The 141,191-nt window shown below is 40.6% G+C and overlaps 12 protein-coding genes across 24 annotated transcripts in view; 6 read left to right on the top strand and 6 right to left on the bottom strand.

Moving 5' to 3' along the window:
- LOC142943925 (protein AF-17-like) overlaps positions 1 to 19,653 on the top strand; it is a 20,956-nt gene extending 1,303 nt beyond the window's left edge. The window contains exons 3-20 of one of the 2 annotated variants that reach the window (XM_076085492.1): positions 86 to 140; positions 247 to 356; positions 3,658 to 3,761; positions 4,372 to 4,465; positions 5,227 to 5,334; positions 5,632 to 5,721; positions 5,818 to 5,965; positions 6,071 to 6,934; positions 7,410 to 7,609; positions 8,205 to 8,322; positions 8,537 to 8,603; positions 8,936 to 9,084; positions 13,129 to 13,329; positions 14,116 to 14,192; positions 14,871 to 15,235; positions 15,412 to 15,517; positions 16,572 to 16,775; positions 16,863 to 19,653. In XM_076085492.1, the coding sequence (XP_075941607.1) occupies positions 86 to 140; positions 247 to 356; positions 3,658 to 3,761; positions 4,372 to 4,465; positions 5,227 to 5,334; positions 5,632 to 5,721; positions 5,818 to 5,965; positions 6,071 to 6,934; positions 7,410 to 7,609; positions 8,205 to 8,322; positions 8,537 to 8,603; positions 8,936 to 9,084; positions 13,129 to 13,329; positions 14,116 to 14,192; positions 14,871 to 15,235; positions 15,412 to 15,517; positions 16,572 to 16,775; positions 16,863 to 16,898 (3,096 nt within the window). In that variant the 3' untranslated portion in view covers positions 16,899 to 19,653. Of the gene's footprint in view, positions 1 to 85; positions 141 to 246; positions 357 to 3,657; positions 3,762 to 4,371; positions 4,466 to 5,226; positions 5,335 to 5,607; positions 5,722 to 5,817; positions 5,966 to 6,070; positions 6,935 to 7,409; positions 7,610 to 8,204; positions 8,323 to 8,536; positions 8,604 to 8,935; positions 9,085 to 13,128; positions 13,330 to 14,115; positions 14,193 to 14,870; positions 15,236 to 15,411; positions 15,518 to 16,571; positions 16,776 to 16,862 lie in introns of both variants that reach the window. The other variant, XM_076085491.1, reaches the window with a different exon arrangement.
- Positions 19,654 to 19,904: 251 nt separating this feature from the next.
- On the top strand, positions 19,905 to 22,896 carry LOC142943937 (CDGSH iron-sulfur domain-containing protein 3, mitochondrial-like). Its single transcript, XM_076085509.1, has 3 exons — positions 19,905 to 20,111; positions 21,322 to 21,438; positions 22,523 to 22,896. Exons 1-3 carry the CDS (start codon positions 20,037 to 20,039, stop codon positions 22,709 to 22,711), a joined length of 381 nt encoding a protein of 126 aa, XP_075941624.1. The 5' UTR covers positions 19,905 to 20,036; the 3' UTR covers positions 22,712 to 22,896.
- Positions 22,897 to 26,502: 3,606 nt separating this feature from the next.
- On the bottom strand, positions 26,503 to 32,955 carry LOC142943934 (polycomb complex protein BMI-1-like). Of its 2 annotated transcripts, none has more exons than XM_076085506.1 (9): positions 32,804 to 32,955; positions 32,033 to 32,613; positions 31,511 to 31,607; positions 31,360 to 31,415; positions 31,135 to 31,264; positions 30,840 to 30,879; positions 30,645 to 30,743; positions 28,942 to 29,022; positions 26,503 to 27,687 (listed from the first exon to the last, which is right to left on the bottom strand). In XM_076085506.1, exons 2-9 carry the CDS (start codon positions 32,184 to 32,186, stop codon positions 27,307 to 27,309), a joined length of 1,038 nt encoding a protein of 345 aa, XP_075941621.1. In that variant the 5' UTR covers positions 32,187 to 32,613; positions 32,804 to 32,955; the 3' UTR covers positions 26,503 to 27,306. The 2 variants fall into 2 exon arrangements, with proteins under 2 accessions (XP_075941621.1, XP_075941622.1); XM_076085507.1 differs by having other exon boundaries at positions 32,033 to 32,160; positions 32,804 to 32,915.
- Positions 32,956 to 35,643: 2,688 nt separating this feature from the next.
- LOC142943932 (phosphatidylinositol 5-phosphate 4-kinase type-2 beta-like) lies at positions 35,644 to 46,872 on the top strand. Its single transcript, XM_076085504.1, has 10 exons — positions 35,644 to 36,237; positions 39,147 to 39,244; positions 40,449 to 40,545; positions 40,663 to 40,815; positions 41,364 to 41,510; positions 42,495 to 42,533; positions 42,935 to 43,048; positions 43,972 to 44,233; positions 44,456 to 44,559; positions 45,667 to 46,872. The coding sequence occupies exons 1-10, from the start codon at positions 36,094 to 36,096 to the stop codon at positions 45,745 to 45,747; spliced, it is 1,239 nt and encodes a 412-aa protein (XP_075941619.1). The 5' UTR covers positions 35,644 to 36,093; the 3' UTR covers positions 45,748 to 46,872.
- Positions 46,873 to 47,591: 719 nt separating this feature from the next.
- LOC142943935 (proteasome subunit beta type-3) lies at positions 47,592 to 50,486 on the bottom strand. Its single transcript, XM_076085508.1, has 6 exons — positions 50,328 to 50,486; positions 49,062 to 49,246; positions 48,690 to 48,797; positions 48,369 to 48,546; positions 47,849 to 47,943; positions 47,592 to 47,768 (listed from the first exon to the last, which is right to left on the bottom strand). The coding sequence occupies exons 1-6, from the start codon at positions 50,328 to 50,330 to the stop codon at positions 47,720 to 47,722; spliced, it is 618 nt and encodes a 205-aa protein (XP_075941623.1). The 5' UTR covers positions 50,331 to 50,486; the 3' UTR covers positions 47,592 to 47,719.
- An 11,072-nt stretch (positions 50,487 to 61,558) lies between these two features.
- Positions 61,559 to 65,436, bottom strand: LOC142943933 (pre-mRNA-splicing factor CWC25 homolog). Its single transcript, XM_076085505.1, has 9 exons — positions 65,277 to 65,436; positions 64,337 to 64,509; positions 64,008 to 64,244; positions 63,849 to 63,918; positions 63,471 to 63,610; positions 63,279 to 63,351; positions 62,953 to 63,158; positions 62,281 to 62,448; positions 61,559 to 62,097 (listed from the first exon to the last, which is right to left on the bottom strand). Exons 1-9 carry the CDS (start codon positions 65,292 to 65,294, stop codon positions 61,986 to 61,988), a joined length of 1,197 nt encoding a protein of 398 aa, XP_075941620.1. The 5' UTR covers positions 65,295 to 65,436; the 3' UTR covers positions 61,559 to 61,985.
- A 4,702-nt stretch (positions 65,437 to 70,138) lies between these two features.
- On the bottom strand, positions 70,139 to 71,065 carry LOC142943921 (transcription factor Sp6-like). The gene has a single exon (XM_076085481.1). The coding sequence runs from the start codon at positions 71,063 to 71,065 to the stop codon at positions 70,139 to 70,141; it is 927 nt and encodes a 308-aa protein (XP_075941596.1).
- Positions 71,066 to 84,283: 13,218 nt separating this feature from the next.
- On the top strand, positions 84,284 to 95,517 carry LOC142943930 (secernin-2-like). Of its 3 annotated transcripts, none has more exons than XM_076085502.1 (9): positions 84,284 to 84,392; positions 85,096 to 85,258; positions 86,442 to 86,623; positions 87,152 to 87,351; positions 88,411 to 88,626; positions 88,774 to 88,939; positions 90,796 to 90,976; positions 94,495 to 94,651; positions 95,150 to 95,517. In XM_076085502.1, exons 2-8 carry the CDS (start codon positions 85,097 to 85,099, stop codon positions 94,645 to 94,647), a joined length of 1,260 nt encoding a protein of 419 aa, XP_075941617.1. In that variant the 5' UTR covers positions 84,284 to 84,392; position 85,096; the 3' UTR covers positions 94,648 to 94,651; positions 95,150 to 95,517. The 3 variants fall into 3 exon arrangements, with proteins under 3 accessions (XP_075941617.1, XP_075941616.1, XP_075941618.1); XM_076085501.1 differs by lacking the exon at positions 84,284 to 84,392 and adding an exon at positions 84,643 to 85,003; XM_076085503.1 differs by lacking the exon at positions 84,284 to 84,392 and having other exon boundaries at positions 85,175 to 85,305.
- Positions 95,518 to 96,377: 860 nt separating this feature from the next.
- On the top strand, positions 96,378 to 109,847 carry LOC142943922 (uncharacterized). Of its 9 annotated transcripts, none has more exons than XM_076085488.1 (11): positions 96,380 to 96,571; positions 97,421 to 98,081; positions 98,170 to 98,271; positions 99,103 to 101,117; positions 102,242 to 102,325; positions 102,457 to 102,501; positions 104,012 to 104,545; positions 104,676 to 104,819; positions 105,507 to 106,835; positions 108,493 to 108,568; positions 108,971 to 109,847. In XM_076085488.1, exons 7-10 carry the CDS (start codon positions 104,054 to 104,056, stop codon positions 108,565 to 108,567), a joined length of 2,040 nt encoding a protein of 679 aa, XP_075941603.1. In that variant the 5' UTR covers positions 96,380 to 96,571; positions 97,421 to 98,081; positions 98,170 to 98,271; positions 99,103 to 101,117; positions 102,242 to 102,325; positions 102,457 to 102,501; positions 104,012 to 104,053; the 3' UTR covers position 108,568; positions 108,971 to 109,847. The 9 variants fall into 9 exon arrangements, 8 of the variants coding, with proteins under 8 accessions (XP_075941603.1, XP_075941602.1, XP_075941598.1 ...); XM_076085487.1 differs by having other exon boundaries at positions 102,242 to 102,358; XM_076085483.1 differs by having other exon boundaries at positions 99,103 to 99,695; positions 100,960 to 102,501.
- Positions 109,848 to 110,534: 687 nt separating this feature from the next.
- On the bottom strand, positions 110,535 to 113,240 carry LOC142943939 (group XIIB secretory phospholipase A2-like protein). Its single transcript, XM_076085510.1, has 4 exons — positions 112,961 to 113,240; positions 111,811 to 111,899; positions 111,367 to 111,532; positions 110,535 to 110,913 (listed from the first exon to the last, which is right to left on the bottom strand). The coding sequence occupies exons 1-4, from the start codon at positions 113,220 to 113,222 to the stop codon at positions 110,795 to 110,797; spliced, it is 636 nt and encodes a 211-aa protein (XP_075941625.1). The 5' UTR covers positions 113,223 to 113,240; the 3' UTR covers positions 110,535 to 110,794.
- A 2,087-nt stretch (positions 113,241 to 115,327) lies between these two features.
- Positions 115,328 to 122,726, top strand: LOC142943929 (uncharacterized). The gene is made up of 10 exons (XM_076085500.1): positions 115,328 to 115,721; positions 115,807 to 115,885; positions 117,118 to 117,480; positions 117,894 to 118,007; positions 118,142 to 118,257; positions 118,379 to 118,487; positions 118,590 to 118,726; positions 118,876 to 120,656; positions 120,755 to 120,859; positions 121,838 to 122,726. Exons 1-10 carry the CDS (start codon positions 115,639 to 115,641, stop codon positions 122,164 to 122,166), a joined length of 3,216 nt encoding a protein of 1,071 aa, XP_075941615.1. The 5' UTR covers positions 115,328 to 115,638; the 3' UTR covers positions 122,167 to 122,726.
- Positions 122,727 to 125,644: 2,918 nt separating this feature from the next.
- LOC142943927 (integrin alpha-M-like) lies at positions 125,645 to 140,967 on the bottom strand. Its single transcript, XM_076085498.1, has 31 exons — positions 140,885 to 140,967; positions 138,695 to 138,812; positions 138,250 to 138,341; positions 138,043 to 138,110; positions 137,816 to 137,930; positions 137,561 to 137,691; positions 137,318 to 137,460; positions 136,989 to 137,136; positions 136,573 to 136,702; positions 136,385 to 136,458; positions 134,789 to 134,906; positions 134,467 to 134,609; positions 133,748 to 133,894; positions 133,220 to 133,417; positions 132,640 to 132,770; positions 131,928 to 132,085; positions 131,671 to 131,837; positions 130,949 to 131,065; positions 130,238 to 130,308; positions 130,020 to 130,161; positions 129,515 to 129,613; positions 129,259 to 129,338; positions 129,042 to 129,122; positions 128,833 to 128,908; positions 128,498 to 128,605; positions 128,347 to 128,388; positions 128,128 to 128,253; positions 127,913 to 128,026; positions 127,773 to 127,805; positions 127,547 to 127,657; positions 125,645 to 127,372 (listed from the first exon to the last, which is right to left on the bottom strand). The coding sequence occupies exons 1-31, from the start codon at positions 140,934 to 140,936 to the stop codon at positions 127,142 to 127,144; spliced, it is 3,564 nt and encodes a 1,187-aa protein (XP_075941613.1). The 5' UTR covers positions 140,937 to 140,967; the 3' UTR covers positions 125,645 to 127,141.
- Positions 140,968 to 141,191: the final 224 nt, after the last annotated feature.

Below are 141,191 nucleotides of genomic sequence, written 5' to 3'. Positions count from 1 at the left end.
GCAGCACACCCATCTGTTCCTGCTTCACCCGTTAGGATCGATGCCACGCTCACTACAAGCTCTGCTCTCTCCTGTCCTGCCTCAGAGGTGTGAGCTGTGTCCCCACAAAGATGGTGCCCTCAAGAGGACAGACAGCGGAGGTAAATCTCACTCTCCTGCCGTTTCTCTGAGTGCACTGAACATATTTCCACTTCATTCTTAAGAAACCTTATCGTGTCATTGAGCCACTGCCAATCTCTCCGTCAGGCTGGGCACACGTTGTGTGCGCGCTCTACATCCCGGAGGTTCAGTTTGCCAACGTCCTCACCATGGAGCCCATCATCCTGCAGTACGTCCCGCATGACAGATACATCAAGGTACTGACACACACACACACACACACACACACACACACACACTCTGTTGACTGGATAAAACCTGTAACACATTGTGAAGTGAACAGGTTTTAGTCTACAGGACTTCCTCGTGGTGTGGCGCCCTGTCTCGAAACTTATATTAAGGATATACAGAAAGGTGTTTGTATTTCTGGACAGCCAGAGAATGGTGTCCACATGTCATCTGTTTTTTTTTTTCCTGCTGGAGCGGCTGAAACACGCATAAAAACATCCTTTAGCAGAGATGACAAGCATCTATGACCGGGTATCGAACATCGATACTTTCCAACCAAACGAGGTTTGTTTTGAAAAAATCAGCACCAAATTGCACCAAATGATTGGTCCGATTCATATTTGCTCTACCTGTTCTCTCTTGAAGTTTATTTAGGCAATGTTCTCATACAGATGTTTGATTATTATAATGTTGTATCTTATTTTCCTCAGTGATATTTCTGTTGAACATTTGTTTTAGAAGTAAGGTTTTGGAAAACGTAAAGTCTTGTTATCTGAACTCAAACTTGGTCGTAGAGCAATTCAAATAAACCTTTCTTCACTTAGAGTGGAAATAGACAACTTTTCAAATGGGAATAGCTAGCGGGGAAAACAAAAGTGCTCTACTCTTCCTGCTTTTGTTGACACAGTTCCTTTGTGCCCTGAATCGAGCCTTTATTTTTCCAGAGAGAATTGCGTCGTGAAACCAAGGATTATGGAAACTAATCTAAACGCAGATGTTGTCTTTATTCTATAGCTATCTAAATCGTCATTTATTTCATAATGATGAATTAAATAAAAAAGCTTTGTCTAAACCATGTCTATTGCCATTTTCAAGTTCAGTTGGAAATGGAACTGAAAATATCAGCTTTGGAGTCAGTCCCTGAAAAACAGAGAAACAGAGCAGTGCCTTTGTTTTAGGAAACACTTTTTTCTGCAGTGTCAGAAATCCCACAGAGAGAAATCCATCATAAAAGAAGAAAGCATTAGCAGTTTCTCCACCAATGACAGTAGCTACAACAAACGCAGCTTTAAGTCATCCGGGAAACGGCACAACTCTTATTTCTCCTTTAACCGGAAAATAAATGTTTTCCTCCACCACATCACCATCTCTCCACCTACATGCTCCGTACAAACCCACAGCCGAATGTGGCAAGGTCGCTTCTGCTCTCTGGAGGTTGTTAAAAGTCATTCTGGGAAACGTGGGAGATTTTCATCTTAAAGGGACAGTTCACCTGAAAATCAAAAATACATATTCTTCCTCTTACCTGTGTTGCTGTTTATCAATCTAGAATGTTTTGATCTTGAGTTGTCTAGTTTTGGAGGTATTGGCCTTCGAGATTTCTGCCTTCTCTCCAATAAAATGGGACTAGATGGCACTCGGCTTGTGGAGCTTAAAGCGGCAAAAAGATACATTTGAAAAACTTGAATTGATTATTAAAAAACAGTTAGTAAAAATAATCATTAGTTAAGTAGTACAGACCGTCATGAATTGATGGTATCTGACAAAGAAGCATCTCCAGGTCTAATCATGTAATGTGTGTGTTTGTAAAACAAATGAACAATGATTTCACTCTGCAGACTGACAGACAAAATCCAAAGATAGCCGGACCTCACACAGAGTCCTAACATGCAGAGTAAAACCACATATGGACAAAAGACTGAACATATCCTTCATCATACATGCAGTCATGCTTAGATATTCAGAAGGGCTTCTGAAATATTCTGCTAATGTGTATTTATTTCACTTTTTAAAGCAAACTGTTAAACCACAAACGAGTTTAAGACCATTATCATACATCTGCTGTCTTGTAACTTTATCCATTTGTACCTTTTATTTATTGTCTGTTTAGCCTTTGGCAGACTGTGTTTAGCAGAAGTAGTGAGCGCTGGTGTATCCAGCATGCATCAGAGCAGGCCTTTTCAAAGCAATGCACATTACAAATATATCAATATTTGACGCATGTACTCATTATTCTTAGCAGCCAGTGGCTGACGTGCTGTGTGTATGTAATGTGAGTGTGTCTGTGTGCATGCCTGCATATAAATGTACACATGTGAGTGTTTGAGTGCCTGGTTTCATATTACTGTGTCAGCTACAGTAAATTGCATGCAGCTTTCCCTGTCGGAGCCATTCATCCAGATTTTGCTGCCTGCATTCCTAGACAGCGTTACAATGGACAGGGAAAACTTGAGAAGCCGCTCTTCCTTTAACACGCTTGGTGTAGTTGGTGTCTCCGGCCTTTCATTACATAGACGACATCCTCCGAGGGGAACAGGGAGCAGAGTAAGGATGCCGGGAGTAGAGGAAGACAGAGGAAAGGGAAGAGAAAGGGGCAAAACAGAGAGGGCTGAAGCAAAAAAGGTAAAGAGCCCGCTGTTCCTTTGTCCTGCACCTGTTGCTAGGCCTCTTCTGCCCCCCCACCAGCAGTCTGCCCCGCTCACTGGGGACAAGCTGAGGAAGAAGTACAAAAGGGGTGTGTGTGTGTGTGTGTGTGTGTGTGTGTGTGTGTGTGTGTGTGTGTGTGCGTGCATGCGTTTGTCTGCTTGTGTGTGTGATCACATGTGTATGCTTGCATGTATTTTGTGTGCACATTAACATGTCAGTGAAGACTGATGCTGCTGTCATGCTGGAGGCAAGGATTCCAGCCTTGAGCTCTAAAATGAATAATTTCCAAAATCTTGGCTTCGCATGATTGACATTTGTTTTGTTTTTCTTTTGCTGCATCGATGCAAGTTCCCCGCAGTTTATCATGAAACCATTTTACACCAATTGTATTCAAACTAGAAGGAAATGATGGAGGAAATTTTTTGATTTTAGTACCATCCTGATGCAAAACTAAAAGCTCTGTTTTGAAAACAAATGCACAACAAGCCACGAGCTCTTCCGTGTCAGCTTTTTTTTCAGTCAACATTCCCAAACATCTGGTTAACAGTTTTGCTGTACAAAGCTGGAAGCACTGAGCAAACTGCGTTCTGTTGGAAAGCTCCATCTGTTGTCTTGACAAGCAAAACGTCCTAATCTTTTACAGTAGAGCTGCCTCTGGACTCAAAGTAAGGACAATTCAACTTTGTGGAATTCACAATGGTTCTCTTGAATAGCCAAATAACATGAATGAATGAGCATTACTCAGCTTTCCACATGAATCTGCATTTTTGTTTTTTGAAATGGCAAGGGCTTTGTGTGCACTTAGTTCATCTACAGGGCAATGTAGCACCTGTTAATAATACTAATAACTGATATGTCTCTGTTCCCTCTTCTCCCATTCTCTCCATTTGGCCTCTTCACCAGACCTGTTATATCTGTGAGGACCACGGGAGAGAGAGCAAGGCGGCCTGCGGAGCCTGCATGACCTGCAACAGACAGGGCTGCAGACAAGCTTTCCATGTCACCTGGTGAGTCTTAAAGGGATAGTTAAGTGTATTACCTACAGTAGATGACGGTCCGTATACTCCCAGTTTTGAAAAACAGACACGAGCACGGAAGCAAAGTAATGTACTGGTGCGTATTTCAAATTTCACCAAAGTTGCACAATAACAAAAACTACGATCAAGGCGTAATCTGATTTTAGATGCACATGATTGATTTTACTTGTTGACTGATGCAATTAGTTGTGAAACAGCCCCAGAATGAATGGCCTGCTGCCGTCCACAGTTGGCCTCAGAATGCTGATATGTGTTTCCCTTAGCTGTATTTGTTTGCACTACTTTTCCCACTCTACCACCCTATCTCCTTACATTTCTATTTCTTTGCTTTGTGCCTTAATTATTATTATTATATATATTATAATGTGTAAGCTGCAGCTAATTCCTATCACAATGCAGAAGTTGAAAACTCAAGCCTAAAATCAATCCTGGAATATTGTACAGCGCAGATTTCTGTGTGCCGAGATCTGACATTTGATCCATCCTGTCTTGATCAAAAGCTCTCAGGTGACTCAGGTGTGTGTCTGTGTGTGCTCTCCTGTTTCCTCTCCTGTCTGACCCTGTGACACCCTGCGTTCAGTGCTCAGATGGCAGGTCTGCTGTGCGAGGAGGAAGGCCCAGAAGCTGACAACGTGAAGTATTGCGGCTACTGCAAGCACCACTACAACAAAATGGTAAGATGGACAACAGTCTAAATGCTGCAAACTAATATCATCGCACAACACATCGCATAAATCAAGAAATGAAAGAGTTATTGACATTTTAACAATTATTGATGAAAATGGTATCAGCTACAAACATCAGAGATAAAAGTCCTTGTCCAAAATCCCCTCTTAAATGCACTGTGAAGTGTTAACTCTGCCAGTTAACAGTAAACATAACTGCTAAACTTTTTATTACCTCCGCCTCAAACGAGTAGTTTATTTGTATGATTGAGTCTCAGCAGCCTAATAATCAAATTGAGCTGGCATCTTTAGTTTAGTTGTGTTGATTTCATCCATGCTTGATGACGTTTTTGTGGCTCTGGCATAGGGATGGGAATAGAGAACCGGTTCCAAATTGTCCGACCCATCGGAATAGTATGCCTCCGAGGTTATCAATTTATTGATTTATTTTGACTTTACAGTTGCGCATTGCAAAAGCTCATGCAACATGGCGTCAAACTTGCAGTGTGTCACATTAATTCGGCTACCTAGACGTACGCCCTCCACCGTTTCATAATGACCTGAACATATTTGTACAATTAGTCCGCGCACTCTGCCCGGGGATTCAACTTGGCGGGTCAGGGACGGCCGCTCAGAGTTGGAGGATACCCTTGTGCGCCACGACCGGCTCTATTTCAGCTTGAAAAGGCCCGGTGTGAAGGACGCCCTGCAGCTTTTAGGTTTTATTTGTTGTTGAGACCATGCTTACTTTTTCCTTTTGGATTTTACAGCAGAAGAAGTTACGTTCCAGTGAAAATACAAGTAGCTCCTTCAGTCATCTTCGGGGGCGCTCAAGTTCTCCACCACTAGACAAACATCATCACCACAGACAGAGGAAGGTAAGCGCTAGTGTTGATGGGTGTAACTGTAAGGGCCAAGTGTGCTAATTACCAAAGGTTGCATTGAATATCTGGTTTACACATTCTTTGACCAGTAAGCTTCTAATGTAAATTATAACTTTCAACAATTTTACAGAGGTGAAGTTCTTGTCTGTCTGCTTGTGTTAGAGTAACAATATCGTTTAAGAACTATTGCTGTTCATTATTTTTTTTAACAGTTTTGTGGCACTACTTTAAAAAAATAACTCCTCGTAGGATCTTAACATACCTTAGCCCTGTGGATTTATGTCTGTTCAGAGTCATAAGGACAAGATTCGGCAAAAAGAGCGCCACAAAAAGTCCTCTGACAGCCTGGGCTCTTCAGTGACGACCAGCAGTATAGAAAAGGTATGAAAAGCCAACCCACAGGATGACTTGTGACATGCTGGGCACTTTGACAAGTAGTCGAGCTAATCTAGTTATAACCTGTATGTTTTGGTAAAGATATCCTCCAGTCACCACAGCAGCAAGGACAGTGAAGGAAAGTCCAAGAAGCTGAGCTCACACAGTCACGGTCATCGCAGTAAGAAGACGGGAAGCACTGGCAAGAGCTGCTCCTCCTCCTCCTGCTCCTCCAGTCCATTCAACACAGGTACAATGTGCAGAATGAAAGAGGAGACAGAGTGAAATGTTGACATAAAGTCTAAGTATAGCAGTTGTATTTGAATTTGATTATCACTTTGTGTTTCTATTGGAGGTGGCTCACTGTCTTCCGCTCCGGATTTCCATTCGTTTTCATCATCCTCGCGCCTGGAGCGTGAACAGGACCAAGGGGCCGACGACCACCACAGTGGTGAGGAGCGTAAGGAGCGCCACAGGAGGCCAGCAGTCCAGGAGGAGGAGGAGGAGAACGAAGAGGACGATGAAAAGGACAAGGACAAAGATGAGGAGGACGACAGCAAATACCACAAGCCACCAGCTTTGACTCCTGCTGATGGCCCACTGGCAGGGTCACAGGGTCACGACAGGTCGGAGGGCAACTCGAGCCCTTTCGAGAACAAGGTCACTATTTCCACCTTTGGGTCCATCATGCGCATCACCTCTTCGTCGGGGCTGGGCAGCAGTAGCAAGATCCGGAAGATCTCCTCCTCCGGGGACTACAAGCCCTCCAAGAGCCTCTGTAAGCCGTCTCAACTGAGCACGCCGCCCATCCTGGAGGAGGCGGCCCAGGAGGACAAAGCCACGCCTCCACCGCTGCCCAGAGAGAGGCGGCACCGCGGCAACAAGAAGAGCAGCCACGGTCCAGGGCGGCCACGGGGCAGCAAGAACCGAGAGAGGAGGGAAGAGGAGCACCACCACCACCATCACCGCGCAGTGCCGCCTCCTCCAGCCTTAACCTCCTCGCTATACACGAACCCATCTTCCATCCCTCACCCCGCCTTCCCCTCCACGCTGCCTCCCACAGCCATCTCTTCTTTCTCCTCCACGCTGCCTCTCACAGCCATCTCTTCTTTCTCCTCCACGCTGCCTCCCACAGCCATCTCTTCTTTCTCCTCCTCTTCCTCCTCCTCCTCTGCCGGCGTTTTTTCCACAAGCCGTGGCAACTCTCTGCTCAACTCTGGTGAGTCTAAGTGAGTGGGTGTGTGTGGTAGCTCTCTAGCTTCCTGTGTGTGAGAGTGAGTGAGTGAGTGTGTGTAAAAAAAAAAATCACTTTGTTGTCTTCATTTGCAGCTTGCTTTTAAAGTGGTGAAATGTTTCCATTTCACATGTGCTATGTCAGCGCCACCGTAGCAGCTTATCTGTATATCAGAACCTCAGAGTGTATTATAATAAGCCATCGGATACTGTTAAAGTACATGCTACTGTTTCCATACACAGGGTTTTAAAATTCGGAATATTGCCCTAGATAGTGTTTTTTGTGTGTGCTCAGCTGCACATATCTCTGAGTGCTAGATTTCCTACCCTACTTACAGATTGATTCTCTCGTGTGCACGAATGCTCGGCTGCCATGTGTTGTTGTCTTTTGGGGGTCTTCCAACTTCTGAGATGAAATTATTAATAAATATCTTTTTTCTTTTATCTCTCCCATCCCTCAGGTATCTACTCCAGTCTAAAGGACCCTCTTGCACTGGGCGGGGGTGTCTGCAGTACCCCTCTCTCCCTGGGTGGAGGGGTGTGTAACACCTCCTTGTCCCTGGGAGGGGGCATGTGTAGCACCCCTCTCTCCTCAGGACTTCTTACTTCCCACGTGTCCTCACTCTCACTTCCGTCAGTCAACGCTGTCTCAAACACACAGGTACTTCAGAGAGTCAGCATTCGGGGTCACACGGGGAACTGTTTAGTAAACTTGTTATCAGTACCACTGCATAGCTGCCATGCGTGGTGTTTATATGTGTGTCTGGGACGATATCTACTTGTTGTGTTATTGTTAGTACGACATCATTATAGAGGTGAAACTATGAGTCAACAAATAATTTCGCTGATCGGCAGAAAAATAATCTTCAACTACTTTGACAATTGATAATCATCATTTAGTCATTTTTCAAGCCAAAAAAACAAACTGCTTTTCTTTGTCATATATGTCAGTGAAGTAAATCTCTTAAGGGTTTGGACAATCAGTTGGATAAATTAAGCAACATCTCCTTAGGCTCTGGGAAATTAAAATGCACATTTTTTACAGTTGTCTGACTTTCTTTCTTTATTATTTGATTATTATTATGAATTATTTCTTCCCGTAGACAAAACAATTGAATATATCAAGACATTTTATTTTCTTACTCCTTTGTGTGCCTGCTGTTCTTATTTGACCTTTTCTTTTTTTCACCTGTAGTGTATCAGTCGTATAAAGAGATTTATTTTTCGGCCAGATGTTGACGTTCACTGTCTCGTAGGTCCATCCAGGTTCCAGCACCAGCTATAGCCTGACCTCCACTCAGCCATTCTCCAGCTGTCTCTCCGCAGCCCTGACGCTGCCACCACTACTGACCCAAGCCCAGTCCTCATTGCCAGGTGAGCGGGAAATCAGGGTTCAGAGATCAACATGATTTATTTGCATTTGTTGAGAAACTGAAGCTAGTTTTAGATTAGCTTCCTTTAAAAAATGCCTCTTCTGACACATATATTCCTACCTTTGTCAGGATCCGGCATGCATAAAATCTCTTCAATTTGTACCACCTTTCATTAAATAGAAGTAAAGTTCACAACTCTTTGTCCTAATTTTCAGAGTCCGACCTCGACGACTGTCGCTTCCCGTGTCAGGGGAACTCACCAAGAGAGAGTCTTTCTTCACAGTATGTCTCATTTCATCTTTATTGGTATTTTGAATGCTAAGTCAACAATTTGAAATCCTTACTGAAAATGTGTGAGCGAGTAGTAAAACACGTCTCTTTGATACATCAAAGGAAACATCATTTGGAAAAAGTTTCCCTGTACTGTAGCCTGTTGTCAGATCAGTTTCTATTTCTGTAACCACTAACAGGAAAAGGAGGCAAATAGCAGCATTAGAAAGAAATAGTAACCACAGCCACAGGGTTTTGCTGGTAGTTTCCCAGCTTTGCTGCAGCGATGACTTCTTATTTCTTTCTGACTCCTTGTTGGGTTTCTTCTCCTCCTCCACACGTAGGTCTCCTATGAGCTGTCTTCCTCTTCTGTTTGACCAGAGGGACGGGTTGAGTGCAGGAGTCAGAGCCCGTCCCGAGAACGTCCCTCCAGCCAGCTCCCACATTGAGCTCCTGCTGGAGAAACACGGCAATGGAGAGATGGGAGTTAACAGTGAGTGACATGGACCAGTGGTTACCACGTGGTTCCAAGACAAAACTCTAAAAATGATTTGGTTATTTTGCCTAAATTACGGGGTACTTTCATCTTGTCAGGTCTCTTGATGATTTGAATTATTAAACAATGTTGTTTAAATGTTGTTTAATTCAGTTTAGTGGTCACACTGAACTAGACATGGTAAAAAAAACAAAAATAGCATTTATAATCTGGACAAGATTCTGTTTACCTGCTCTCACTGTGCAGTTCTGTCTGTGCGAACATGACCTGGTACTATTTAGTAGGGCCGAATAGTTTGAAGCTTCATTCATAACGAAATCAACATTCGAATGCTGCGCAGTTTGTTTGATAGTTTTGTTTATTGCATGTCTATTCATTCTGTTTAAAACCGGTATTTCAGCACAGTTGCAGATAAAGATTAGTCTACTCTAATATTAGTATTCAGGGTTCCCGCGAATCCTTTTAAAACATCTAAAAAAGGCCTCAAATTCATTAATCTAAAAATAAGGCCTTAATTGGTATTAAAATATCTTAAATAAATCTTTCAAAAATACTAAGACTTCGGAAGTATGATTTTATTAATTCCTTTTTTCTGACATTTCAAAATCTCAAACCAATTGGTAACATCAATTTTTTACTTAATTTACAGATTGCCTCTCGTATTAATGTCACACAGATCAAGAAAGCGTAACAATAAACATTTTTGTAATTGTGCAGTTGGTCTTAAATTTATTTCGGAGTTGCATGAAATAGTCTTAGAAAGTCTTAAATCTAACTTGCATTCAGCTGTGGGAACCCTGAGTCTTTTACCATTAGTAGATTTACATTCCAGTGCTGTGTGTTAGTGATGCGCTGACTTTCTATCACGTGTTTAGGCAGGCGGTTGACAAAGTAACGTTCTGAGTAAGTTATTAATAACTTAGAGAGGTGGAAGGTGGACGACTGCACGCAGCTGTCTCCTCCCCTCTCTCTGTCTCTCTCTGCTCAGTCCACACCACAGACTGTATCTCACTTTACACATACGGTCTTTGAGCCGCACCTACATTCTTTGTGTTGACCACACTGCTGAGCCATATATTCATTTAAGAAAGTCAATTTCATAAGAAATGACCTAAATGATTTAAACCAATTTAACCACGCCATTCAAATTGAGGATTTTGTTTGACTTTTTTTCTTTCTTTCTTTTTTTTATGCCTCTGCGCCGGCAACAAACGTGGCCTGAGGCATCATGCTTTGGGGTTGTCTGTCTTTCCTTCCAGACGTACATGCATATGTCAGTCCAGTCCGTTCAAATTTGGCACAAATGTCCACTTGGACTCAAGGATGAACTAGTAAGAATATGGAGGTTAAAGGTCACTGTGACGTCACAAAACACGTTTTTGGCCATAACTCAAGAATGTATATGCTAATTATGAGAATTTCACACAAATGTCTAAAATTATTGAAATTTTGGGCAGACATGGATGAAGTTTGCATGGATGTTGACTTGTTTGACTGGATGGCGGAGGCATGCAGCCGCGAGGAGGTGATTCTAGTTTTTAATTCTATGACGCCAGACATTCCAAGCTTCTTTAGAAAACCTCAAGAGACGCTTTGAATGTAAAAACATAATGACATTCGGTACAGCCCTACTACTGATGATGAATGTGCCTGTAGACGCTGTTGGGGACAGACAATAGCACAGCAAGAGATGGCATGCTGTGACATGCCAGCTCTAACAGCTTTGTTTCTCATCTTCCTTAACTACTTCCTGTTGTGCTCTCTCCTCAACCTGGCTGCTCACTGACTCTTGCTCAGACTCACTTTTTCTCTGGGGACATCATCTGCTGACCCTTGCTTTTTTAAAATCTATTTTCGCTCTGTTTGGTTTCTCTACCCAGTGATGTCACACTGTTTCCGTTTTCCCTCATACTTCTTTTACTTTTCCTTTTCTTTTCTACCGTTATCTTTCTGTTTCACCACTGTTGCCTCTCCCGAGCTCTGACTTGGACCCTTCTTTCCTCCCCATCCCTCGTAACATCTCTTAACTATGTACATTTGTATGCATCTTAGCCTCCCATCCTCTGTAAAAGGAAAAGCCCTGCAGTCTGCACCTAAATATATTTCTCTGTACCCCAGGGAGAGTTCACTTTCGATTAACGAGTGTTAACTGCTCTTCCACTCTGCAGAAATGAGAGAGAAGTGTGTTTGTTCTCCCAGTCTGTGATGCAGGGTACGCTGCACTGATAGCTCCATAGAAAATCAATTACGAAAGCATTTAGAGGATGGGGTTGAATTCCTAGTTCAGACCTGATGGCACTGCTGTGAAGTAACACTAGGTCTAAGAGCAAGTCCAGGAACCACCAGTTAATGTCAGCACTTTCTATTCCAGGTTGAAGTGTAATTTCTGTAAATTGTACATCTTTGGCAATAGTTTATAGAAAAATGTGGTGGAGTTACAAATCTTTGTTTCAGAACTATTTTATCTAAGTTAAACATGTAGGATTTTCTCAAATAGTATTTCAAAATTAACTCCAATAGCAGCAACTGTAAGCGTATAATAATGGTATTGCATTGAAACTGCCAACCTTTTGAAACTGCCAACCTTTTAAAGCCCTCATATACCTGTAGTCCACCATTATAACTAGGTCTTTCTACATATTCTTCTTGATTAGACCCCTAAGCCAGAAAAAGACAATCTTTTTTTTCAACCTGTTAAGGTGGGACATCTTAGGACTCCATTACATCAGGGGTCATCAACTACATTTGTCTAAGGGCCAGACACAGTGGGGATGGGACTGTAAAATATATCATATGCATTTATTTAGCCTATTGATTAATGTTATCTTCATTAGCCCATATCAGTGTAAACAGACTCCTAAAAAACCTGGGAAATCCATAATGATAACTAGATACTTAACTAGAAAATACTCTCAAACCTTCGCCAAGGAGGCAGACCACTGAGGACTGATGGTTCAAATCTGTAATTGGGACAAAACAATAAATGAAACAGGATGTTAAATAAGAGCTACGAGTTAGTTGCCATCCTTGCATGAAGATAAGGCGGCGCCTGCATTCCATTTATAATATATATTAGCTTCACATATCCGAGGCCACTGTTACTCAGTGCACAACCAACGAAGCACGCACTGCTTTGTGAGTGAGGTAGGCTGGACTCCTGCATCGGGTTGTGTAGGCTCCTTGCTAATAATATGCTGACAGATGGATTTTTATGTCTTTAGTAGGGTCTTACGCACATATTTGGGGTTGGTAAATCTTCCTAGTATTATGATTTCTTTCTCAATTGTTTACGGTTGCTTCAATATACAAAGAGGAACGCATTCTTTTCCATCAATATTCTGCGGGCCGAATGAGTAGGCCTACGAAATAAACACTAATTAGTTTCTAGTGAGCAATAAATTGACATGTCAGACACTTACCAATCATCATTTGTAGGGCTGTCCCCTCTTTGGGATAGATATTTCCCCATGCATTAGATTGTTTAACCGTAACTAATTTATCCTGATACATTAATGGGAATATTATAAAATCAGTTCTGGGTAGTCTGCTTATTGACTTTAACAACATACTTTCAATAGACAGATACTGACTCATTTAGAATTGTTAACACATTTACAGAAAAAGAAATAGTCCCGTATTTTATGTTAATTACCAATTACTTTGACCTCCTGGAAAAAGCTGAATGTATTCAGTGGATTTTTCATAATAAATAATATTCCAGTGATCACAACTGGTTAAAATCTTTTATACAATACATTTCAGAATACATTAGTGTCAATATGATTCATAGATGCAAGTATAGATGAGTAAGTAAACATCCTGCTCTGTCCTGCTGGCTGGCATCATCCATCATTCAGTTGGATTTTTTTTTAAACTGTGACAGCTCAAAATTATGAGCACAGCATCTCACACTTGGTATATAGTGGTCTTCCCATGCACGTTGTAGTCCAACTCATTTGGATATTTCAAATAATGGAGGCGGACCTCCACTGACATGCGGTTTCTGTATGATGACACGTCTGTCCTCCCTGCTTCTTGTAGTTGTGGAGATACTCCAGTCGCTCCACTCCCTGCAGCAGGAGAACCAGCGCCTCCAGGACCAGATCCTCAGCCTGACGGCAAAGAAAGATCGGCTGCAGCTGCTCAACACGGATCTGGCCGTGTCTTTCCCTCCACACTTTCACTCCGCCCATGGCCCCATGCACACCTCTGCCCAGATCAACTTCCTGTCATCCTCCCAAGGTCAGATTCTTTATCTCCTCTACCCACTTTCATATCAAAACCTTAGGACACACACTATTACTATGATGTCAGGTAGTACACTCTACCATTCTCCTTCCTCCCCTCAAAACAGTCACCTGTATGTAGCATTTTTAAACATCACTGTATTAAGGCCGGAGGGTGTGACAAATATACGACGCAAAATACTCTCCCCTGAATATTTCGCATCAAAACTATTCATACCGGCAGCAATGCAAATTTGCAATGGTTGTTCAATAAAATGTCCAGACACTAATGGTGGCTCATGAGTTGATGAAAAGAGACGGCAGCAGGATGATAGGCTAACGATGTAATTGTGTCGTTGTGCTATTGGATAAAGGAGACCAGCTCATCAGAACAGCTGATATCATGATTGACAGCCCCAAACAATGACAGCAAGGCAATTATGAGTGAGCATGCGTGAGAGGAGTGAATGGCAGATGTATGAGAAGTAAACTTTCCTTCCACTGACACAACAACTGACTGTTAACTTCTGCACTGGAAATCGGCACGTTTTCTGATTTTGATAACTAAAGTAATGTCCCGCAATCCCGTAAATCAATGCAGCAGATTTCCCATGAAATCATGCCTGGCAGCACAAAAATAACACATGTTGTAAAATGCAGTGTAGAGGACACAGAAACTATTCAAATAAAAGATGTTGTGATTATTTGTTGATGTGGAAATGTGATATGTAAGGAATTTAAACATCAATTAAAAAAGCAATTTGTAGTTTTCACCCTGTCTTTGTGCCTCTCTTTTCCTTAGACCCCCTGAGCACCAATAAGAGTCCCCTGTCCAAAAGCTGCTTCCTGAATGACACCTCCTTTGTTACCTCGTCTGAGGTGAGAACCTGTAGACCCTTTCTTACCTTGAACACACCATACAAAACTGTACTGAATAGTTCCAAGCCTCAATCATAACATTGGCATTTCAATTTTAAATCCACATTTGAATGCTACTCAGCTTTTTTTTGCATGTCTATTTATTCTGTTTAGATCTGGCATTTCTGCACAGTTGAAAATAAAGACCAGGCTACACTAATATTATTAGTATTATACTGTTTAGATGTTTAAATTAGATTCCAGTTGTGGCTGCGTTGTTTCTGACTTGTGTGATCCAAATATTTCCAATACATACAGAGTGCTGTAAAAATACATTTAAAAAAGATAAATGTAATAATTTCCAAAATTCACATGTTTTTATCGAACAAAATACGAAAATCCATATTTGTTGGCATTTAGCCTTTCATAAACAATGCTCTCCTTCTTGATGCACACAAAGGGAGGCACGCACCTGTATTAACGGGACAATCTAGCAGATCGCTAAGAGCGCCATAAATTATATTTTCATAACCACAATAACACAAACACTATTGTTTTCCTTCAATAACGTCATAAGATAGGACGTCAGATATTCAAAGCTTCATTTGAAAACCGCAATAGGCAACGGCACTGAATTCACATCAAAAGCAAAAGCTCAGAGCTAAATTGCTACAACGCTTTTTCATGTGTTTGTTTCAGGAGCTCCACTCTGGCAGTCCGTCCCGCAGTAGCTCCTCCCTCTCCTTCCAAAGTACTCCTCCTCCTCAGCAGAGCCCCGCCTCCTTCGGCCAGCCCCTGCTGAACGGCCTGAGTCGAGGTTTGAGCGATGGCTTGGGGCCCATCGGTCAGGCTGTCAGCTCCTCTTTGCCCATGGTGGGCGGGTTCATGTCGTCAGGAAGTCCTCAGCTGAATATGAACGGCGTGCTGGGCAGTCTGAACGGTGTGATCCAGTCTTCTGTGCAGAACGCCTCTCAGCCCACACTCCCCGCTTTGCGCCCCCAGCCTCCACCGCTCAACCCCCAGGCACTGGCACAGGGCTTTCAGCTGCCCAAGAGTGTGAGCCCGTATGTACCAAGTCTGTCTTTAAATCAGCCGAGGGAGAAATCCACTTTGAAATCCATTCTTGTTTTGTTTTAAGGCGTTGACATTATGTCTAGGATAAGTAATGTAAGTGTTTGGACTGATCAGTGTTGCATCGTGTGGTGTGTAATGTGGCCGTGTGTCGTTGCTTGTGTTTCAGGTCTTCTCTCCTGACAGAGCAGCAGAAGCAGCTTCTTCTCGAGCAGCAGCAGCAGCAGCAACAGCAGCAGCTCCAGCAGTTCCTCACCTCACAGAACTTCACTCCTGTAATGATTCACACTTTGTCATATTCTCACCAGTTTTTTTCACAATGTACATTTTCTCATAGAATCTCCAAGACAATGGCCGTAGGCAGATTTTGTTACTTTTGGACAGAGGCTAGCGGTTTCCTCCTCTTTGCAGTCGTTTTGCTAAGCTAAGCGAACTGTATGCTGGCTCTAGCTTCATATTTAATATACAGACTTGAGAGCAATACTGATCTTCTCATCTAACAATCAGCAATAAGTGTATTTCCCAAAATGTCAAACTATTCCTTTTAATGAAAGTAAATTTAAACTGTGTCCGAATCAACCCAATTTGTTTGAATAATTAACCAGAATTAGGAGTATTCTGTCTATATACAAAAGTAGTGCTCCTTCTTATTTCTTCTTACTTCCTCTCATTAGTCTTTAGACAAAATGTATAGTCAAACATGTGATACTAATGATAAGAAGCACAATGCTTAAATATTAACTATACAAAAGGGTAAGATGTCACATATTGTCAATTCATAGAAATTACATTTTAGGATTAATATTGGTGTAACAGTGTCTCCAGTAGTTCGAGGCCAACTAGCTGCTGATGTTATGAGTCACTGCGTGACTCCTTTTGAACAACAGGAAACTAGCCACCATGAGTCTTCCTATTTGACTTGCAAACTGGTAAAAGTCTGGTAGAGTTTGGAGCCAATCAGACACTGTGGACATGTGGTAAACATAAAACTGCTTCTTTCTTTGGTGGCTGGTGTTTTAGGGTTTATTTGAGATCATGTTCTGGTACATTCAAGACACCAGTGAACTGGACTTTTCTACTTTTCACGATACAAGTGTTGCACATGAAAAACGTATGTGGATGACCCAATGAAAGTTGCACTTGTTCAGCAGCTTTGGACCAGTTTTTGTAGGTTTTGTAACATTTTGGGGAGATGAAACACTTTAAATGCTGCTTTTTAGTAAACAAGATTACTGAAGCTTACAGATGGATTAATGTTAATGTTAAAACCTTTCCCAGGGTTCCTGAATGTCCCATAAACTGTCTGTTTTCTCCACCTACATCCACCAGGAGCAGCAGGCGATGGTGTGCCAGATGCTGCAGCAGCAGAGACAGAGGGAGCTGCAGCGCCTCACGCTGACGGGAGCACTCACCTCCACCCCAAACTCACCCATGATCACCCAGTCACCCAACCTGCTGTCCTCAGCTACAGCCTCACCACTACAGGGAGGCAGCCTCTTTGGCCTGCAGGACAATGCACTTCACAAGCCTGGGGTGAGTAGTACTGCAGGACCTCTAATTGTGATCCAATTATATAAACGTTTTTGAAATTGAAGAACCATTGTGTGATTGTACTTTCAGGCTGCAGGGGAGAAAGGTGGAGACAAGACTGGGTGACGTTTCTTGATTTCACAGGAGCAGCTCAAATGAAGATATGGGGCATCACAGTCCGCTTGAAGAACCAAGGTCAACTTACATGACTTCTGAACGTGTTTCCTTCTCTGTCATCTTTATCTTCCACCCTCTTTTATGAATGTAGTACAGGATGGACTTAAACGTCAAGGTGAAGTTTTTCGTGTTTTGAAATTCTTTATATCAGAGGTTCTTCTCATAGGTTTTTTTGTGTAGGCAGCTTTCAGAGAGCATGAATACAGTGGTCTCTTCTTAAATTGCACTAATTTGTTAACTAGACCAATGGGGCTGCTTATGAAGGCAGAGCCAGAGTTCCTGCTCATCCCTGCAGGTGCTGTGGAGGCTTTTGGGTTGAAGTGTGAACTCGAGGTCAGAGCACCTCTTTCCTGACTTCTCAAGCACTGACCGTTCATGGTTTCCCACTGTGGCTTGAGCCAGAGTTTCCATTCTGTCCGTGAGAATCACAGACGTCTGGCACTTCTTGCAACCTCCACTGTCTTCCTTGATATTGTGTCTTCCCTTTGTGTTCACCCCACCCAAATCTTCATCCAGATCTTCCATATGTTGCAGCCTCTCGCAGGCACTTATTATGTAAAGGATACATTTACTGTCATTTCTGATGTATGGTTAGTGGCATTTCAACATTAAGCTAGTTATTACCTCAGATGTTTCTGCCACCCATTTTCCATTGTTCAAATTTTGTGCTGAGTCATTGCCGCAATAGCCTTCACTGGATATAAATGCCCACCAAAAATCTTGATGTTAACTCAAAGGTTACCCATGTAAATGTAAAAATGGCACTAAGCCCACGTGTCCAAAATGGCGCTATGGTCCACTAGAGACTGGCCTCAACAATAACGTTGAGTACCAGATTTTATTCAAAACCACCTAAAGATTTTTATATCTTCCCAGTTGCTATCGAGATTAAGCAGACAAAACCAAACATTTGGAAATTGTAAGTAAGAAATGACTTGTTTTTCTTTCGTAAACAAGTGTGCACTTTGCATGTTAGTAGCTAACAAAGCAAATTAGCCATCAACACAGTACCTTTATGAAGGACGCTCGGTACTTACTAGGCCACCAGGGACTGACAGGTTTTTGATTTATGTGAATATTTTGCACTCCTCCTCCTGAAGTGTCAGTTTTTATGTTACTTCCATACATATATATTCCTTTCATGTTCACCAACTAGTTGTTCTTTTAGCAATACTGGATAGATAATGCCTTAATGATGCTAGATTTACAGAGAAAACCATGAGCCCAAAGGCTTATACTCTCTTGTCGTCTTTCTTCTATAGTGTTTTTTTATCTTGGGGTACAAGGAGAGGTATATTAGCACACTGAAAGCACTCTTCCTAAAAACCCATTTATACTTTTGATAGCTAACTGATGATTTCAAAAGTTGAAATGTGTGAATAACCGTATAGTGGTAACTGAAGTATCAAATCATTTTCTATTGTAATTTTTGTGTTCAGATGCAATGTTCTTTAGTTGTTTGTGCTTCAGAGACCTGAGAAACAAGGACTTAAGGAGAATCTGACAGTATAGCCTGACCGGCTGTGTCATAGGAGACGGCTGGGGACGGCCAAGATGTAAACTGTTATTAAAGTGCTGTCGCAGCGGTGTGTGATACATAGTGTAGCTGTTATCAGATGGTGAATTGCCGGTGTCGTTACTGTTGACCTTCACTGCAGGGCCGTTTGAGCCCATTTCATAACTTAAGCAAATGTAGAGATAAGCGTGTCTTTCCGTTCACTTCACTTTATCATGTGATGCCTCTGTTTGGCTCAGTTTTACTAACAAAGGCTACTCGCAAAGTAAGGGATTGTTTTATTTTATTTTCTCCTGTGTTTTTCACTTGTTTGCAATCTTGAACATGATCTCCCTTACATGTGATATCTTGAGTGCTAGATTATGTTGTTAGCAGCTAATGTAGACGTCATAAAGGAACTTCTAGCAGCTCACTAGTCTGTGATAAATACTGTAGCAATGACAAAAGGAGAATGTTGATTCTGTTGATAAAGACATGAGCCAACGGGTTGACATGACTCCTAGTGGGAGGTCTGCAATTGACCAAGTATATCCTTATGATTCACCTCTCAGTTGAGGCAAAGTCCAGACACACGATGTCCAAGAGTTTGACTGAAGAGTGGTCCGAAGGATTTCTGAAGCGGTTTGTTTCTCATGTTGCACTGGGGCGCTTTGGGCCCATTTGTAAATCGTTTTTAGTACCTTTTCAATTTTGTTGGAATAAGAGTTGTATACTTTAATATGTTTGTATAAAAACACATTCATTCTTTTAAGCTTTGAAGTTTGGGTAACCAAGATAATCCATGTTCTGAATGTTGTACTGTGTATCTTTTATGTATTCTAGCATTTAAGCACCTGGCTCTGAACGAGGTTTGATGGAGAGCGAGTTACCTATTGGGATATGAATTGCATGAAATGCAGTGACGTCTCTCAGATGTGTTGCTTAATACCAAGTATAACTATGCATAATTTTGAATGCATTGTTCCCTGAAAAAAAAAAAAATGAACTGCAATGAGCACTGAATTTTAAAAAAGGACAAGCATGTTGTCATTGTACAGTGTATTTGTTTGAGAGAATTGATCAAAACAAATTTGACATTATTCAGATTAAAAGCCCTGTAAAGTATTTTGATATTTTTGTGTGTAAAATTAAAAGGATGGATTAAGACGACTTTTTTTGTCAATAAATGTATTTTACTGAGTTGTTTTACATTTTCTCTCGTGTTGAATGACTTACCTGTTTATTAGTTTGTGTACTTGAGTAGAGAGGAAAGAGGAAATTAATTCATACCTTTTTAGTTACTAATATTAAAAGAAAATACTCCATGTTACAGCAGTTTAAGTTAAGCAGGTATTTCTTCTTAACAGTTCTGACAAGCAACTTATACCTTTAAATGTAATGGACGGAAGAGGGGTGAGGTAGAAATTGAAGGAGTGGCTTCAGCACGTGAACTAATTACAGTCAACCAAGAGGCAGAAGCCATGTTGTAACTTCTACTGAAGTCCGCCCAAGTTTTGCGAGGCAGCTTTTTGTTAAATCCTGGGGTTTTGACAGGAGTTCAGTATATCACGATTTTGTCATGTGAACTTTAAATGAACACGAGCAGCTTTATAGTCGCAGTACGGCGAGGATGGACGCACACCAGACGACCTGTTCCCTCGTCGACGGTGAGCGATCTATACTATACGCATTGCGTATTAGCTGTTAGTGGGTCACTTTCCTATAATATTTACTGATGATATTTAGCGGAGTATTTCAGAGTGCTCAGTCACGACAATAAATCGAATGTAGGCTACCTTTCCTTTTTAATGCAAACCCAAAACACGACACCTACTGGTAAACATTGAGCTGTCCAAGAACTATTCTGAAAATATATATTTATTTATATATATATATATACATATATATTGTATATATATATATTTATATATGTATATATTGTGTGTATATATATATGTATATATTATATGTGTGTATATATATATGTATATATTATATATGTATATATTATATATATATATATACATTTATATGTATATATTATATATATACATTTATATGTATATATTATATATACATTTATATGTGTGTATTATATATATATACATTTATATGTGTGTATTATATATATACATTTATATGTATGTATTATATATACATTTATATGTGTGTATTATATATATATACATTTATATGTGTGTATTATATATATACATTTATATGTATGTATTATATATACATTTATATGTGTGTATTATATATATATACATTTATATGTGTGTATTATATATATACATTTATATGTATGTATTATATATATATATACATTTATATGTATGTATTATATATATACATTTATATGTATGTATTATATATATATATACATTTATATGTATGTATTATATATATATACATTTATATGTATGTATTATATATATACATTTATATGTGTGTATTATATATATATACATTTATATGTGTGTGTGTGTATATATATATATATACATTTATTATATATATATATATATATATATATATATATATATATATACATTTATATGTGTGTGTGTATATATATATATATATATATACATTTATATGTGTGTGTATATATATGTATATATATATATATATATATACACACACACATATAAATGTATATATATATATATATATATATATATATAATGTGTATATATATATATATATATATATATATATATGTGTGTATATATACATAAATAAATGTGTATATATATATATATATATATATATATATATATATATATATATATATATATATATAGCTCGCTCACAAATTGATTACGCAGTTCTCTGTGCTGTGTCACGTGTTCTGATGATTCATTCTGTCTGCAGGTTCAGTACTGCCTGCAGTCCACACAGCCTGTCGCTGCAGCTCGGCTGCCCTACAGAGTGAAGGTGTCTGCTGGGAAACGTTACGCCTGGTGTGCTTGTGGGCACAGTAAGAAACAGGTGAGTAAGTATGGCGTCTTAGGGTTCAACTTTCAGAAGCGCCTGGGCTAAAAGCAGGAAGCCGGTCATGTAGCGTCACAGCTCATTTACTGCTGTCTATGTCGTGTTTACATTCCCACCAGTTTGAAAGAGGCCTTCTGTGAGGCACTTTGCTGGTGGAGACTTAAATTTCCTCTTTTGACTGACCACAATATAACAATAAACATCACAAACTGATAGCTGAGGTCATTTTTTTACATTTTCACACTTCATACATCACTTCAAACTAGTCTGATGTGTCCAGTAATGTAAAGTAGAGGGCCTAACTAGATTAACTTCATTAATATATATATATTTATTAGGCAATTCTTATCTCTTCTCAGATCGAGATAACGGTTTGGATTTTAGTGACCATTTGACTTTATTACCCAGAATTCCTGGTTAATATAACACATACGATCGGTATGAACAGCCAACAGGGTTGTACGTTTTTTGTTTGTTTTTTCATTTTGGACTTGTCATAGCATGAAAAGCACAGGTGTAACCACTCACGTTATCAATGGTCTTGTTCTATTTACTTTTCTCAGTTTGGAGAAACGGACAGGAGTACCAGCACGGGATCAAAGCAATGTACTGCCATGGACAACACATTTTAGCCACCTAATAAAAGTGTACACTATATGTAGAATACTTTCACCACTTTACAGTTCCGTCAGACAGCCTATTCTGACGGGCAACTGAAGCAGTCATCTACGCTCCTGTCAAATTGATAAAAGCAGTAATTTAACCACACAGGTGGGCCTATTTTCAGGTGTCTATAATCCATTTTGCTGCTGCCCCCGTCCTTATCAGTATATTGCTTTGCGTCTGCGCTGCTACTCCTGTCTGTTTTCCCAAACTGGGGGCATTCTGGTCTAGGTCATCTGCTCTAGGTAATACACTGACTATGTATAAGTACCTCACACAACCCCCCTGTAACTGACGCACCTAAATTAGTTAACATTACAATAGAATAAAACTTAAAAATGGCCACGAGAATACTAAATGAAGTCATTACCTGAGACTGATTTTTACAGTCCTCCCACCTTTTTTCTCTTTCTGTCAGCCTTTCTGTGACGGCGCTCACAAATCAAAAGCTCCGAGTATCTCTCCTCTGCGCTTCACCCCTGACAAAGACGGGACGGTCATGCTGTGTGCCTGTAAGCAAACCAAAGGCGCACCATACTGTGACGGCTCACACTTCAAGGTCATCTTCCAGGATTTAGTGAAGTCGATGAAAGGCGTCTTTAAATGAACAGCATTCAGAATGTCTGCCCTGGGAGCTCAAAGGGCAGTAAATGTAAGAGAAATAGTGTCATTGTGTCCTCTTCATACTTGTCAGACTGACATTTTTGTCTGTATGAATTACATTGTTTTTTTTTAATATATGATTTTAACACAATGTTGTATACCCATAAAAACATGCCAGAAAAAAACGAATGTGTTGTGACGATGAATGTTTTTTTTAAATGCTTATTTAATTAAGTACTAAAGTATCCAGCTGCAGCAGCTGTTCGGTCTGGTCTTCAAATAGGTTATTTATCACATGGGTTCCTCTGAACAGTTGTCCAGGGATGTCAGAATTAAGATAGTTCACTTCCACCAACAAGCAGAAGGCTACAAAAAACATTTCAAACTACCTATTTCAACTGTCTGAAACAATATCAGACAACTGGATAACTGGAACAGTTGAAGTCAGGGCAAGATGTGGAAGACCAACAAAGATATCAGGGCAACAAAGACCTGCACAGAGCTGCATAGGTTAAAATGAGAACGTATCTGTTATGCCAATTGTGGGTTGTGTTCATTCAAGGTTAATTTATTGTCATGTTACATAAGAAAAACACACACAAAAATATAATTATATGGTGGCAGCTGATTTCTGTCTTTTGCCAGGCGGCAGCAGGGTGAACAGGCTATGGCTGGGTGGGTATTGTCTTTTACTATTGTTGGGCGCAGCCACCAACATCACACTTGCTTGCTTGCATGCTTGGTAGATGGGTACCAATGATGTCCAATGATGCCATTGTAAAAGACGTTTTGATGAGGAGTGCTCACATTTTGCACACCACTATAGCAAGTATAGTAATTGTCAGTTATATAAGCTACCTTAAAGAGAGCAGTGACAGCTGACTATAATATCAGATTTTTACATATTGATTTTTAAAGTCATATGTCCCAGAGTTTCTCTATTTTATTCTCTTAAATGTGTTTAATTACAGTATTTGTATTGTGTTGTAATTTGTCATATTTCTGGACACTATTTAAAAATCATTGGTATGCCCCTCAAATATAAAATGTAAACTGCACTACAGGTCCCCAAATTCCAAGAGACAAATAAGTACTGAGGGAATTACCTCTGTGTTGTGGTTTTCAACAGTAGCTCTTGCAGGTCCTGCAGTGTTTTTGGACTATAAATCAATTAATTTCAATCTGCGGGTGACCAATAGCTGCCTCAGGATTAGTTCAGTTTTGGACACGTGACCAGACAGGAAGTGATTCCTCCAATCACCGTAGTCTGTTTTTAGTCTGTCATATGTAGCACTATTCCCAACGAATTTGCAGTGATACTCCTTTTCTGTTTCTCAGAATTTTATTTTTCTTCCTCTTTTTTTTACCTTTTCTATTTCCTGAAGTAATTGTGACTTGACTTCCACGGTGGCTTTAACTGCGCGCTACTCTGAGCAGCTGAGGTTGACATGAAGTAATTGTCTTTGGAAACATGAACACGTTGGTGACCAAATTAGACCACAAATGGATAAGTTTAACCCTGCGGCAACCTTGGAAAACAGCTATGGCCGGTTCCAAGGTAAATGAACCACTAATATTTGCCCTTATATTTACAAGGGCAAATAGGATATTTTGGGGCTACGTTTCTGCAGTAACGTTAGCTGGGTTGTTAAATCATCTTGTATGTTTACCTAACGTTACTTGTTGACCGACGAAGTAATCTTTGTAGACCTGGGTACAATTTTGAGTCACTTAATTGGTACCTGATACTTCATTTCTACCACAACAAATTTCAGATAAAAACACTTTACCATCCCCTCTTTTATTAATATTTTCTGACTGATAGTTTCATTGTAATATATAAAACGTAATATATAAAACGTAACAGTGCCACCCACCCTGTTACATTGAAGCACTGCACAGCTGTTTGTAATCAGAGCCTGATTAGACTGGTGTAACAAAACAGACCAGAGAGTCAGGGAGATGTCAGCTAAGCAGAGTCTGTACATGCCCACATAGTCCTGAGAAGATGTCGAATCAGGCAAGATGCTTAACTCATTATTAAACTTTGACCATTACTCACAAAGAGTACTTTTGATAATAAAGAGTTAATATGAATTTACTTTTACCAACTTATACAATGCAGAATATGTAGGTTAAGTGTAGTATTTGCACCCTACAGCATTACTGAGTATCTTTAAACACAACTGAGTACTCTTATGTTCTTCTGTCCACAGGTCCAGCTCTCCACACTTCCTCCAGAACCTGTCATCCCCTCTAAGAAGCCTTTCAAGGTGCAGCTAGTTGGTGGAAAGCGATACTCATGGTGCACCTGTGGACACAGCAAGAATCAGGTAAAACCACCCTTTGACTCTATCTTGCATCGCTCCTGTCTAAAGTCCTGTATATTCCCCTGATCACGTCTTTTATCTTTCAGCCTTTCTGCAACGGAGCCCACAAGACCAAAGCCCAAGGCTTGTCCCCGCTACGCTTTGTCCCCGAGAAAGACGCCACAGCTTGGTTGTGTGGTTGCAAGTATTCAAACAACCCACCTTACTGTGACGGCACGCACAAGCAGGACTTCATTGTTTCTGCCACATTACATGAACAAACAGACTCTTGAAAAGGACGGCAGAGATGAATTTGAACTGAGTATTTATGTTGCTGTTGCACTCACATTTGTGTACATCATTGCACTCTATTAAAGCAGCGCATGTAAACTAATCAAGTGCTTGAATCTTGTCTTGTCAGTATTCCTCTCTGTGCTTGGGAAGAGTGCCGTTTGGGGTTAACACCACAGCCAACAACTTTAATTTTCCTTGCTTTGTCTTTTCTGAGGGAGAAACAATGCTGCATTAACAGGGATATGATGATATTCTGTGATATAACAGAGGTTTGTGTACCGAGAGAGATTTTACCATGTAGTTTATACTGAGGTGGTTATGAGGTCTTCGTTCTGTTAAGCCATTGTGGGCAATGTTGCACATAAATGGTACTTGAAGTCCATTCAAAGAGAGGTTGACTAGTAGTATGGCTAAGATTTTGAAGATCTATAGAATGGTTTTCTGTGTAGAAATTGTACACTGAAGTGTGTTCATAAAGCAATGTGTAATTTCATCCTGTAATCGGTGTGATAGTGTGAAACTACAATCTGTTGGGGCCAGAGAGTGAGCTTCTTCTCCATAAAATGCCACTTTCTCTTGTTTAACTTACTTTGTTCATTTAAATTAAGAAATAGTCACTTGAGTTGCCAGTTGGGTTGACTTGTCTGTTATCAAATAAAAACAAACTTAAAAAGAGTGCCTTGTAATATTGTAGACAAACTTTCCTCTACAGAGCCTTGCTATTGAGAATGTGATGTACTGCTTGTAGAAATGATTTGAAAAACATTTTGGTAACAAATGTAGAGAGAAGACACTCTTCAACTGTATGTATCATCCAGAAGGTGGCTGTGCTTGTAAGCTACTGACATTTTGCTGTACATGCACACGGTGAAGATCTGCTAAAATCATGTGTTCAGATTCAGAACAGGCTGCTTGAGTAAAACCTAAGTAACTTACAACTGTTTCAAACTCATCCTGGTAGGCAGGGGGTTTGGCCTTTTATGGATCACATCACTTTCATCATGTGTGTCTGTTCACTCTATTGCACACACAGGTTATCTCCCTGTGAGAAACCACAGAAAATAAGCTGTTGATATCAAATGTCAAGCAAAGCTTTTTTTTTTTTTTTTTTTTTTTATAAGCTCCATTCTTGCAACATGCTTTACAACCTATCACATTCAGGGAATCATAAACAGGACAGTCAGGTCAGAAAAACCTAGTAAGTAAACATTTTTATTGACCTAAAACATGCACATATGGCTGATAAAAAAAGTATCATTTTTTGTTGAAAAGAAACAAAAGGAATGTTGAAATTTATGGAACTACAACATACATGGCCAAATATTCAAATCCCTTTTGAGCTCTTCGACTGCCATGAGAGAAAGAACATAGTCTGCTGACAAACCTCTTATGAACGTGGTAGTGCTTGGAACTTTGTAAATATAAATTCCTTCTCCTGTTGGAAAATACCTCGACAAAGTGCATCAACAGTTTAATGTAATGTACCTGTGTTACCTGATGAGCAGTTGCTTATAATGGACACTTACACAGCAGTTATTAACATGACTGTTTTTCTCTTTACATCCAACTCCAGCAGTGATGAGCACTGCAATGCCTTTTAAGCATTTTGTCCCAAGTGTTACGGAGCCAAATCAATGTTGACGCAACTACAGTATGGAAATGAAACAGACCCACTGCATATACAATACAAAACGATTACAATATCTTGTATAAAAGATAAGTTTATACATATGTATGCACACATGCTCACATTTGATACATACTGTACAGTTAGTATGTGTGCACTGTTCTAGTCTAACACACATAAACACACACACGCACGCACATACATACAAGTGTCTATTTGGCTGCACTTTTCAGTCTTTCCTGTTGAAAGATGAAATCAGTAATCTGCCTCCTGTTTTGTCCAGAAGACTCGAGCTTGTCTTTTCTCTCTACTTGGAGAGAAAGAAGGGAGCAATTCAAACACTGTCCTCCCCGCTGCCCTGTATACACGTTAGGTCGTCGGAGGCAAACCACTTTTGTCGCCTCCCCTCGCCTCCTCTTTGCCAGCCCCAGAGCTCGTGCCGTTGACAGTCACCTTCCGAGCGTTGGCGCCCTGTTTGGAGGCCAGAGTGTGTCGCTGAGTGTTGTTGGTCACAGTGGTACCGTTGGAGCTTTGGATGGCGGGAGAGACGTTGTGGGACGCGGGGCTGGATTGTGAGGAGGCTCGGGCCGGCTGGGCTGCAGCGGGACTGTGGACTTTGTCACTCTGGGAGTCGCTCTCGGACGTCGGGCTGGTGTTGACGCCGTCAGAGTGGCCCTGGGCGGCAGACTGGGGTGGCCTCCTGCGCTTCCGGGTGGGTTTGACGAGATACTGCAGGGGGATGGGTCCAGTCTGCACAGAGGGACACACATCCTCAGGACTGTGGATAGGAGCTCAGGTTTTATTAGTCATCAATGACATCTATAAACATAAAATGCCTCAGTAAATACCCCAAACGTGAATTTTGAAGCGTTTACGCGTCTTTAAAAAAGGCGGTTGCACATAAGTGGCTAAATAAGACAACAAAAAAAAAAAACTTCATCCCGCTGAATACTCGTCCGCCTTCAGCTTTGTGTTGGTGTTGTGAAGTCATGCGACGTGTTGTAGTTCGTTTGAGGCGTAACGTTAGCGTTTTACTAAAAATCATAAAAGTGGTGTTCATTTGTGAAGATTATTTTGTTGAACAAAACATTTAAGTGTCATAAACGTTTGTTTGCCAGAGAGATTATTTTACAGAAAAATTAATTAATTAATTAAAAACACATAAATGAGCCCGGAGTGCTGCACTGGGTGACATGATCCTTCATTAACATAAACATGGGCACCGTAGTTTATTATGACTCAATCCTACAAACGCTGTTCTGTTGCCCAAACAAAACACGCCACCTGTTTTAGGAAATGACTCAGCCTTCTTTTTCCATATATATAAAATATAGTTTGACCAGTTATCAAAGAATCACATAATCAATAAAAATGATTGGGCCTGGTCTGAGAGCCACCGAGAGGGTTGGATGGGAAGGTTGGAGTGTATTTTGGACATTTCATGGGATTTGTTGAAAATAACAAAAACATACCACCAGCTTCATCCTTTAACATACCCGTGTCTAAATATCACAGTTACAAGCTAGGAGCACGTCCATATAAAAAGGAAGTTTAGAGCAAATAGTCAAAGAATGATCATGCCATGGCAGCAGATACATTGACTTTAAACATCGACAATAACAGCAGAAATGGAAAAAGCAAAACTTACACTAAAAATTATTTGTTTTCAACAATGTCAGTATAATGAAGGAACAAACTTGTGTTTGAACCCATTGAGACAAATTGTGTTTTAGAGTATCTCCCCCTAAAACCAAAGACTTCCTTCCATGCATCCATCCATGAACAGCTCCCATTGGCTGCCCGTTACATAATCAATTTAAGAACATATAGACTGCGCAAGAAAATTGTCAGCGGTAATGTCAAGGGATTTTTAGTATTTAAACGTCCTGGAGACACTGCAAAGAGGGGAATGAAAATGAAATAATGCTAGCTACAGGAAACACAAGAGTGATAATCGTAATACATGTGTGGTCCACAGTGAAAAGTATGGAAGCTGCCACTCACTCTTCTCCACTCGTAAAAGTAGGCAATATCCATTAGTGTGTAGTAGTCCTTCAAGGGCTCATCTCCATACAACACCTCCACCTGTAACACACATTTGAAAACCACTTAACACAGTGTGACCAGCAGGAAACAGCCATCTGCCAGATCTTCATTTTAAAACGTTTGGATTTCTTCATTTGGAAGTTTAGGTCTACTCTACTGCAAACTCTACAACACAATACAAAGCCTCCATTGAAATCATCATCAACACGATGCACATAACGGGGCTGTTATCCCCGGCTTAACTCAAACTAGTGCAATGCCCGTTCAAGGCAAACTTTTGTTCCACTGGCCTTAAATACGTTGGCATAAAACTTGAAAGGTTAAGTTTTGTGTTTTTACGTCAAGATAACTGGCCGTGCGTACTTTCAGTACCCCGTTATTTGAACAGAGGTGTGCCTTATGTTGTCAGCATGCAATAACATCAGCCTCATTTACGGGTAAGCAGCAGAAGACATCTCCGATTATTTTCAGGAACCTGGCGGGCAAACTGTTTTTGTCCAGTGCCGATGTTCTTGTAATGTATTCAATACAGTTTGTGAAACAAGTCAAATCACCCGCAAAAGCATTGGTGTACGTTTTTAAACCGTAAACAAGTCGTGGATTCAAATACGACATCAGCAGAGCCTTGTGATTGGTTCGCTGCACGGGAAAGCATCTTTCGTCAAGACGGACGTAACCCTGTCTGTGCTCATCCCCGCAATGTTACTGCTGTCATTCAAAACATAGTCGTACCAGCATTTTCCCTCAAATGTTACGAGGTCGTGAGGTGGAAAATTGGCGGCACAGATCTCCCTGGATATTCATCCATGACCCCACTCACACATGACCCCATGCAGGAAATGTGCCTGAGCATTTTAGGGACAGACTGCATGTGTGAAAGGGATTTTATTAAGGTTTAGCTTTGAACAACAACATCTCTAAAGACTAAAGTGAGCTACAGTTGTTGAATGCTAACTAATTGGTCAATAGATGCGCCTGTTTTAGACCTTTGTCGCTTTGACATGCTGCAGCAAGAAAAGCACAGTTGTAATTAATAAAGTAATAACACTGATTCAGTTCCAGGGCTCTGCTATTGTGAATGCGGTCTCACTGGGACACTTAATGGAACAGCGCCATCATTATTAGTCACTCCTGTGCTTTTTCTGCTATGACCCATCACAATCTTTCCCTTGAAATATTTAAAAGCAATAATAGGTTGGGGTTTTTTTTTTTTGTGGCTCAATGGTAGTGGAACGTGCTATACAACAATGACGTATCGTCACCTCACAAAGTTGTTATGGTGATAGATCTGAAGCAAAATTAGCAATCATTTTGGAGTCTTGCTTGTTTCCACCTTATGAACAGAAGTCCAATGTTTACCCTTTAGCTCTGGTTTAGTCTCTGCGAACTCCTGAGAAAAATATCTTTTGGGCTGAAGTTGGTGCCGCTTTAATGATTTTGCAGCAATGCCACTCAGTTTGGGCACATAAGATTTGGCCTCTTTAAAAGCATGCAACCGAATTCGACCCACCTTTGTTACAGTGTTAACGACTGTGATCACATTACTTCAGAGTTAAAATTCATTTTAAACAAGGCAATTATATTATTGTGTTGAAAGCCTGAAATTTGCCACACAATCGATACAGCGAGAGTTGCCGTGTACGGGTAAAGTGTCCACTTACCCGATAGTTGTTGGGAATATCCATCTTGCTTCGGAGGAACTTTGCCAAGTGCATGACGGACATGGCTGCTGGGCACTGTAGGAAGCGTTTACCATTGGACTGAGAACAAAGACAAGAGCAGAGAAGAAAACCACATTAAACGTGAAGAGTGTCGGCTTCAACTACTGCTTTAACCAACTCAAGATCAGGTTTTACCTTGTCTCCTTCCAACTCTGAATGCTGCCTCTCATTATTTCTGCAGGGGAATTTTAAATTCAAAGAAAAGGTGTTAAATATTAAATCAACAATTCTTTCCACACAGAGGAAAACCAAATTCAGAGAGACATACAGCAGGTGTGAATGGAATCGTTTTCACACAGGTCTTATTCCCTTCTTATATTTAAGTAGTTATTCTCTATTGTTTGCTGCAGTTAAATTGCATTGTTTTTAAATCTGTCTAAGATTTCACACTGCTGTTTTTTTTGTAAAAACGGAGAAATGATTGACTCACTTGTTCCTCTCGTAGAACTGTATGGACAGACTGATGATTTCATCCTCTGCGATGTTAAACGTCTCCACCACTTCCCCCGGTTCCAGCACACGATTCTCTGCGTAGAAGTCCCGCCTCCGTTTCATCTCATCTGGGTTCAGAAATACACGTGTCCATTGGCAAAGAAATGCACCATAAAAAACGGTAACTTATGACAAGAGCCGGCTTCGAGTAACACGGTCTTACCTTTGAATAACCCCGGTACGAGCTTATAAACAATATCTTGTAGAGTTTTGTCTGCCCTGGAAAAGAAAAGAAATCTCTGTTTATAAGCATGATACTCCTTGCAGTCAGAAGTATTTTCATAAAACACCCTTCAAAAACCATCAAAACTTACCTGATGCTGAGCTGTGGACATGTCTTGTGGACCTGAACGTCACATCGAGGGCAGAACTTATTTGTCTCCAGGAAGGCAACGATGCAAGTTTTACAAACTGTACGGAGAGAGAAAGGACACAGACGTATTATAAACATTGCTCTGTACATTAATGTGCATGGAGTGGACTCAGTATCATGGGCACTTTCAATTCAATGTAAAACATTAATACAAAACTACTGTTGATTCTACATCAGAGGAGACTCTCCATCTCATACACAGTGCCAACATAAAATGTGAATTGTTTCACATGCGGTACATTATTATTGTGCACACAGATGTTCCCTGAAGTAGACTTCTTATAGGCCTAGATTCCAAAAATGAACATTGAGGTGGAGTCACAGTGTGTGACTCCACCTCACCTCCTCACTAGCAGGAGCTCTGCTAGATGTGCATACAGTCGTACGGTCTGTGCTAATGTCATGCTGGGGGTTAATGAACACAATATGCATGCATGCAATGATTTCACTGTGAGGAACTTACAGGAGTGCAGGCACTCTACAATGGTTGTAGCATCAATTAAGTAACCAGCGCACAGTGGGCATGTGAGGTGAGGATTGAGATCTGTGATTTTAATCCGGTTGGGCTGCATTTTATCCATCTGGACAGATCTGCGGTGGGAAACAAACAACAACATGAGAGGCTCTGGTTACACAGTGGGGCACAGGAGCCTATGTGAATGTGCTTGTTAAGACAATTAGGGCTTTCCCCATATGCTCAATGAGTGGCTGCCACAGTGCTCCCCTCAGACAATGTCTGCAGCTCGTCCTTGGGACAGCAGGTTGTGAAACCACAACAAAGAGAGCTCGTGGCCAACGAAATACAACTGCGATGACATGTTGTAGCGACGAATAACGTGTGGAGAGCAGGGAGTCGTGCAGCTAAATGCGGGCTGTGTGCTGGTACACAGCAGCCGACTACTGAATCGCCCCTGTAGTGGCCTCATCTTGTGCATCAGCTCTGCCCCTCGACCAGCGGACCAACAAAGAGCGTTTCCATTTCTCCCGGAGCTCCGCCGTCCGACCGGGCACCACAACCAAACACATCCAGAGGCAACACCGACACTGATGGGGGTGCAGAGCCACAGAAAATCACACTGGTACACAAAGCAGCCATCTTAAATTCACTGACAGGGCTGTATCAGGAGGCGAACAAGAGAGACTCAAAATGTGACACCGTGCACTTTGTGTGCGCCTCAGCAAACAGCGGCGCGACGTGCCCGATAAAGAGCGATCGCCGACGCTTCGTTCCTACCTGGTTAGACATAAAAGTTTCCCTCTCCTCCCAGCGAGGATCCAGGTAAATTATTTGGACTTGGACAGAATTTGCAGCAGCGCCAGAAAATGGCTTTTTTCAGCACCGTCAGAGGACTGCCCATTTTGGATCACGTGATATTATTTTGTCGCCTCGTTCACGGGGCATACTGGGTATCAGGCCCTGCTGACTTTTTACACGTTCACCCACCCTGCATGGGCCCGACATCACATTCGTGTTTTTTTATTGTTATTTTACCTTTGTTTATTATTATTTTTTTTTTCAATACGTTGCACAGGAGAGCGATCAGCCACGCCCTCTGCTTGTCTAAATTCTAAATGATTTTGTCTGAGAGGCCCTGCGAGGCCTCGTGTCCAGGGGCCCGAGCTATGGGTTGTCCCACAAAGACATGTGGAATTTAATTGGAAATGTGCAAATCTTGCTCCAATTAAATGTTGTTGTTTTTTTTACATTTATTATAAAATATATTATTTTTATGTCATATACTAATAGAGTAAATGATGGGTAAAAAAAATGATAAAATGCTTTACATGGTAAGAAAAATAATAGATTTATACCCCTCAGAAAAGTTATAAATCCCTTATCAAATACATACATTATGAAGAATTATTACTATAATCCAGTGAAATACTAAATTAATTTATATCATGTATCAAATGAATGTTTATCCAATTAAATCTGAGATTGGAGGTCTCCTTTTCCATCTAACCTTGTAACCAATAAAAGCAGCACATATTTAAAGACAAAAATATAACTACAGTTTAAAAGGGCAGCCTAATACTGACTAACAATACTGTGTACTAATGGGGAGTCAGTATACCCTTTGGTAACATGCAGAGAACATCAAAGCTTTTGTGACAGCCCTGGGGTCAGCTTACAAAAATGAATACTGTGTGATGTAAACATAGTGTATTATAATCAAATATTTTGGAATGACTGCACATTTGACTGGGAAAATACAGTGTACAGGGGTACATGGTGATTGCATGCTAGAAGCTAAGGAACGAATAAATTGTGTTGTTCCAGAATAGTTCTTTGATAATTAGGAAATGCAAGAAAAAATCGTTTCATTAAGTGAACAAGAAAAAACATGCTGCAGGGAATTTTATTCCTGTGATCTTGGATGGTTCAGACTTAAGCATGAGGTCTCCTTAAAGAAAACAAACATATTACAATTGAGTGCATCTTTTAGTATAGTTGTACATGTATTAATGTTTTAGTACCCCAGTAATTTAATATTTCTCTTCCATAAAGTTGTGGGACTCAAAAGTGTCAGATTTAAAAGATAATAACTGGTCAAATTTAAAGCAGCTGGAGCCAGAGATCCTGACTTGTAGTCCCAAAAATGGGTCCAGCTCAAGAGACACGGATACTTCCATAATGCAACTCAGTATCTGTTCGTAAGGCTCACCCTGCCCTTGTCTTGTTCATGTCCCCTGTTTGTTTCGCATAGTCTTTTAAATAGATTTGTAATCTCCAAGCTGAGGCTGAGATAACCCTGATGACATCATTTGGGTTTATTTTGTCAGACTTGACAGAGCTCCATACAAATGTAGCACTAATCATGACAAGTAAATTGAGCTTTATATATAAAATTGGTTTCATCATATCATCAAATGGTGATTGAACCATTAGCAATAAACAGTTAGTGAAGAAAGAAAACTAATCAGACTTTACATTTATTTTCCAAAGAATCAAAAGAAAGATTGTCACTAACACTGTTTTCTTTTCTAACTTGCTGTAACTTATCAAATCACCTGCTTTAGTTTTACCCTGAAAAAGTCTTGATATCATCATATTGAACCATTTGAAATTTGTGTAATTCTGCAGAATATTGCTGACAATGCAGTGCATGAGTGAACCTATGACCTCTATACAGTGTTGTCAGACCAGAACCTGTGGTGGGTGGCCTTGGGGAAATACATTGTGTCCTACATCTTTCTGCAACTTTCTGTGTTTAGGGTTTTTTTCGTAAATGAAGACAAATTTCACTGAAATTAGAATAATGTCACAGGTATATTTCTCATTTGTTCGTATGTGACACTGTGAGGGGTTCCTGTTAACCATCAGGTGACCTGGTGAGGAATTTCAGCTAGTTTGCCAGCAATTTTAACCATGGCGACATCATTTATTGTGACCTGTTATCAAACATGGTGGTAAAATATTTAACAGCTGAGATGCATGGCCCATTCTAAATACTACAGATAGAAACAGGAGATCAGCTGTTATCAATGTGTCTTCAAAGCACTCACACCTCACCTGTCAATCTTTGATCGATCCAACAGTACATTTTTTTTTTTTGGTGACTTAGAATCTGACAGGTTACATGTTTTAGTGCAACAGCTGTTACAACCAGGGACATCTCATTGAGGATACTGGGTTGATGTCATATTGTTATCAGGGAGTTTTGGCATTTTAGCAACCTGGGGCAGATTAAACAACAAAATTTGTAAATAAAATCAACACTTGGTGTTTTTACAGTGATATCTAGCCGTTTTTATACTATTTAAAGCCAGTATTTCCCCACTAAAATGTATTCCTTGTGGTGTGTACAACCAGCATTCACACCCTTATCTTGGCAATTGACTTGGATTAAAAATAACAGTTAAGTGAATGAATAAAATATGAAAACTTCAACCACTAACATTTATCAGATTGGGGATTTGGACGGACTTGGTCTCGGTATTTTAGTCCTCACTCCTTGGCTATACAACCCACCTACCCTCCAGGTCCTGGTCCAGATTGAGGTGTGGGAACCCCTGTAGTTCTAGCGGCGGCCGGCTGGGCGCGCTGTTGACCGTTAAGAGCAACACAGACGCCATCTTGAGGAGACCCCGAACTGGTTGGTGACTGACAACAATCTCAGGCGCATCATGATGGGATTACGCACCAACAAGTAAAACAGCATCACATCAGTTCCGCGTTGCACGCGTTAAAGGGAAAGGAGAGGACCTGTCCAGCGTGTGTTCACCGATCCAGGTTTTTTATTTTTTTAAAGAGAGGCTGCTCTGTAGCCTGATGGCCGGTTAGCTGCTCTCTGGACTCCACCGCGGCCTGTTCGGGAGGAGGAAGGGTGGTGACGGCGCAAAATGCTCTACCGCTGACTCCCAACAACACCCAGAGACTCGCTGCGAGTTGGACGACGAGCACGATGCACTGATAGATTTTTTTTAGACGCCCTTAAACTTTTACGAATTTTTGTGTTGTGTGTAGAGGCTGTGAACGACAGTGAGTGCCGTCTTGCGTACCCTGAATTCGCAGCCTGAGACATGTCATCCAACTGCACCAGCGCAGCGCCTGTCAGCGCTAGCAAAACCAAGACGAAAAAGAAGCATTTTATAGGACAGAAAGTGAAATTATTCCGTGCGAGTGAGCCCATTCTCAGCGTTTTAATGTGGGGTGTCAACCATACGGTAAGTGCGTCTTAAATGTCTCGTGGTCGCCAGTAAGCGGTTTGTTTATGCTGCTGTTTTGATTTAGCTAGCCTGCTAGCTTAGCCAGCTGCCATCATCTGTCAAGCCAGCTCTGATGCTCTCAGTCGACCGCGTTAAATGTCTCGTTTCATGGATATTCGCCAAGTATTTAGTAGTGAAGCTTGGACAGAGACCTGCTGGCCGGCTCTGTACCGAGCTGCTCGTTGTCGTACAGTTTGCAGCTAACGGCTGATGCCTCGATAGCTAGCAGCGGATTGCTTCGCCTGAAGCGTGCGTTTTGCAGGGGATTTTGACGTGTGTCTGTTTTTAAGTCCCTGCAGCTGTGAAGTGAATATCAGGTTCGGCAGGTTGTGCGTTTTCACTGATCGCGTAGCGTTAACAATCTACCACCATTTGGTGTTTTTGGAGCCAAGTCGTGAGCTGCGGTTGCTGTAGCGCAGGCATGGAGTGGGAGGGGTGTGCCACCAGTCAGGCAGCTGGAGCAGCAGGTTACACAGATTTTCAGCTCCCACAGCAGCAGACAGCAGCCTGCCCCATTGTTTGAATAAACCTGCTCCAATGCTCGGCGCATGCATCCAACTGCTGCAAGTTAATTGCATCACACAATCTCCCTATAAATAGCTAGCAGTAAACATAGTGCTTTACATAGCCCTATGGGCTATGTAAAGCACGGTGAGGGGCAGATTCGACGTCTGTGATGGATGGAGTTGCACCAACAGCTTGCTCTTACCTAATGTGCAATACACATAGTAACTGTTTGGTCACACTCTGTCACACAGTTTGATTGATGCATGAAAAGCAGCTTCTCAGGTGTGAGAACTTTACGTCCAGAGTTGAAACCTTTTTTGATCTGCTCTGAGTAAAAGCACACCTGTATGAGTTTATTGTCACAGTCAGGTGTAGTTTGTTTTTAAAGCACACTGGCACTGTTTTGATGAAGTTACAGTATTGTGTGGTGAACTGACTCCTCTTCCAAACATTAATGTCGTCATTATGTAAATGGTAATAATTCAAAGGTGCGTAACAGCCACGGCAGATGTGAAACTGTGACACTGGGAATGTGTCTGTGTGTCTGGATCAAACCACGCTGATTTCGGCAAGACCTGATCCCAAACACTAGCTAGTTAAATGAGATGGCGGTATACTGCAAACAACCAAGGAATTAGGGAAGCAGCTAATGATATGGTTGTCACTGCAGCATCTCCAGTATGCAGTGGGTGAACTTTGGCAGTGGGCGTGTGGGTGCAGCTCATAGGCCTGGTGATTTGAGGTGTGGGTGGGAAGCCGATTCAAGACATCAAACAGACCTCTCATCAAAGTCCTCTTCTTCCAGTCAGGAGTTGTATGCATTTTTAATAGTGCCCTCGCTGCTATGCTGCAAGACTTCACTTCCACACAGTGTCAGTTAGTGTTTAGATGATGTACTGCTGTACACCACCTGTCTGATGTGGCTAATCCCTTAGTTTTTGTCTTTTATGTCTACAAATAATTGCCCACTGAGGTTCATCAGAGCTTTAAGATAACAGAATCTGATGTTTATAAAGGACACAATGTGTTCACAGAAAACTTTACATTAGAAATTCAACAACTGCTTCTTTTCATACTTCTCAAAGTTACACATTATTTTTAGATATGTTCAATTCATGCAAATGAACAGGCCTCCACTAGGAAGCTACCTGACTGACTGTTTCCTTTATGACAACTTAACTACTATATTATATAGTATATTAACTATACTCCTATAGATAAGGTTGTTGTTATTTATATTGTGAATGGGGAAGTTACAGCTTGGAATCAGATGATATTTAAGTCGGGTTGGCTGTTTATGAGTTTATTTGTGTGTAAGTGTGCTCGCTAAATATTCTATCAAGCAGCTGTTATAACAGTAGCATATTTAAATCGCATTAATGCACCATCAGGAGTTTGAGATGACTTTGAAAATGAGAAGTACGTATATTAAATTGCCAAACAGCACTGCCAGGACTGTGTACTCCCCCTTTTAGTATCACTTCATAGTTACTCACAGGCTCTGGGGTAGTGGTATTTCTTCAGTCTTGTATTGCTGTTTACGCGATAATCTTCAAGGACATTTTTTCTTAGCGGTCCATCAGTGTGAGCTTTTGCCCTGGATGAGTGTCAGCAGATAAGATCAGAGTTGTACATGGATGGATGCGTAATATAACACCTAGTATTCCCATATTTAGCCTAATGGATGTCTTATTTTATATGGATAATCTTAACTTTAACATATCTTCTGTAATCATAATGGGAAAGCATCATATCCATGTAGAATTATAACTATAAAACTATGGAAACACTTTGAAGATCAGCTTTTATTGTAACATTGTTTAATAAGTGTTCATAGTTTGCTTCTTCAAAAGCCCCCTGTACAAGAATGTATAAATAATAGATTTGTTTTTATATCAGTTAGGTTAAATGTGATGATCACATTGTCAGCATTTTTGTTAATGTCCCATTCTTAATTTATAATAATGTTATTGATTAAAACGCAGAGTTAATGGTTGGTGCTGGTAAACACTCGTAGAGATTCGGCCCGACTGCGACATGCGACTGGCGATAGATATTGTTCTTGTGGAGCGTGTTGCAGGTATTCACAGCTCTGCTCTCATCATGAGCATGTCCAGTACTTGAGGGCAAAATGAGATACTGTACATATTTTTCACAGTTGTATCTTTATATGTTTAAAGGCGAATCTGGGTTTTAGTATTTCATGCAAGAGTCTGTATTGAGCATAATTTTAAACTGTGAAATAGCAAAAGTCCATATTGCTGCTTTGATTTCTTAATCATAGAGTCTGTAAAGTGGGAATATCAGCTTCGGGCTCTTGTCTGATCTCTCTCTCTCTTTTTCTCACTTCTCTCCCTCAGATTAACGAGTTAAGTAATGTGCCTGTACCAGTAATGCTGATGCCAGATGACTTTAAAGCCTACAGTAAGATCAAAGTGGACAACCACCTATTTAACAAGTAGGTACATCACAGCTTATGCACTGTCAGCTCAGTCTGTTAAACCCAACGGCTGAGTTCAAAACACCTGACGTAACTCCTGAAAGTCCACTTTCCATGTCTTTGCTCAAACGCTCATATTACTGATTCTTTTGCACTCATCAAATCCCATCACAATACAAATTGAGACTTTCTCTGAATGGCCCTAATATGTTGTATTCAGAATGGATGTCCCCAACAATAACGCGGCAATGACTTCACCAAGAATCCTAGCAATACAAATCATCCTCATGTAAAGTAGCATCTTTGTTTTTTTTAAGGCCGAGAGTAGTATGTGACGACCTCCAACAATCAGAGAAATGTACCCTTTTGGTCCTGAACTGTACACAGGAGTGGACAAAATAACGTGAACAATAAATAAACAGTAGTGTTTGTAGTCTGAAGTAGCGCGGCCACCGTAGCGGACTCTGCTACAAAGGTGAGTCCTATTGGGTTGCATGACATTTAGTGGTAGTTGTCTGTGTGTTCATCACAGCACTGTTGGCTATTCTCACTTTTTGTTCATACAACGTATCGGCTCTCTTTACACATTAGATAATCCTGTAGCTTCTTTGATTAATGCACCTATAGTGGTTTGGTCTGTTGCCCATTTACAGTTGCTTTGAGAACGTGCATATCAAAGTGATAAAAGCCAGACAAGCCAAACAACAATAACTGCAACCCAAATCTGTTCAATATGATGTGATGAGAAATTTAACTTTCATTGCAAATTGCTTTTTCAGCATAAAAGCCAGCATATGGCCGAACTGAATTTGTGATTTTGGCTGCAATTCCAATTTCATTGCGTTTCACATTCTAGCTCGATAATATTTTTGGGGTGATTTAAGGGTTTCGGTTGGTAGTATGGATGCAAGTTCCGTATTTACACACGATTTTTACACATCTGGCTTCAGGCTCGTGAAAAATGTCATATGAGGTGTTGATTAAAAAGCCAGATGTTTACTTTACTATTTTATGCACTTTAAAATGTTCTCATCCTGCAAATAGGCAGCATCTAAAAGGAGAACAAATGCCTTTGAAAAAGGAGCTCAAAGCTGTAAATGTCAACTCTGAATTGTATTATTATCTGTGCATACAACAGCAGAAATAAATCCTTCCTCATTTTCAGTAATGAGCCCCTGAGCTCCTGTTTGTTGACTGACTGGTTGTGTCTTTTACTTGTCAGAGAAAACCTGCCTAGTCGCTTTAAGTTCAAAGAGTACTGTCCCATGGTGTTCAGAAACCTGAGGGAGAGGTTCTGCATTGATGACCAGGACTACCAGGTAAGTCACTTTGATGAATGAAATCTAAATTATTTCAGGGGAAAGAGGTCTTGGGTAATTTGTACTTTGACGTGAGAATATAACCGGATGTTGTCGTCGTTGTTGTTTTTTGGGCAGAACTCTCTAACGAGGAGCGCCCCACTCAACAGCGACTCCCAGGGGCGCTTCGGCAACCGCTTCCTGTCCAGCTACGACCACCGCTTTGTAATTAAAACGGTGTCGAGCGAGGACATCGCTGAGATGCACAACATCCTAAAGAAATATCACCAGGTAGAAGTCCCTTGTCCCACCACACGGAACATCCAGAGACAGAATCAAATACCTTATGCCGTGTTCACACCAGCGTCACGCCATTTTTTCACCGAAGTTGAAAAATTTCAACTCGCGCGTTTGGGGCGTTTTGCGTTTGAGACTCCAGTCTCATCGCGTCTGTGCATAGACTTTGTATGTATCTCGTCGCGCGAATAATTCGCCCCGCGTTTGTTGTGAACACAGCATTAGATATCTGCAATGTGCTTAAATGTTGGGTTTGAGTATTGGTTATTTCATACACTATTTAATCTAAATAGTGTATGAGATTACTGTTTGTATAGATGGAGTGTAGGAAAGACATTCAGGAGCATCATTCTGTGAACATATTTTAAGATGTGCTTCCTTCATTTCAATCTAAGGTTACTCATGCATGTAAATGATGCAGAAGTGTTGAAATGATGTGACTGTAGAGCAGTGCTGTGTCCAGTTTGAATCAGTTTTCATCATGCTGTATATTTGATTCCTGACTCCCACTCTCTTGGCTCTCCTCCCTTCATTGTCTCCAGTTTATAGTGGAGTGTCATGGCAACACGCTGCTCCCACAGTTCCTGGGCATGTACAGGCTAACAGTGGACGGGGTGGAGACGTACATGGTGGTGACCCGGAATGTATTCAGCCATCGCCTCACCGTACACCGCAAATACGACCTGAAGGTACAAACGTGTTGATGTTGATAACATAAAAACAATTTCCAGGATAAACCACACACACACACACACACACACACACACACACACACATACAACTGAATACTATAAGCACAGACTTAAATCACACGTGTGCAGCAACATCTGTCTCTCTGTGCATCTGTAACCGCTCTTTGAATTATTTAATGAAGAGAAAATGTATAAATACATTATCAATTTAATTGAAGCCATATCTGACATGTAAAGCATGTAAGCAAGGAATACATTGAAAAAAGATCACAACATAACATTAAAAGGAATTATTATAAAGATAAAATTAGATTAGGTTAAATTTAAGAAATAATTGGGGTGAGATGAGCTTCTGATTCATTTGACTGCTGAAACAATTAGTTGATTAATCCGTAGTGAAAATCACTAACAATTTTAATAATCGATTATTCGTACAAGTCAAGCAAACATTGCTAAACATTTTCTCATTCCAGCTTTCTCTGTTTATATAATTGTGACTTTAATATCTTTTGATTTTTGGCTATGAAAAAATGGGAAATTCAATCAAACGTAGAGTTAGGGCACTGCAATTTTTGTAGATTTTATTTTGTTTTTATAATTGAGGTTGTTTGTTCAATTTGCTGCTCAAACGCCTGATTTTGCTGTGATTATGCACAAGGAAGAAAATGGGCATGTTATTGAATTTAAATAGGAAACAGTTCATACTCTCATGGTATAATTTGCAGAAGATTACAAATCCAGCTCATCTATAAAGAATTCTGGGTTTGTGCTGAATATTACAGTGATCCTAAAAAAAATGCCTCATGGCATACGCCTCTTCTCCTGCTAAGTATTCTCTGGAGAAAAGTTTACCGCTCCAATATTGACAGTTTAAAAAGACGCTGTCTGAGATAAAGTGGGTAAAATGCACCAATGCCTCTGATGTGTCTTGAGCTGCTTTCAATTAATTCTATTTTTACTCTCATTTTCTCTCATTTGTAGGGTTCTACGGTCTCAAGGGAAGCCAGCGACAAGGAGAAGGTGCGTTTTATTTCTGTGCAGTGACGGCTGCTGACATGATGGGATAAATATAAACTCCCTTAGCTCACCCCAAAGGCATACCTGTCCAATGACAGCTAAATTAAGCAAGTTTTAAGTAAGGAGATTTATTCTATTAGTACGCTTTTGCACTGGCCTCATGTGGTCAGCGTGTCATACTCTGTTGTACTTGTTTTGTTTGTTAGTATGCGCTGTAGAGTTGTTGGAATGGGACGTTATCTGTCATCATTGAAAGACCATTTATTTTGACCATATCTCTATGTATTTGTCATAATATTACATTTATGACTGTGTAATTGTAACACTTGCGTGTGACCTCTAATCATCCTCAGTAACAACATTTTTCCTACTGTTTGCTAATTAAAGACTTCTCCTCTCTTCAGGCAAAAGAACTCCCAACTTTTAAAGACAACGACTTTCTGAATGAAGGCCAGAAGCTGCAGATAGGTGACGACAACAAGAAGTACTTTTTGGAGAAGCTAAAACGTGATGTAGAGGTAAGAAACGCATCCGGGTTTTCATCTAGTCAGCTGTAAAAATGTTCATCTTGTTATTATTATTGAATGAGTTTGGGTCGAGATGGTAATCAAACCTTAATACTTTTGTGTCGGTTGCACCGACTATTGACAATCGTCAAATACAAGAGGTGGGATTTGTTTTTCTACTTTGATTTCCATTAGAAACGTATACTGTACTAACTAGACGACGCTATTTTCTTTAAACATTTCTATTCCTTGAAGTAAAGTATATTACTAAAACATCATCTTACAATAACTCATGTATTGTAAGTACAAGTATTGAAACATTTTGTACAAATGACTGGTTGTACTGCAATACACAGATCTATTTTCCATGGCAAACTGAAATACATTTAAATGCTGCCTAATTATAGATATACCCATTATAGATATACCCATTATTACATAAATGATTTGTTTATTTAACATGTTACTTTGAATACATATGCCATATTGTTTGGCATTACAATCTAGGGCTACTCTGAGTTTATTTCTTTTACATTCAAAGCTTCTATTGAGGTTTTCAAATAAAGCTTTGAATGTCTGTCGGCGCTGTTTAAGACGTCATCACCCGTAAAACTGTGGAAATATAAAAGAATTCTATAAATGTAATTTATGGTGCTGTTAGATTTTCTCAAAACATTTTGACTTTTGGACTTCACAACGCTCTGACGTTTTTTGAAATCACTTAAGTCTGAAACAATTCTATGCAGCCACCACTCAAAGAAAAGCTGGTCAGCATTCAAATGTCAATTTAGAACGATATAAATGAAGCTTCAATCTGTTATTTTATTGATAAATGTTCTTCAGACCTGTATGACCGAGAAACACTCAAAATACAGACGTGACAATGAGGCATTACATTGAGTGTTATTTGTGTATTGTGTGTGTGTGTGTGTCAGTTCCTGGCCACCCTAAAGATCATGGACTACAGTCTCCTGGTGGGAATCCACGATGTGGATCGGGCCGAGCAGGAGGAGATGGATGTGGAGGGCGTGGGAGAGGAGGAGGAGTACGAGAACGACGGGATGGGCGGAGGCGTGCTCACCGGCTCCTTTGGCACGCCTCCCGACAGCCCCGGAAACCCTCTCAACTGTGGAGGATTCTTCGGCCCCGGGGAGTTCGACCCCTCTGTGGACGTTTACGCAATCAAGAGCCACGACAGTGAGGGTCGCCTTTGACATCCATCTGACTCAATTAACTTAGCTTTATATTAAGCATTGGCAGCTAATTAGATGACAACTTGTCTGTAAAGGAAGAAATCATTTCTATTTGTTTAGTTTGATTAAGAGCACTCAAAACTAAGGAGTAGTCAGTCAAAGCTGCCGTCCTCATACAATAGAAGAAATGTGTGTAAAACCTTGTGACGTGTTGTTCTTGTGCTAGGTGCTGTGAAGAAGGAGGTGTACTTCATGGCTATCATCGACATCCTCACTCACTATGACGCGAAGAAAAAAGCTGCACATGCTGCCAAAACTGTGAAACACGGGGTGAGTGTCAATACTACATCATGCTCCATCACTCTATGGCTACACATTCAGATTACAGAGAATCATTTAAATTATTCAATGAGACATCATGAATACTTTATGCAAAATACTTTTTGTAAAGCAATACATTATTGAATCATTTCATATTTATTTAATCATTAAAACTCAAGAAAATCACATGTGACCTCAGCCTCCCAGCAGGCTAACCAACCAACCAGCTAGCTAGGTCCAGCTAGCTACAACAACCAAAGAGAAAGACAGTGGCTGCGTTCCAAATCTTGTACTTTTTCTTTTTACTTTTAGTACATACTGCCTCTGCCTTTACAAAGTATTTACTGCAAGTATGCATTCAATACTACTTCGTGAAAACATTGAGCCAGATAAGCATGCTGGCTTGCGTACGGCAAAATGCGACCGGATGCAGCAGGACATAAATCTGAATTAACTAGCGAGCTGCTACTGCCAACGCTGGCTCTTCAATTTACTGCTAAGTAATAAATCTAAGCTCATTAACAGGCTGGTGAGGTAGCATGTGTAGCATTGTTGAGCTTAATAAAAGGAGAAGCCAGTTATTGTATTGTACCTGTTTGTGGCTGGTATTGTTGTGAGTCTGTGTGTGACTCATTGGGGTAAAACGTGTTCCTTTAGACACCTTCTGTAGCAGGAACTACCACAGAATAGGTTTCGTGTACTTGGCCAGTTATTTTTCTGCTGTGATCATCACAAGATGGTCTTTAGTTGTATTTGTTTCAGCAGCAGTGTCTAGTTTTTGATTCAGAATAACTATAACAACAATGGCTACATTTTGGTGGCTGAGCTTGTTTAGAAAGACTGGAAGAATGTGATTGACAATTAATAAACTATTCCATAAAGAAGTAAAAATGAATCAAATTGCACAACAATTAGTGTGGTTTTCATAATCATGAATTAAGTTTTAATGGTTTATTATTATTATTATTATTATTATTATTATTATACAGCCCCTGAAAGTGCATTTTACTCCATGTAACACAAAAATGTATGGAAATCAAAAGTATTAATGATCTTATATTGCATGATCGTTGCTCCATCTATCTAATGTTGTACCTTGTTGTTTGTGTTTCTTAGGCGGGGGCCGAAATATCGACGGTGAACCCGGAGCAGTACTCGAAACGATTCTACGAGTTCATGTCCAACATCTTATCATAGATTCATCTCCCAGTCCAGCCAGTCACTTTCTGTCATAGATCTGTCAAATGCCACGCACTTATTTCTCTTCTCCTTCACATCAGTGTAGGTCCATCTCCCCCCCCTGCCTCTCTACGCCCAGAAAAAAACAACAACTACCAGTGTCCTCCCACAGCCAGCATGAGTCTGGCAGGAAGGATGCACCGCGCCTGTTACACTGTCCCACACCCACACACCCACACACACACACACACACACACACCCCACCACCTCCCCGGCTCCCTCATCTACTAGCTGACTACAAAAACTCATGAAACCACTCACTGAATTCGGAATGACATCCCGATAATCTCCCTGTTATTTTTTTTGAATATTCTGCCTCCCGGTTCTCCTCAGCCACCTTATTAATCCTCACGCCAGCACGGAAACTGTCTCACTAATGCCTTGAACGAGTGTGTCAGCTTCAGCAGTTAACAGTCCGTCAGTACAGTCTCTTTGGTTTCTGTTCATGTCGTTGTTGTTCTTATAATTTCTATTAGACACACACACACACACACGCACACGCGCGCGCAGATGTAAACAACTTGCACAGATGCTGAATGGTCAGATTACATGACAAACACTTTGACAGTTGCTATCAGGCTTCTCTCACAGTACCAACAAAAGAATCAAAAGCACTGCTGACAAATTGGAACAGGGGGTAAACACTTTAATATATAATGGTGTATTAAGTAAATTAATGCAATATCAAAAATGCATGGCTGATGTGTACATGAGACTCCACCAGTAAGTTGAAACATCAAACCACTGAACTTAGCATCCGAGTGTTATGACTTAAAAAAAACAAAAAACTGAAAAAAATTGGTGTTTAAATGTTATGTTGCCATATTGTTTTTGACTATTTTTGAAATTTTAACCGTGAGCTTGGTGGAGGTTGGTCAAAGAAAAAAAAATTCACATAAAAAGGGGAATTCTGCAGCAAATACTTGTTTTATTACCATAATGATCATTTTTATATCTTGTTTACATTAATGTAGCAATTTTGTGTTTGTATACAGTATTGTTTTGTTACCAACAGACATTAGAAAAAAAAAAAAAAAGTTACTTGAAAATGATTCATTGCATATTAAAGGGAGTTTTATCTTGTTTGGCTATGCTTATTTCTTCAGTGACTGTACCTCACTGTTTGACAAAGGTTTTTATTTAGGTCACAAGATAACTGAGCCATCTACAAAGGCGGACTGTGAGACGCAGTTAAAAACTTTGGAAACGGCTTGTAAGTAGACCCGGGGTTAGGCTTTTTGTCCAAACACCAGAAAACATCTCATTGAGCAATAGCATTTCCCTGAACAGTTAGGTTATTGATATAGACTTCAGGGGCTCCCAAGAGATTTTAGAAATACAGTACGGGTCAAACTCCATAAATGCGGTATTCTACGCTTCCCATAATGCAACTTGGTAAGGTATTTTTTTTCATTTTCATCCCCTGCATGGTCTGAGGGTTCAGAATTGACATCAGGACTGGCCCCTTTCAGGCTTTTCTTTAAAAGAATGTCAAATTGTCGCTACAAGTGTTCTCTGCAGTGTGACATGTCGAGAACCATTTAATGGTTTCTGTAATCTCACTATTTTTCAAACTGGTGTACAGTCCAAGCTAGCTGTCATAAAAAGTCTAAAGAAAGGTTTACGTATTTTCAAGTCAGCCAACCTTGCTGATGTAGTCTTCCTTGAATTTTAATTTCAGTTGCCAAGCATGTCTTGGTTTGGTGCAGAACCGGTGAATTTTAACACATGTAACATGAATCAAAGATCTGAAAAGTGATGGCAATGTAGTGCAATTTCTTCCATCAATAATATCAGTCAAGTTCATTGTTTAAACCTATGTTCATTTATTTATTTATTGAAGAAAAAAAAAAAAAAGACGGTACAAGCATTGTTTATCATTTGTATACAAAACATTTGTGTTGGTGAAGTGCGGGGAGAAACAGAAGCTCTAGTCCATCCTGGCTTTCAGGGTTCGTGTGGTGATCTTGTCTTTCTCACTGCAAGAGAAAAGAAAAGGCTGTCAATCCCTGAGCACCTGTCATTCCACCCAACCCTAACCTGTGCACACTGTACTTACATGACATGTACAACGACTCCCATACCAGACACTGCATCTCTATCAACGGCATTCAGCATCGCCTGTGAGATGGTCTCAAACAGGTCCTCTGGTTCCTGCGTGATCACACACATTTCTCAAATAAACACTCAAGAATGTTTAACTGAAGAATACCTGAATTCTAGGTAGAACTCACATACATGCTATGTATTAGCCTCTGCAGTGCAAATGGAATAAACAGACAATGCCGATAATAAAAGGCAGCAGATTTCTACTCTAAGTTGAACTTTGTGTTGAAATTGTCAGCTGTGTAAAGACAATATTGTGATCTCGTTAATCTCTGCGCCAAAAGTTAGAGCGGCCAATTTACCAATACTGTAAATGGAAGCTAGTAGTAACTACATTTACACAAGGTTTCTTATTATCATGCAAACATCATATACTTGCGATGGGCAATACTCATTTGCACATTAGGAAAGTGGTAGTAACTGTAAGGAACCTACATGCTTAACAGTGACCTCAAACTTCACTCACTACTTACCATGTCTGGCTCCCACAAAGACTCACACATGCCGTACATCTGCTCCGAGCAGGTGCCACTGACAACAAAGTCTTCTGTCACCATGGGGCAGCCAATCAAATCCAAGGAGCAGATGAATGGCTCTGAGGTTTTGGGATCAAGTCCGGCAATCACAGGCTCGATGTAGTATGGCCCAAACCTAATGAGAACATCACATATTAAAACAGATATTCTTTTACCTTCCATGCAAGAATCTATGCCAACGGTATGCCGTCTGTCTGCAGCTTATAAGTTGGACATGGGTCTTGTTTAATGGGTCTATATTAACTTTGGTGCTCTCACCTCTTTTCATACAGCAGGTTGGACACCATGCTCATGAAGGTCTTGGGCTTGATCTGGCGACCCTCCTTCAGCTCATACAGGTTCAGTCTGAATTTCAGCCTCTGGGATCTACACAAAAAGCAAAGACACAATCATTCCTGCGACATTTTACAACAGTTAATCTTTTTATCAATAATCACAAAGAACGCAAATTTAACTTACTTCCTAGCGGTGACTAACCACATAACTAAAACCACAGTTTCCCCTTAATACCAATACATAAGATCTGAAAGTAGTCAAAGTAATTTCATAGACGTGTCATAGTCATGCCCTGGTGGTGGAAGAACTGTTTTGCCACTTTGAGAGAAAGATGTGAAGGTTAAACACACTCACACTGTCTGAACATCAGTGGCCAGTCCAGCCAGCCCGATATACAGCTTCTCTCCCATGGGGAAGATCTTCTGGAAATCCGTAGTGACCATCTGAGCCTGGATGCCAAATCTCCGGTCTGCTGCTATTGCCACACAGTTCTTCCCCCGCATGGCCATGACGGCCCCTCCGTTATAGGACATAATAGACTGGATGAAAAAGGACAAAAGTAAGTCAGAGTTTAAATGATAAATAGATCAATTGACAAAAAATGTATCAGCAACCGTTGTGATGAATTAATGTATTTTCAATTGTCATTTTCAGCTAAAAAGACAAAACATTTTTACACTTGTTCTGACATTTAACTGACCAAACAATCAATTGATGCATTACTATGAAGCAAAAAGAGGTTTAACAATACAAGAATCAAAAGGAAGAAAATAAGAACCTCAACCACAGGACCGAGGTATTTGTAAGAATACTGTAAATATATTCTGGAGGCCCATGTCTATTATACAAATAATGTAAAAAATATTTTTGTCTTCAAAATACATCCGGACTCAAATTGATTTCAATAGGTTTTAAATATAGCACGTGCCAATTTAATTAATCAGGGTTACATCTTAGCCACATGTGTAAGTAAGCATGTAGAAGTACTTTAAAATAACTCAAACTAACAAAATTTGTAATTGTAAAATAAAAGACGTAGTTATAGGACCAATGTCTGAAATATCGATGAAAATCGTAACTGGGTTGTCACTGTTGTGACAGTAGCCTTACCTTATCCAATGCTAACTAGCTAGCGTTAGCCATATTCAGCTTATCAAGATGACACTGTTCAATCAACACGTTAGCTGATGTTGACACAGACGGAACAACAACGGTTTAAGCTTACCCTGGGTATACAATCAAGATGTCTTTAAAGTTAATTAAGGACAGCATGGTAAGCCACCGGCACTGTACACAACTCAACGTTAGCTCGTGTGCAGCTAACGTTGAGTTAGGTAGCTGTTTAGCTAAGTAACGTTATTTAGCTGCACAGCTATCGTCCGCTATTATAACAATGTATTCTTCTGAAACTATTTAATTAATTAATCGAACACAATAATTGTAACTTTACAGTCGTTTCGTTTCCAGAGAATTGTTAGCATGCTAGAGATGTGTATGCGCTAGCTGTTAGCTACGAACATTAGCTTAGCCAAGCTCTTGTAACTATTAGCCTTAACTAGTTAATTGGACGATTTTGACCTCAAACCCATTCGCATATGATCTGATGTATGGCGCTCTTACCATCGTGAAGGTGTTGCGGTATTTTCCTAAATGCTAGAACTTGCGAACTCCACTTCTTCTTCACTATTATGAACAGCTCGTTGGTTTCCAAGAGTGACTACACGATTTAGAAACACAGAGATCAGAGTAGCATGATTCTTCTACTTCATCGCTTTCGCAGAAGCCTATTGGCTGGATGAACGGTACCGGGTGCAAAGCGCTGCTGTCATTGGATGATATCGGCAAAGGCGAACGGTGCATGCATAGTTTGTTCGAGGCGTGTTAAAGTGAAATTAAAACCGGGAGGTGTCTTTCAATTTTTAAAGATGCTTTTTAATACTGGATTGTAATTTGCAGTGTTTGCATTCAATTGTTAGGCGTATTTTTATTGAATATTTGAAATGTTGCAAAAATAAAATAAAAAATGAGTTAGGTGCGTTTCCATCAACTGATTTGGAGCAAATTAACTCAGTTACAGGTGTAGTTGTCAGGAGTCGGCGCAATAGGCATGGCTGTAATACGGCAATACAGTTAGTAGAAGAAGTAGCGGTTGCAATACGAAAACAAAACAAGACGGCTGAGCAGTAATTAACCCCATCCATGTTCTAACCAGTGGCGGCTGGTGGAAGATTTTCTAGGTAGGGCTGTGCCACATCCAATCAATTTCAGCAAACATCCCAGTATGATTTAATGCAAAAAAAATTAACGTATCAAACACGCATTACTACTTTGCAGTTAAATATTTAACATTTATTCCAACATTAAAAACAGTAAATAACACTTAAACACATCAGGACATCTTATTTTTGTCCCCCTCACAAACAATTATATATATATATATTTATATATATATATATATATATATATATATATATATATATATATATATTTATATATTTATATATATATATATATATATATATATATATTTATATATATTTATATATATATATATATATATATATATATATATTTATATATTTATATATATATATATATATATATATATTTATATATTTATATATATATATATATATATATATATATATATATATATATATATATATATATATATATATTTATATTTATATTTATATTTATATTTATATTTATATTTATATATATATTTATAACTATATATCCATTTCTCAGACAGGTGCTCCTTATCCCTTAGACCGCTGTGCTCGTTGAAAATAACATGGAGTCTGGCGTAATAGTCTGCTACAATTTCACCAGGCTTTTGCTTGCATGATGGTGGAAAAACTATTCAATAGTACCGAGTGAGTCCTATAATACTGAATACTGAAACAAGAAACATTGAGAGAAGAAGTTTGCCTTTAAAGTATTTATTCTCTGCGCAGAGAAGGCCTCACCATCATACTGACTGCAACGCAGTCCGCAGAGGATGAGCCAAGAGTTCAGTTTGTCTCCTGCTCTTAAACATCTCAGCACACAGTAGGGGGGGGGGGGGGGGACATCATGTATTTACATTATAACAATTAATCAGCAGTTTCAAGCTCCCCATTGACCCCTCCAGTCATCCCCTTCCTCTTCTGAGCCTTGTCACACAAAGACACATGTCTTCGTTACCTTTGATTATCCCTGGGAATCTTCACACCTAAACATTCTCTGGTTAAACTGCAACCCCCATTTGGTTACTTCCCCTTATCAAAGCAAAGGCAGAGATAACCCATATGGTCCTGTTACCACTCTCCTCAGTACACAATCATATGTCACATGTAGTTTTGTTAGTGAGTAAGGCACATAAACTAAATCACAGTAGAAATGTACTAGCACAACCACATTTCCTATCACACATTGTGTCTGCATTTCATGGGAAAGGGAAGAAGACAGCATGGCAGACTTGGAACATTTGTGATGATGTTTCTGAAATCTTCACCAATCTCAGCCAGCATCCAACATCAATTAGTGACCTGGACCTGTAACAGTTAGAGAGATTTGTTGTCCTCATGTACGATAGATCAAGCGCAGTTACTGGTGTGGATGAAGCAAGACTGGATCTCTTTGCCCGCAAACAACGGCCCTACAACTCGATTCCACCAACTCAGGCAGCCCTGAGGCCCTGTCAACATTACTCCGTTTTTACTTGGATGCAGAGTTGTCAAATAGAACCGATCTCCGTCCACACTGGAGTTTCAGCATCATTCTCGAGTTGATCTGCATCCACACGGCAGCCTTCGAAGGCGGACAGCACGTGACCATTAACGTACACTGGGCATGCGTGTGACGGTGTAAACAGGAAGTGGATTGCTTGCTTAGTTAAAAAAAAAAAATACGACAGAGTAATAAGGTAGTCTTTAATAATGAAAGGTTGTATTTGATACTTAAGATCTTACTCTAAAATCTCCCTCTATAAACTCAAACAGACACAGTTCGTGGAAAGTTTTAGAAGTTTTATTTTTCAGACGTAGTTACAGCGCTGCGGGTCTATCTCTCTCTCTCTCACATCAAATTTACTTTAACATCAACACTTACACGTAAACGTTTACTAGATTATGGGTCCATCAATGTGGTCAACACACGTCTCTCACTCGTTTCCTCCGTGTTGTTGATGTCTGTTCTCACTAGTAGCTCTGAACATCATGTCCGCCTAGCTAGCTTCTAAGCTAATTTTAACATTACCGCCAAAGGAGAAATGCTAACCGCGATTAGCATTTAATACAACACAAATGTTATACTAAACACGCGAATAGAATATATCTACGTACATCTTGTCATGCTTCATAAAGACATACTTACAGACTAAGGTCTCTCAAGGCTACCAAACGGAAGAAGTAAAACGTTAGTGCAGCGTGTCTTCTCATTAGAATCTAAAAACAACGAGCTGCTCCATAGGGCTGATGCTGGTCACGCCGCTCGCTAATCACTCCAATAACAGCTGCTTCCTCCACAGAAATGCAGACTTTTACCGGCAGCAACATCATGTAGCTGTTGTGCTAGCAGCAACGCTTGCAATTAGTTATCCATGTTGAAATGAATCGCTGGTAGCCCAGTTTGTTTTCTTCCGGGTACCCGGAGTTCTCAAACACCTCCAACCTCGGGGGAGTTTTCAGACTCCTCCGTTTAGGGTGCTCCAAAACTCCGGCGTAGTGTGGCCGTTTTTGCTGAGGCCATGTCATTTTGCTGAGGCCATGTCATTTTGCTGAGGCCATGTCCATACGAACCAATTTTGAATTTTGTGAAAACATGCAAAGCGTGCTGCTTATCAGGCTGGGATCATCTGGGGCCAGACATCGGCAGTCATACTGATTGGGGGTGGACACAGAAAGGAGAGAAATGGCAGGTATGTTGGTCGACGTTACCCCCCATCGCAGCCAGTTGTCAGGAACTGGCCAAGTGTTCCTGTAAGAAAAGTTGCCATGGGAGGAGCAAGTGCTTTCAGTTCGGACTTCCATGTACAGCACTCTGCAGCTGCATATGTGAGCAGTAGCAGTTGGAAGATGAATGTGCCCGATGAACGTACCTTTGTGCGGAGTTACTGCAGACATTCAGATCGAAATGATACCCCCTGAACAGTGACATTGACATTAATGCACCTAAATTTGGTGCTACATATTAGTTTGAGGCTAAGTCCTCAGCAATTGCAAGTAAAATAGCATTTAAATAACTGAAAAACGATAAAAACAAGAAAAATGTTCATGTTAGAATTGGTTATAATCACTTTATGGCAACTGCAACATTTTTGCAATTGCAATTTTTGAATGGCCAATCAGGCGGGTTTGACCAGATACCTCTGGAGAACAACACCAAATTTCATGCTTGTATCATAATTTGCACGATTAATCTACTATCTGCCCCACTACATTGAATCAACTGAAAACATTAAACGATCATTTATATCAGTATTTTAAGAGGATTTATATTTTTTATTTATATATATATATATATATATATATATATATATATATATATATATATACATATATATGGTTACATATAGTTTAATTTCTTCAAACATTCAATCTGGTATCCATGGTAACGATGCCATCAGGATTCCATGGATAGAATGCTCTATTCTATTCTAGAAAGAATCACGGATTCTTTGCCTTTCATGTTGTTTTTGCCTTTCAAGCCTTTGAAGTACCTGACTTAATATTGAGTCTATATCCCTGTACATTTCCTCACACATTTCATAGCAGACATCAAGTAATACAGATTCAAAGTCTAAGTCTGATCTTTTTCTTTCCAGTCTCCTTCCGGATTCTTCGTCTTAGGTTAAAGGACTTCAATGTTTAATGTCTACCTGTAAGATATTCAACCTTTAAGGTATTTAACGTGACTATCAAACACTCACCCTTTTTTCCCCATCCTCCTTTACTCAGCAATTTTCTTCGAACACTCCTAAAAGTAGTATCCTCTATTACCGTATCTACCCAACTTTTCACGAACAACAGCATTAATATAAGATGTCAACAAATATCCACACATGCCTGTTATATGAATATTGACAAAATATTCTATTTCCTAAATCAGTGCACTTTCAAATCCCAATTTGACTTTAATTAAACACGCCCACGCCCCTAACCCCTAACCCCACGCCCATAACGTGGGCATTTGAAAAACGATAAAAACAAAAAAAATGTTCATGTTAGAATTGGTTATAATCACTTTATGGCAACTGCAAAATTTTTGCAATTGCAATCTTTGAATGGCCAATCAGGCAGGTTTGACCAGATACCTCTGGAGAACAACACCAAATTTCATGCTTGTATCATAATTTGCACGATTAATCTACTATCTGCCCCACTACATTGAATCAACTGAAAACATTAAACGATCATTTATATCAGTATTTTAAGAGGATTTATATTTTTTATTTATATATGTGTATATATATATATATATATATATATATATGGTTACATATAGTTTAATTTCTTTGCCATATTTTAAGGATCATCAGAAATCATTACATTCATAAATTCAAAGATAAACATTCAATCTGGTATCCATAGTAACGATGCCATCAGGATTCAAATCCTAGAATGCAAGAATAGAATAGAATGCTCTATTCTATTCTAGAATGAATCACGGATTCTTTGCCTTTCATGTTGTTTTTGCCTTTCAAGCCTTTGAAGTACCTGACTTAATATTGAGTCTATATCCCTGTACATTTCCTCACACATTTCATAGCAGACATCAAGTAATACAGATTCAAAGTCTAAGTCTGATCTTTTTCTTTCCAGTCTCCTTCCGGATTCTTCGTCTTAGGTTAAAGGACTTCAATGTTTAATGTCTACCTGTAAGATATTCAACCTTTAAGGTATGTAATGTGACTATCAAACACTCACCCTTTTTTCCCCGTCCTCCTTTACTCAGCAATTTTCTTCGAACACTCCTAAAAGTAGTATCCTATATTACCGTTTCTACCCAACTTTTCACGAACAACAGCATTTATATGAGATGTCAACAAATATCCACACATGCCTGTTGTATGAATATTGACAAAATATTCTATTTCCTAAATCAGTGCACTTTCAAATCCCAATTTGACTTTAATTAAACACGCCCACGCCCCTAATCCCACGCCCCACTAACCCTTTATTACAGACAAATGTATCCTTACAGATTCAAAGTCTAAGTCTGATCTTTTTCTTTCCAGTCTCCTTACAGATTCTTCGTCTTAGGTTAAAGGACTTCAATAAAGGACTTCAACCCCATACCCCACGCCCCTAACCCCTAACCCCACGCCCTTAACTCCACGCCCCTAACCCCACGCCCCACTAACCTTTTATTACAGACAAATGTATCCTTACAGTTTCAAAGTCTAAGTCTAATCTTTTTCTTTCCAGTCTCCTTACAGATTCTTCGTCTTAGGTTAAAGGACTTCAATAAAGGACTTCAACCCCATACCCCACGCCCCTAACCCCACGCCCCTAACCCCACAACCCTAACTCCACCACCCCTAACCCCACGCCCCTAACCCCACGCCCCTAACCCAAAGCCCCTAACCCTACACCCCTAACCCCACGCCCCTAACCCCACAACCCTAACCCAACGCCCCTAACCCAAAGCCCCTAACCCTACGCCCCTAACTCCACAACCCTAACCCCACACCCCTAACTCCAGTACCCTAATCCCAAGCCCCTAACCCCACGCCCCTAACCCCACGCCCCTAACTCCCCAACCCTAATCCCACGCCCCTAACCCCACGCCACTAATCCCAAGCCCCTAACCCCACGCCCCTAACCCCACAACCCTAACCCCACGCCCCTAACCCCACGCCCCTAACCCCACAACCCTGACCCGACAACCCTAACCCCACGCCCCATCCACACAACCCTGACCCGACAACCCTAACCCCACGCCCCTAACCCCTAACCCCACGCCCCTAACCCCACGCCCCTAACCACACGCCCCTAACCACACGACCCTAACCCCACGCCCCTAACTCCACGCCCCTAACCCCACGCCCCTAACCCAAAGCCCCTAACCCTACGCCCCTAACTCCACAACCCTAACCCCACGCCCCTAACTCCAGTACCCTAACCCCACGCCCCTAACCCCACAACACTAACCCCACGCCCCTAACTCCACGCCCCTAACCCCACGCCCCTAACCCCACGCCCCTAACTCCACAACCCTAACCCACGCCCCTAACCCCACGCCCCTAACCCTACGCCCCTAACTCCACAACCCTAACCCCACAACCCTAACCCCACGCCCCTAACTCCAGTACCCTAACCCCACGCCCCTAACCCCACGCCCCTAACCCCACGCCCCTAACCCCACGCCCCTAACTCCACAACCCTAACCCCAGAACCCTAACCCCACGCCCCTAACCCCACGCCCCTAACCCACGCCCCTAACCCACGCCCCTAACCCCACGCCCCTAACCACACGCCCCTAACCCCACGACCCTAACTCCACACCCCTAACCCCACGCCCCTAACCCCACACCCCTAACTCCACGCCCCTAACTCCACGCCCCTAACCCCACGCCCCTAACCCCACGCCCCTAACCCAAAGCCCCTAACCCTACGCCCCTAACTCCACAACCCTAACCCCACGCCCCTAACTCCAGTACCCTAACCCCACGCCCCTAACCCCACAACACTAACCCCACGCCCCTAACCCACGCCCCTAACCCCATGCCCCTAACCCCACGCCCCTAACCCCACAACCCTGACCCGACAACCCTAACCCCACGCCCCTAACCCCACGCCCCTAACCCCACGCAACCCCACGCCCCTAACCCCTAACACCACGCCCCTAACCCCACGCCCCTAACCACACGCCCCTAACCACACGCCCCTAACTCCACAACCCTAACCCCACGCCCCTAACCCCATGCCCCTAACCCCACGCAACCCCACGCCCCTAACCCCTAACACCACGCCCTTAACTCCACGCCCCTAACCCCACGCCCCTAACCCCACGCCCCTAACCCCACGCCCCTAACTCCACAACCCTAACCCACGCCCCTAACCCCACGCCCCTAACCCTACGCCCCTAACTCCACAACCCTAACCCCACAACCCTAACCCCACGCCCCTAACTCCAGTACCCTAACCCCACGCCCCTAACCCCACAATCCTAACCCCACGCCCCTAACCCCACGCCCCTAACTCCACAACCCTAACCCACGCCCCTAACCCCATGCCCCTGACTCCACGCCCCTAACCCCACGCCCCTAACCCCACAACTCTAACCCCACGCCCCTAACCCCACGCCCCTAACTCCACAACCCTAACCCGCGCCCCTAACCCCATGCCCCTAACCCCACGCCCCTAACCCCACAACCCTAACCCCACGCCCCTACCCCCACGCCCCTAACCCCATGCCCCTAACCCCACAACCCTAACCCCACGCCCCTGACCCCACAACCCTGACCCCACAACCCTAACCCCACGCCCCTAACCCCACGCCACTAATCCCAAACCCCTAACCCCACGCCCCTAACCCCACAACCCTAACCCCATGCCCCTAACCCCACGCCCCTAACCCCACAACCCTGACCCGACAACCCTAACCCCACGCCCCATCCACACAACCCTGACCCGACAACCCTAACCCCACGCCCCTAACCCCTAACCCCACGCCCCTAACCCCACGCCCCTAACCCAAAGCCCCTAACTCCACAACCCTAACCCCACGCCCCTAACTCCACGCCCCTAACCCCACGCCCCTAACCCCACGCCCCTAACCCACGCCCCTACCCCCACGCCCCTAACCCCATGCCCCTAACCCCACAACCCTAACCCCACGCCCCTGACCCCACAACCCTGACCCCACAACCCTAACCCCACGCCCCTAACCCCACGCCACTAATCCCTAACCCCTAACCCCACGCCCCTAACCCCACGCCCCTAACCACACGCCCCTAACCACATGCCCCTAACCCCACGCTCCTAACTCCATGCCCCTAACCCCACGCCCCTAACCCAAAGCCCCTAACCCTACGCCCCTAACTCCAGTACCCTAACCCCACGCCCCTAACCCCACGCCCCTAACCCCTAACCCCACGCCCCTAACCACACGCCCCTAACCCCACGCCCCTAACCCAAATCCCCTAACCCCACAACCCTGACCCGACAACCCTAACCCCACGCCCCTAACCCCTAACCCCACGCCCCTAACCCCATGCCCCTAACCCTAAATATTGCCCACTCAACCCACCCATCAACTCTGTTAAATTGTTCAATCGTACACATGACATCTATTGCACTTCTGTCCATCCTGGGAGACGGATCCCTCCTCTGTTGCTTTCCCACAGGTTTCTTCCTCTTTTCTCCCCGTTAAAGGGGTTTTTGGGGGAGTTTTTCCTGTTTCGATGCGAGGGTTCTGGGACAGAGGATGTCGTATGTGTACAGATTGTAAAGCCCTCTGAGGCAAATTTGTAATTCGTGATTTTGGGCTATCCAAAAATAAAATAAATTTAATCAAATTGAATTGAATGTGTTTTAATTATGTCATGCTTGTAAATCGTTGTTGAAAATTCTAAGTTGTACTAGGGTCAATATTTTAATGTGTAAAAATACATTTTGATGTTGAAATTCAGGGACAATCACTGATGACTTCAAATTTGCACCCAACAGCCTGAAAATATACAGTAAGTTGGCTCAACTGATTTGACATTTTAGCCCAAATATAGTGTCTATAGTCTGTTGGTCATCTAAAGAGAATAATTCAATTAAAAACACCTGAACATTACTTTCCGCAACATTTTGCTGGTTTAGTACGAGTTTAAAGTGGCTTGATAACTTAACAGCAAGAATGTTCATTTCCGACCGTTTGTCGAACCTCAGATTCAAGAGGAGCAATGCGGATTCCGTCCCGGCCGTGGAACAGTGGACCAGCTCTTTACCCTCGCAAGACTACTGGAGGGGTTCTGGGAGTTTGCCCAACCAGTCTACATGTGCTTTGTGGACTTGGAGAAGGCTTTCGACCGGGTCCCTCGGGGGTTCTTGTGGGGGGTGCTGCGGGAGTATGGGGTGCCGGACCCATTACAACGGGCGATCCGGTCTCTGTACGACTGCAGTAGGAGCTGTGTCCGCATTCTCGGCAATAAGTCAGACACGTTCCCGGTGGGTGTTGGCCTCCGCCAGGGCTGCCCTTTGTCTCCGGTCCTGTTCGTGACTTTCATGGACAGGATATCTAGGCGCAGCCTGGGGGTGGAGAATGTCAGGTTCGGGGATCTCGGGATCGCCTCTCTGCTGTTTGCAGATGATGGGGTCCTGTTAGCCTGCTCGGATCGTGACCTCCAGCATTCACTGGGGCGGTTTGCAGCCGAGTGTGAAGCGGCGGGGATGAGAGTTAGCACCTCCAAATCTGAGGCCATGGTGTTCTGCCGGAAACCGGTGGATTGCTCCCTCCAGGTGGGGACGGTGTGCCTACCTCAAGCGAAGGAGTTCAAGTATCTCGGGGTCTTGTTCACGAGTGAGGGTAAGATGGAGCGGGAGATCGACAGACGGATCGGTGCGGCTGCAGCAGTAAAGCAGGCGCTGCACCGGACCGACTTGGTGAAGAGGGAGCTGAGCCGGAAGGCAAAGCTCTCAATTTACCACTCGGTCTACGTTCCTACCCTCACCTATGGTCACGAACTCTGGGTCGTGACCGAAAGGACAAGGTCGCGGCTACAAGCGGCCGAAATGAGCTTCCTCCGTAGGGTGGCCGGGCTCAGCCTTAGAGATAGGGTAAGGAGCTCGGTCATCAGGAGGGAGCTTGGAGTCGAGCCGCTACTCCTTCGCGTCGAAAGGAGTCAGCTGAGGTGGTTCGGGCATCTAATTAGGATGCCTCCTGGACGCCTCCCACTGGAGGTTTTCCAGGCACGTCCAACTGGGAAGAGACCCCGGGAAGACCCAGAACACGCTGGAGGGATTACATCTCCCAGCTGGCCTGGGAACGCCTCGGGATCCCCCAGAATGAGCTGGAACATGTTGCCGGTGAGAGGGAAGTCTGGGTCAGCCTGCTTGGCCTGTTGCCACCGCGACCCGACCCCAGATAAGCAGAGGAAAATGGATGGATGGATGTTCATTTAATGTCACAGCACCTTTCAAACACCTGAAGCCCCGCCCACGCTGCTGCACAGAGTGCCAACGCTTGTATAGTATTAATTATCGTTAATATTATTTATTTATTCAGATGCATCGATACCGAAACATATTTCTGATATCAGTCCAAAACTGACTCAAATAGCCGAATCAGCTATTGCTGACGACATTCAGATCCGTAATTGGATACCAATATTTAAATATTAACAATTCAGTACATTTTTATCTATGTATTTATTCGTCTAATTTTGTTTTTCAAAGTTAGGAAAGTAATGTTTAAGTCAAGCCTGATTTTGCCTTACACATAAAATAATGATCATAGGAACTTCCACACAGTGAGGCATACAGTTAATAACACTGGTATCAGATCGGTACTCGGTATCGGCCGATACACAAAACCCAGGTTTCATTATCGGTATAGGGATGGAAAAAGTCAGATCCTTGTACCTATATTTATTTATACAGTTCTAACCCTTGTAACAATGAAACATTGATGAGTTCTTCATGCATTTGATTTAATTGGGTAAGTTTTAATTTATTTTTCATGTCAGCTGGTATTTGCCATGTTTCATGTTGTCCGGAGACCAAGACATAAAACAGATTATCCAGGAAGACGATTGCAGAAACAGCTGATCGGTCATGTGAGTTAATGTTAATTATGAAATTGTTCCATATTGATGTGAATATTTGGCCATGTTTATGTTTGAAGGTGTGTTTCAACTATCAGTATCTTAACGCCAGAGTTGAAACATGTTTTTATTTAATTTGCCACTCACAGGAGTAACAACACTAAGTAACAAACATATTACAAAAACCTTAAAAGCAGGTCCTATTATACTGTAAAAACTAAAACAATTTACTGTACAACGTTCTGATTACATGAACATTAAAGGGATATCAGCTTTTAAGAAAGTAACTAGAACAGATCAGCCATGATAGTCTGAAATATAAATTGTTACCATTGTGGAAAATACTTTTCAAAATAAAAGCAACTAGTAGGTATGGAGCCTGTAATTCCTTGTTTGAACTCATGACAGACTCTCTATCCATCCTCACTGCATTGATAAATGTACATCTGCTTCAATACATTAAAGAGACAGATGGGTGGCATACTCTTGCCAAGCCTTTTCATTTAGATCATCTGTAATATACATGTGTTGTGTCTTCATCTCTTCATGAAGTTGTCCAGGGAGGCTGCCGTCCTCTGAATGGAGTGGATGTTCCTCTTCACTCTGTCCTCTACAGTAGAGCTTGCAGCACTGTCCAGCTTCATGTTACTGCAAGAGGGAAAGCTGAGTGTTACTGGAGCTAAACATTTAAAAGGTGAACGAAAGGTGAAAACTAAAGAGACATCAGGAAGAATATATTTGTGGATTTAAGACATATTTATAATAATAGTAGTGGTGGTAATGTGTGTCACACCCTCTGATTATCTGTGTCAGAGTTGCTCAGAAACTTACTGAATGAAGCCAGCATAGCGGTCATGCTTGACATTTAGTTCTCGCTGCTTTTCCTGCTCATCTTGCTTCTTGTATCTCTTCACGTTATTCTCCCTGTCCTCATCCCTTTGCTTGGCCTCGTCCATCATCTCCCGCCTCTTGCGCTCCAGCTCATCTGAAGAGAGCTTCCTACAGCAGACAGGAAATAAACATGAGAAAATTACAGGAATCCATTCAGTGTGGGTGGTGATTAAGACAATGCTCTGAAGATCATGCTTTCTCCGACTAACCCATAGAGTAAGCATCATAAAATTAAAAAGGGGAGTGACTTGAGACAGAAATGGTACAGCTACCCAACTGTTTCATGGTAAATTTACTTCCATTTCGAATATATCTGAGGAGAATAACTCAAAGCAGTTATTCTGCAAAATATGTATAAAGTTAGAGAGAGGGATATATACCGTGGAAGCACATGATAGTGGATTAAAGTTTGATACTGGAATGAAACTCCAACATTGTATTTTACTCAGAAATGGGTGACTTATGTCATTATCAGCACATATTTTAACGATGGTTGACATACTTATAAGCAAGCAGGTAATGAATCTGAGTAAATTAGAATAATGTTAGAACTTGGACTATAGCCATCTTTTAATTACAAGTGCAACATCTATACTTTCTGGAGCTCCTTACTTGGACACAGGGTGTCTCTGTCTCTGGTAACGCTCTCCTTGTTGGCTGGAAGCTTTGGGCTCAACCTTCTTGTCGCCTTTGTGTGAGGAAGAAGAGTTGAAGTGACTTTCTCGGTTGTTTCTGTGTGGCGACTGGGAGCGGCTGCTCCCACGGCGCCCTGAGTGATTGGATGGAGCGGAGGACTGGTGATGTCTGCCAGCGGGGAGCTAAGAGGGGAGACATAAATTGTTAAGACTTAATGGTTCTGGTCCAGAGCAAGATTAATAATTGAAATTGAAAAATAGATAACATTGGTGTAATGAAATACTGCCTTGCTGCTTACTGACCTGTAGGCCATAGCCTGAATGATGATGGGAACGCTTTTTGGTATCTGCTGAAGATTCATCTCGGGAATGTGACCTAAAAATAGATAAAAGATAATAATGATCGGTGATGTTTTTGCATTCTACGTGTGCTTTGCCGTTTGAGCACATATCTATAGAAATTATAATTATTTCATTAACAATCTCCTTTCATACCTGTATTTTTTCTCATCTTCCTCAACTGAGCTTGAACTTGAATTCCTTCTCTTATGCTTCTTCTCCTTTCTTCTCTCTTTGTCTTTCTTCTCTTTTTTTCCCTTCTTCCTCTTCTTTTTCTTGTCAAGATTCTGGCGCAGCTGTGAGAGAAATAAAAAATACTTGACAATTTCCCCCTCCTGACACTGATTCAAACATGCATGCAGTTGTTTTTGATAATGAAGTTAGTGTAAACTTCGCTGAAAGATGCAAAGAAGGAAAATACAGGTAAATGTCAGACCAAGAGTTATTCATTTACGGTAAAATAACCAAAATCTGTAAGTCAAATGTCAAAACAAGAATCCACCACAAACCAATACATCAAAATAGAAATTTTACCATTTCTTTGATTTTCTTCATCTTCACTGGATTACTCAAAACTTCTCTCTTCTTTTCTTCCTCACGTTTCCTTCAGAAAACCAACAAAACATAAATTAAACAATTGCAACGTGTGTCGTATTTTTAGAAAAAATTACAAAAGATAAGGGACATACTGACCTGATTTCAAATAGGGGATCTTCCCTGATCTTGGCAGCCAGGTCGAGGTTTGAGGCAGGAGTGGCGGGGTTGAAAATGGACCCAGGCAGGAGGCCAGTCTCAGCTGATGGACCGCTCTCGGGCTCCTCATATTGGTCGGTGATCTGCTTGTCAATGGCACGTCCCAGAAGATACTCATCTCTGGAGACCTGACCAGCAGGGCCCTGGTACATCCAGTCCAGGCGGTCATCTTTCTTCCTGTCACCATAAAACGGGATATTTTGACTTAGACGCTACTTTTTTTGTCTTAAACCACAAAATAACTTTAATGATAATATCAGAGAACTAACTTGATGGAACCCGCTTGCTGTGCAAATCTTGTTATTTCTTCTCGAGCTCGTTCGTCTTTCAGCTCTTTCTGGAGCTCCTCGATCTTCTTGCATTCAGCCTCGTGTTTCTGTTCAGCTTTCCAAACGCGCTCAATATTTTTCATAGTCTGGGGATGCCAGCTCTTTTTCAAGTTCTGACAGAAGACAAGAGTGAGGACATTTAGTAGCTGTAAGTGTGAAAACCATCAGGTACAGGCTTTAATGTACAAGTTGGACTTGAAAGGGGTTAACATGATCATTCATGTAGACTGACTATAACAGACAAATACATACAATTAATAATTATCTACCTGATCAAATATCATCTTCTGGTACATTAGGCGAGGAAATTATTTATTGCGGAACTGAATATTTCAACAGAATATATATATATATATATATATATATATATATATATATATATATATATATATATATATATATATATATATATATATATATATATATATATATATATATTTATTTATTTATTTATTTATCTGTATAATTCGGGTGATTCTGTTGCGACTAACGTTACTTTTTATTGGTGAGCAGACCCATTCACTCGTCAAATACATGTCATTGTACCGTTGGCCTTGTGTTAACATGACTAATAAAGTAAACTGTTATAGCTGCTCAGTCAGTTGACCTTAAGCTAACGCAAACTAGCCATTACGCTACTTGCTATTATCTATTGCAACAGCTATTAAAATAAAAAGAATACGATAAGACCGAAGTTAAAGTGAGTATTGCTGAACTGTGGCTCGTAACTATTCCTAGTAGGTATCACCTCATGTTGTAACAGCTAACGTTATGTAGAAAATAGTAAGCAAGCGAACATCTTTAAACCCATATTCTAAACAGAGTTTTATCAACCATCTCTAAACAGAAAGCTGTTCAGGATAACTTAGCTCATACTTACCAGATCGCCTCCCCCCATCTTGGAAAAGTCGTCGTTTCAATCCAGCAATAAATGGAAAAAGACAAATCTGTCTATACTATAAAAGGTGGAACAACGAAAGTTCAACGCTAGCAAGAAAATGGAGCCACCGAGACGTGTGTGTTATGTGTTTTGTATACTTCCTGTTTTGTATAATTCTCTTTCCGGTTCCAGCTCACAGTGCCTTCACGCGCCTATCGTCAGGTCCTGACATTACAGCGTCATCGTCGCGAGTAAACCGGAATAAACAGTCAGCGATATGGCTCGACGTGACTTTCTAGTTGTTATGGTCGCAGTTCGTAAAAATGAGCTTTATGTCAATGTACGTGCTTTGATGGTTGTTAATTAGTTGCACATACTGTATGGATCATCCTTATAAAATAAGATAAGATTAGTGGGGGAAATGTACAGGATTACAGCAGCATAGTGGATAGTGCAAACAAGAGACATAGTAAAAAACAATGTATCAAAAAAAGTATTATAAATAAGTAAATAAATAATAAACTGTAAAGAATATTAACTAAGTAAAATCCACAATAACTAAAATATAACTATAACTAAAAACTAAAAATGTTATATATATATATACAGTTGTGTGAAAAAGTGTTTGCCCCCTTCCTGATTTCTTATTTTTTTGCATGTTTGTCACACTTAAATGTTTCAGATCATCAAACAAATTTAAATATTAGACAAAGATAACACAAGTAAACACAAAATGCAGTTTTTAAATGAAGGTTTTCATTGTTAAGGGGAAAAGAAAATACAAACCTACATGGCCCTGTGTGAAAAAGTGATTGCCCCCCCCCCTGTTAAAACATAAATTAACTGTGGTTTATCAAAGTAATTGAGATCTATCAGTCTGGAAAAGGTTACAAAGCCATTTCTAAAGCTTTGGGACTCCAGCGAACCACAGTGAGAGCCATTATCCACAAATGGCGAAAACATGGAACAGTGGTGAACCTTCTCAGGAGTGGCCGGCCGACCAAAATTACCCCAAGAGCGCAGCGACGACTCATCCAAGAGGTCACAAAAGACCCCAGAACAACATCCAAAGAACTGCAGGCCTCACTTGCCTCAATTAAGGTCAGTGTTCATGACTCCACCATAAGAAAGAGACTGGGCAAAAATGGCCTGCATGGCAGAGTTCCAAGACGAAAACCACTGCTGAGCAAAAAGAACATAAAGGCTCGTCTCAGTTTTGCCAGAAAACATCTTGATGATCCCCAAGACTTTTGGGAAAATACTCTGTGGACTGACGAGACAAAAGTTGAACTTTTTGGAAGGTGTATGTCCCGTTACATCTGGCGTAAAAGTAACACGGCATTTCAGAAAAGGAACATCATACCAACAGTAAAATATGGTGGTGGTAGTGTGATGGTCTGGGGCTGTTTTGCTGCTTCAGGACCTGGAAGACTTGCTGTGGTAAATGGAACCATGAATTCTGCTGTCTACCAAAAAATCCTGAAGGAGAATGTCCGGCCATCTGTTCGTGACCTCAAGCTGAAGCGCACTTGGGTTCTGCAGCAGGACAATGATCCAAAACACACCAGCAAGTCCACCTCTGAATGGCTTAAGAAAAACAAAATGAAGACTTTGGAGTGGCCTAGTCAAAGTCCCGACCTGAATCCGATTGAGATGCTGTGGCATGACCTTAAAAAGGCGGTTCATGCTCGAAAACCCTCCAATGTGGCTGAATTACAACAATTCTGCAAAGATGTGTGGGCCAAAATTCCTCTACAGCGCTGTAAAAGACTCATTGCCAGTTATCGCAAACGCTTGATTGCAGTTGTTGCTGCTAAGGGTGGCCCAACTAGTTATTAGGTTTAGGGGGCAATCACTTTTTCACACAGGGCCATGTAGGTTTGGATTTTTTTTCCCCCTTAATAATAAAAACTTTCATTTAAAAACTGCATTTTGTGTTTACTTGTGTTATCTTTGTCTAATATTTAAATTTGTTTGATGATCTGAAACATTTAAGTGTGACAAACATGCAAAAAAATAAGAAATCAGGAAGGGGGCAAACACTTTTTCACACAACTGTAGACAGAATAATTGTTGTATTGCACAGTGTATTTATATTGCACAGATGTTTTAGTGTTGTGTGGTCTACTGGGAGCACAGCTGGTTGTGCAGCCTGACAGCAGCAGGAAGGAAGGACCATGCGGTACCTCTCTTTCACACACCGTGGGTGAATCAGCCGGTGGCTGAAGCTACACAGAGCAGCCAGCATGGGGTGGGAGGTGTTGTCCATCGGGGATGATATCTTAGCCATCATCCTCTTGTCTCCCACCACTTCCACCGTATCCAGCACACTGATGGCCTTCTTGATGAGTTTGTTTAGTCTCTTCCTGTCGGCTGTCGAGATGCTGCTGCCCCAGCAGACCACTCTAAAGACCACGCTTATGTTTTTAACTTGGGATTCTAACACATCTAATTGTGTAAAAAATGTTATGTAATATGTGATATATGATACAAACATTTACAGGGTCTAAAGAAATCCAACTTACTTGTTGTTATTCTGCTGCTACTACTACTGGTAATAATAATAATAATAATAATAATAATAATGCTGTTGTGAGTACAAATTAAACTGGAAAGAATAATTGACAATTAGCACATCTTTTGGTTAAAAAAAAGGTTCAACATGGGCACAGAATATAGTTTTGTTTTATTTAAAGGACAATAATAGATTAAATACAAGTTATAACACCATGATACTTAACTTATTAAATGTTTTAGAACATATTTTATTACAGTCAACTAAACATTCACTACATCAACAAATTAAAACAAAGTTGTCCATTTTGTTCTACCGACCAACATAAAAGAAGACTATTTCTATTATTAGAAATAATAGAAATAGTCAATTGACTAATGTTTAAGCAGTCTTCCATATCTTATCTCCTATACATAAATACAGCAATTGTGAGCCTCCAATAATGCAAACTCCCTAAATATATAGAAATCGCAGCCTAGTGTCTGTGATGGGTTACATACATCCTAATAGTGTTTTAAACTGTAAAGCTGCCTACACTGCTTGCTACAGAACTATTGATCACATATTATTGATTATGAAAGTTGACTATTCCAAACAAGTAAGCTAAACAAATTCTGATGCTTGCGTTGTTAAACTGTATTTTCTTCCATTAACTACAATGAAAACACAGTCGTTCTCTGCTAATTCAGAGACATGTTTCAAAAAGTGTTTTGTTGAATGAGTTGATTGTCAGTGAACATGGAAAAACTGCAGATACACCAACAGCTCTGAATGAAATGTGTTGAGAGACAAGCCCTTCACATATTGTTTGTTGATGATTGGGACTACAGCTTGATCAGACATGCAAATAGTTATCAAGCTGATGATATTTGGAAGAACTGTATAAACCCACTTAATGAGGTACACCTAGATAGTGTTCATAGGACAACCTACTGCTTCAACCACCGCCTGAACCTTTTCAGGCATGAATTTAAGGATCGCTCTTTTAAGATTTTCTGTTGCACATTTGGGATATTAAAAGCGGATTTTCTTTTTGGCCACTTGATGGCAGCAGAACTAACTGTGTATAAAACTTTGACATTTCATCACCATGTAAAGATTTTGATGAGAACGGTGAGACTGAACTAAAACGGTAAATAGTGTACTCAGTAGAGCTGCAGAGTTTAGTGATAATACTCTGAGAGTTCATTACTCAGGCAAATATTTTCCTTTGTTAATATTGAAATTGTGATTAGCGCAGCTTTACATCTTGTGACTGCAGAGGCCACTGTAGTAAACAACCCAACTGAGTTTCATTCAGCTGCACCAGCAGCCTGTAGTGACGGACCTGTGGAGTCGTGTTTGTAGCAAAAAGATGAATTTGCCCATGCAGCATTTTTTCTCCATGTCCAGCATTAATGATCATGCAGCTCAGCTTTCTCTCTTGTTCTTACGTGCCAGAAGTGGAGGGCATCACATTATGTCCTCAGCGGCTCTGACCACTTTTCATTTTTAGGTTCAATTAGTTGTGATCTGTGAGTTTACTCTTTTCACATCATCATCACACTTAATTCCTGTTTCTTTGCATTGCTGTGGTCCATCTGGTAACCTAAAACCAACGTTCACATTCTCCTACTGTGTGATTATTTGTATTAATAAGTGTTTTACCATCATAACTACGGTGGCAACAGAAACACACAATTCTTTGGTAAATACGAGCCTTTGTAGTGCATGGAATTCCCTTTTTTATATTATATTATCATGTTATCATTGCATACCAACATACACACAGTTTTGTGGCATGAACCTTCAACCTTCCAAATAGCTATTGTCCTTTTTAAAATTGCAAAATGCTGTATTATATTCCAGTGTCTTATCACAACTTGCACAGTAGGCTACACACACATATGGTGATAGTTTGAGACAAAAAGTATCACTGTCTCTTTTCTCCATTCAAAAGCATGCTGCCTTTGAAATTGTTATATTAAACTGTGTTGGAGTCAAACATTTCACCTTCAGTTAATCTCATCCCAGTCTCTTGGTCTGCTGGTATTTGTAGCTCAGGCAGCAATCCTTTAGCCACCTTCCATTTTAAGTAAACAGAGTAAAGTTGTATCCACAAAATAGGTAAAATTCCTTTTTTTCTGTGTGCTATAACATTTAGATTATCACTGAGTTAGCTCAGTTGATAAATTCACAGGACAACAGATGAACACACTCTCTGTTCCATCCAACTTTCATCAGAGAAGGTTTGTCCAAACCTTTTTTCTATTCTCTATTCTATTGTAAAACTATTACGCCTCAATGACCGAGAGGGGAACAAATGTTCACCTTTAACTGCAATAAAAATCTTCTAAAAGTGATGAAATTAGCCAGACTGCCCTGTCACGCCTGAGACTGAGGGGTCTGTCTCACATTTCAGCTTCAGCGGAGGCTCTGTGGTGTCAGATGCAGACACATTGGAGGAGGACTGAGGAGGCTTAGGTGTATCAAAGCCCTTATCCATCCTCCCGTCTCCATTTACCCTCTCCTCCCCATGTCCTGGCGGGGACTCATGTGTGCGCATGTGCTTGGCCAGGTGGTCATTACGCATAAACACTCTAGGACATAATGAGCAGCTGAACTTCTTAGCACCAGTGTGTGTCTGAAGGTGTCGCTGCAGTTCATCAGAGCGTGTGAATCTCTTGCCGCAGAAGAGCCAGTTGCAGACAAACGGCCGGTCCCCGCTGTGCCATCTTAGGTGAGCCTTCAGATGGGAGGTCTTGGCGTATGCTTTGCCGCAACCAGGGATGTGGCAGTTATGCATGTGCTTCCTCCTGCTGTCGTCAGTGCTCTGGCCCAGCTGTTCAGCATGGACGCAGTTAGGGCAGCGACACGCAGCCTGGCCGCCGCCTCTGGGAGTGGAGCGGCGCTGGGGCTTGGGGCGGGCTGAGACGGGGTTCTCCTGTGGTTCCTCCAGGGAGAACGATTCTTGCTGCAGCATATCAGGGGCCAGTGGCTCCATCTTGAAGGCATCCTGGGGGAAGAGGTGAGATGAGTGTGAGGCTTGAACGAGTTGAGCTGGAGGCAGGGTGCACAGCTGCGGGTCAGATCCGTAGGGCCCTAAAGAGTGCTGCAACCCCATGGAGCTCCCTGGATTTATTGAAGGCAAGCTGACACCCTGCCCTGTCTGCAGGTCTATCCAGCTCCCTGACTGGACGTCCCTGTGGAGGTCCCACCAGGAGGGGATGTTCATGTCTTCTGGGCTGCCACTTGGTGGTGCTGTCCTTAACCAAGGCTCGTAAGGGTGGGCCATGGCAGAAGCTGGTGCAGGTGCAAGACTGCTGATGAGGTCGCCCGCTCAAAGTGTTTACTATTTTCTGGGTAACGCTGAAAATATTAGCATATGGTAGGACGGTGATGCATCAAAAAACCTGCAAAAAGAAAGAACAGACAAACTGTTATCTCTCCAAATCTGGTATCAACTTTCTCACTCTTTCTCACTCAGTGTCTCTCAGTGACTTCACTGAACCACATGCAAGGACTTTGAAGCCTTGAGGTCATTTTTTTCCCAGTCTGAAAGGCTTTGAAATTACTCAGCTTTTGCTGATCTAACGTTTCTGAACTTCAGAAGTGAGACATTCAGGCCTAAATCCTCCCGTCTACAACATTTAAACCCCGAGCACACCTCCTTCATCGCCATGGATACTGCAGTTCTCACGCTGCGTGGCCGAGGAGACAGAGGAGAGGGGGAGACAGACGTGTCCAGGCAGAAGCCTGCCACATGCATCCGCTGCCAGGTACTTCCCATGGAGGACAGTCAAAGTCAAGCGCAAAGAAAACAACATCGTTGGCCCTGTGCAGAGGAGGGGGTAAATGCTGGTGAGATGGGGGGAGGGACGAGAGTGAAGAGGAGTGTTGACAGGAGAGCAGTTTGGTAAAAGAAGAAGTTCCAGGGCGGTATGGCTGCAGGCCAAAGTCTATTTGTACATCTCTGAGGTTTGTGAAACCTGGCAGACTGGGGAACCTGTTTTTTATGAATCACACATGATTTACAACAGCCCTCCAGGCAAGTTACAAAAGTAGCCCCGTAAAACAGCCCGCCTCTTACACACTGGCGGCAGAAAGCATCAAGAGTTGCAGACTGACGGCATTCAGGAGCTTGAGAATGGGAGACCAGCAATGACATGAGAACAATTACTTTATGTGTATAATTATGGGCACACGCTCCAAAACAGCATCCTGTCCCCAACACACTCCAGGTATGTACAGTACACTTGTGGACACCTCAACAACATCAGTCAGCGAGAGGAGGGGCTCTGATTTCCATAGGTGACACAAAGCTTGTTAAAGTTGGACAAGTCTGTGGAAATCTATGCCAAGAAGCTAGCAGCCTGCAAGACCTGTGCTCAGCTCCAAACATGTCCTAGCCCCAAACAATCTTGTGGACTTCCACCACACCCCCATCCTCGAACATCTACAATTATCTTTACAGCAGGAAATAGTAAAGAAGGCTGAAGCTTCAGAGGTTGGTGTCTAAGTCTTGAGATCACTTGTTGTGAAACATATCTGACATAGCAAACTCCACAAGGTTGCCAAGAAAGAGGTCAAGCTCCAGTGGAAGACATCCTGTATGTTATGTAGATCCATTAGATGCTGGAGGAGCATGCATGTGCTTCAGCACACAGGTGGTGTCACTCTGACTGACATTGAAGGATCCCCTCAGTAGATCTCAATTTGTTGAGTCAATACGGCCAAACCAAGAGGATTACACATCATTCGCAAAGGTTCACTCAAACTAACTCAGAGATGCTTCTAGTTGCAATGAAATTGTAAAGCAATTAGTTTGGAATTCCCTAATGAAAGGCCTGGTGCTAAGGGTCAAGCTGATTTATTTTTATGTCGTCCTGAGCCAGAGTTGCTGCTCTCTAATCTTTTGGGAATGCGACTCAGACACACAACAGAATGGCCCACTCTGCTCTTCCTGACATAACCGTAAACAAGCGAAGACAGCAGCATCCTCCTCCGTTCGCCAAAGTGCTAGGAGCGCTACGGGCTCCTAAGGGAAACAGCTGGCATAGGGGGGCCCCCAGGGGGATGGCAGCTTGGGAGGAGGAGGATGGTACAGAGCAATGACAGAGCTCTGGTCATAAAACCTGCCCGACCAAGACCCAGCTCAGACCCCGGTTTACAAGCCTGCCATTTGGAAGAGGCACAGAGAGGGAGAAAACTTTACTCTTGATTTTTAAAACATAGACACTACAATGAGTGCAGTTTTTGACAAACCTTTTTCCACTCTCTGTTCTGATATGAGAACCTAATGATTTGGATTTTCCAACATAAGATGCTTATTTCAAACTGATAACCTGCTCGTTTAAACTTTTGCATTAATATATTTTGAGTTCCACTTTCAAAATTATTTACAGGCCCAATTTAATTCTTGTTCTACCCGCCACAAGTCCCCCATTCTACCTCATCCCAGACATAGAAGAGCCCAGTTAAAACATTAACGCTGACTGTCTGTGGACACTCTAGTCAAGACAAACCAGTTTGGGTCAAATGGCATTTACAAGAAGTTTGTTTTAACCTGCTTAGAGGACAAAATGGATGGAGTAGATGGAGCACACCAATTCGACAGGGGTCAGTTCAGCTGTCAGACGAGTGTACCACGATGAACTTCAAACACTTTTCTGTTACAACCAAAGCTTTCTGACCTTTTCTATATGACCATGTGAGGGAAAATACTTGTGATCAACTCAAAAACATACTAAAACAAACGCAAAGAAGCGGTGTATTGCCCAAAGTCTGACCCCACACCGGTAACAAATCTGGTGGGTGCAATAATGAGGAGGAACAAAATTGATTTATATTAGAATTTATAAAATGCTTTGACTGGATTATGAATTAAAATGTCAGTTGCACAGCTGAGTGAAGGGTTAAGTGAGATACAAAGCTGGAGAGGGAAGGCTGATCTCTGCTCCTCTGCACTTTAACTGTATGATTAAGTGCAGACTAGAGATTTTTCAGATATGGATGACAGCTTTAAATCCTCACTGATTTAGGAGTGTCTGTGAGACACTTATTCATACACAAGCACCGATATGTATTTTACTACAGTATATACTGCAGTTAATGTGTCAACAGCCTTTCAGAGCTTTTTGCGTCCTTCTCTCTTCTGAGTGGACACACTGCAACCAGAAAACTGTTTCACATTTGATTTACAAATGATCAACCCGCTGTACATTGAGCTCCAGTACGAAATGTGACACATCAAGTTAAAATTTTAATTACTATCCAGATTGTCAAGATACGTACAGTGGTGCAAAGTTACTACTAACATTTATTCAAGGTCTGTCTTTACACTAGAGAATTGCAATCGTCCTTATATACATGTAATATAGTACTTTTAATTTTTTCTAACAAATATAGTCTATTTTCCGATTACATTTTAAATACAATGAGTTTATTAAAAAAAACTGCATTGTTGACCATTTACAGCATTAAAGTAACACTTACATATTCAAACATCAATAATAATGATCCAATAATATAATATAACATTTACATGGGCCATTCTGCATATTGGTACTTTTATTTTTTGGAAAATGTTTTTGCTAATACTTGGTGACAATTTGAATGCATGACTTTACTGATTAATTGATTTTATGATTTTACTTTGTGGCATTGCTACTTTTATTGAAGTAAATTATTTGAATACTTCTTCCACAACTGCACATATATCGTACCTTATATATCTTTGTATAAGATATGTCTTATATATTTTATCTGTATGTGTGTAAAAACCCTGAGCAGCGCGTCTCCGGTTCGATTCCCAGCTGACCAGATAATTTGCTGCATGTCAGTCCCCTCCTCTCTTTCCCCACATTTCCTGTCTCTCTCCATTATCAAATAAGGGCATAAAATGCCCCAAAATATATATTTTTTATTTATTAAAAAATAAAGACTATCACTTGGTCAGTCAGCACTGAATAAGCCATGGCATTTTTGAATAAAACCCTTTTGATACAAAGATAATGAATTCAAACTCCAGACAGTCCAGATCGATGTAACACACTCATTTCATATCAAATCCCATCACGTACACTTTGTAAATTTCCTGTTTGTGCTAGATAATCTTAATTCAAAATCTTCTCCCTTTGTTGCATTTACTACATATTTCTCTTTTATTGTACATCCAGGAACTCTTTCTTTATTCTCCAGTTTTAATAAGTTTCACAGGGTCCCTGCAGAATCGTTCCTATCGGGAACATGAAAACATTAAAGCAGTCTACTTCACCGGGACAAAAGGAGCTATAATGACATTAGACCATCATTTAAAATAAATAGCAACAATGAGTATTGGCAAATCTTCTCAACTGCATTAATGTACAGACAGAAAAAAATATACAGGTCTGATTCTCCATAATTTGTTAATAATTTGCCTGTGAAACATTATTCAAACTAACATTTTAAGACATAAAATCTGCATGATTATTTATTTGAGTAAACAATACATTAGGTTACATCCCATTGACACTGACCCTTCACACTTACAGGTCAGCTTGTTGACTGCAGAAAACTGTCAGTTAAATATAATCCACACGTATCCACTACTTATACCTGAAAACCTGGACTACATATCTTACACATATTTTTGTTTTATCTGATAACATTTCATTTTTCGGGAAATTGTCTGTTGTGGTTTGGAGAATGCTTTATACAACAGACAAGGACAATAATTAAAACTTGAATTACAAAATGTTTAGGTTTAGTGGCAGCTCCTGTGGTCTCTTTGTGGGAAATGTACTTTCCGTTTTTGTCTCCCAGTAAAAAAAAGTGTTAGCCCTAATCTACTAAATGTTCTGTTTATTCAAAACTTACAGTGACATTGTTTCTTTTAATTTTGTCTGCGTTCAATATGAAATGACTTTGATTTTCTCATATATTGATCTATAGTTCCAGTTTAATAAATGATTAGGCTAATATAACAATGTCTTAATGTTATTGAAGGTCAGTTTATAATCAAGTCATGATATTAGACATAGTAGTAACTCTTAATGTAGATGGCAGTGATGGCAAAGAAAACAAATCCCGATTTACCTGTTTGTCCTTGGAGCTACTGCTGTTAAATTCTTTTTGGAATAAATGCACTTTGGTTGGATACACTTTATCTCAGCTCAGCTCTGCTGCTTCCTCCTTTCGTCGAAAAACGTGCGCAGAAACATATTATCCTCATCATCATATTTCATCAGATTTTCTTCATCGCAGACGGTCCAACTGAGGCAATATCGGCTTTTTGGCGCACAGGTAAGCAGCGCTCTCAGTAGTGACAAACTTTATGATAGGCTGTGCGTATTGAGTCCCTCCAGGCTCCGCCCTCTGCCGCTGTGCCGTCTTCCCCTTTGAAGATGCGCCCGAAGCTGGAGGTGAGGAAACGGCTCGCTTTAAAAGGAACACGAGGCTCAGTGGGACAGTCGGTTAGAGTTGCCAAATATCCAATAGTTTTGTAAAGTTTGGCCCGGGTCCCTATCTGATGAGGTACGAATTTTAGGCTTCTTATTATACGTTTAAAAAAAAAAAAAGCAAAATAAGATAATTAATAAGTTTCATTCCGCTCCAGTTCAGGCAAATGTGTGATTCTGTAAAGTATCATGCAACAATCAGTGGTGGAGAGTAACTGCGTACACAAGTGCTACAGTGCTACAGCTATACAAGTTGTTGTACTCAACTCATTTTACTTTATACATCTACTCCAATTTTAGGACAAATTCTACTTATTTCTTCACCACATGTATTTGACAGCTGTCATTAATGTTACTTTTTAGATGAAGATTTTACAGACTAAACAGATGATCAACTCATTACGTAAAAATTAGAAGTCAGCCAAAAATATTTTGAAGTTAAAAAGTGTAAGTAACGAGATGCGAATGCGAAATAGAAATTGGGAGGGATTGAAGAAGAGAAGAAAAAACACAGGTGGCACGTTTTTGTCCTCCCATTGTTATAGATTCAACAAACCAACAGCACATGAAGTCATTCAAATTAGTTCCACTATGACAATCTGCAACATTAGTCTACCACTTAAATGTTATTGCCTCCATAATTATGACAATATTATATTCATAACTGAATATTCAGTCATTCTGCATAACAAGTGCTTTTACTTTTAAAACTTCAAGTGCATTTAGTAAACATGTTCAATTCAAGACTTTCCTGTAGTTTGGTATACTTTTAGTCAAGTAAATTATCTGAATTCTTCCTCCACTGTCAACGATTCAACAACAAAAATATCCAAAGAACAAAATCTTAAACAGTGGGCTGTTAGAGTTGCCAAATATCCAATAGTTTTGTAAAGTTTGGCCCGGGTCCCTAACAGAAACAGGGCTGAGATAATGACGTGAGAGTTGAAATACCCCTGCTCTGAATCAGTTTTTTTTTTTTTTATCATTATGTACATTTCGATATATATAAAGATTTAGCAACTAGGTAAAACATAGTTACTGCAACGTTTTAGCATTAACATTATCCACATTTGGGAAACCAGTTTTATAAAGTTTACTTAAGCTTTTGCCATTTACATAACTTTTTTGGGGGGTTAAATTACAACTTCTGTTCTTACTGTTTCCAAGTCAACACGAGAGGTTGGTATCTGGTCTAAGAAATAAATGGTACACTCAGAAGTATTCTACTTTATGTTTGCAGCACTTCTCTTTCAAAACTGAAAACCATTTAACACCAAACACGACCAAATACAAACTCAAGCGAATTGGAACCTCATAGTAATGTCTTACATGACACTGTCGTAGTTACGGTAGTGTACCAAATCTAGATGAACCTTTACAAACTGTGACGCATTGGTGCAGTAACCTGGTCAGTAAAGCGACTGCAGCCTGTGAATCAGATATAGTTGAGACCAGGAAATCCTTTGATTGCGGACACTCCTGAGAGGCGGTTTGGCTCGAGCCAAAACACAGGCGCAATACGTAAATCTTGAGATCTTACTTTGCAGAAAACAGTGCACTGGTTCTACTTATTAAATGTCCTGAACCACTCAGAGAAACAGCATGTGTATCTCCTGTTAGTATGAACAGTGATATAACGATTGAACTGCTACAAAAGGCTTCTTGAATGTGCCAAATGTTGAATATGTCAGAGTTTAATTGACTGCAGTGGCTTTGAATGTGCATTACACATTTAATAGTTTTTAACATCATCTTCCTTTGAGGGCTTTTTTTTATTTTGTCTCCTCACTGAGTTAATTCCTTTCCTGTCACGGCATGTTGGTGGAGCAGCTTCAAATCAACTGACAAACATAAACCACAGACAGGCCGGCGGGAAGTGACTTCCTACCCTCTCTGCTCCTCTTTCTCTGAAGCAATTACTGAGTTTGAACTGATTTACACGACAATCATATAATGGAAACACCGGGCGATCAGCAAATATTGACAAAGTCTTGATTCAGCACGCGCCTTGGCAGATTTATACACACCTTCAAGTCATAAAGAGTCATCACACTAATCAGGAAATGTTCTTTCCAGGAGCACATTTCTTGGCCAGCAACTTTAGGTACCAGATTAGAGTTTAGCAAATCAAAGAGCATTCTGATATAATTGCAAGGACAGACAGAAAACTTAAAACATGACAAATTTGTTGCTTACTTATAAAAAACGAAATAGGTATAATGTCTCGGTATCTCATATCTTTCAGTACAATGTACTTGTACACATAGAGATCAGGTCTCCCAAAGGAAGACCACACACCACGTTTAAATGCTGTTTACAGACATCTTTAAATAGTCAAGCATATTTCCTCATGAATACAATGCAGCACAATCAGAAAGACACTGCCTAACATTTAATTACAGTGCAAATTCAAGTAGGGGCTTACAAATTATCCTAATGATTTAGATGTGTTTAGATAGCTTGTTTGACAGTTTTTTTTTATGTCTGTCACTGCTTGCATATTTTTTTGTACAAGAGTTGTTTGCTATGTACATGAAAATGTTTGTGGTTCTTTAAACACTCTTGCAAGAAGGCTTGTTCTGAAGTACTGGCATTTACTCTTGTCATCAATCCAGCAAAAGCCCTGCCATGCCAATGTGGTGAAATAACATCTATTTATATAACTGCAGCACCTTTGACCTTTACGTGTTAAGGCGGCTGTTGTTTTCAGATAAAACCCTTCCACCTACACTGGTTACTCACCAATAGAAAGCACATACAATGTACTAATCAATCAATGTCAATGTCAATGCTTGGCACTCAGTATAAAGACTTAAATGCTGGATACCGTTTTGTACCAAGAGTAAATGATACAGGGCGTGTGCCTGCAGATCCAGCTGCAATTTGGAACAAATTAAATTTTGAAAGCATCATAAATGCTCGTGGAAATGTTTTTGAGCTTGCTCCTCAAGCCAACATACTCTTTTTGTTTTTCTAACTATTTTTATTTTGTATTTGTACTGCAGGACAACAGTGTTTAGCAACACCAGATACAAAATATTCTAATTCGGTATACCTTCATTACATTTTGTAACTTTTCCAGTGTGAATTTGTATGTGTGTACAATCAGGACACGGCATTAAGTGTCTTTCACACACGGCACGGTTTGCACGGCGTGCCCACTCTTTGCTCAACGCAGCGAAAAGCCATTGAAAAATAATGGGCTTCAGAGTGCAGTTGCCAATGTCATATTCTGTGTGAGGCCCTTTTTAGGAGCAAAATGGTGAAAAGCTTCACCCATCTGATTTTATATATTTTAACCACAGACCATTTTGCAACTACTTCCTACCCGCCTACTTGCGGCCCCCTTGCACGGACCACACCCATCTTCGAACATCCTTAATCTCAGCTACAAACCAGATTAAAATTAACATGTAGTTTCGTGGCTGCATCTTGCACGGTTTTGACGCTATCATGGTCAGAAAAATCTGTCCACCATAAACACCTGGCAAAGGCTAGTCAAAAGCTCTTCTGTGGTAGCTCCCGCAGGTTTAGTAAGTAAGTACGATTTTTTTGGTCTACTACTATTTACAAGGTCAGGAATGGACTTTTACATTCATCCATTTAAGAAATAGTCCAACATTCTGGGAATTATGCTTATTTGCTTTGCCGCTGAATGTTAGATGAGAACACCACTTTCATGTTTGTATGACAAAGAGAGGACTAGAAACTAGTGGAAATGTAATAAAATGTACCTACATGTTATATCTTCTTTGTTTAATTCATACAACAACAAAAATGAAGAGTAAAACCGACGACCACTGTGACCAGCCAAGCCATAGTTCAGCACTTAACGCAATGTGTTATTTCTTCACTTTGTACAGATTTAACACACAAGATTCAATGTGTTAATTAGTGAGCTTTAGTGCTGCAGGTAGATTTTTATTACCGTTGGACAGAGACGTTCATTAACGAAGGTACATGAGAGTCGTATCAATCTTTCGGCAGGAAAGCACATAAGTGTCATTCCAAGAATGTAAAGCTATTAATTTCACTCAACACTTTTTATTGCTGGAATAAAAAAAAAAATGTCCCAAGTCCTACACACCCTAAACATACAGTATCATTGTGTCTTGTACTTTTAATTACAGTAATTAGTCAGGACACCAGTCTGTATTCAGAAGCTCACAGTTTGTGTGTGATTGTATTTCTGTGTGTACAACTTGGGTCTTTCCTTAAAGGACAGGTGTTTTGTATACAAGATTCCCACCATATAAAGTTGGTTCTGATTCACTGGCCTTTGGCTGGTTTGACTTGTCTCTAGTCCCACGGGAACCACACCGCTGTCCCAGACAAATCCTCCTGCCAACACGCCAGCCTCCAGAGAGCTAGGCCGGCTAAAGCCTCACTTCCCTTCCAGAGGCATTAAAAAATCCCAACAAAGTAAACAGTGAGCACCTAGTAGTCAACTTCCTTATCCTTGTTAATTATTCAAAATCCCGGGGGAGAGAACGGCCCACAGTTGTCTTCGGACTGAGTCACTTTTTTTCTCATACAGGCACTCACTCACTCACCACGACGGCCCCCCCTCTCCTCCTGCCTCCCCTTTCAACTTCAAACCCAGTCATTTCTGCAAGCTGCACTTTGATTGTACCAAACACCTGTATTTTTCAAGGAGAGACTTCCTTGCGAGCCCCCGCCTCCGATCTTTGATTGTTAAACAGCAGTGGCGCCGTCATTACTGTCTGTGCGACTGATGCCGCCCAGCTTCCCCTTCTGCCTTTTAACCGGAACTTTAATTGCTCAGAGAAAATTTGGATGCTTTATTTTATCTAATTTTCAAAAACCCTTTTGTGTGTGTGTGAAGGGTTGTAAAACTTTAAATGTGCCTTGCTGGATTTACCGGATGAACTGGAGATGATCACAGATTTCCTACCAACTATAAACAGAGAACTCAAACCAGAATGTTCTTTTCAGAGCTTAAAGTTGGTAGTAGCCAGATGGACACAGACTCACTACATACCAGTAATCCTCCAGGAAGACAGACAGACAGACACTTACACACACCTTTGCAGCAGTAATACCATGCTTTATTAGACGGCCTCTCCTGCCATCCTGTCTCCCCCCTCAGATTAATATCCTCTGGGCTTCTCACCAGCTGTTTCCTTCCCATAACACCCCTCATCTTCCTCCAGCCGGCCCTCCACTTCACATGGCAGGGCTTACAAACTGGGCCACAATGCCTGCGTGGCTCTAGGAGAGGTCTTTGGGTTAGCACAGTGTGTGTGTGTGTGTGTGTGTGTGTGTGTGTGTGTGTGTGTGTGTGTGTGTGTGTGTGTCGATATGTGAGTTCATCAAGCGGGATGAAGGCAGGATCTCTTGTCCACGCAACTGAAAACAGCCACTTAAAGAAGGACAAACACAGACAGCCTTAATTTTATGCATTATCTGGATTTGTTGTCTAGAAGTTTTTTGCTAATGGTGCAGCCACTTCTCCACACTCGAACTGAAGTTAAAAATACATGTTTTTACAGAACTAGCAAAGCCCAGGAATCTGTGTTTTATATCCATTTTCATCAGTTCATCACTCAACACCACTGTCTGTTGACAACATGATTTGATTTATTAGTGTATTTACAAGCTTTTTTTCCTCCACTAGTCTGTTATAGTTTCACTGTGTCTGTGCTTGTTTCTGTGCTTGAGCGTGTGTGTGTGTGTGTGTGTGTGTGTGTGTGTGTGTGTACTGTATATGTGTGCGAGGTCTCTTTTGGGTGTGTCTGCCTTTGGCTCAGGTGGGTGTTTACTTCTCATGGTGTTTTTACTGTTTGTGTGCAAGGGCAGACAGGATGTGCGGTGCTTGTCAGCATGCTCTAGGAGATGAAAGGCCGGAGAGGGTGTGGAAGAAGCCGAGTGCCGTTCAGGTAACAGGTTGTCTTTACAGAAATCTCTCAAGTATTTAGTCCTGTTGCCTTCAGCATTCCTAGTGAGCCACGAGTGAGCACCACTCACCACCAAGCTGCTTCAAAAAATAACTCAACACCTCCTACAAATCTGGCCATAACTGAATGCCAGTAAGGTCCAGGTGCTCGATCTCAAAACACAAACATTAGTCAAACATTTCGGAGCAGATTGGATGGTGCTCCTTGTTCAATATGCGCTCAGGTGTGCGTGTGAGCTGTTATTACTCTACTGCTATAAAACTGATTGCATCAACAAGAGACACGCCATGAGTCAGTTTTAAGAATGGGGCCTAATATTGATGAGCAATAGCTACTGACACGACAGCAGTCTGATTTGGACGTTGACATATAATGCTGTAAGTCACTGCAATGCAGGCGGGCAGGTTTAGGTTATTAGAGTTATTACTTACTGCCACCACATCGTTGACTTTCTCTATTGTCTCATCTCTTGTTAGCACAGGGGAAGTTATTAGTTTGACACCATGTTGTCTGTTTACTGTTCAATCAATGGAATTGTTGTGAACAGCCGTCGCTTTGAACTGTGACCCAAATTACCACAATACATATTATTTATTTGACCAGTACACAAGATTACAAAGTTAGCCAAATAATCGTGAATTTGCTTTCACTTCATAAGTCAGACATCTTGTGTTGGCTTATTTCAGTTTGGGAAGAAGTTTTGCCCTAACCAATCAGTACTGAGTGACACATCTATTCTATGGATGTCATTGTCACAGCATCAGCAGCTAGCTTTAGCTGGCGGTTAGGAACAGTTAACGTAAAGATTATTTAGCAATTGTTGGCTACTTGGGGGCAGCTCAACAAGCTGTAAACACAAAATGAATATATAATCTCTTACAGTAAGAGATCAATACAGTTGATAAGACAAACTTGTTAGCAAACAGTTGCCTATTTACACATCCAGAAAAGCAACAAGAGCCTTGTGTTGTGTTTTTGTCCCCTGTCCAATAGTTACCCACCTGCTTTTTAGCTCTGTTTTGGTCTCCACCAACTCCTGAGGGAAATGGTAGCGCTTTAGCAGCTAAATACTCCACTATATTTACTGTACTATCTAGTTTACGGTGACCAGACGTCATGGTTTGTCCAGGATTGTCACAAATTAAAATAGTAATAATATACTTATTGTTTTCAGAGCTTACATAAATGTTTATCTTGTTCTGTCCCACTCATTTATAAGTAATGCACCACACTTCTGAATTCAACACTGATTTGATTACTCAATATGTCGTTGTCAAGGCTGTTGTTATGACGCTCTTTGGCTGATATGCCGAATTTCTCTAAGTCTGAAGAAAAGCATAAGCTTGAAACGTCACTTTTGGATAATCAATTGCACTTAAGGCAGCAACAGTGTGAGGACCTTTATTTACATTTCCATTGCTCTCTTCTTTTGGTCCACCTGCCTGCAACAATTTTTGAGGTACTTTACTTGAGTATTTCTATTTTATGAACAATAGCAAACATGTTTTACTAATACTTTGTTGATCACTTAAAAGCCATTAATGTGAACAACATTTTGGTTGCCAGGTTATGAAAAGTCCTGTCTTTATAGACCACATGCTTTGTCTTTTTAGTTAGCTTTTTATTCAATCGGAATAAAGGATTATAATCTACTAATGCAACCGTGTGTAGGATTTAGGGAGATTTATTAACAGAAATGGAACATAATATTCATAACTATGTTTTCATTGGTGTATAATCGCCTGAAACCATGTTTCTACAGTAGCCCAGAACAGACAAACCAAACACTGACTCTAGAGAGAGCCGTACACATTTCCAGCTCTGGTAGTGTTTCTTGTGAAAATGTGAATGCTAGGTTCAGCTCATCCTCTTGAGTCACACATACATGAACTAATGCTATGATTATATGAAACAATATTTTGCAATATTTATCTTCTTACTATTTCATTTGCATATAAAAATTGAACGTGAAAACTTCTTGGTAGTAACACTGGGTTATAAAAACTTGCATCATGGAGGGCTCCCCATGAGCTGGAGTGGATAGTATTGGCTGGGGGTTTGCAGCCCTGACAAACTACATCACGAGTCAGGGAGCCGTTCACAGGTGTGGACTGGACTCCTGTGTGAGACGGTGAGCTGTGCTTGTGGCCAGACGAGACGAGACCTTTAAGTACATACCGTTGGATAGCTCGGTCACGTGACTCTGTATCTACAACCTGCCTTCTCACAGCCGGCCGCCCGCTCTCACCATTGAATAAAAAAGGTAAACGAATTCTATAGCAGCATTCGCAGACTAGAGCTAGTTCACAGACTCATAGCCCAGAACTTCACGGTTGTACTAAACCCCCATAAAAAAGGCGGAATGACACGAAGCTACAGGCGCGTCGCTGCTCCGGAGAAAGACGGGGAGTGACGGTCGGTGTGGGCACTTTGCTCATTCAGGCCTTATCTGTATTAAACACTGATCACAAACCCGAGTTTTTAACTCCTCCTCCCAAATTAGCTTCATCCACGATCGGCGCACTTTTTGGCGACATTATTTCCGGATTGTATGCGATTCATTGTCGCAAATGCGCGACGAGAGCTACAATAGACCAACGTGGCGGTCGGATTTGTGAAGATTACAGTCAATAAAGTGCTGTGCACAAGGCTGCGACTAATCCCTGTGTGAAAGGGATGGGCAGTGCACCAGCGGAATCTGACTTTCTGCTAAAAGCTGGGTGGGGAATGGAGGGAGACTTTTCCTCTCGACTCCACACATGCACATTATGGTCAACAGGGTGTAGTCTCACTTGGGTTGAATGTCAAACGCGCTGTCAGACTCGTATGATTAGTTCGAAGTCCGATTGTGTCAACAGTTACTTGGCTGAATCGGTGCGTATTTTATATGTCACCACTTTAAACTCTCCCCCAAGAGCCACCCGGACGTCTAACGGGGGTATTTTTGTATTGTTTCTTTATTGCAGGATGGCAGAGGTTCCCATGTCATGTGATTGTTTTGTTTCTTTACCTCCTGGCTCTCGCGATGACCATGTTATTTTTGGGAAGAACGCAGACCGTCCCCGGGATGAGGTGCAAGAGGTGGCCCACTACCCTGCAGAATCTCACCCTCCAGGCTCCATGCTGGAGGTAAAGCAGTCCTGGACTCCTGCAGTCCCACACCACATCTGATGCTGGTACAACTGACTGACAACAGGCCTCATGAATCATTGAAAGAAATACACACGTTTGCAGATATACTGCATACGTCCACAGTCTGGTGTATTGCAGACAATTAATTAATAAAGATTCAAAGCATATATTTGCTCATATTACATTGCTATTCCCAATAACCCTGTCTGAACATGGTACAATATTATACAAGAGACTTGATGGAGAAACATTCATTCCTGTTCATGTTTACGGGAAAGGAACTAAAGGTTTTAACCCACTGATTAAATGCTTTCTCCTTTCCACCTCTCCCTGGTGTTGCACTGTTAGTGTAAGAAATACTGACTGATACACTGTCAGATCAGACATGGTACCGATGTTGGTGCAATGATATATAGGAACATGTTCTGTCCAGATGTGTTAATTGACTTCTGGTTTTTCTCCAACAGCTCTTTTGGCTTTTCTGTTGAGTAAAAAAAAGGGGAAAATCCCAACACTTTCATCTTTGAATGCACTGGTACTAATAATTTCAGAGTTGATATAATGGTATCTAGTCCTGCAGTTTGGGTTTTAATTGTCCAGGTTTTGACATATCTGTCTCTGAGATTTCTGCCTCAGCCTAAATACAGTGGAGGTAAAGGTTATTATGTTCTGTAAACTAAATTAAATTAAAATAGAAAATAATAAAGACAAAAGACAAATAACAGTTTTTGCTCTAGTCAATAAAAAAATATTCTAATCACGGGAATGGTTTAAATTTGCAAACCAGTTGTGATGCAAATTCATGCACAAATTCACCAATATCTGTTCTTAAAATGCAATCTGACTTCAAACTTCGTAATACCAGGAACCTTTGTCTCCCTGTCTTTTCATTCTGAATGGGACTAATGGATGCCTTAATATATCGTAGAAAGGCCATATACCTGATGGTATTGCTGCATAGAGATGTGTGAAGCTGGAGCTGATAAGATTCATTTATGTACAGCAATAGAAAGTCATTTTGACCTTTGAGTGTCACTGATGTGAAAGTGTTTGTCCAATACATCTGTGTCCGCTTTGCATATAAGGTACATATTTCACTGAAATTGTTTGTGCAGAAAGGGACCTTCATTTAAACAACAGCATTCTTTTTTTCTCAGTCTCCATTTTTTTTTGTCTGCAGTGCACATACATCCAGATCCCTCAAGTGGAGCAGACCCGCGCCGTCGTCCTCAGCAAACCTGCCTGGATGTGGGGCGCTGAAATGGGAGCCAATGACCAGGGAGTCTGCATTGGGAATGAGGCTATCTGGACCCGAGAGCCCGTCGTCCCCGGAGAGGCTCTGCTGGGCATGGACTTTGTCAGGTGAGCACAGAAAACCTTTTTGATACTGTATTGCTTAAAAACAAATCATTTTGGATTAAAAAAAAGCTTACCCAATCTCAGCAATAAAAAAATGAATACAAAAATCTTCAGAGCTGGCTGGAAGCAACCATTGACCGCATCCTAATTAAATACAGTTTGGATTTTGTATATTCAGTAGAAGTATTAACTTAATCCTTTTAGGCTTTGATCGGAAGGGTGTGTAGATTGTCGTGAGCATGTTATGACAGGTGTAGTAAATACTGTATAGCACAGTATCGCTTATCTATTCATCTCTGTATATAAAAATAGCAGTATCATTGCCTCTAAAATACATGGCAGAAGAGCGTGTAAGCATTGCCTTCAAGCTCAACTGGTCTTCACTGTTCGTTAAAAAGACACAATAAATACATAGATCAAAGTAGATACATGCTTGAAAATGAAAGAATAACATTTATAACTACATAACTAATGCCCTGTAGAGACAGACTTTATTCTTTGAAGTAATCCTGCATGACTTGTGATCATCAGACTGGGGTTGGAGCGTGGTGACAGTGCCTGGTCGGCGCTGACAGTGATCACCAGCCTCCTGGAGCAGCATGGCCAGGGGGGGCAGTGCAAGGAGGACCCTGTGCCCTTCAGCTACCACAACACCTTCCTCCTGGTGGACCGCAATGAGGCCTGGGTCCTGGAAACTGCTGGGAGGCTGTGGGTGGCGCAGAAGGTCACAAGTAAGCATGGAGGGTTACAAATCTAGGGTGCAGTGTGAAGGGTACATGTATAGCAGACGTGGGGCCAGGTTATTCTTTTGCAAGTCACAAGTACGTTTCAAGTCTTTCCCCCAAAATCCCAAGTTAAGTCCTAAACTTTAAGTTTTGAGTCCTAAAGAAGTCATAATGTGTTCTACAACCAAATGTAATGCCATTTGCGTCTCCATCTGTAATTTTCGACCCACACGTTTTGGAATTATTTTTTACCAACTGCCACTCAGTAACATAATGTTAGTTCTTCATGGTTCTCTCCTGCAACTTGATTGGATGCTGTAGCATGCAAGATTTTACAGCACGTGACATCTTTTAGCTATTCACAGAGTGAAACCTCAGGAATAGCAACGGACATAAAACGCAATAGGTACCACTTGTGCAGTAGACAAAAGCAACAAGAAACAAGTTACAATATATAAATGTGAATTACAATATGCAGCTACAAAGCACTCAGAATACAGAGTACACAGTATACTGTACAACCAACAGCTGAAACACTGACTGAGACAGATCAATGATTAGATCAAAGGCTTGTTTTGCATTAGCAAAATGGGGTGACATTTGTAACCCATCTAAACAAGTCCAGAGTCACTGGAGCCTCAAATATGTATTATCCAGGGTTGAAAATAGTTAAAGTAAATGCACTATTTAATCTTGTTTGAGTAACATTTGCAAAAACTACAGTGCCCATCTCCATTACGAAATTACTGATCAGGCTGTGGCAATAAACCAAAGACAAATTAAAGATTTTCTGTAGTCACAAATCACCAAAATCAGTCACGGCAATGCATCCAGTAGTTGAGATTTTTCAGTCCGGACCTCAGTTGTGGAACAACCAGCAGACCGCCTCTCTCATTCCTACAGCCGCACCACTAGCATGGCTGAAAGCATTTTCAGGACAAAGACTAAACCAGACAAAAATTATGCATGGGGTGCTCGGATGGTCACTCAGCCATTTCAAACACATTGCACTCATAAGTAGGAGACTTGCGTCTTTACATGCTAACAGCCACTCTCTCTTCTCAGAGGGTGTGAAGAACATCTCCAACCAGCTGACCATCGGGACTGAGGTCACCGCAGAGCACCCAGAGCTGCGGGGCGTGGCCCAGGCTCAAGGCTGGTGGGACGGTGAGGGGGAGTTCAACTTTGCTCGGGTGTTCAGCCCTGAGAATCCACCTGCCAGGATGGAGCTGGCAAAACAGCGCTATAAGGGAGGCACAGAGCTACTCCAGCAACATGACGGTGAGGGTGGTCAAGTCCTACATTTCCCAGAATGCTTGTGGACACCCCCCTTTCAACATTACTGTCCATGCAGCATTCAGTGATAGGTATAGACAGTAGTGATTAGTTACAGTTTCTGTGTCTCTCCTGCATTGTCTCTGGTCTCAGGCTCAGTGACGGCAGCGGTGATGATGTCCATTCTGAGGGACAAGCCCAGTGGTATCTGCATGGATTCTGGAGGTTTCTGCACCACAGGCAGCATGGTATCTGTCCTGCCCAGAGACACCAGCATGCCCTGCATCCACTTCTTCACTGCCACCCCAGACCCCTCCCGGTATGTCTAACTAGATTAGAAACATCTGTTAAGACTATAATAAACCATGTATATCACAACATATTCAGGAATTAAATTATAATTAGTCTATTCTGTCACACTTTATAGCCACCTACTGGAAACACAATACTGTAGTAATCCCTTCACATGACAGCTTTTAAATGTGCTGTTCTAAATAACTTGTGTCTTATGCAACACTTTTATAATATAGGGAAACCTCTTTATCACAAACTGTAGCAAATTCAACTCTTGTTGAAAGGTTTTAGCACTGATTCATATTGTATTTGCGTGTGCGCTGTTCTGTGTGCTGTTCTTTAGAAATTCTCAAAAATCAGGGAAACAAAAGGGTAAAATATATGAATAACGTATTATTTTATGTTTACATCTGGCCAAAAATAATGATAAGCTCAACGCAACTGATTGACCTAGCTACAATATCTTTTTCAAAGCTTTGTTCCAATGTTATGTATATCTTTTAAATGTTACAAAATGTGTTTCACGGTGCCTCAGTGGCTGTTTAGACACAGCTGTTTCACATCAGGCACTCCCAACAAAAGGAAACAAACATGTTCTAAATGTTGACATTTCTATTGTTACACCCACTGCATGTCATTATAAGGAATGACAAAAGTAGAATGTTTTTATTACGGAGGTTTATATCCACTCACCTTAACCTTCTCGCAGTTGACTTTCCAGCTTTCACTAACAGGGCAAGGACTGGCTTCAAATAGCACGCCAGTGCACATTGTAATCAAAACGTCTACTTAGTGAGTTAACACATTCCAAAGTTTACAGGCATGATTATTTTCACTGGAAGCAATTAACAATCACGTCAAACCTGAAACACACCCTGACTGCCTGACTGGGATTTGACCTGAGTAAAGTTAGTTAAACAAAACAAACAAAAAGAAAACTATTTTGCCCCAATGGCAAAATCCATATCTTTTCGCCCACTATTGGCTCACTCAAAAGAACCCTCCCAAAAAACAACAAGCAAACAACAAATAAAGTCTCACAGCAAGAGCAGCTAATGGACCACTGATGCTCTGCAGAGAAACAAATATTAACAATCTTAAAAAACGCTTCATAATAATACATGACATACAGATTAGATGTTAAATATTACATGACTGAACTTAAGAAAACCTGAAACGTCGGTCTACTTTCCTACCGACTACCAATCGCCTTCAACCCAGCAGGGAAGGCGGGTCTGAAATACATGAAAACAATTAACACCAAACATTCAACAGGATTAAACACTGCACAAAGAAAACAGCCTTAAGCCTACCAATTTGTTCCTGCACTCTTGTCTTCCCTCCACGCCAACATGACATCCACATCACTCCACCTGCCTGAACCACGTGCAAACTGTGTTCTTCCTGCAGGTAGCACTATATCTGCAAACTTCACTATTTAGAAAAAAACATCCCTTTTTTTCACTTGGGGCCACCTGCCACATTGTTATATATTCTAAATTGTGGGTGTATTCCTGGTGTGTGGTGGGTTCTGTCTGGGGAAAAATGGAAGTAATATGTTTTAACTTTATGGCATCAGAAACAAAGCTGTTAGCATAAGCAGCAATAGGTACATAGAAAAGACAGTGAAAGGCTAAGAAAAAACAAAACTAAAAGTGGCTTATATGCTGATTGATCAGTTGAAGCTTTAAATTAAGTTTAAATTTCCTGTCATTGAAATGTCATTTCAATTTTAAACACAGACATTGAGAAGGTGTTTCAATGCTTATATTCTTTCCCTCCCCATCTGTAGCTTTTCCTGCATTCTGTCTCCACTTTGGGTCGAACGGAGTTTCTGTATCTGTCTTTTTCTCTTCCCTGTCCCTACTCTTACCCTGGTAGGTCTGTATTCAAGCCTTTTATCTTCTCGGACTTTTCTACCCCTGTGCTGAGGGTGGTCTCCCCACAGTTTGGCCCAGACGACCCTGTCAGGAAGCAGCCTCGCTTTCAGAGCCAGGTGGACCGAAGACATGACCTGTACAAGGCCCACCAGGTGGCGCTCAGCACCATGGAGACTAACCCGGTGGGCACTGATGGATGACCTAGGTCAATGATTGTGATGTGCAGATCCTGGCAAAGTTGGAAGCTCATTTTCATTTCAAAAATACATTCAAAGCAGAATCAATTATATTAAGAGTGGAAGTTGGTCAGTTGTTGGTGATAAATTACAGGCGAGTCGCACACTGACACACTGACACTCCCAGAGCAGAGCAAAACACAACAGGACCTCACAGTTAGTGCACACAAGACAGAGTGTAGACTAAACATTAACACACTACAAGTACATATTCAAAACCAAAGAGCAGGGTTTCAATCACGACTACCTCATGACCTCACGGGAGGTATTCGTACTTCAAAACAAAGTGACAATTTCCATTAAAGCCATTCAGCTGACTATCATATGTTTTAACCAGCGATACTACATACTTGCTTAAAGCAATGTTTTTTTGAGTATGTTGGGCATTCACACTGAAAAGTGTAAAAATTACAGGTGCACTGTTTGGTGGCATCCAACAGTGAGGTTGCAGATTGCCACCAACTGAAACTTCTCCCGTGTGCCAAGTGTGTAGGAGATCTACAGTGGGCGACGTGAGTCAGTGTTTGGTTTGTCTCTACTGGGCAACTGTAGAAAAATGACGGGCGGCTTCGTATGTACAGTGGGTACGGAAAGTATTCAGACCCCTTTAAATTTTTCACTCTTTGTTTCATTGCAGCCATTTGCTAAAATCAAAAAAGTTCATTTTATTTCTCATTAATGTACACTCAGCACCCCATCTTGACAGAAAAAAACAGAAATGTAGAAACTTTTGCAAATTTATTAAAAAAGAAAAACTGAAATATCACATGGTCATAGGTATTCAGACCCTTTGCTCAGTATTGAGTAGAAGCACCCTTTTGAGCTAGTACAGCCATGAGTCTTCTTGGGAATGATGCAACAAGTTTTTCACACCTGGATTTGGGGATCCTCTGCCATTCTTCCTTGCAGATCCTCTCCAGTTCCGTCAGGTTGGATGGTGAACGTTGGTGGACAGCCATTTTCAGGTCTCTCCAGAGATGCTCAATTGGGTTTAGGTCAGGGCTCTGGCTGGGCCAGTCAAGAATGGTCACAGAGTTGTTCCGAAGCCACTCCTTTGTTATTTTAGCTGTGTGCTTAGGGTCATTGTCTTGTTGGAAGGTGAACCTTCGGCCCAGTCTGAGGTCCAGAGCACTCTGGAAGAGGTTTTCTTCCAGGATATCTCTGTACTTGGCCGCATTCATCTTTCCTTCAATTGCAACCAGTCGTCCTGTCCCTGCAGCTGAAAAACACCCCCATAGCATGATGCTGCCACCACCATGTTTCACTGTTGGGATTGTATTGGGCAGGTGATGAGCAGTGCCTGGTTTTCTCCACACATACCGCTTAGAATTAACGCCAAAAAGTTCAATCTTGGTCTCATCAGACCAGAGAATCTTATTTCTCATAGTCTGGGAGTCCTTCGTGTGTTTTTTGGCAAACTCTATGCAGGCTTTCATATGTCTTGCACTGAGGAGAGGCTTCCGTCGGGCCACTCTGCCATAAAGCCCCGACTGGTGGAGGGCTGCAGTGATAGTTGACTTTGTGGAACTTTCTCCCATCTCCCTACTGCATCTCTGGAGCTCAGCCACAGTGATCTTTGGGTTCTTCTTTACCTCTCTCACCAAGGCTCTTCTTCCACGATTGCTCAGTTTGGCTGGACGGCCAGGTCTAGGAAGAGTTCTGGTCGTCCCAAACTTCTTCCATTTAAGGATTATGGAGGCCGCTGTGCTCTTAGGAACCTTGAGTGCTGCAGAAATTCTTTTGTAACCTTGGCCAGATCTGTGCCTTGCCACAATTCTGTCTCTGAGCTCCTTGGGCAGTTCCTTCGACCTCATGATTCTCATTTGCTCTGACATGCACTGTGAGCTGTAAGGTCTTATATAGACAGGTGTGTGCCTTTCCTAATCAAGTCCAATCAGTTTAATTAAACACAGCTGGACTCCAATGAAGGAGTAGAACCATCTCAAGGAGGATCAGAAGAAATGGACAGCATGTGAGTTAAATATGAGTGTCACAGCAAAGGGTCTGAATACTTATGACCATGTGATATTTCAGTTTTTCTTTTTTAATAAATTTGCAAAAATTTCTACATTTCTGTTTTTTTCTGTCAAGATGGGGTGCTGAGTGTACATTAATGAGAAATAAAATGAACTTTTTTGATTTTAGCAAATGGCTGCAATGAAACAAAGAGTGAAAAATGTAAAGGGGTCTGAATACTTTCCGTACCCACTGTAGATAAAACGGCTCAATCAACAATTCTTATTTTCAGATGATTATACACTAAAGAAAACATACCATTTCTGCAAATAGATCCCTCTAAGTGCTACACACTGTTCCTTTAAGTACATGTTGGCTTACAAGTTAGTATAAAAGTTCATTATTAACCTTGCAAACAGTAGTCTGAAAAATCAATCCAAAAAAATAATATAAATATGTTTCTCTCCTGTGTTTAGGAGAGAAGGTGAACAAAAGTGCTTGCCAAGATAATTTTTCTGTTCCTTAAAAAAATGAATGTGTGAATAGATGGGGAAAAAAGCTGCCGGTTAGATTTTTCTTTGTTTGTCAGGATCATTTTCTGTAAAGTGTTTGTTGTTTTAATACTAATTTCAACGACAAGAGGCCAAAGTGCACCTCTACTCCACATTATAAATAGGACTAAACACATTCATGTTTTCCCTAAGAGCAAATACATTTCTAGCGAATAGAAAGATATGACAGTAATGTTACATAACTTGCAAACACGTAATATTAGTGTGAGTATTACAACAACCAACACTTTTTTCACCTGTCAAATGTATTTATTTTCATCTGCTTACCCAGATGAAAGAAAAGTAACCTTTTTTTTACCTGTTCTTGAGTCATAGACAGGAGATAAGTCTATTTAGATCAGACTTATTTTTCTCACTTGCCTCTCAGGGCGTCTGTAATTTTGTAAAGTTAGTGAAGTTTGATTGGCTGTGGCATTTCAACGTTTGCTTGATGTATTTTGGTGCATGGATTTCATCATTTTATATTTTGTACAAAGTAGTTAAGTGGATAGATTTTATTTTTGCAAACTTACTGCGGAACAGTATACTCAGGCAATTAGTCTATACATTTTGTACATCATCAGTATGGAGTGTGGAATTGAAACACGACTGTTGCCTGCTGTGTGGGTGAGCAACAAGAGTATGTAGACACCCAGATTAGCCTGTCGAGTAAATGGAGGTGTATGATAGCTGGTGCTCAACTACTGTCATTTAGTCTGCATCTCCCACCACAGACGCCTGGTTGAATTTCACTCAGGACTTTCAAAAGGCTAAGAGTGAGATCTGGATTCTCGTAAATGTACGTGATATTAAATACAAGGACTTGTCCATAGTTTAGGATTCAGTTCAATGACTCCATTGCTTAAGCATGTTAAAACATACACTATGCAAATACTATTTGACCCAGTTCTTACGGTTATTTTGACATCTCTCTGTCTTTTCCTCTCTGTGTGTCAGGACGAGGGTTCAGCTGTCTTTGAGATTCTGAGGGAACTGGAGTCGCAGTGTCTGAGTGAGATTTCAGCCATACTGAGTGGAGAGATATCAGGAGAAGAACTGGGGGACTTGTTTTTTGATTCCGTGGACACAGAAATAAAGTTCTACCAATGAGGAGGTGGGAGGCTTCAGGAGCTGTATGTGATGTTGTACCGTGCATGAATGTGTTCCTGTTGTGAAGGGAAAACTTTAGACTGCAACTTGGGAGCGGAGAAACTCAAACCCTGAAGAGACGATTACTGTAATATAGTGATAAATATCCATGACTATGATAGAATAGACTTTCAGTAGCAATATGGATTAAAGAATACATTGGGTCTGGACATAAACCAGTAAAAAATTGTATAAAAGTAGGAAGAGTTGAGCTAAAGTCAGTAATTTCCATGTGTTGTGTTAACTTATGTAGGGTCCTTGCATGACTTAAGAACACACTAGATAATATCTGAATCAAACACAATTAGATGATGATTTTTAAGATAATTTCTGCTGCTTTAACACCTTTGCCATTTTTGCGTGCAGAAATAGAAGTAGCCCTGTGTGGAAATGTGACTGTGTTCCCAGCAAAGCTCATTAAGTGCTTAACCTGTGTGCTGTGTTCAACTGTTGTGTTTTACAGCGCCCTCAGGTGGACATCCCTAACGCTAGCAGAGTTGCAGGAGAAGGCCCCCGGTCTGTTGAAAACCCTGTGTTCCTCATCAGATTGGGCTCTGCCTCACTCACACAACACACGTCCATGATTAACACAGACTAAATGTCGAAACTGCTCTGATTGGAGCAAATGTATCATCTGTATCAACCATGGAGCAAAGAGTGCACCTTTATTCGTGAGTATAATGATGTAGACTACACATCTATGTAGAGCTGTGTGAAGTTGCACAAATGCAGCGTGGCATTTGTTTAACATTTTTGTTGTTGTTGCAAATGAATGGGTTGTCATTTGATGGCTACCTGTAGGGAAATATCTAATAAAGAATGTGGATAGTCTGTTCTGTGTCTGTTGTGAGCTTCCTGGCCACTGTATTTGTACGGCTGTTGGTATTGGTAATGCTGGAGTACGTCTCCTTTACATTTTCTCTGTCTCAGCCCTCTGTCCAGACTCAAACAGCGCTTTTGACAGCAATACACAGCATTAATATTAAGAATTCAACTTCTGTCTCCATCCTATTTATTTTTATCATTACTCTGCCTTGCTTGAAAGAGAAGTGGAGTATGCATTATTTGGGGGATTTATGTCACTACTACCTCCCTGACATTAATTGCAAAGTGATATAAAGTGGGTTTTTATTTTTGATTTGTCCAACTGCTTCATGTATTGTATTCAAGTGTCCCATTCAAGCCATGGCAGTATAATAGTCCCCCTAAGTGCTACACCCTGTTCCTTTATGGACCCGAACCTAAAACTGCTAAAAGGCATTTGGCCATTATTGATTTTATGATTTACACTTGTGCTTTTCCTAATGTGACATGTCAAAGTGTCTTCTATAAATACAAACAGGCCGATAGACAGTTACGCATTACTTCACTAATAATGTGCAGCTCTGTTTAAATTGTAAAATGTAACACCTTTCTTGAACCATAAACGGTGAAAAACCCTGGAGCTATATGACAGCAGCCATAGTGGCTAATTTGCTTTTCTTTATTTAACTTGCAGGGGGATTTTTGGGTGGATTTCCCCTGTAGCATTAGGTTGTTTTCAGCCTATCGGCTGTTTGACACTCCAGTCCAATAGGTGGCGCTAATGCGCCTATAAGCTAGTTTACCAGTCGCCAATGGATGAACCCAAGGAAGAAGAAGACGAAGCATTATGTTCGGTTGTTCACACTCCTTCCAGGAGGTGGCGGCAATTTAAATCTCTGTGACTGTCTAGGAGGGTAACATGACGGCTTGGTGGTGAGCGAGGTACACCAACTTGGCGACAAATGTTAGCCAAGTGCTAAACTATTTGTTGTTGTCAAGCCTTTGTCATATTGCCGAGCCTAGTTTCAGCATTTTCATCTGTCCATCCCCTTAAAGAAAGTGGGGTCGTCCAACGGAAAAGGTAATTTAACGCCAGGATGCTAACGTTAGCCAACGCTGTTTTGATGATTGCTAACCAACAGCTGCTCCCTGCACCTTAGCTTCCATGTAACAGTTACACCAGGACGAGAGGGTAAATGTGTTGATTCTAGATGGAAATAATTCCCTTTTTGATGATAATAAATTGTGATTTTTCCTATTTATATACTAGCAAAAGCTAACTAACGCAAGCAAGATACACTCTGCTACTATGTAGCAGGCTACCTAATTTACTAGTTAGCTAACAACCAGTAGAGCTAGCCAGCCAAGCTCATGTTAACGTTAGATCTGAAGCTACTGAGGCTAACTTCTCCATTAAAATCTTATGTTTCAACACTGGACGGCGGATAATTGTACTGAATTATGCGCATGTAGTTGAAGTCAATCGTTGTTTCTGTAATCTGGAGTGAAAATCTACTCATTTTAACTAGCGTTCGTTCATGATTTGACACCTGCTGACGATGTTAACGACCAATGTTTCATCCCCTCTCAACATCTTGCCACATTTGAAGATACATTTTACTTTTGGTCCCCTCTATGAATCGCATAATAGTTATATGTGCTTAAATATGTTGTATGACTTTTAGGGATTCCTTCATGAGCAAGTGTGACGGAGAGTTTTTGGACTAAGCATGGGCGAGAGCAAGTTAGGGTGTGCACATCCATGCTATGGTGTCACTTAAAGCTACATTAAGTATGATTCAGTCGTATACTGTTGGTCCTCTATGTGATTATTCAATATGCATTATCTAGGTTTGGCATATTAATCTTTCTGAACTCTTTAATTCGTGATTTCAAAGCTATTTTTCATTTTGTCTTTTTTTCGCTGCAGGCATTGACATCCACTCCGCTGCTGGAGTTGCTGTGAGATTATGCAGTCAAACAGGTCTGAGCACAGTCACGGGCGGCAATACAGCGACAGAAGTTCAAGGCTGTGGGACGACTATGATCACAGACGGGAAGAAAGGCATGAACCTCACAGAGATGTATCGCAGGATTCCTATCAGAAATATGGTGGAAATGCAAAAAGAGGCAAAAAGAGGACACGCAGAAGTATAGAGTACAGTGAGTCGCTTAGGATGCTGTACAGCAAAGACTCATTTAACAGAGACTTGAGCAGAAAGAGCTCAGCGAGGAGACTCATGTCTTCCCCTGATTGGGGTACTTTTGAAAAGAAAAGGCAAAGGTTTACAGAGGATGATAGAGATGATAACAGATACAGGCTTGAGCCTGAGGATGATACAAACAGGCTGTCACCCGACAGTTTTTCACGTGCACACGTGACCAACGACTTTAAACAAATGCTACCACAGGAAGAGGATTTCAAATACAGGAAAACACCTCAAGACTCCAGACACAAATATGTGCATGAGGGGTTCACCTATAAGCAACAACATGACAGACAATCGTCTGGATATTACAAAGATAGAGTGGGTCGTGAAAGGAGCCGAGACTGTTCACAAGAGAGGAAGCGATCGCGAGATCGCTCTAAGGTTAGTCACAATGTATTAGTGTCACTGTAAGGACGGTGAAAGCTTATTTTTAATGTAGTTTAATAAAATGTTCCTCTGTGTCAAACAGAGTTATGTCAAACCTAGAGAGAGGAATGACAGCCCCTCTACGGATCATGAGGAGCATCTTCAAAATACAGCAAGGTTTCCATTGAATGGATCTTGTGGACAGGTGGGTTTGTTACCTTTATCCTCAGTGACATGTGCACCGGATTTCACTTGGGGTACAAATAATAATAATAATAATAATGCATTCAACACACACACACTTTATAAATAAGCTACCCAGCATTAAATACAGTAAATAAAACTAAGTCCACCTTTACCAGCTGCAAAAATAAAGTGATGAACACATTTATTAAATAATATAATAATATGATACATGTTATTCTGAAATGGCCCCTTCCAAATAATGAGTACTTTTGGTACTTTTAAGTATATTTTGATGCTAATACTTTTTGTACGTTTTACTCAAGTAAAATCTTGAATGCAGGACCTTTACTTGTAACATCTCTATTGGTTATCTGGTGATACTACTTTAACTTAAGTAGAAGTTCTGAATACTTCTTCCGCCACTGCCTTTAAGTTGAATGTTTTTGTGTTCCCACTATTGATGCCTCCACTGTAGGAACTGATTTCGTAGTTAAGTGAAGGATTGAAAAACAATTGCAGTATTTGATTTTTGTAGCATCTCCACATAAGATAGGATGGATATGTCATTGTTAGACCATGATGTGTGGTCATAATATACCCCAAATATTAATGGTAGAGTGTCAAAGAGAAGGACGTCACCGTAAATGTCTTTACAAACCGGATCACTGTGTCCTCCAGCTACTGGAGACAGTTCCTGAGCTGTCAAATCATTACATAGTCAAAGTGATTTGTGTGTGTGTTTTTAGTTTCTCATAGGTGGTAGTTCCATATTCTACACATTTATTTGTCAAATAAATAATGCAGATAGTGTTTCCATAAACTGCGGTTGCTTCTGTGTGTTTCCCATCAGTTTTTTGAGAGTGACGTCACCAACCAAAGTCCTGCTGTTCCTGAGCAGAAGTCCCTCATGGGTTTCCAGCGCTTCCTCAATGTGCTCAACAAGGGTGTGAACGTCGAAACGCTCACCAAGATAGTGACTCAGACCTCCACAGAAGTGGGCGATCCACCGAGTTCTACATCTTCTTTCGTGAATACTGATCATCCCTGGTCTCCCGGTTATGCCGGAGGGCAACAGGGAAGCCACCAAAATACCAGACACTGGAGTGAGAGCGAAGGATTTCAGAGACGGGCTTCTTCACAGCTTCGTCACAGGTCCTTCAGCCCAAAGGGGCGGTCTCTGTCTGATGAGAAGTCTCTGCAAAAGAGAGACGGAGAGCAAAGCTACTCCAACAGTAGATCCAGATCTCCCGCAGAAGAAGAAAAGACAACACAGACACCTGAAGATGAGCATAAGCACAGGCAAATGCAGGATGTTTTGCAGGCCATTGGCATGAATTTAGGATCCGAGGAACTGGGCCAAATGTCCAATCGGATCCAAGAGCGGTTATATGGAAAGAAGGAAAGTGACCGCCATCGTAGAGGAAGCAGGGAAAGAGATACCAGGCAAGCGTTTTCACCACGACCACACAGTAGATCATCATCATCATCATCCAGCAGATCTAGTTCCAGCCCGTTAAATCAGGAATATTACAAGAAAAAAGACTCCTATAGCACTCAGAGTGATGTAGCCGAGGTACACCAAGTACAGGTGCACGAGGGTGTTGAATATGGCCAGAATAGCACCAGTATCACTTTACAGGAGAGTGACGAATGTGAAACTTACTCCAAGGAAAGCACGGCTGCATTTCCTCAAAATTCGGCATACACTTTCTTAAAGCCATCTCCTACACCTGTAATGCCGATGTACCCTCCAGTAAACTGTTCATCGCTGCCATACCCACCTCCTCCTAACTTGCCTCACCTTGGACCCAGGCTTTTCTGGCCTCCCATGCCTCCCTTCTTCCCCTCCCCCCAGGTCCCACCTGTAAGTATCTTTCCAGCAGTACTGGCTGAAACACAGCACATGAGTCATCCCTATTCTTACTTCCCGGGTATAGACCCAGCACTGTACCACTCGGAAAAATGGAAACCACTGTCAAGGCCCCGCTGTTTGCAAGTCATTAAAACCAAACAGACCAAACAGCCTGGATGAAGACAACTGCATAGGTTAAAAATCTGACTGATATAGCAAAAACAAATTGTCTTTTCTCTCTGGGGAATAGTAAAATATCTTCATAAAATAAACAGCTGGGCCTTCACAGAGTTCACCAAAAAAACAACACGAAACACCCATTGATGAAATGAATATTGAACATCTGCAAGCATCCTGTCCGACAGCAACAAACAAGGCAATACATAACACGGACAAGGAAATAAACAGGCCTCAGGTTTATTGACATACCTGGAACTCTGTCCATTGCCCGCCTATTGTTCTTACACCCGAAACACAATGTCACTCCAACGAGAACCACTGTGGAAAAAAGTGTTTATTGATCTCTGAACATTTAGTTTTCTTGATTTTGTTTTTAAAGCCATGATTTGATACATTAGAATTTTTGCTGAGGTTATATTTGTCAACAGAAGTCTTTTTGTCAGAATTATCATGAAATGGCATCATGATATTTCGATCTTCAGAGGGTTTTGGCCAACACATGATCTATAAAATGTGCTGTGCTGTACTCTTAGTTAAGCTATTTTCTTTTCTCTTTTTATACACATGCAGAAAATTATGTAAATATTTGAATAGCATAATATTAAATGCAATGATTGTAAGTAAATTGCTGAGAGATGTTTAATTGCACCAATTTTTGTTGACTATATTGTGAAGAAAAAAGCAGTTCTCAGAAGAAGGAAACGTTGGATGGGACCGTCACGTACAACATTTAAAACGACCCTCCATGGCAGGCAGCACAATACATTCAGTTATTGAGAAGACTGCAACATCAGAGTGGGACCAATCAGGATCTTGGAAAACAACACTGCATGGTTTGGAAAATTGTTTAATTTTAATTGATCCATTTCTATACCAAGCAGGTTCACCATACATTACATATATTATCGCATAGTTTGTATAGATACCATTCTAGACAAACGATGAATAGGACATGTTAATGATTTTAGACTTTGGTGAGAGGAACATGAGAACACACACCTCTCTACATGAATGGAGCTGACGCGGAGCAAGTGAATAGTTTTAACTTCCTGAGAATCAGCATCACAAACAACATGACATGGTCATCACACAACAAGAAAGCTCATAAATGGCTGTATTTCTTAAGGAAACTGAAGACGGCAAAGCTCCTGTGCTCCAATTCTTGTTAGCTTTTACAGAGGATCAATAGAAAGCATTGTTGAGGTATCCACCAATAATGTCCGAGACACGCTACACCCTAGTAACTATCTTGGTGTTAAAATAATGAATACGTCAGTTGATTAGTCGATTTAATGTAACTATGATTAAACAAATACTTGTATCGAGGAGAAGGCTGTAGTGCTGGTGCAAACTGCAGATGAACTCTGATACTCTAAATGACACTTCTCAGCCTGTGGGGGGCGAGAGACAAGACAAAGAAAGAACGTAATGACGGTATCATAGAGTTTGAGCATCTGGCTGACACTTACATCGTTCCTTGTATTCCCATACTGTGTTGAGATGGTTCAAGGATGATTTTGATTTAATGTGTGACTTTATATCCTTTATCAAAATATAATCATGTGAGAATTATAATGCTGAATATATGTGTAAGCAAAATTAAATTAGTCAGTTAGTCAGAGAGACACCCTGTTCAATGGGGCCTATGTATTGAAGCATCCTGCGCCACACCGGGCAGGCCGTAAAATTAGTGAAGTATAGGATAAACTATCTGGGTAACATCAGGCACATAAAATGTGCATTGTATCCTTAAGGCATAGAACACGGGAAGATACGATGAGTACTTGTTCTCGAGGTCATAAAGAAGGGGGGCAGGCGGTCAGAAGCATATATCACATGTTCCCATTACACCCCTTCCTCAGAAAAGAGGGGTTAACGGGGAAGTTGTCTAAACTTTAAATTAGGCCTGTCAAAAGTTAATGAATACTTGTACTGTTTCGTTAAATGATCTGAGAAGGACCTGTTGTCTACCATATATGGACATGAAGGATGGAGAGGAGAGGAGAACGAGGCTTACGTGAAGACCGAGTTGATGACTCCGGTGAGGTGCATGCTCTAGAGAATTTGACATTTTGTAAGAACTTTTCCGATATTCAGTTTTTGTAATTCGATATTTTACTTTTTGTGAAAACCAAATAAAACCGGTCTGTATTTTGTGCATTCCGACCAAAGTCCAGTGTTGCTCATCTCTGTTGGGGTTCCCGTAGTCGCCTAAAGGTAAGAGTGCTCTTCTCCTGCGATAGGCTGACAGTAAGAATTTAGATTAGACATAGAATGTAAATGTTATTGCTGTTAAAACATAAGGATAAGATAAGTGTTGTGATTTACTAACTCGGTTGGCTCAGACCGATTTCATAGCTCTGCTATGAAAATTGATAATTGTTTTTCAATTTGTGTAGACTTAGACTTTTGATGAGAATTGATGTTGAAGCTCTGCTGATGTATCACATGTGATGTTGCAGTGTTGATGATAATGTTTAAACGCTAGCGGTTGTGTATTGAGAAGCAATAGGAACGTTAAGTTAGGGGTGTTAGGGCCAGGGTCTTGAAGCTGCACTTAACAACCAAGCGAGGTTCCCAACAACACAGGGTTCCTCCTCCAGGGGTGACTCAAGAGAGCGGGTCCACCCTGGTGTACATCCAGTCCTCCCACACCTATTGCACACACACACACACACCTAAATCCGTTGATATCCGGCTGTCGGGGAGACCGACGTTTTTAGCCTGAAATAAGTGATACGACGGTGGCTAGTGGTATTTAGTTATCCTGGTTATCGCCCCTCTAAGCAGGCTAGGACGGCCTCGCGTGTAATTTTGGGGGGTGCGTTCGGTTACCTAGGTCAGAGGTTATTGGACAAGCCGTCTCCCAGCGCTCCGTGCGGAGGTGGGGGAGGGTATCGGTTACGCAGCTAGGCTGTACACCTTTTCAGCATCCTGACTGGAAACATGACAAACTGGCATAGGATGTGCACATGATGGTACCCATCTACCGATTGGTGTCAAGAGGGGCCAGCGAAGAGCCCAAAGGATATTAAGACATTGCCCACCTCAGCTACAACGTGTCCACCCTGCTGCCTTCTGGCAAGAGATACAGAAGTATCAGCAGGGATACCACCAGACTTCAGAGCAGCTTCTTTCCTTTAGGCTGTTAGACTCCTAAATTCAGCCTTTACATTTATGTTATTTCTACTTTTTAAATGTTTTTCTTAGGTAGCAAAATTGGACTACAAACTGCATGTCGTTGCACAACAATAACACCTTGTAAATGGCCTTTACTCATTAGCCGAGTTATCACTGTGGTGTCGGTACTCCCTCCAGCAGGGGGCGCTGTTAACATCCACTTTTCAACACCACCGAAGCAGTAACAGCATTCTTAGCCACTCTTCCTCACTTCAAGCTAATTTTCAACACTAACGAGTGTCCTTACCTATTCCTGAAGCTTACTAAAGGTCAGTTTTGACATTTCGCTTTTCAAGAACATCGTTTTCGAAGTAACACCCCCTAAAATAACAACCCCTTTGTCCGCGATTGGACAGAGGAACGGGCAGTTTGAGTCGCAGTAGTAGGTAAACAATCTGTTAGCTGCGAGCCTAAGCTATCTAAACACAGTGTTTAACTTATCGTTACCTGTTATATCACACCATCTTACATAGAGTTTGGTTTATGCACACACAGGTCTGTTGTGAATATCCCACAGTGATCTCTGCACACTGTTTCTACTCTGCAGAGTGCACTGACTGCATACACCGTGAGAGAAAGTGGCTGAAGGATGAATCCACTCGACTGGGATCACGGTGCTGTTCGCTCATTCCAGAGAAGTCTGAGTCCAAATCACCAGAATGATGTCTACAACAGCATGGAGAATGCTTCAGTCACCAATGAGGAGTGGCACACTTTCTGCAAATATGCAAGACGGACTGCTGATGAAACTCAAAGCAGCATGGGATGGGAGGAACTCAGTCTTCCCCTGCACAACGTTTACACTCAGGACTCAGAAGTTGAGGACGCAGATGGAGAAGCCCTTGAAATGGATGAAGAGGATCCAGAGCTGGCAAGAAAGCGGAAAGAGCTGAGAGAGATAGAGGAGCAAATACTACTTAAGAAAGCTGCTATTGCCTTGAAAACAGTTGAACCGTTTGTGAAGAGCACAACGTCTCCAGACTTTTCCTGCAATGAATCAGCATCATGCATCGGTGCAACTCTTAGAGACAGGGTGAATTTGATTTTACAGCAACAACATCCTGCCAGCTGTCTGTCAAAGGTGAGTAATCAGGTAACCAATCTGCTGCTTTAGATCATTATTTTACTTTGAGAATCAGTGTTTACAGCTTCAGCTGTTTTCCAGATAATATTATAGTTTATTGTATTGCCTCGTTTTTTTTTTTTCTCAGGTCCGTTCACCCAAAGAGAGAATGAACTCATCCCGCCTGAGCAAAGACGGTCTGCTGCAGGACGACCATCCTCTGAAGCTCAGAGTGAAGGCACTAATGAAGCGGAGATGTAGCGATCCATTTGTTTTGCCAGCAAGCATCGAGGTTTGTAATGTTATTTGCAATTTTGGTTGGTCTTCTGTTTGATTAAGCACCCTGGTGAACCCCTAGGTAAAGAGGGGGTAGAGGGAGCCTTTTGACTGCTTGTCGGTGGGCCTTGCCTCAGACTCGCATCTCCCAGAGTAGCCTTGATGTTGATGTGGCTGTGATCCCTCGGCAGCCTACCTCAACTCCAGTCAGACCATTGCTTTCCAGCCATGTTGTTGAGCGTCGGCTGCAAGCTCAGCGTATCTCAGTTTCTTGCGCTCCTAGGCCTCCTCCACTGCATCCTCCCAGGGCACCGTAAGCTTGATGATGTAAACGAGATGGAGGGTTTAATCCCAAATTGTAATTTTTGTGCTAGCTATACCTTCCGTCCAAAAGGACCAAAATAATGGATGATATTTGATGTCATAAATAATCTCATACTGAAATCAAGATTTCTTAACAGACGGTGCCTTCTATAAATCAAAAAAAGTTATTGGGTTGTTTATTTTAGTGATGCTACAATAGGAGGTTTTGATTAATTATTGTTCTTTCAGTATAAAATTGTTGTTTGGTAAGAAACTTGGAAAGAAAGTGGATAAAAACATACAAACTTTCAGCAGTTGATCGTCTGGTTTTAATTAGTTTATGTCTTCATGAATTGTTTTTAACAAAGAGTAATACTTCTGTTAATCTGATTTGTCCCAGGTCCCTGACCTCACACCACCTCCTTCCAGCCCAAGCATTACTTCACCAGACAACGAGAACAGCGTCAACGAGGGTTTCCTGCGCTTCCTCAGCGTTCTCAACAAAGGAGTGGACATGGACTTCCTCAGTAGGATTGTCAACGATGACAGTGTGGATCTTCCTTTGGGTGAGGAGCTCCTCAACATTCCTGTTCCTGGCGTAGAGAACAAGTCAGATCCAACCCTCAGGAGAGAGAGCCAGCAATCGGATAGTGGAGCCTCGCTGCCGGGCAGCTGTGGAGAGAGGAAATCTGACCCGCCCAGTCAAGAGAGATCCCTCAGTGAGAGACTTTCCCCACCTAATGATGACGAGAAGAAGAATGACCGGAGTCGATCCAAGTCTCCCTCCGCAGTGAAGCAGAAAGAAGAAGAAAAAACAAAGGTGGACGAGCAGCGTGAACAGCTCCAGAATATTCTTAAATCTCTGGGGTTGAGCCTGGAAGTGGAAGAGATGAGCAAATTAGCAGACCGGACTCAGGAGAGGCTGTATGGGAAGAAGCATGAAGACACAAGAGTAGAGCAGGAGAGTCGGCAGAGGGGCTCTCAAAGACATTACAGTAACTGCTCCTCCTCCTCAAGATCAAGCTCTAGAAGCAACAGTCCAAGCCCCTCTCGCCGTCGGCGCTCGCGCAGCAGAGAACCGAGACGAAGGTCTGAACACAGCCGCTCGAGAGACAGAAGGGGAGATGGACTGACACGCCATGACGGTAACGAGGACAGCAAGGAAGAACAGAGGTACAAGGACGAAGGCGAAAAATACCCCAAAGAAATCTCTTCTTATCAACATCCGTGTCAACAAAACCATACGTATACCCAGCCAGATAACAGTTTGCCCCAAGACTCACTGTACACTGCCGACCACAGTGGCATCAACAGCGCTGATTTAAGTTCTTACTGGGCACCTACTCAGGGTGCCATTCCTCCCTTCTTTTATACTAGCGGGCGTCCTATTCCACAAAACACCTACCAACGCTTTCCTGGCTCTGTAGTGGCACCTAACGTGGATTACCCACATCAGCGCGGCTCTTTTGACATCAACCTATTTGTGAATCCAGATCTGTCTAAGAGTGAAGGCCAAACTGGATCTGCTTCAGGCAGTCGCTGCCTGCAGGTCATCAGCACTGAGCAGCCGCAATTCAATATATGGAAGAGACAACGACAACTGAGAGAAATCCAGATGGTGGAGAAGGTGGAGGCTCCACAGCTTAAAGAAGATGACACTAAAGCCGAGCAGTCGGAAGAAAAACGACCGCCAACGGACAAGGAAATTAAAGCGAACTTGAGGAAAAAGGTTGGTGGAATGTTGGTTTTATCAGCTTCCTAATGCATCTAATTTTGTGAAGTTAGATAATGGAGGTTTTGTCCCGTTCGTCTGTATGCTTGTTATCAAGATATATCAACGGAGTATTTCACTTAAATCTGCTGAAAAGTTGGGCCATGATGAGCTGAACAACAATTGATGCATTTCATTTGTGGATCAGGGCCCATATTTATCAAGTGTCTCAGAGTAGGAAATCACCAATGATTCTTAGTGATGTAAATGTTTTTCCTATCTTTAGGACGAGGGGGCGTATTCATAAAGCTTCCTAGTACAAGGAGCTGCTCCTCGTGACAAAATGCTAAGAAAAATCTTAGAATCAAAGAAGAAAGAGAAAATGGTGGAAAGTCACAGATGTAGGAGAAATATTCTCTAAAACGCTGAATAACAGTAAATTAATGAAACGCCACAGATGACATCGTGCAGGGAGAATGTTTGTGGTGAATTTCATTCGAGGTTCGCTCACTTCTCCAACCCATCGCAATAATGCTGTAATACCAGAAATAAAAGTGATCACAACACTAAGATATCTGGCAACTGGATAAATGCAACGTCACTACTTATACAGGCTGTCCAGCAATCACAGAAACGGGTGAAAGCTGAGCCATTTTCCCCCAGTAATATTAAATAAATTACTAGAATAACCAGCATGGTAAATAAACTATCAGCATATGAAGAGGCTACTGGGCAAGTAGGCCTAAATGTGTTCATCAGAGATGTTCATTTCATTAAATAGTATTCAAATTACACCATGTCTGAATAGAGACTAGCTTCTATGATTACGCCTATTTTTCACTTTCCATTCTATGACCATTATCATGAAGAAAGCTTCTAATGGCGATGTGCCCACACTCCCAAGCAAAACCATCGCTGTGTGTGCAATATGCACAATACATGCAAAATGAAGCACTGATGGAGAAAATGGATAACTGGCATTGTAAAACTATATATATATTTATATATGTAAAACTATGGATAGAGCTGACTAGTGTATTTTACTGAGCTGCATCAAATGATTGAGTCTACAAGTTTATATTGTATACATTTGTTTAAATCATGAACACTTGCCAGTGTTATAGCCTCAGATGTATTTTTGGTTAATTTGATAATGTTAGATAAAGCCACTTAGAAAACGTGGCATCATGTTATTGCATACATAACCTAAATCACTCGGTTATCTATTGTCTACAATATATTATCATAGATAATATCTACATATAGAACCTATACGCAAAAGAGTGGTGCTGTTTTCTGCTTATCAAATGTTTCCGTTGGTATTTGAAATTGAAACTGTCCGAAAACTACAACATGTGATCATATTTTTAACTTTGCTGCTAAAAGTGTTGTAAAATGGCGATGTCACAGAATGTCAGTGTACGGTAGGTCCTACTATGAGGCAGGAGGGGTTTTTCCTTAAGAATGATTCTGAGATGCTTGATCAATCTTTAGGATTTCTCAACATTTTCAGAAAGGGAATTTAATGTTTTCTCATAGAGTACCGCACCTACGTATGACATTTTGTTTTTTTTACACATTTATCCTGTTCTTGTATATGCCGGCACTGCTACAACAATGTAAAACATGAATTATGTTCTGTATTGTTCAACCACTTCTATGCTTTTATTTCAAGCTTGAAGCGTTTAACCAGAAGATGAAGCAGAAAGTCACACAGCCAGCCAACTCCCTCTCCCCTCAGACTGGTTGAAGTAAGTAAATCACAGTGTGACGTTACAGCGTGTGACTTCATCAATGAATAAATGTTCCCGCTTTGGACTGCTTCTGTTTCGTAAGCACTGATCAAATACAATGTTTTTCCTCTGCAATGATTCATCGGTACCTATTTATGATTCTACCAATTTAACATGAAATACGTTAAGTTATGTTATGATGCTCCAGTTGAGGGATAAAAACAAATTCCAACCAACAAAACGTCACAGAATGTCTCTTTCTTTCTCACTTAAATTATATTGTGATAATATAGAATTAAATGTCCATTAGAAATTAAGTCTTTATTAACTGCACAATGAAAAAAGGGAACTTTGTCAGCAGCATTGAGTAACTGTCATTCGGTCTCACGTCTTTTACATTTTTTTCTCCTTTCTCTGTAGACGTGTGGATCGTCATGACGGATAATTTGAACCTGCTGTGAGCCCCGACGGACCATGTGGATCATGTTCAACATTCATTATTTACACATGCAGTTAATGGTGTTACAGCGCCATTTAGTGTTTAGTCATTTCCAGTTTTGTACTGAATCATCCTCAAACTCTAACAAGTATATTTTATCTTTCTCAAAAGAATATTTTTGTGCCATTAATTGCCGATTTGGGCTGAGACGGGTATTACCCGTGTCAGCTCCACATTTCTGTGAATATTACTACTTTGTAACTCTGTTTTTAAACGGCCTTTTTTTCTTGGTGCTGTATAGGCTACATTTGATTAAACAAAGTATGTTTTGCAGGCTTTCTTAATCTGTTGATGAATATATATTTTTTATATTAAAAGTGTCAGGTGCAGGTCATTCAAATTGCTTTTCCAAGTGAAGTCTTAAAAAGTTAGTAGTCGATACTAAATCGGTGCAGTTCTCTTTCGAGGTCATCCACTAAAACGAACAAAAACAACCTCAGCGGCAATGTCTCTTTCCAGAAATTGTGATTTCAGTTTTTCAAATGTGTCTTTTGGAGCTTTGAGCACCACAAGCCGAGTGCCATATAGTCCCTGAAAGAGCCATTTTGTTGTTTTTGTTTTTGTACAACCTCCCACCACATGGGGGCATAGTGCCGGTGTAAATCAGAGCACAGGTAATATAATCAGTGGGGTCTTTGGACACAGGTTGTTGCTAATAGGCAGAAGCAAACAGTTTTTGACCGTGCACATTTAACGAATGTAAATGTTATGATTTATTGGTTAATGGAGAAAATGGATAACTGAAGAGAAAGTGGTGGAACTCTGATTATGTGAGAAATAAAATGCCTATATTGGAAACTGGACTTCGTTATTTATGGCATGCGTCAGAACAAACATTTCAGCAACCGTAGTGACTTTTTTATTGGGAAGCAACGGTCACTACAGTCCCATTATATTCAAGAGAAGGCAGACATTTCTACAGCCGATATCTCCGAAACAAGGCAACTAACAGTAAAAATCTATTGATGGGAAGAATATGTGTTTTTGATTTTGGGGTGAACTGCGCCTTTAAATTACAGTAGATTATAAACTGACAGTAGGAGATTCAGTGTAACTATACAATACGGTTAGTCTATATCCATTTTTAGGGGCAAAAATATAGTCATTTACTTTTAGGAAAGTTTTCAATAGTCTGTTTAAAGTGATTGTGTACCAAAATATGAATCAATGCTGATACTACCAATAGAGTGATGACACAGTACATGCTCTGACTTCCTTAGATATAGCTATGCTGTCTTCTAAGCAGACTTACATGACAGATTGTTTATGACAACCATAAGAGACTTGAGACTTGCAAAAAATACTTTCGACCATCTCTGCTTGTATTGAATGGCGTCAGTAGTGTACCATGAAATGAAATAATCACGTCCATGCATGTGTCCATAACATTTATTCATACTGTATACTAAGTAGAACATGGTAATACATACCCAAAGGTATGAAGCACAAGAGGCTATGTGCTGTAAGGTTTAGTTCACGCCACAATATTTTTGCTTTTCCAAAATCATATTATGCCTTTGCCAACTGTATTGGTGCTAATACACAAACACTATTGACAAATAAACAAATACAGTTTTGGCTTGCAACAAAGTTGAACTTTTAACAATAACATCTACATTTTGATGCAAAGTAATGTAATGACCAGAACAATAACTTCCAAATAAATTACTCAAGTTTTCCACACAGCAGTCTTTGCAACAGCTGCTCTAGTTGATAGTGTTATAAATAGGAGAGTGTTTCATGCTTTAAAGTTCATCCTTCTCCTCTCCCTGACAGAGGCATGACGCTCTCTGGCCGTTCATGTAGGGTCTGCAGCCCAGAGTCCACACTGTGTTGAACAAGGTGTCTGCTACTGCTTCACATGCTGAGGAGAGAAAGTGACAGAAGCAGGAATGTGCAGTCAGCACACAGCAGTATGTAAGGAATAATAGGTCATATTTCACATTTTCTAAAATACACTCAGCATACAGTTAATGTCATAGTCCTCTGAATTATCAGTACTTGGCAGGTTTTCAGCACTTGAGCATTTTAATCATATTTGAATTTCTTTCTTTCTTTAAATAGATTATCCGATTTTTGGGGGGGATGGTAGGAAATAAAAAAAAGTATCACAACTGGTCATTATATTTTTCAGCTGTCACATACTGGGTGTATTTCAGTCCCCTCCACCACAATTGTAAGTATTGTATGCAAGTAGAGCGTTTACCTAAACCAGCTGCTGCATTATTAAAGCTGAAGTTGAGGCAGAATGGTGCTGAAAAACAGGGATGGGCTCAGTAGCTCAGTCCTGGGTAAAATATGGGTTAAAACAACCAACCTTCAACTTTTGACACAAAGCCAAGACTCTTCTTGAGGTCCGAGCAGATGCTGTGGAGGCACCAGCGGAACTTGGAGTCACAGCGGTACTTGTTGGAGCCGCAGGTGTCGTAACACATATCCAGCTGATTGCAGCACTTGGTCATGGCAGGGATGCCCATATCCATCTGGTACACAACAGAGGTGATGCATGTATTTGTATGTGGCATTCACATGTGGTTATTTTTGCTGTAAACTCAAAATGTATTCCACTATGCAGTCAAATAAAGACGTTTATGGACTGTATGATAATTATTAAGGACGAAAGGTTATATATTATTTTCTTTTTGCCGAAGGATGTTTTTTTGCTCCACATGTAGTTTCAGCTTTGTATATACGTATCAATCAAATTTCCAAGTTCCATAAATCCCCATGACTTTGTCCTGAACAGACAGAAGAAGCATACCCCCTCTGGAACAGGAAGACCGAAGAAGTAGGAGCTACACCCATCAGGCTCTGGCATCTGGTAGCCAGGACGAGGAATAGGATCTTTACCTGAAAGGAGAAGCAGACAAAATATCAGATGTAGGTCATGTATTACAGCAGTTAGAAAACCACATGGGTTTAAAGTTGACCCATGCACATAGAGAGATAAAGGTTACTTATTTGGTTCACGTGTTATTAGTAACCTTCCCCAGTCACTGCATGAATCATTATGGGGTCACAGTCCATTTCCAGATGATAACCGCTATGATAAGTACAATGGTGATATGATAAGTATCAGTGCATTATTGTTATTGGGTTTACATTGTTGCATTACTGTTCCATACAGGCAATGTTCAGACTACTAACCACATTACACAGTTCATAATGTAATGTCAACCTATTACACTGTCAGTTACCATTTATAAGAGCAACAGAGGCGCATTCGTGCAGATAGATTAGGTATTGCATACACTGTCAATAAACTGCCTGTCCTGGGAAATGGTGTAATTGATATTTTATTTGTGCTTCAAATAGTAATAATGTATCTAATTTTAACACCATTGTTTGGATAAATAAAAGTAGAATAAAAAGTTTAAAATGTGAATATTTAAACCACTTAAAAATCAAATTTCAAATCATTGCTAGATATAAGATATAATTTACAAAAATTATATATTCAATGTGGTGAAGTGTAATCAAATGAACACTCTTATTGTGAGAAACATGGCAATTAAAAGGCTTTCATTTGAGACGTATATGTTCTGTTTATGTATTTTTTTAGGTAAAAGAGGCAGATTTTTTGCAATTATTCAATATCTATGAATTTAACAATTTGATTCCAAAAAGGAAGACATGTTTTCTTTTTCTTTTTCTCTTGAAGGACTTTATTGTTATTGGGGTGGAAACACTATCAACTGGAGCATAGGACACCCAACCCTTAGACTAACCCTTTCCACTGCACGTAATCAGTATTAAGGGGATAGTGCAGTAATACATTTCCTCCTTTCAATTAAAATGTAAAATATTTTGAAGCTCTAAAATTATATATCAGTGGTGGTCCACAGCGGCTGATCAATATCAGTATCATTCTAATGCTAAACTATACGTACTCATCCATTTAACCAACTTACCATATCGACAGCGGTATTGGCACACTCCATCACGTCCACCCATGAACTCCAGCATCGAATCAAAGTATCCGCCGACTGACTCAAAGCTGTCTCTGAGGGAATTCATACCCCACTCTGCGTCCTCGTCCTCCGCCTGTGTGCCATCAGAGGCCTGACCCTGTGGTGGTGGTGCGGTTGCAGCAGGGTCCTCAGCATCTTGACTGACAGCACTGTGGATGAACAGGCCCAGCAGGAGGGGAGCAATAAGAGCCCAACGGGTCATTCTGTCGCTCAGACAGCTCAATATGGACAGTTAAGAGTTTAAGAGTTCAGAGACTGAAGGGAAACACAAACACACTCAGAGGCAAAACCAAAGTGTCTGTGACCTGAACTTTGAGCCCGACACAGGGATGGCCTTCTATGTGGAGGAACAAAGTCCAGCCTCTATCGCTATCTCTTTGATTAACGAGAGGCAGAGTGTGCTTGTTCACCATTCAGCCGAGGGGATTCAATTACATTTAAGATTGAATTGCTCTTGACAGTAACAAAGAGAAGCAAACTGGGTAGAGTGGATTTGATTTATTCTAACCCAAAACCATAGACCCAACTTTTTATGTTAAATATACATCAGTGTATTTGCTAAAGCATTTAAATGAGAGACTGTGTTGTGGGTGTTGTAGTACAGACCACAGTCTATTATATTTTCAGTTCAGTATATTAATCTATCAAGTCTGTAGCCAAACCAAATCTCAAGGTACAGTTGCACTCATAATTATTCAACCCCCATGGAAAATTAGGTTTATTGGCAAAATTGACAAACTTTCAGCTGTTTTCAATAAACAACTCAAACAAGGACAATTTAAATAGCTCAACACAACTAATACTACAAGTGGTTTCTCAAAATTCAATGGCGGTGGCTTCACCGAGCCACCGCCATGCTTCACAAAGCATACACTGAGAAGATCACCCTGTCTACAGTGAAGCATGGCGGTGGCTCGGTGATGCTCTGGGGCTGCTTTGCTTCTTCTGGCACTGGAAACCTGCAGTGTGTGGAGGGCAAGATGGATTCAATCAAGTATCAGGAAATCCTAGGAGAAAACGTCATGCCATCTGTGATGAAGCTGAAGCTTGGGCGTCATTGGACATTCCAACAAGACAATGATCCCAAGCATACCTCAAAGTCCACCAAGGCTTGGTTTCAGAAAAGGTCCTGGAAGATTGTAGAGTGGCCGTCACAGTCGCCTGACTTGAAAATCCACAGAAAATCTCTGGTTAGATATGAAGAAGGCGGTTGCAGCACGCAAACCCAAGAATATTCGAGAGCAGGAGGCCATTGCCCATGAGGAACGGGCTAAGATTCCTGAGGAACGCTGTCAGAACTGGTGTCTGGCTATGCATCACGTTTGCATCAGGGCATGACAGCAAAAGGGTGCTCTACTAAGTACTAAAGATGCTTGTCATGAAGGGGTTGAATCATTTTGAGACTGCAGTAGTCATGAAAGGTGGCATTTTGTGTTGAATTTGGAGAAACCACTTGTAGTATTAGTTGTGTTGAGCTATTTAAATGGTCCTTGTTTGAGTTGTTTATTGAAAACAGCTGAAAGTTTGTCAATTTTGCCAATAATTTTGAGTGCAACTGTATTTCATCACAGAACAACGAGAAATGAAGATAATTGTAATGTGACAACTCACGGGACAACAAAGGTTATATTTGGGCTAAATTTGATAATTAACAAGGAAGACAGAACAGCAGATACTTCTCATGTACAACCATTGATTTTCACAAAGAGCATGGTTTATGTTCCCAAATATGATATTTGGCCTATAAGTAGCCTAATACTACAGGCCTTTTTCACAGCAGACGTTTTGACTCATTATAGTAGGAAAAGCACACGTGTTACTGATAATATTAACAATTATAATGGCTCTGTTTAATTCAAGTGTCCAAATAAGCCATGACAGTGTGACAATGAGCCAGCACACATTAATACCAGGGCCCTGAAACTGGAGCAGATAATTGGAACTCAGCCATCATTAATTTTGTTATTTACATTTCTGCTTTTCCTACTGTGACATGTCAAAATGTCTTCCGTTAACGGACAGATTTTCGTGGAATTTGCTATTATAATAGACCATCAAGTCCTTACATCAACCCAACCCAGAGCTGCATCACAAAACCACATTTTGTTCTAAAAATCAGCAACAGGGTATATGTACTTGTTATAATCCTGAAGTTCATCATACATTATGTACCAAATATATCCTGCGATACATAATTCTACCGCTAGATGTCTTCAAGTATCAGGGTCTTCGGTCTACACCCCCACCCTCTGTCCGTATTTGGTAGAGTCCAGGGACATGACGTCTTTCTCAAACACGGAAGAAGAGGTGAACGATGCGGCAACGATGGAGTGAGACATGTGATACACACATTTACTGGACCGCAAATCAAACTTAAACGTATGTTTGGCATTTCAGGCCTGAACAGAAAAGCAGGGTAGGATAGGTGATACCTGGGGAGACTAAAGCAGCTTTGTTTTAGTTCTTGTTTTATGGGCGCGAGGCAGCATTCCCCTCTCTGCAGGTGGCTGTTAAACATTTTGTTTTTTACTTAAATAACTTCTGACTAGGTGGCCACATCCACATCTTGCTAGTCTTTCCACCAGAAGAAACAAATAACTAATGACGAGCAAAATAAAATGGCTTTCGCAAACCTGTTCACGGGTCTAGCTGCTGTCGAAGAAGGTGTCAAGAGCCCTGGTCCACCCGCCTTTACGCACAGGTGACGGTATTTAACTGTAGTTGGCCATTAGCTGTGATGTGCATGTTGTGGTCATTATTAATTAAATATTTATTTTGTTTTGCAGGAACGAGACTGGGAGTGGTCAAAGAGGCAATGCCAGAAAGAGGAAAATCCAGGTTGAGCATACCGGCCCTTATAAAAAGGTGAGATGAACTTTAACTAATATTAACTTAATTTATTGTCATTGTTTGTAGTGCCATTTTTCGACATAGGAAAAACAAAAGCATTATATGTGGGGGGTTAATTAAGGGGTCTCACATTCTGAAGAAAGAAGCTGCCTTTTAATATCCGTTGGGCTCTTCGCAGGCACCTCTTGTCATATCAGTGATGCTGGGTAGATGGGTACCAATGATGTTCTGAGCAGTTTAAATCACCCGCAGTAGAGCCCTCCTGTCCTTTGCTGTGCACATCTCATGCCAGTTTGTAATGTTTCCAATCAGGATGCTTTCTATTTATTATTTTCTACTATTTATTAAAGTTAGGTCCTTGTTGCAAAACTTGCAAAAGATTTATTTCGCATTTTGTGAAAGTGATTTTGTTGACTGCACCATTACATCTCGAATTCTAGGTTTCTGCATCGTTGTAGATCCACTCAGTTTCCAGTTTATGTGATGCACCCAGCTAATACTAATGCAGCTTAATTAATACAACAACCCTGCAATAAACCTGACACCCATGAAGGTTGTAATGCTGTAACATTTCAGTGTTGGCTAATGCAAGATAAAGATTTGAATTCTTGCACACTGGCGGCATAGTTTGTTGGAGATTTGTTTCTGTAATGTAGGTTTTTGTCATCCGTCAAATTCACAATATGAAAGATCAAATAAACACTTGAGTCAATTACAATAATCAATTATTTTTTTATTTTTAAATGAGACGAACAGCAGAACTCAATAGAACACAAATGGAAGAGGAAAATTAAAAAAAAAATGAATAAAGATGAGATTGGCATTTTAAACAGGATCGTTGCAAGAAGGCCAAAATGAAATCATTGAATTGATGAGAAAAAAATAATCAATTACTATTAAGGAAATCTGATGTTCATAGTCAAATAGTACACACAACTTTATTTAGTGTTCCGTCAGTGATATTGTTTATTGGACAAAATATTTGTAACTCCTCCCAGTATGATGCGATGCAATGCCTCACAAACTGTAGACTTCAAATTTTAATAACTACATCTTTTAGTGCAGAGATGTAATATTGCAAGCATTAGTTTCCTCTAGGTCTACTTGCACCTTTGTGTAAGTTATGCGGGGTTTGTGCTGCTTGTCTGCACAACATGTATTTGTACTTCCCAAACTTAAAAAGGTTGTCTTACAATATTAACAGGCATGTCCTTGACATTTCATTTCTTTGCATTTTCTTTCCACAGAAGCAATGTCACGAAGTCCAGACAACCAGAAGTTCTAATGCTGCATCCTTCAGAGAAGATGACTCCAAGGCCATACACTACAATATCCATAACACTGATAGCAGACATGCAAGTGCTGGCTTCACCAAAGACGTGATACATAATCATAGTTATAAACCTGGCCACAATAACAAAGGTCAGAATTACACAACTAAAAATAACCGTAATGTGAACAAGCAGCAGAAAAACAAGCCAGAGTGGCCGAAAAATCATCATCATCAACAGAAGGATAGATGGAGACCTGCCAATAGAGGTGGAAGCCATCAGACTCAACCTACTTGGGGACAAGGTGGAAGATACAGACAAAATAGAAATGACAAGCAGGTAAGCAAGAGTGTCAGCCTTGCAGAGTCCTTTTGCATGCCTAATGAAAACAGGGCCGACTGTATATTGTCAAAAACAAAGCCAAAGAACTTTTTTAAAACCGGGTCAGATGATAGGATGAAAAGTCACAGAGCTAATAGGCTTTTGATAGCCAATCTACTTGCTGATGGTCTTGTTTACTTATGTAGGTCATATATAGAGGCATCAGTATAAAAGTGAGAATGGTTCATAACCAGTTAAAAGTTCTGAAAAGTAACTTTAAGTAATTCAGTAACTGCCCCAAACAAAAGCTTGAATACACCACTGATATTAGTTCAAGGGGTCAAAAAAAAAGCTACCGTGAGAAAGTTTTAATCATGTATTGATTCAAAAATGTTTGTGAATCTTAACGTTATGCTCATCTTTCCTCTCAGGGCGTCCAAGTGAAACGTCCAAAGTTAATGTCACAGGAGTTCAAGGACCAGAATGGCGTGTTGGTGGATGGGCGGTTAATTTGTCGACATTTCCTTTGGGGAAGGTGCATCAAGGCAGGTTATGTTAAACATGTATATATATTTAAAAAGTTATATAATACCAAAGTTGACATGTCTCAGTAACTTATAGGATAGAACAGTGTCTCATTATTCTGGCCTTTATTGAGTGTCATTATAACTACACACAGGAGGACGACTGCCAACTGGAACATGTTAAGGGATACAACAATCTCGTCAAAGAAGTGTGCAAGTACTATGTTCAAGGAGTCTGCACAAAGGAAGAGAGCTGCCCATACATGCATAATATCCTTTGGTTGAACAGCAATGATCTGTCGATTTTTCATAAACCCATTGCAGTTATAAGTCTTGTACTATTGAGACTCAGGGTTGTTAAATATCTAATATTTCCTTTACTAAGCTGCACAGTCATTTCCTTGCAAGTTCTTCCACAGAAAAGGAAAATGTTCTCAAGGAGCGGATTGCAAGTTTTCCCACGAGCCACTCAATGACGTCACAAACCAACTGTTGCATGAGGTGTGTATGTAAGAATCCATTCATGAAAATGTTCTTACAATGTTTTATAGGCATTGCTGTGTGCTGAAAGCAATCGCATGTCTTCCCTTCTTCTCACTGCAGGTATTCAAACGTGATGATGACCTCTATGCACTTTCAAAAAAAGCTGAACAGGAGTCGTCCGGACAGCCAGAAAACACAGATGAGCCAGAAATTACAGAAGCAAGTAGGACTTCTGATACACTCCTGCAACCACTCAGGTATGCACATACAAACGTTAACTTGTCATTGTGATTCTGTAAATGCATCAATGTAATTCTTGCATTGGAATTCATCTAGTAATCAATCATTGATACCAGTTATGATATGAGTAAGAAGCATGCTGATTTTCTTTTCTTTTTTTTGGTAGGCCTATCTTTTACAACAGCGGAGAAACAAATGCTGAGAAGGACTGTCAGACTAAAGAGCTGGCTGATATCATGGAGGAAGCTGTCCCACCAAATGCATCAGATGCTGCCCAACCTCACCTCCCGCCGTCAAGTAACCTTAAACATGAGGAGCCAGTTTGTTATTCAGTTGCAGCAGTGCTTGGACCTCAACTATTCAAACCGTTCCCTAGTTTCTTTACAACTCCAGGAAGTCATGAGTCTGGCAGTTCAGTCTCTGCAAACCAAAGCAAAGTTCCCTACTCTGTGGATGCTGTTCTCAGGTCTTGTAAATCAGTGGAATATTCTACCTTTAGACACTCACCTACCCCTCTTACTGCACAAACTGTGTCCTATACCCCAAAAACTGACTTTGAAGAGTTTACTGAGCCCATGCTAAGCTCAGAAACCCAAGATGAGAAGGTCTTGCATTCAGTAAATACCAGAAATGGAGTGAACAATTCCCAGGAAAAATTATTCAAGAGCCTGTCATCCCTCCAAGTGCACACCAGTGTGCTTTCAAAGAACTGCCCTAGTCTTACTCTGGCCTCCAGGGATAACAAGACACGAGGTGGCAATATGCCAGAGTCGATGAAACCTGCTCAAAGAGCTGCTCATGAAGTCAAGTTGGAGTTGCTGCATTCTCCTGTTACTGTAGCAGAGAAGTCTGTGTTATCCAAAGGAGATATGAAAAGATGCATGCGCCTGCCTTTGGATATTACATGCTCTGACACCTGTAAAAGTGAAGGTGTTCTTCCTTTTGGACGCACTAATCGCAAAAGCATTTTTTCAAGGCCATCAAGTCAGAAATCTACTTCCAAATGTCCTACAGAGTTGAGGCCACATCTCTCTGTTCTGACGTCTGACTCACAAGCCTCAACAAAGCCTTTTTCTCCTTCTTCAGGCTTCACCGACTTTATAGTTGGAGCTGCTGTTCCTGTTAAACCTGTCACCAGCTCCTTTAAGACAAGTGCTTCTGAAAACTCCGGCAGTCGTCACTTTGTAGAAAAACAACCCACTGAGATCCACCTGCACTCCAAAAAGACACAATCTGTCCTCAACCATGACACTCCTTATTCAACTGCCATCATAGCAGAGTGCAGCAGTAAAACGGCACATTGTGGTGATTTGGCAGTTGGATGTAAAAAGACCCTGAAAAGACCCTTTCATAGCCTTTTTGCAAGCCCCATTTCTGACAGTGTAATGCAGCCAAACGACGATTCTGGACCAGATTCCCCTTGTCCTCAAGGCTTCATCCAATCTTCCTGTCCTGCTCCACAGCCTGCAGGTTGCAGAAGTAATCGTGTTCAAAGTGCAGTTGAACCTGACAAAGCCCCTGCCAGGTCCTTCCTCGGCCTTTTCGCTGCCCCTCCCAGTGCTGCTCCTCTCCCGTGCATCCAATCTCAACCAGATTATTCAAGGTCTTCCTCCTGCTCTCAACAGTCAAACCAGTCAGTTGATAATACATCTCCTTTATCAAACTCCAAACCAAGAGCTTCTGATTTAGAGACGCCTCTCCAACACCAGCTTAGAACTGTCAAAGAAATCTCTTGTGCGACAAGATCCTCCTATTTCTCTCCTAATCCTAAAATAGAGAATGAAGACAGCTCAACAGAGCACATAAATAAACCTACAAAGCAGCTACTTAATCCTGTGAGTAGCTTTGATTCTCTCTGTGAGGTATCTACCAGTATAACCCCTTGTGGTAACAGTCCATCTAGAACCCATGCTCATCAGCAGCTGCCCGACATTGCATCCCACAAAGGTAAGGACGTGCTCCACACTGCTTACAAATACCGGTGTGAAATTCTGACTTGCACTACTGAAATATGTTGTTAATGCCTCATTTCGTTGGATCTGAAGTTGCAGACACTGCAAATTCAGTTCTGAAGACTCTCTTCCTGTGCCTGAGCCCGTACCAACAGGATGAAGAGCAACAGGACCGTTTTCAGATCGGTGTCACTTCAGGTATGCTGTTTACTCATTCCTGCTGAAGAGATTTATATGAACTAGTGCAGGGCCCTTTGAAAATGTGCCCGTTCAGAACCGGCCGACTGCTGGGCCTGTGGTGTTTCTGCTCATACAAACAACATCACACTCAGCACTGTGCTCTGCTACTCACGGTCAGAAACGACAGGGAAATACACTCTGGTGCAGGAAACAACACCATGGGCAGACTTATCCGTTAATGTAAGCAACCCCAAACTAAAAGGGCCCCCGACAGCTATTGATTTACTATGGTGTTTAGATATGAAAAATATGAAATTATTATTATTGTAAGTCAATGTACCTTGAAATCAATTTCAAAAAAGGCTCTTAATACAACTCAAAAATATGCAACTCAACTGTATACGATTTACTGTATACTTCTAAGTATTGTAGTACTAAATTGAACTGACAGAAATGTTACTGGTTACGTTGCAGATTTAAATGTGACTCGCAAACATGATGCATCATTTATTTATTTAGCTAGTGTTATATTAGAATTGATAAGTGACATTAAGTACATTTGAGTCCATTGTGCTGATAATGCCTCTCTCTCTCACTGTTCACTTCAAATGTTTGAATGCATGACATTTACTGCATAGTATTAATAGTTTTACTTCAGAAAAGAAGTTTTGAGTAGCTCTCATCTTCCAACATTCCCAGTTAGAGAAAGGGTTGAAAGTAAATCCAAAGCACAGGGTTTTCCTGGGACCCCAAATGACTAAATCTGCACCTGAAAAACACACCCAAGTCATGGTTACTCGCGGTCAGAAACACCGGGGACATACACTTAGTGAATTTAAACACACTTTAGATGCTTGGGGCTTTATTTTTGGAATTTCCATTGGTCACTGTCAAGCTCTATGCTTCTAGTTGTGTTGTATCCCACATTTCTCCGGATAATTTGTGGCTGCTCATAACGTTGTGCCTCTTTCTCCTGTTATTGTTTGTAATTTGCAGACTCAAGACTCCCAGTCCACCTGTCCACTGAGAAAACAGTTGCACACTCAACAGAGCACCAGCCGTCTCTCCAAACTCTCCAAATCCCCTTGGAGGCAACAGTTGGATCTACCCCCAGCAGTCCAGGAACAAATGAACTTCAGGTGAGAAACTCAGGCGCACACAACATGCCGTGCAAACCAGTGGCGTTGCTGATGCAGCTTCACACCCGCCCAAGACCGAAGCGCGCATCAGAGGAAGTACCGTGTGTAAATAGGGATGTGGTGGTCACACCACTAAAGGACCTTTTCAAGACTTTAGAAACCACTGTTTTCCATTTCGGACATTAACGTTGGATTACTTTCATGTTAAATCTTACTCATGATCTTTATTAATTTTGCCTTGTGGTCAGTCATAACAACCGTGTTATGAGAGCGCACATATTTAAATCTTGTCCTTTATTTAACATCTACAGTCTTCTTTGAATTTATAGTTTTGTGCCGCTTTAAGACTTTAACGACTTTGTGTAGTACCAACATTGTAATAATTAAACATTCAAATATTTTAAGTTTATTTTACATTTTACTTACAATAATACAATATTTCTACAATGGTGCTACATTAATAAACTTCATGCAAAAATTGCCTTCTGATTTGTCTTTTGAAGTTTGTGGTTGTACCACAAATTGATGGCACAATCTTCAACTTATATTTGTTTTCAATGTTCATGTTTCTCAGGTATCACAGATATAAACAACTCTAGACTTAAATAAGGATTTCTGCTGGTTTATTAAACAGAATTTTAAAAATAGTACTCACAACTTCAAAGATTTTCCTTTTGATACCATGTATTGTTTTACATCTTCAACAATGACAAATAAATACATTTCATCAATACTATACTACAAAATGTGTATGCTGTGCTTGTGTACAGGAACGTTTGTGATATACACTGATAATATATCATTGCACAGATTTGTTGATATGAATATGTTGTAATAACTAGCGAGTGGCCCCAACATGTGAGAGGGGAGGGAGCAGGTGCAGTTGGGCGGGGGGGTGAAGGGAGCTTCATCATGAGCATCCGCCTTGATCATAAATCACAGAAGTTGGTGTCGATGTGGAAGAACAATATACTCATTATTTTCGCTTCATTTTAAAACACAATTATGATTTTATTATGGTAATTTCAGTTCTTGTCCTACTGACTCATTCTTCCCTGCATGTTTGTCTCTTACTGCTTTTCAGATGTGCATATTTCAAATTCATCTCAAGTTCAGTAATACCAGCTCAAAGTTACTTTTAAAATGTAACCTGTGAAACAGTTATCGTTTCTGTTCTGGTCACTTGAAAACAAAGTCTGAATAAATGGCCTTGCACGCAACAAACAAAGTCACTTTTGGTAAAAAAAAAAGTTCACACGGCTTTTTACAATTGTTTTGCTTTTTTTTGTTGTTTCAATTCATCCAGAAAAATCATATTAAACTGAGAAAAATGTAAACATCATCGTAGTGTCTTTGGTTGCATGGGCCAAAGATCTTGACGTAGCCAAAGATCTTGACAGGTGTTGTGTGTCCGTAAGATTTCTGTGACCGTAGCATTTGATTAGAACTCTACAAAAAACCAACATTCAACTACAGTAAGAAACATGGCTGAATCCAAATGTCTTGACTTCACCGATCATGCAGACTTTTGGACCCAACAGGTGTTAGCATTGTGTATTCTGCCGTGAACCATCAAGAAAAACGCCCTGCGATTAGTTACAGGATCCAAGATCAACCTCTCAGCATTGATTGTACGGTAATGATTAAGGTCTGAAGTCTCGCCTCATAGCGTGTTTTACCCCCTCATAGTCCAGTGCCTTTGCAGACCTGATGCGATGACGGTGAGCACTTCCAACATGTCACAGTACTTATGATCAAAGTCTTTAAGTCCAAAGGGTGGACATTTGTATTTATCGTGTAGATCATTTTTTATTTTATACACATGGGTGACAAATAATGGAAATCCTGAAATGACAAATGCATGAGTTGAATGAGTGAAGGAAAATGATGGGATCATACACTTTTTTTGGAGTGACGTCTTACACTGCACTCTCCACCATTATCCTCAAATTATCCTCATGGAAAATCTTTCTGAGGAACGGTTCATCCCTCCAGTTAGACATCAATGACGAGGAGCACTGAAGCTGTTCTGGAGGCTCATGGTGACGCAACACAATACCCAAACACTTTATATTTATTGTTCTGATTAATTGTGTAATATTGATCTCACAAAACATATTTGGGTTTGGTTTCGATCAGAATTGTGTGTTTCTCCACATACATTTAGCTGCCGGAGGGCAGACTCAAGTATCCTGTGTAGTAAACTTCTGGGCCCCATTTAAAACAATTACTGGACATATAAACAATGCATATACACATAAATCATACATGGGGCATTTATGAGGCAGTTCATTATATTATAATTGTGGAGCACTTAGATAAATTAACTACAATATGAGTGCTATAAATGAATAATTGATCGCCTCTCAGACATTTAAAATGTATTCTCTGGATATCGCAGCCAAGGACACGTGATGAATTAATAGTTCAGGCCCAATAAAAAGACGGTTGCTGTTGAACTTAGGTAATTTGACACAATTGGTAAAATGCAAACCTGTTATTAACGGCTTTTCTACATCCACTTGTGACTAACTGGAAATTGGTTCCCCCGAGTTACACAATGATTGAGAAATGTTCAGTTCAGCATAATGTTGTCTGCGCAATGTGACGACCCTCTCTGCCTGTTCGTTTGGCTGCCTTCCTTGCAGGTGTGGAGGTGGGTCGTCAGGCAGAGTGGAAGCACCTGATGCCATTTGCAACACTGGCCCTGTGTGCCAGAGCACTCAGTACAAAAACCCTCTGGATTCGCAGTTGGTCTCTCGCTCCTTCCTGAGACACCCATTTTGGTTTCTGTTGCGGTTATGGTTTGTTTCTACACTATACAACACTGCATATACACTTTACACGCACCCACTCACTTACACTGCTGAAATGACTGACTTCACATGTCACTGTTAGTTTATGTTTGTCTTTTATAATACTTTAAACCTCATAAATAATTAATCAACTGTTTCATTGAATGCGTCTCCCTTTTTTGTCATGGCCGTTCGGCCCGGTTTGTGACAGCAATAATACAAAAAACAGGAATTCTGAAAGATTCTAATCATTATTTTTCCTTGTATAGTGTTAGAGTGTCGGGAATAAATAATCTTATTCTTTCAGTGTAAGTAGTCACTGAGGTTGTAGAAGTAGTCCAGGTTATGTTGAATTCTTCTTTCAACCCATAGACTAAAGTATTCCCCTCAACAACACAGCAGTTTTATTGTTACTTTCTCAATGTCAATGTATCTTATGCAACTGATGGCACGGCCAGCATGTGTGACGAGTGAGCTACTCTGGGGCTTCGGTCACACTGATGCCAGGGTGCAAAGTGCTTGGTGCTTTGCCAACACACTGAAAGGCAAACCACAGCTAACTGAAGCAAACGTCACAAACTCATTTAAAGAAATCTGTTTAAATCATCAAGATATATGTTTAAAGGCTTCCTTGCATTTATTTTCAGTTTGTTTTTTTACTACTTGTTTTTCTACAGCTGCATTTCTGTATAAAAATGACAACATATATGAGATGCCATTTTTCTGGACAGGTTGTCAGTGAAAAGATAATATATTTTTACTTTATCTCTTGCAAGTAAATGGGTGTTTTGTTTAAAACTGGCGCATCATAGAATGATACATGACAAACACAAGATAATACAATATTCAATCTCTCACAGACACAGTGGGATTGTTGAGGGTTTTTATTAATAGAAAGCATAAACACTGCCCCAACAAGATAATCTAAGGGCATAAGAAAAAAATATATATATACTGTACAGACACAATGGAAGGCCAAAAAGTTCATCATACTGCTCCTGTTAACACAACATTATACTTGTTTTTTCCCTGTGGCCTGAAATGTAAAATGTTATTTCGTAAGTAATTTGAAGGTTTACTTTACAGGAATTGTTGCTTACTTTTTGTATATACAACATTCAAAGACAAAGTTTGATTAATTGTGACTGCCTTTCAGGCTGGAAGATACCCCTTAAGCTGCTCCTCCTTTAGACAGACGCAGCAGTTTCTACCATTGATTTTCTCTGCACTCGCTTGGCAATTATACACACAATTTTGTGTACTTTGTTGTAAAGTGGTTCAAACCAAATGACTGCTGCTTATAAAAACAATGTTTTGCAGGCTCACTAATTAACAATGCATTAGACTTACCACTGCATTCACACAAGTTATACATTTTCAGAAGCACTCGGCTATAATACAAGTAGAACTCACATTTGCTCAATAAATACTGTGCAGGGGGGGTTCAGGGCTGATTTAAAACTGTTGCAGTGTTGAGCCATTTTCAACACATGAAATGTCAATTGATGTGAATCATCACAGCTCAGTCATATCATTTAGTGAATAGCTCAAAAAAACATGCCTCTTTAATATTAATACTATATATAAAAGCATTTCACCATGTTATGATTTGACAAAAACAATGAACAAAAAACAGCTTTTTCCAGAGATTTCGTTTGATCCGGTGCCTCTACCTATACCTGCTGTAGCTATGGAACGTCGGTCACATGATATACAGTTTGCTGTATGTAGAGGGGAGATTATAATCTTTGTCTCTGTTAAAAGTCTGGCATGTGATGTGAATGTCCACTGACCCCTGGTTTTCCCAGTCGACGCTGTGTGACCACGTTCACAGACAGCTGATGTTTCTGGTGTTCATTCAGTCACTTGTTCAGCGTCCTTGCTGTTTTACTGTTATTGCGTGTGATGAAATACATCATGCATTTTTTTTCCCCCAGGGGAATCTGGGGGGTTTTGATCTCCCCCATGATACCAGACCAGCACTTACCATGTGACCAAAGTTTCATACTTAGTCACCTCAATCATAACTGAACAAATGCTACTTGCTGAGGAAGACTGAGATGCAGTTGACAGCACTGGAGAAAGCTAATAATCTCCTCGCGCCAGCTCTTTTTAAAACCCTCAAAATTAAAGAGTGGAGTATTTACTTACATATTTTATGCCATAGAACAAAATGTTAAAATCTCTTAAGCTTGTGTTGCCAACAGACCTTATAAAGCCCATTTAAAAAAACAAAAAACGCATTGACTTTGAGATGAGGGAACTGGAAGTACAAAAATTCTAACTGATTTCCTGGCAACTCATTCTTGCAGCACTCTTTAATGACCTCCTGTGCATGCTGCATGCATTATAATTCAGTCAACCCACTAATCCAGTCCCTCCTCTGTATCAGATGGTGGGGTGCTGTCGTTTACCTCACCATCATCAAGAAGCGCATCTTCCTCTGAAGGTTTGTCACATTTGCCGTTAGTCTCCGATTGGCTGTCTATTCTGTTGGTGGGGGCAGATGTGGACTGTGTAGGGGTGTCCGCCTGAAGAGCAGCGTCGTCGTCCTGCTCTTGATAATAATCAAGCGTTTTCCTCTTAAAGCAACCCAACTTATGACAGACACAAGAATATCATTAGACCAAACACCACAGAGGCACATTTTGCAGCAGAAAAGTATAATTTAAACGTTATTTGATCAGTTACTAACATTCAAGCAACAGCTCGAAGTTTCTCTTGGATAGAAGTTTTTCTTGTATTAATTAAATTTGTAAATCGACTCTCACCTTAAACATGATGACAGTGATTATGATCAGAAGCAACAGTCCCAGTCCAACTCCAGTTGAAATGATCAGCAGTTGATCCGGGAGGATTATGAACTCAACCCGAACTTCAGTCTGTTAGCAGAGAATATACAATTGTTCAAAGTGGGGCCTCTATATATGTGAATGAGGATCTAAAATGTCTTGTATATAAAATAGTTGTGGCTGCTTATTTGTAGACTGAATGTACCCATTTCAGCGTTGGATCGTTGTTGGACTTCTCCTGCGTAAAACCATATTTATTTTGTTAATATATACAGTATATTATCCTGAAAAACAAAAAAAGCAATATCTTTAAAATGGCATAACTGTGGTCAAACGTGAACATACCTGTTGTTTATGAGAGTCCAGCACATATCGTCGCTTGTCATAGTTGACGTGTATAAAGCTTTTAAATTTAACCTCTCCGCCATCTCCAGTATATCGTTTAAGAAAGGCAATATTCTGCAAAGTAAGAGTGTGTCAGTTCATGATATATTCACCACTTTCAATGGTATATGTGGTATGTATACTCTGTGTGTGTGTGTGTGTGCGTTGCTACGTACTGCTGCATACTGTTTGAGATCCCTGAATTGTACGTCTCCTGACAATGTGAACTCAGTGGGTGATTCACTGTCCAGGACGAAACTGTCACACACTATGATTTTACAATATTTTTCTGGCGAACAGTACTGTAACACAGCAACAGTTAATTTTATTAAGGGATTTGTAATTCCACAACATGTTCAGTTAGAATATTTTGATACTGAATATGTTTTACTTACTTCAGATTTTGTGTCAGTAATGCCTGTGCATTGAGTTTTGTTCTAAAAAATAAAAATAAAAAGGTAATTAAGGACACATGAAGGATTTGTAATTCTATAGAAAGCAGCAGTATGATCAAGTAAAAGTAGCGTTCTGTCAGTCGCTAGTTACCTGCTGGACAAAGACTTGATAGTTTGTCATTTCAAAGTTATGTTCCAGTTTAGTTGGGAAGAACAGGGACACTTTGACAGGAAAGTTCTTGAAACCAATATTTTCTATCTGCAAGAGTGAGAGACAGTTGCTCCATTTTAAAAGAATAGTTTGACATTTTGGGAATTACACCCTCTTGCTGTGGCAACAGTGCTAGCCACTGCACCACCATGCAGCTCCTCACATGTAGCCAAACAATCAGCAAAGGCAGGTCTAAAATTGCAGCATGATCAGTAAGCTACTTAATGATTAGTTGAAATTTGCTTTGCTTGTTGCACAGTAATTTACTGCCTCACCTTGTATATAGCAACTATTTGTTTTGTTCCAGTATCCTCTGTTGTGAAATTCAGATAGTTGATAGGGTCTTCTTTCCTGTAAAGTGTACAGGATAATCACAACATGCAGGTAGCTGTAGGATATTATTACCACTGACTGGATAATAAATGTAACAATTTAAATTATAAAAATGACTAGGCATATATAAGAACTACAGTTCAGAACTTACACTATTACTGCCATTTTTATTTCAAATTGCACTGGGATGCTTTTGGTCAGGAAAGCAATCCTGGTGGAGTTTGTATTATCGCTGAGGATGTAAAAAGCATTTCTTGTGAATATTAAACAGGCAATATGTAATGATATAGTAATCAATCATATTTTAGTAATACATAGACAATGTTTGGCTACGGTCTGTGTGTTGGATTGTATGAGAAAGCCGCTACCTTTCACCAGTAATGTTTATCGTAATTGTGTCATCCCACTCATACTCAGTCATGATGTGGAAAGCAGTTCTGAATGTTGCCTTCACAGGAAAAAAGAAAATGATGTTAGATGTGAGTGAAAGAGAAAATATCGAAATGAGAGAAGTTGCCTATGTTGTAACTATCACAGGTTCAGGCAGTCGGTCACAGTTCTTGATTTCTGAAAATAGCGAAACTTCTGTCTGGGATGAGGGCGTCCGGGTGCAATATGACTCACGGCTGATCTGCTGCGAAACACAGGGCGGCTGACACCACATGTAGTTCTGTCAAGTACTCCTTCTAGATCGTGACAGCTGTGGACTGTTGGTCGTGTTGCCTGTTTTAGGAAAAAAATATGAATTGAGACACTCTGGAATAAAAGCTTTTAGTTTGAATTCAATGCTGTCACGTTTGTGATGTTTTAGTTCAAGCTTTCAGGCAAGTCTAAAGATTTCAAACGACATTCGTTCTCACGGTCTGATGTTTTGATCAGTAACACCTCTGACAACCCACACATCCTGAATGGGTTTTCTTCATCTACTTTTTTAGTGGCACAGAACTTGTGAAAGAAGCATTGCAGTAGTTTTGCACTTGACATCAGGGGAGGTTAATTAAATGAACGTCTTTCTGACAGATGTTATTTATGATATAATTTAAAATTAGTATCATAACTTCTAATAAGCAGTAAAGTTGGAACAAGCAGATGTACAGTTGTAGACATAAACGTTTAACTTTAAAGTTACCTCTATAAGAGTCATCCTAGAGAAGGAGAGGCCTCTGGGATAGTGCATTGTTAGGCTGGTGTGGTAGGAGTCATCACCATGATTGGACAGTTTAACAGACACGTTGAAGTAATTATCTTTTGCCACCAATAATGTTGGAGTCCTAAGAGAAAGAGAGTAAATGTGGTCATATGATGTTAATGTTACAGTTGTGTGCTGTGTTTATAATTTATACATACGTGAAGTTGAAATCCACATCAAGTTCGGCAATACAGGTGTCATTTTTTCTACAATGCTTTTCAAAGGGAATCTGTAATAAAAGGAAATGTCTGTTCAGGTCATTGTTGAAAATGCAGAGCCATTCAGAAAACAATGGTAACAAAGACAGGATTCCTTTGGAACACAATGAACAAACCAGACCTTGTTACCAGACAAATTCATTATTAGTCACAGGTGATATGACTGAAACGTAACAGGAACGCCTCTGCACTTTCCATCTACCACCACAATTAATGTGCCAGACTCTAAGGCTGGCAATGGTAGTTTACTGCTCCACCACTTTGGTCACAACTAAAATTTCTCAACAAATTTTGGATGTACATTTTGCACATTGTTTGAATTAATCAGAGAAGTAATTTCAAATTTCTTGCCAATATAACCACAAAAAAGTAAGATACAAAAGTTTTACGTTTCTAGCTAGCCTGGAAAAAATACCACTATTTGGCTAATTCAGATCTTTAGTAACTCAAGGCAGTCTGTGAAAGTGAAACAAATTGACAAAGTCATAGTTGCATCCGAAAAAAACAAATTCCATTTCACCTCCTAGATCCTTTTCTTTATGTTTTCACAAATGTCTCACAGATTGATTTTGGGACATGTAAAGAGAAAATCAGCAAGGATTCAAATGAATGTGACTGCCTGCAGCCTTTTGCTGAAGTCACTGTACATACCTCAACAATAGCCGGCATTTTGCAGTCCATATTCAGGACGGCAATCGCACTCTCACTGTCAACTTGGGAGAATTTTAATTTGATGAGGATGGGTGATAATGTGTCTTTCACACATTTCTGCAAGAAAAAGACAAGTCATTGCTTATTGTTGAAGCACAGACAAAAAGCAGACACTTATATTTTGAAAATTGTGTTTCAACATTAAGCTAAAGTACTAAATAATGCATTAGTGTATTACAATTATTATTATTACTGTTTTGTTTTTTGGTGATTAAGCTGACAAATAAGTCAGCATCTGATTTTACAAACTAAATTTCTGATAAAGAAAGAAAAGGTGTTGCTACACGGGCAGGTAGGTTGGTGCAAATATTTTCTATTTATATATATATAACAAGTGTAGAAGTTTTAATACAAGTCATTATCAGAAAATGTTCTTGTCTTTGAAGACAAAATTGAACACAATTTTGAGGAATCTGTACCATAAAGAGTCCTTAGAACACTTGCCCAAAGCATATTAATTTTGGCATCTTAATCACTGTAACCAAAAAAAGTGAATCAATACATTTGACAAAACCTTTGTGGATTTAAAGTGTGTTGTGTGGGTTAGTGGAAATATCTAGGAATTAACTAGCTGAGGTATAGAGACATGGATGAAATTTATAGAAGTACAGTTGGTCATAGCGGCATATGGGAGGGTGAATATTATCAATTAATCTTCATACTGGCATGAAGACGGAGTAGTTGAAGCAGGTATCCTTATCCCTTAGTTCGTAGGTAGAGATAAGATTTCTAGCTTTCTTGTTGGTTTGACTGAAGAAACCTCGATTTGTTTGTCTCATTGGATCCACATCGAGCATGTACGAGATGTTTAGGCTGGAGCTCATTCCCGCTGCAAAGGCATACATCAGGATTAAAATATTGATAGGGTGTGCTGTATCAGCAGCTGCTAATGAATCCCATTATTGGGTCAGGCCCGTACCTGGTTTGCTCTTTGTTGTTTCTACCATTTCAAAGCAGGCTGTTAGGGTCACCATTGGTAAAGTTTCATCTGTGTTGCTCAGACAGTCAATTTTGTCAGTACTTATCTTATTAGGTAGAAAAGACAGATGGGCAGTGACATTAAAGACGGTCCTGGACCTGAAAGAGATTCATCAAAAAGATGGATAATCAGACTTTGCACATGATATTTTCTGTAGGCTGATTGTTTACTTATGCATGAAGGATGGTTTAACAAGATCTCAGTACATGAATTTGAATTGTGGCTTCTGATTCATCCATTGAGTCAGCCATTTAAGTTGCTTGTATAGTAAATGATTGCCAGTTCTCTCCTTCATTCAGACATCAATAAGAGTCCTTCCACCTGATTGGTTGAAAACACCAAATATCATCTCAACTTTATTTTGGAATCCAAAAAATGTGTTCTTCTTTTGTTTAGTATACAATCATCTAGTTGATGTTCATGAAGTTCTACGGTTTCAAAAAGAGGCAAGTCACTTCATGTAAACACTCATCATGTACCATTAACAGTACATGATGATTGTTCTGGTCCGTACATTGTCTCATGGTGCTTGGTAGATTCTCGGTCAATGTGCTCAACTCTTTTGTTGTGAAAACTCAGCATTGAGATGTAGTCAGGCTTTGAAAGGGAAGGAGTTTGCAATTGTACAACATAATGTTCACAGAATCCATACCTTAAGACAACAGCAGAGCCCTGTGATCCGACTACAATATCTGGGAGTCCATCCTCTCCAAGGTCAATGTCCCCATCAATGGCTTGTCCAAAGAATCTCAGCCCAGGCTTTATTTGCTGTCCCATGATTCTCTGGAATAACATGGATTGGACAACTGAAACAGTGCATGATTTGCACACATATGAAAATACGTTCATTGGAGAGGGGGTTGCGTCAAATGCTGTGTGTTTAGTTATTTTGGTAGATGCCCAGTGTGAGACAGATACAGGTTTTTAAAGCTAAATACCAATATCACTGAAAAATACACTGATGAGAATCTTATTCTCTACTAAGCCATATTATTTAAAGGATGTCTTTGTTAGTTTTATTCAAAAGCCAGTTTATGTCTGATGTATTGGCAAACAAACTCATTTGTCAAACCCTCATGATGTTGATGCACTATCAATTATCAAAAATACACCTGCTCCAGGCAGAGTGACCACTCACCAAATCTGTGGCTGTTTTGTTCATGTATAGGGCCAACTACGTTTGTCTCAAAAATACAACAAAACAAAAAAGACAATGTTTTTCTTTGTCTCACCTGGCTGAAAGTGCTGCGTATCCCTCTGTGTCTGTCACCCAGGTAGATGTACACAGTCCCGGTGTTATCATCCTCAAGGGGGGCTCCAACAGCTACGTCTCGGAGTTGATCTCCATTTAAATCTGCAAGACTGGATATGGTGGAGCCAAATCTCCCCATGAATGGTGCAGTCACATTCAGTTCACTTATCAGTTGCATCTGTTGGAAATAAGAACATATGTTCATTTGTTAAGAGAATAATGCATTTATTAGCTCCCAGGAACCTCATTAATATTCAAACACTGGTTCTGAACCATAGACTGTATATAGGAAGTAGCTGTATTTACTGTGACCTCACCCATTGGTTTGAGGACTACGTGCTGAACAGGGCATTTTTCGGCAAACAAAATGTTAAAATTTACTTTTATGAACTGAAAAGACACTGTGAAAGGGTTAAAGTTGTAATAGCAAAACATGGTGAACTCCCAGATCGTGCAACGCCGTAGTAGCGAGCTGTCAATCACATAGTAGCCATTTATCACTGCCCACCTCATCAGTCAGTGTGTAGATGTAAATCTGGCCTTCTTTCTTTTCCTGATGCTGGTAAAACAGTGGAGCTCCCACCAGCAAGAAATCTGTGTTACCATCTGAGTTGACATCTACTGAGCACAGCTCTGCACCAAAGTAGGAACCAATCTGAAAAGTGAAGTTTATATCAATTAAGTTAAAAAAAAATGTATATCCCTTAACCATTTTTGAAAAGCCTACATGTATAAACATTTATTGTGCTTCGAACAACTGTTATTGTCTCACAGTTTTTCTTTAAGCAAAACTAGGTAGTGCAAGGAAGTGCTCTGGTTTCCTCCCTGCAACCACAGAAATAGGCCTTTGCACATTTTCATAAAGTTGCAACATCTCTAAATGCATTTTATCAAACAAATATACATGATTACTGTAAGGCAAAAAGAAGCCCGTCAGTTTAGTTTTCTGAGTCTGGGGTTTACAAGTTTTACTGAGTTATCTCAAAGGTAAAAATATGAACCTTCCTTTTTGCGACAAGCTGCTGTTCTTTGTGTACAAAGTAGGTTCATGAGAAATGTCCTAAAAAGGAAGGACGCTAGCTCTAATGGGATAACAAAAAGGCAATGGCAGATTCAGGAAAACATGCTGAGCATAGCACCCTTAAAGCTGAAAACTTTTTTTGTTCGGAATGTGTATAGTAAACCAGATTTTTAACAATAAATATAATTCTCAAGACAGTTACCGACCTGGTCCCCATCTATTCTTTGGGCCGCCTTCCAGTTCTTGCCATCGTGTCTGAAAAGTATGACCCGTCCTATGTGCTTAAATCTTGGTGCCCCCGTGAAATATAGAGGAACACTATTCTTCTCTCCAACAGAAAGTGAGTATCCTGCAACAGTGTCAGTCACATATGGTCAGATTGGAAACTGATAGAGGTAATTTACTGAGGCATGTGTTTTTGCCAAGCATCACCTCAAAGCATCAACATCTTTAATCAAATAAAAATATATTTTTTGAAATAAAGAAGCAGGTAATCTGAAAAGAAACTAACAACTGTATGTTCAGTACCCATGTAGGAGTCCATCAGCATTTGTGGATCATCAATTTGTGTTTCTTTTTGTTCATGAAGTTCTTGGAGAGAACCACACCAGCTGTTTGATCCCACTGAACCCAGAATCAATTTGTCCTGTTAAACAGAAATGTGCAGGTCCAGTCAGAGCACAGAGAGGAGTGGAATTACCAACAGTAATTATGTTCGGAGGAGACAGATCAACTGTGTCAGAGAAGAAATCATTTAACAGACATCCAAAAAGCTAAGAAACCAAATAAGCAAAAAACATGTAATCTCCATGCTAAAGTGGAGCATGCTAACTGTACATATTTAACTGTCAACATTGAATTGAGGGGGTTATGAGCAGTTAACATTAAGACGATGTCACACTTATGTTATACATGGTATTTAATGTTCATGGTTTGTTTGCTTGTTTAGTTTGAGGATTAAGCAGTTTTACAGATTTATAATGGCGATCTGCTGTAAAAATATTTTTGGGCCGCAGATTTTCTTTGGTTGTTTCAGTATCGCAGTTAGCTCCAACGATAAATCAACAAATAGTCTCTTTGTTTTAGATAGCTAGCATCATTCTCAGGCCACTATTTACCTTTTATTGCCACACTTCTGCTGAGTTCTTCCATTGGCCCAACTTTTACCCAGTTAGGGTACTGGATGGATGCTACATGTGTCAAAGAAGTCTACAGGATACTGCTTTTTAGCCTTATTTTAATAACCATTCCATGTATTTCGATTCACTAATTACGTCTCTATGTATTCTTTTTATGGTTATCGTTTCTACATAAATAACACTCGCCTGGAAACAAGTCTGACTTATTATGTTGCATTTCTGATAAAGTAAGCAGCTCAAGGCATGTTTGCTGCCAATACTTTTTTGATAACAAATGTAAATCTGAAACCTGTATTATCAAAACTCCCTTGTGGTTACTACCAGTTTTATTTTCAACTTAAATTGTCTGTACCAAACATCACTAGTTCAATTTTACCTTGATGGTGCGCTGTAATTTAAAACTCCTAAACCATTGATACCACACAGACAGGTCAAATGATTGTCCTGTTGTCCTCCTTGCAAAGTACAGTACACACATTGGAAAGGGGATACGACAACTATCCTACTTTTTCAGTCCTCCGGTTGTTTGTTATGGAACAGAGTTTGTAACAGTAAGATTGCAAGCTATTGCTGAATAGCTGAGAATCCTTCACTTATGCCATGAAAGTAGAAGATAACAGGCCATTCAATGTGGCACAGCAACTTAATTCATATATTATGAGACAATTGTACAAGATGCAGTCACCAATCTCTACAGGTGTATAATTGAGTTTAAAATGAAGGCAGATTACAAAGATGGCTGTGGTCAGATCAAGGGCGCTGAGTCTGCTTTCACAACTTGAAACAGCAAACGCTGTGAATTTAAGAACTTGGAATATGGAATAGGAAGTGGGGAAGGGACCACTGGGCCCCCACTTTATGTATTGGCCCAAATTGGTATTGCAAGATGGTCTCTAGACATAAATGCTTTTTATTAACTAGATCAAATATTGCTGTTTAAAGATACTGTTTACCTGACCCTTTACAGATTTTTGATTTTACTCACGTTGTAGAAGGCAGCACTGAATCCACTCTGAGACATTTCATTGGTCATATTGCCTGCCTGAGCCACTTTTGAGCCTAAACAGAAACCATTAGCAATTCATGTTGCCATTGCAGAGGTTCTTCAGGGAGATAAAAATTATTTTTGTAACACTATTGTACGGGAAGAAAATAAACTGAATAGAACATCACCTTCCATTTTAAAGATCTTCTTCTGAAAGTTTTCCAGTACTCCTTTCAGTCCGTCATAGTTCTCAATTTTGAAGGCATTTTTGTGTTCTGAAGCAATGGCTCTGAATAATTCCATTTCAACATTTTTGACCTGAAACCAGAATGCTTCTTGAAAAAAATGTAGTATCCAGAGTACAATGTCAGCTAGATAAACAATATGATTGTGTACAAATTGAATTCGTACAAGTTTTACTAGACAAAATATTTTTAAAAAGTTCTGATGTTGTGCATTTCTGAGAAGTATGACTGTGTATTATCTGCATAGTGGTACAGTTGTAAGACTTGATCCCTGAGGAATTACACGTGTGACTGTTTTAGCTGAATAAATAGATTTATCAGACAGAGTAATGAGACATGTATATCACATCACAGCTTACCCCAATGACAAAGCGAATTATGTTTTTCTCATCATATTTTTTAATAATGCCGTCGTTTGAATCGCTGGGATCTCCATCCGTAATTAGTACCACAACTTTAGTTGCATCAGGAGAAGCACCTGCCATTGGGTTTTCCAAAATATGATCCCTGAAACAAATGTAAAAGTAGCATTAAGAAAATAAATAAATAACCCTTCATCCATAAATTAACATTTATTATTTCAACAAATAAGATGCTCATAAGTATAGTTATATTGTGCAAGTTCTTTAATGTTTTTTAAATGTTATTCAGTTAGAATTTGAAAACTTTTTTACATAACTGAACTTACAACACAAATCTGAGGGCTCCATGTGTATTGGTGAGAGACCTCATATGGGGTTCATTCATAAGTTGGTTGCGATCAGTACCAGCTGTGTAGTCGTTGAAGTCAAAAACTTTTCGAGGTGTGTTGGAGAACTGAACTGCTGCAAACTGAAAAAAGCAGACAAGATCATATAGTATGCAATGTTATGTGCATATAATTCAACAAACAAATGCTATTAACGCTTTCATTTTGCAGTAGCACACAGACCTTGATTGATGAGTTCTTAAGGCTGTTCATTATATCCACTATAAAATCTTTATTTTTGTTGAACTCTGCTTCGGTCATACTCAATGATCCATCAAATAGAAAGACAAGGTCCACTGACTTTTTTGTGCATCCTGAAAAAAGTGAAAAGGATATTTAGTCAGGACAAGGGCATTGAGAATGTTATTTCAGTGCAGGAAGAATAAGTTGTAATAACCACAGAGTTGTAGAAGTTTACACTCTCCAGGTGTCTTTTACCTTGGAAAGCAGGTCTGAAAGAGGAGATTGCCTGAAGTTGATTTGTGATGTTGTAGCACTCGCTGTTCACATAGGAGTTCCCATTACATTCATGGACTACACTTGGACTGCACACCTAGATCCGAACATATGAGGTGAAAGAAATTGATTCATCATACAGATTTTTTTTGCTCAGAACCTGTCACAGAGTAAGTGTATTTGCGATTGAGCTTTGTGATTTTTCTCACAGTGAATTCGGAGCGTTTGGAGTCTTCAGCTATCGACAGGCCAAAGTGCTTGACTGGTATTGTTGTCTCTGTTAGAGAAATATCGGTGACAGTAGCATTTCATTTGGCATTTCATATTTCTGCATTGTTGGACACTGTATGTTTTCATGTTTTTTTATTAAAGGATTCATTGTATAATATTGAAAAAAAAAATAGGGATTTACATACTTTCAGGGTTGAAGCACTGGATCTTGCGGTTTTGGTCGGGTTTACATATGCTGCCAGATCCATTTAGCCGCAGCGGTGCAGTTACGATTATCCTGTGAAGTGTTTAATCATTTTAGTGGCCAGGCTTACATGAGCGCCCACAGTTTTAACTAAAGGCAAAACAAGGCTTCTGCTGTTGTCAGCATTATCTCTTTGTAATGCAACAGGAAGGTGAGTCACAGCAAGCAATATCATTCAACTCCTCTGAACTACGTGTTCAGAGGAGCTAATGATAAAGTAAACCAGAATGATCTTCCTTACACTTAAAGTATATATAAAAAAGGAAACCATGGATGGCTAATAGAAATTTGATGACTTTCACTTTATGAGTAATCACGATTTTGACAATTTCAGGACAGCAACACGACATATCAACTGAACCACCAAGCTGCAAATGGAAACTTACCCTTTGTTCGTGCCAGACATGAATTGAAGCACTTTGTATCCAAAGAAATCCTTTTGTTCCCCAGTATAGACATCTGGAGTTTTCATATCAATGTTGAACGTCAAAGAGACAGGGATGGCTGCAATTTGTGAGAAAAAGACCACATATCCAAGTTTTGGCAAATGGACTTGATTTGTTTCGTTCTATCTTAATCTAAATAGGTGGCAACTAATTTGAAATTTATAAACGATCAGAATTTGAGAAATATGAAATAACATTACTGTTTTAGAAATAATGTTATATTTCAAAGATTGGCTAGTAATCTAACGTTGCCAAGCATTCATCACTACAGTTGTTCTTTATGATAATTAATAATTAATAAATTGTTTAGGTCTGCACAACCCACTTTTTACATTTAAGAATATATTTCTAGAAAAAGAAAATTATAAATACAGTTCAAATATAGGAAATGTAGCTAATGTGTAAAATACTGCCAAAGGAAATCTGAAAATATATATAAAGTATATCTTTAATCCTGCCTTTTTCATGGTGCACTTACTTTATACATGTAGTCATGTGGCTGCATCAAGAGCGCCATCGTTCACATACATAATAAACATATCTAACTATAGGGGACAGATCAGGGCCAAATCAAGCCCAGTTGACACCAGAATATATTACTTGAAAACGTCGGATTTTACAAAGTTAACATAACTACACATCGTGACACTCAAGGTGGTTGCTATAGTGTTATTCTTAACTCCACCGATCTAGCATTGCACTCCTAATACATTATCAGCTTCTGGATGGACTGTTTAAATAAGGATCAAATTTGATGCAGCAAAATTGAAACTTCCTTGTGTCAAAACCCATAGATTGTATATAAGAAGTGGACGTAGGCACCGTGACGTCACCCATTGATTTATGGACTGCCGCTTTCTCATAGACATCTTTTTGTAACCAGATAGTCGCTCCCAGGTGGCCAGTAGAGGGAATGCAAGTTTAACAAACTTCTGCATTGACTTTACCTTTTTTTACCTTTTCAGACCAGGAGGTTGGCACTTGACAAAACCCAGCGACTGCATTACCCACAATGCCACTCGTTTGCAACAATTTGGTCGGAGATCTGTGTGTGATGTGCAGTAGTGGCTATTGCTTAAGCTGCTAGCCTTAAGCAAAGATGAGGAGTGGGTTACAGAGGTCTGGAAAGCTTACTTCTTTCTAAGTCCACACATCCAGATTTTTGAAATTTTCAATCTTCAGACCCAACCGAGTTTATCAGATGTCACACACAAAATATACTACACAAAAAAAATATCTCACTTAGTTTCTCCAATAACCTTTCTGCCATTGTTGTTGAACTTACTTCAAATTCTGGTGTGCTACGTACATTCAAGTGCTTAATTGCATTATGCAAATATGTGCTATTAATTCTGAGGGAACACATAACCACAAATCTAAAGAATGCCAGATGCTCCGTATCTGCTGGATGTGTAAATAGCCAACTTTACAAACAACTTTGCCATCACACCCATATAGTGATTTTGTGTCAATGTTGTAATTACAGCCTATAAAAAAAGTCACTTAATGCAGGAAAAACCTTCAGTGTGCTCAGCTCTTTCGGCCATTATATGTTGTTCTTTTAACATATTGTTTGGATTTAGAGGGTCAGTTCACCTAAATCACATAACAATTCCTCTTGTATCGCTAGTTGTATTGATAGATTTGTTTTGTTTTTTTGTGCTGAAGTTTTGAAATATTCCCGAGTGCTGCTCATAAACATTTTAAAAATTACATTTTAAAATCTGAAAAACAATTTGTTTCTTTAAAACCACGGACCTTTCAGTTTTTATTGGCACCATGTCTTCTGTAAAAAGTAGTTTCACCACGATGGATTTCCTGAGCTTTTGCACTCAGCACACATCAAACTGAGTGTTGAAACTTAAATGATTGAATATGATCAAATCTGTATCGTGAACATTTAAGTAAACAATAAAAAAACAAACACCCACTTTCCAACGTTTTCCAACGTTGCAAAAAAATGCAATTTTTTTTTGTTATTTTACCCTCCCAAAAGGAGCTCACACAACATCAAACATCTCTCAAGGGTTTTAGCCTCAAAATCACCTTCAAGTCTTACCCTACACACATCAAACATCCCTATCTTTCCTTTGGTAGATAAATATTGTTCATCAAAATTTGAGATCTTACCAACAGCCACCATGTAGGTGAGCAGGAAGATGCGACGCTGCCCATGCATCATTCTCTCCAGACTAACAATCCTGCTACAACTGCTTGAGACATGTGACTGTGCAATACTTCCTGTCTTGTTTTTTTTTAAATTAGGGTGTTTCCGTTGCAGGTGGTTACGACATTTCTGCTCGCACAGCAATGTCTTTTTCCTCATTCTTCCCCTTTCTCTTGTAATTCCTAAATCCCTCATTTTGCACCTTATTATTATTGGTATTCTTAGCACAGGCGTCTGTCATATTGGTTTAACATCTTTAAATTAGCCTGG

Source organism: Anarhichas minor, unplaced genomic scaffold, assembly GCF_050575085.1.
Source record: "Anarhichas minor isolate MPS153535 unplaced genomic scaffold, ASM5057508v1 ptg000160l, whole genome shotgun sequence".
In the NCBI taxonomy this organism is placed as follows: domain Eukaryota; kingdom Metazoa; phylum Chordata; class Actinopteri; order Perciformes; family Anarhichadidae; genus Anarhichas; species Anarhichas minor.
Note: the sequence above shows the minus strand (reverse complement) of the source record. Positions and strands in the feature narration are given on the sequence as shown.

Bases quoted from the DNA above. Each gene is read 5' to 3' on its own strand.
- LOC142943937 (XM_076085509.1), top strand. From the start codon at position 20,037: ATGAACACGAGCAGCTTTATAGTCGCAGTACGGCGAGGATGGACGCAC. The intron at 20,112-21,321 runs GTGAGCGATCTA...TTCTGTCTGCAG, and splicing joins GACCTGTTCCCTCGTCGACG to GTTCAGTACTGCCTGCAGTC. The intron at 21,439-22,522 runs GTGAGTAAGTAT...TCTTTCTGTCAG, and splicing joins GTGGGCACAGTAAGAAACAG to CCTTTCTGTGACGGCGCTCA.
- LOC142943934 (XM_076085506.1), bottom strand. From the start codon at position 32,186: ATGTTGTTGTTTGTTTCCCACCGCAGATCTGTCCAGATGGATAAAATG. The intron at 31,608-32,032 runs GTAAGTTCCTCA...CTCTCCGTACAG, and splicing joins TGTAGAGTGCCTGCACTCCT to TTTGTAAAACTTGCATCGTT. The intron at 31,416-31,510 runs GTAAGTTTTGAT...TTTCTTTTCCAG, and splicing joins TGTCCACAGCTCAGCATCAG to GGCAGACAAAACTCTACAAG.
- LOC142943927 (XM_076085498.1), bottom strand. From the start codon at position 140,936: ATGATGCATGGGCAGCGTCGCATCTTCCTGCTCACCTACATGGTGGCT. The intron at 132,086-132,639 runs GTATGGATTCTG...AATCTCTTTCAG, and splicing joins GGCTCTGCTGTTGTCTTAAG to GTCCAGGACCGTCTTTAATG. The intron at 128,027-128,127 runs GTACGTAGCAAC...CTTACTTTGCAG, and splicing joins ATCTCAAACAGTATGCAGCA to AATATTGCCTTTCTTAAACG.
- LOC142943939 (XM_076085510.1), bottom strand. From the start codon at position 113,222: ATGACCCGTTGGGCTCTTATTGCTCCCCTCCTGCTGGGCCTGTTCATC. The intron at 111,533-111,810 runs GTATGCTTCTTC...GTTGTGTACCAG, and splicing joins GTCTTCCTGTTCCAGAGGGG to ATGGATATGGGCATCCCTGC. The intron at 110,914-111,366 runs GTTGGTTGTTTT...TTCTCTCCTCAG, and splicing joins CTTTGTGTCAAAAGTTGAAG to CATGTGAAGCAGTAGCAGAC.
- LOC142943922 (XM_076085483.1), top strand. From the start codon at position 104,054: ATGAATCCACTCGACTGGGATCACGGTGCTGTTCGCTCATTCCAGAGA. The intron at 104,546-104,675 runs GTGAGTAATCAG...TTTTTTTCTCAG, and splicing joins CTGCCAGCTGTCTGTCAAAG to GTCCGTTCACCCAAAGAGAG. The intron at 104,820-105,506 runs GTTTGTAATGTT...GATTTGTCCCAG, and splicing joins TTTTGCCAGCAAGCATCGAG to GTCCCTGACCTCACACCACC.
- LOC142943929 (XM_076085500.1), top strand. From the start codon at position 115,639: ATGGCTTTCGCAAACCTGTTCACGGGTCTAGCTGCTGTCGAAGAAGGT. The intron at 115,886-117,117 runs GTGAGATGAACT...TTCTTTCCACAG, and splicing joins ATACCGGCCCTTATAAAAAG to AAGCAATGTCACGAAGTCCA. The intron at 118,008-118,141 runs GCAGGTTATGTT...AACTACACACAG, and splicing joins TTTGGGGAAGGTGCATCAAG to GAGGACGACTGCCAACTGGA.
- LOC142943933 (XM_076085505.1), bottom strand. The intron at 63,919-64,007 runs GTCAGTATGTCC...GGTTTTCTGAAG, and splicing joins GATCCCCTATTTGAAATCAG to GAAACGTGAGGAAGAAAAGA. The intron at 62,098-62,280 runs GTAAGTTTCTGA...TCCCTCTTGCAG, and splicing joins CGCTATGCTGGCTTCATTCA to TAACATGAAGCTGGACAGTG.
- LOC142943930 (XM_076085502.1), top strand. From the start codon at position 85,097: ATGGCAGAGGTTCCCATGTCATGTGATTGTTTTGTTTCTTTACCTCCT. The intron at 85,259-86,441 runs GTAAAGCAGTCC...TTTTGTCTGCAG, and splicing joins CTCCAGGCTCCATGCTGGAG to TGCACATACATCCAGATCCC. The intron at 90,977-94,494 runs GTGGGCACTGAT...TCTGTGTGTCAG, and splicing joins GCACCATGGAGACTAACCCG to GACGAGGGTTCAGCTGTCTT.
- LOC142943921 (XM_076085481.1), bottom strand. From the start codon at position 71,065: ATGGCCCACCCTTACGAGCCTTGGTTAAGGACAGCACCACCAAGTGGC.
- LOC142943932 (XM_076085504.1), top strand. From the start codon at position 36,094: ATGTCATCCAACTGCACCAGCGCAGCGCCTGTCAGCGCTAGCAAAACC. The intron at 40,816-41,363 runs GTAGAAGTCCCT...CATTGTCTCCAG, and splicing joins TCCTAAAGAAATATCACCAG to TTTATAGTGGAGTGTCATGG. The intron at 43,049-43,971 runs GTAAGAAACGCA...TGTGTGTGTCAG, and splicing joins AGCTAAAACGTGATGTAGAG to TTCCTGGCCACCCTAAAGAT.
- LOC142943935 (XM_076085508.1), bottom strand. The intron at 48,798-49,061 runs GTGAGTGTGTTT...CTTTTTGTGTAG, and splicing joins GCCACTGATGTTCAGACAGT to ATCCCAGAGGCTGAAATTCA. The intron at 47,769-47,848 runs GTAAGTACAGTG...TTTCTCTTGCAG, and splicing joins GGAGTCGTTGTACATGTCAT to TGAGAAAGACAAGATCACCA.